This window comes from Amphiura filiformis, chromosome 18 (genome assembly GCF_039555335.1).
Source record: "Amphiura filiformis chromosome 18, Afil_fr2py, whole genome shotgun sequence".
NCBI classification, from domain to species: domain Eukaryota; kingdom Metazoa; phylum Echinodermata; class Ophiuroidea; order Amphilepidida; family Amphiuridae; genus Amphiura; species Amphiura filiformis.
In genome coordinates this window covers 66,330,085-66,474,263 of record NC_092645.1, presented here as the reverse complement: position 1 = coordinate 66,474,263, position 144,179 = coordinate 66,330,085, and the positions used below count along the sequence as shown (strand labels likewise).

General features: G+C 37.5%; 2 protein-coding genes and 1 long non-coding RNA gene across 3 annotated transcripts in view; all 3 read left to right on the top strand.

The window, feature by feature from the left end:
- The window catches only part of LOC140138944 (brefeldin A-inhibited guanine nucleotide-exchange protein 1-like), a 62,926-nt gene extending 19,242 nt beyond the window's left edge, over window positions 1–43,684 (top strand). The window contains exons 9-31 of the mRNA XM_072160724.1: window positions 1,482–1,516; window positions 2,054–2,309; window positions 3,455–3,620; window positions 5,893–6,044; window positions 7,465–7,752; window positions 9,770–9,914; window positions 10,604–10,741; window positions 12,001–12,170; window positions 12,613–12,764; window positions 14,305–14,477; window positions 18,176–18,336; window positions 19,533–19,666; window positions 20,555–20,684; window positions 21,881–22,016; window positions 23,091–23,229; window positions 23,814–23,913; window positions 26,954–27,122; window positions 30,465–30,547; window positions 32,228–32,321; window positions 32,687–32,821; window positions 34,163–34,301; window positions 35,799–35,916; window positions 42,170–43,684. Coding sequence (XP_072016825.1) covers window positions 1,482–1,516; window positions 2,054–2,309; window positions 3,455–3,620; window positions 5,893–6,044; window positions 7,465–7,752; window positions 9,770–9,914; window positions 10,604–10,741; window positions 12,001–12,170; window positions 12,613–12,764; window positions 14,305–14,477; window positions 18,176–18,336; window positions 19,533–19,666; window positions 20,555–20,684; window positions 21,881–22,016; window positions 23,091–23,229; window positions 23,814–23,913; window positions 26,954–27,122; window positions 30,465–30,547; window positions 32,228–32,321; window positions 32,687–32,821; window positions 34,163–34,301; window positions 35,799–35,916; window positions 42,170–42,307 — 3,351 coding nt within the window. The 3' untranslated portion in view covers window positions 42,308–43,684. The remainder of the gene's footprint in view (window positions 1–1,481; window positions 1,517–2,053; window positions 2,310–3,454; window positions 3,621–5,892; window positions 6,045–7,464; window positions 7,753–9,769; window positions 9,915–10,603; window positions 10,742–12,000; window positions 12,171–12,612; window positions 12,765–14,304; window positions 14,478–18,175; window positions 18,337–19,532; window positions 19,667–20,554; window positions 20,685–21,880; window positions 22,017–23,090; window positions 23,230–23,813; window positions 23,914–26,953; window positions 27,123–30,464; window positions 30,548–32,227; window positions 32,322–32,686; window positions 32,822–34,162; window positions 34,302–35,798; window positions 35,917–42,169) is intronic.
- A 14,048-nt stretch (window positions 43,685–57,732) lies between these two features.
- On the top strand, window positions 57,733–122,019 carry LOC140138943 (uncharacterized). Its single transcript, XM_072160723.1, has 5 exons — window positions 57,733–58,393; window positions 99,156–99,263; window positions 104,808–104,894; window positions 116,387–116,860; window positions 120,667–122,019. Exons 1-5 carry the CDS (start codon window positions 58,261–58,263, stop codon window positions 120,888–120,890), a joined length of 1,026 nt encoding a protein of 341 aa, XP_072016824.1. The 5' UTR covers window positions 57,733–58,260; the 3' UTR covers window positions 120,891–122,019.
- A 10,186-nt stretch (window positions 122,020–132,205) lies between these two features.
- LOC140138942 (uncharacterized) lies at window positions 132,206–135,639 on the top strand. Its single transcript, XR_011857084.1, has 2 exons — window positions 132,206–132,314; window positions 132,663–135,639. It is a non-coding gene; the product is annotated as an uncharacterized lncRNA (long non-coding RNA).
- The last annotated feature ends 8,540 nt before the right edge of the window (window positions 135,640–144,179 follow it).

Genomic DNA, 144,179 nt, shown 5'->3' with positions numbered 1-144,179 from the left:
AAAAAGTGCAATAGAGGAAAGAATCCATTTTTATTTAAGAACCGAGTTGAACTTTTTAGGTTTTAAAACATTTTATATATGATATATCCATCAGCAACCTTGTGTGAAAAAACCAAGGAATTAGCATTTACCGTTGTGTTTTTATGACACATTTTATACCGATACCCAATTTTAATGTTTGTCCAAGAGACATCTAAAATTTGAATGTCAGCGCACTCTGTGAAAGGTAGATTTGGAACAACTGCCATTTTCTTGGCATTGAAATAAATTGGAGCACCCATTGTTATTGCCCTTAGTCTTTTTAAGGAGAAAAAAAACATTATTTGTTGTTATTTTCATTTTACCTATACTTTAAAGATGTTTATTCTCAATTGAAAACATAAAAATTTGTTGGCAGTTTTTTTCAAATGTCAAAATGAAATGCGCGCAAATTGAAGTGGAGTGAATTACAAAATATCCAGTAACTTGGACATATTGGGGTTTAAAAAACTGGAGTTGGTGTCGAGTGAGGTATGAAGGACTTAAAATAATATTAGAAACTTTGTTTGAACAGAAAAAAGAAATTAAAATAACGCAAAACTCAACCTTATTTAAGTTAAAGTCAGTTTCAGAGCTGGTGCCTTTACCGTGCATTGTGTGCTCTCATTCAAAATACATGGTATCTCGTGGACAAATAACGAAATTGGGTATCGCAGCAAAAGGACCTATAAAAATTTAACGGTAGTCGCGATTCACTTCATATTTTCACAGAAGGTGACTTTTGAGTGTGGCATTTATAGAATCGTTCAATAATGGGAAAGTTTGACTTGGTTCTTGCATAAATATTGATTCTTTGCTCTATTGCACCTTTTTTGACTCACCCTGTATGTGCTGACAATTCACCGTAAAGATTAGCCTAATGGTGCATAAAATTTGAATTTGTATAGTGCATTTTTCCAGAGGATTCAAAGTGCTGTAATTTCACTGCCACTGGCGAATCATCAAGAATCGGATCACATCTACTTACTTGGCCAGCATAGATCCTGGCGCTAACCTATCCGCACTTAGATTGTAACATCCACCAATTATCTGAGCAGCTTCCCAAATTCCTTTCGGTGAAGGAAGTTTTTGATAACAAAACAACTAATCACCAATTTTGAAGCAGGAGGAAATGAAGAAACTGGAGATCCCGGAAAAAAAACCTGCGAGGGGAAGCATGAATCGGGCTAAACCAACTGCACATACAGTCCTTGGGCATGGCTGGGGATTGAAGCTGTGTATGGGGCCCTTGACATAATTGGAATTTTAGGCACAAACTAAAAGTGCCCTCCCGTAAAAATCCCACCAGCAAATAAGGGCATGGACCCTTAATTCTTGAGGAATTTTTAGAGGAGGGAGCTCTCTAAATTGTACATGTTAAGCACCATTAGTCAAATCTTTACAGTATTCCAATATTTATAGCCATCATGAAAATATTGTTGTATTTATGTTTTTACTTTTAGACTGTGATGGGTGACTTCATGGGTGAAAATGAAAAGTAAGTACCTATCGTATCAGACTCATACTTTTTATAAGCATTGCTTGTTTATTTTAATTTACTGCTTCTACAGATGGGCAGGTAAATCACCAATTTCAAATAGAATAAGCTCATTTCTTCCATTTGAGTCTTTACCTCAGATTCAACAAGTAATATAACAGAGCCCCTGATTGATTTATTACATGACATAATCACCTACGTAACCAATCAGAGTATAGATACCATAAAGGTTAGAGGTAGGTTTTATTAACAGTGCCTTCCGAGGCAAGGAAGTAATATAACAGAGCCCTTGATTGGTTCATTACATGATATAATCATCTGAGTAACCAATCAAAATAGAGTTTTTATAGACTTTTCTTTCATTGCTCTGTTTATCCAGGTTTAACAAGGAAGTCATACGTTTACCAAATAGACTTCTGAGGCAAGGAAGTAATATAACAGAGCCCCTGATTGGTTTATTTCATGACCTGTATAATCATCTGAGTAACCAATCAAAATAGAGTTTTTATAGACTTATATTTTCTTCCATTTATCCAGGTTTAACAAGGAAGTCATGTACGCATACGTTGACCAAATAGACTTCAGAGGCAAGGATTTTGTTTCTGCGCTACGGTTATTCCTAGAAGGTTTTCGATTACCGGGAGAAGCCCAGAAAATTGACAGAATGATGGAGAAATTTGCATCACATTTTTGCTCCACCAATCCTGAGCAGAGTATATTCGCAACGGCAGATGCCGCATACGTCTTGGCGTATTCAGTTATTATGTTGGCTACGGATTTACACAGCTCGCAGGTAAGGTTATGCTAGAAGTAAACAAATGTTGTATTTAATTATTGCTCCACCAATCCTGAACATGCTGGTGCTGTCCAAGTGACCCGCTACTAAAATAACTTTAGCAGGACAAAAGCTTGTGAAACTTTGCAATTTTAATGCTAAAATGGGTCAAAATGAGGCTAAAATGAGGTCAAAATGAAGACAATTAAGGCCTAAAACTGGGCCAAAGGATGATGCACATTGCAACTTGATTGGTCAACTTTGTCATGGCATTTCGAGCCAGGGGTGACTTCCCCTGAGGACTTGACCCCCCCCACCCCGTCAGTATACCTATGATACCGCCTCATGCACTAATGCAAGTACACTTATCATACTTTGGTGGCGCTTGCCGCTGAGCGACATGATGCTTCATTGTGCTGCTTGCATTTTCTGCAAGCGACAGTCACCAAGCAGCACGCTGCTGGGCGGCAGCAGCATGACTTTGAAAGCTAATGTTTTGGCCAATGGCCAAAAATTGTATCTTAGTCAGAGCAGCAATGTTCCCGAGTTTAATTCAACTGTTAGCAATTTGCCACTTTGGACAATCAGCTTGCTGCTGGTCACTGCTAGCGTTTCTGGTGCGACTGCGCAGTAAAACAAAATGAGTGGCAAAGCAGCAAGCGACAGGCAAGTATGAAAGTTGAACCACCACTAGGCCATGCTCTTATCTCATTTCCCAAAATTCTCATGCACCAAAGTATCTCTTTTTTTGTCAAACAGCTAAAGAGGAAAATCACCAAAGACATTTAGGTGTATTCCTAATACATTTGGGTGTATTCTTAATACATTTGGGTGTATTCCTAATACATTTGGGTGTAGTCCTAATATATTTGGGTGTAGTCCTAATACATTTGGGTGTATTCCTAATACAGCTGGGTGTAATTCCTAATACATTTGGGTGTATTCCTAATACATCTGGGTGTATTCCTAATACATGTGGGTGTATTCCTAATACATTTGGGTGTATTCCTAATACATTTGGGTGTATTCCTAATACATTTGGGTGTATTCCTAATACATTTGGGTGTATTCCTAATACATTTAGGTGTATTCCTAATACATTTGGGTGTAGTCCTAATATATTTGGGTGTATTCCTAATACATTTGGGTGTATTTCCATACAGGTAAAGAGGAAAATCACCAAAGAGCAATACATCAAGATGAATCGTGGCATCAATGATAGCAAAGATTTACCAGAAGAATATCTATCTAATATCTATGAAGAAATATCTGGCAATGAAATCAGGTTAAAACCGACTTCATCAACGAAAACCTCAAAACAGGCATCGGGTAAGTAAAATTACAGATACATCTATCTATACAGCTAAGGGAACAAACCAAAAGATCGATGACGTCCTATAAACGTAACTAGTTTCGTTTCTCAGCCAACCCTCTCCCCCCCTGCCAGAAACGTAATAATGAAATGTTGAAAATTTTGACATAATAATAATAACAACACATACTTCAGACCGATGTTTTTGTACAAACGTAATCGAGTATTTTTACCCCCTCCCCCCTAAACGAAACTAGTTTCGTTTATAGGACGTCATCGATCTTTTGGTTTGTTCCCTAAATCATTTTCTTTCTGTTTTTTTTGTCAATCTGTTCAATTTTATTTGATTAATTTTGTTTTTGTTTTTTTTAATATCGTAACCACTCGGGTATAAGCCCACCCCCCTAGGGGGCAGATTAAACAAAAAAAATGGGGGTGGGCTTATAACCGGGAGGGGCTTGTACTTGAATTTAGAAATAAGAAAAATCATCCCCATTTGTATATGGCCAATGTACCAGTAATTTCTATCATCTATGTCAATTTCTTAAAATTCTAAGTGTGGAATGTTAATTATCAACTGATATTTTTTTTTATTTGTTCTTAATGTGAGAGAAAAGGATTGATTTGATTTAAGAACTTGGCCAAAATTTAGTACTGGGCTTATAGCCGAGTGCACCCTTATTCCCAGAATGTTTTGAAAAATAGGGGGTGGGCTTATACCTGAAGGTGGGCTTATACCCGGGTGGCTACGGTTTTTCACAAGCCCCAGGGTCTAGTATTGTGATGCAAGAACTGTTTTTTTTTGTTTTTGTTTTGTTGTTGTTGTTAAATTGACAGAAACCACACTTACTGTCTTGACTACTTAACCCCCTGATCACTACCTGCCTATCTAACATTGCCTCTGATTGGTCAATTACATGATATCTTTACTTTAATCACCAATCAGAATGGAGCTTTGCGAATAATTCACCCCAATTTTTGTGTGTGGTGAAATTATTCTAACAATGTTGGTGATTGGTCCATTTGATAATGGAAACTTCTGTTTGGCCAATCGGCAGGTAGTTCTCATGGGGTTTCTACGGAAGTGTAATGTGATTTTGCTGGTTATTTCTGGCCCAATGAGTAAGTAGGTTGCCCAACCATTTTTTATTTGGAAATCACTTTTTGGTTAACCCTCTCCACACGGGTGCCGACTATAGACAACAAGTTCCAAATTTTCCTTACAAATTTCAGAATTGTACATTTTCATGACTATATATGTGACCCGGCAGCACAAACGAGCCGTAAATTCCCTAAATTGTATTCTGTGTTACGGTGTAAAATGTGTACGAAGGTCGTATTCATCGATAACTTAAGCTGGCCCGACATCCGTCTTATTTTGATAGTCAAAAACTAATCAATAATCCTATTGTTGAAGTGGATAATAAGCTTCAACCTTAGATGGCCGGCTATAGAACTTTTAATAGCTCTGGTCTTTGTTTGCTTTTGCTAAATCCTGTTCAAGTGGTGGGTTACCAGGCATTGTATTTTGTACAGGTATGCATAACCAACAATTAACAATGAGAGAACTTTCTTAAACCTTGTTGACTTGGGGATGATTTGAAATGACCGCCAATTATGACTGTTTGATATATATTACCAGCAATGTGGAAAAAGAGACACATGTAAAAACGTAAAAAGCTATAATTTTGTTGAAGGAGCAAAGTTTAACAAACCATAACCCCGCTTCTGGATATCGTTTGAAGTCAAATGATATACCATTTTTAAGTTTATGATGTTTATTTTTAAACACGAAATAAAACAAAATTAGCCGTGGACGGTCACATATTTGAAATCAGCATGAAAAATGTATTAATGAGTACAAACAAGCCCAGTACTAGTTCAGTGGTTCTTGAGATATCCTTTGATATTTTGAAAAAAATATTTCAAAACTTTTTATTCTCTTGGTCGGGGTTGTTCCATCTATTGTACTTACCCACTTCTCATATCTATGAAAGGGGATACGCTTGCCTAATAGTTTGTACAGTGCCTTTCAGTTCCAGTCTATTTTCACAACACAGAAAATACTGTATTATTAGCCTTTTCTTTGGTGACACAAAATCAAGATGTTTCATCAAGAGATATTTATTTTATGACATATCCCCCTCCCCATTGAATACAAAAGCAAAGTGTCCCCTTTATGTCAGAGGGCGCTATACAATTCCCGGCAATCTAGATCAAGTGACTTCATGCCAACCGACCACATTAATTCATTGCATTAACATTCATTTTCCAATTTGTTGCCCACAGATGTGAAAAGTGAGAAGCAGCGACAACTTCTATACAACATGGAGATGGAAGCCATAGCAAACACAGCCAAAGTCCTCATGGAAAGTGTCAGTCATTTCCAGTCAAGTTTCACCAGTGCTACACATCATGAGCATGCCAGACCCATGTTCAAAGTAAGTCAGCCCTCCCCCCTTGCAGTGCTACACATCATGAGCATGCCAGACCCATGTTCAAAGTAAGTGACCCCCTCCCTCCCTTGCAGAGATGGAAGCAATAGCAAACACAGCCAAAGTCCTCATGGAAAGTGTCAGTCATTTCCAGTCTAGTTTCACCAGTGCTACACATCATGAGCATGCCAGACCCATGTTCAAAGTAAGTCAGGCCCTCCCTTCAACCTTAGCACAGACCCTCTCCCCCTTCTTAAAAAAGAGAAAAAGTAATGCAATCAGTTTCAGTCTTGTTTAAGTATTTAAACAGACATCATTATGCCAGGCTCATGTTAAAGGTATAGCATAACCCATTACCCCTCCTCCACATGACGGGTGTCGACTGCAGACGACAACTTCCAAACTTTCTTTAAAAATACAAACAAGCCCAGGATTGGTTCAGTTGTTTTTAGATAGATCTTGCTTATTTTGAGAAAATATCTCAAAACTTGGGACTTTTTCTATGGAAACCTATGGGTAGCACACAGAGCACTTTAATAGCCTTGTTGTATCCCGTTTCTGGTACATCTTTATCAGGTTTTCTTTCCACAAGCTTACCCAGCAAAAGACATATAGGGCGTCAATCATTACCAGTCTAGTTTTACTAGCACTAAAACTTGCCTTAGCCCATGTCCTTTGTAAATACAGGCCCATTTTTTTTGGCCTGCTACAATAATTGCCCATGTCATTTTTTTTAATTTTGAGAACAAAGTACAAAATATGGTTCAAACATGCTTTTAAACATATTTATTCACCTTTAATCTTTCCACGAGAACAAATGATAATGAGACAAATTAAAGGGAATAATTAGAGAATAAAGGATAGGAAGTTTTGTTTTTACTATCCTCTACAGTGTGATAGACAACAGGCAGGTCCAATATTTTGAGTAGTGGATGCCGGCATCCACTACGATCATCATTATAAGTAGAGGATAGTAAAAACAAAAATTCCTATCATTTATTCTCATTCGTAATCCAGTCACATAAGGATGACTTTCAAAGGGAGTCCCTACTCCCGTCACCCTAGTCTAAACATTTCTATAAATCACAGGGTATCCAAAATGTTCTGCCACAGCCCTATGGTATTCCCTGTATATTTTCCATGATTGTATGCTTATGTAGATTTTATTATCTATATCTACCCTGTGACTTGGGCTATTCCAGTTGAAATCCATACACCCCCTATAGAAGACATGACCTTATTCTCCCACACAGGGGGTGTAGATTTCATATGAAGCCACCAATTCATGTAACCCCATTTGGATTGATGCATTGATTGACGTATTATTTGATTGCTTGCTTGCTTGCTTGCTTGCTTGATTGATTGATTGATTGATTGATTGATTGATTGATTGATTGCTTGATTGATCTGCTGTTTATTTCCATAGGTGACATGGACAGCGTTAATAGCAGCATTTAGTGTCGGTCTCCAGGACTGTGATGACCCGGAGATTGCATCTCTATGCTTGGATGGTATGCGATGTGCAATACGTATAGCATGTATATTCCGTATGGAGACAGAACGTGACGCATACGTTCAGGCGCTGTCCCAGTTCACGTTACTGACGGCGAACTCATCGATAACGGAAATGAGAACAAAGAATATAGATACAATAAAGACATTAATCACAGTGGCGCATACGGATGGCAACTACTTAGGAAGAGCTTGGTTAGAGGTAGGTTTTATTAACAGTGCTCCTGATTGGTTAATTACATGATATAATCATCCGAGTAACCAATCAGAGAATAGATACCTTAAAGGTTAGAGGTAGGTTTTATTAACAGTGCTCCTGATTGGTTAATTACATGATATAATCATCCGAGTAACCAATCAGAGAATAAATACCATAAAGGTTAGAGGTAGGTTTTATTAACAGTGCTCCTGATTGGTTAATTACATGATATAATTATCCGAGTAACCAATCAGAGAATAGATACCATAAGGTTAGAGGTAGATTTTATTAACAGTGCTCCTGCTTGGTTCATTACATGATATAATCATCCGAGTAACCAATCAGAGAATAGATACCATAAAGGTTAGAGGTAAGTTTTATTAACAGTGCTCCTGATTGGTTAATTACATGATATAATCATCCAAGTAACCAATCAGATTATAGATACCATAAAGGTTATGGATTTTTTCAAGTCTAGGCACAATCAAACAAAGTGATTTGAATACACTTTGAAACACACAAATCTCGCCAATATATCGACTGACCTGTGGCATGCTAAGTCGCATCCCGTGTTGTTGATCTGTTGGGTCTATATTAAAATGTATCGTTTTACCATCCCAACTCATTTTGTGGACTTTCATCCCTGATTACCTCGGCTCAAAACAAACCCCTCAGATTTCCAGCAATGACCTCAAAACAGATAGCACACAGTTATATATGTTTAATTGGTGCTCTGATAATCGGAGCACTCGATGTGCTCCATTAATTGGGGCAACCGATAGTGAAAGTAAACATGGTGCCTTCAATTGATTGAAGTGTAGTCAAATTAGGGTGCAAATTCTGTGTGCTCTTGTTGGTTTCAGCAATATAAAATTCTAGCTTAATAACTGTCCAACTGTTATTTGGAGGACATTATGACAAATTTAAACATTTTGCCTTTGGAACCGAGGAATATATATCGTTATGAACACAGCAGAATGCCGAATACGCAAAATTGCTGTTCTGAGTAAATGGCGTTTGAAAATATTGGCACCATTCCATTGATCCTTCTTAAAATGTAGAACATTCGTGAGCGCTCATTTGAAATGTATATTATAGAAGTGAATGTACACGAATTATTGGCAATACTTGCATGTTCTGAAATAATCGATATATCCCTCAAAAGCAGCGTTTTAACAGCTATTCGACTTCATGCTGTATCCATGTTGTCTCTACAACTGCACACAGAGAGGTCGAATACGCATTCAACTACGTGTAAACCATAGCACGCATTCTTGATTTGGGGCGTTTGTGTAGAAATTACTGGTTGTCCTAAGGCTATGTAGACTTAACTTGCTATATAAGTTATAAATAGTCATCCCTGTAATATTTAGCAAAAACACAAGGATTTTAAAGCAAAAATATTAATATTGGCCTATATTTTGCATGTATAATTTTGGGATTTTCCAATTTCACGGTAGCGCACTCACATTATTAAACCACAGCAATATCATGTGGGGAATGTTTGTACTTATTTTGGTATCACTGGATAGAAGATACCTACAGCTATACGTTAGTATCAAATATATTAGTATAGGACATGTAATATAGAAAATTTGGGGTTTCCCACTATAATACTACAGATCAACATGATTTGTACAGCTAAGTATACGATTCGTCTCTCTGCGAATTCATTTATCGCACTTAGGCGCGATTCGTCCAAATAAAAATTTCAATAACTACGTCAGTGAGTAAGATTTACCATTAATTTTTGGTGGAAATAAAAGATAACCTGAAACATAAGCATAAGCATACAAAAACTCAAATTGCTCAAAATTCTCGATTCGTCACTCTGCCGAATTCATAACGATATTATGAGGTAGGAAATTGGATCAGATGTGTAAAACAAATTGGCTACTAATAACTTTGTAATTGTTTATTATAAAAGTCTTGTGTATTTATTGGAAAAAAGCATGGAACTTGTGGACCATTTTGTTTGTTGAATCGTGTCCAATGTGTCTTTATTTTAATTTATTTTCAGATATTGAAATGCATATCTCAGTTAGAATTAGCACAACTCATTGGCACAGGGGTGAAAAGGAAATTCCTAAGTAACTCAACCACAACTAGCTCAAGTGGCAATGCTAGCCAAGGACACCATAATGACCTGCTGGATTCAGGAGATGGTAAGTGTTTGTGTGTGTGTGGGGGTGTGTGTGGGGGGAGGGGGTGTTTGTAAACACTGGCAAACAAATTAACCTTTAAAAATTCAAAACAAACAGTTTTGGTTCAGTGGTTTTGAGATACCTCTTGATATTTTCAGAAAATGTCTGAAAACTTTGAAGCCTATATGGTCAGCAAGTAAAGCATTATAAATTACATGCACACATGTATAACAGTGGATGCACAGGATACCCACGGTTCCTGGATGGTGTCACTAGGTCTTTAATTCCCATTAAAATGCATTATAAACAATGCAGTTAGAGGTGTATGATGAGTATGGGCTATTCAATTTGAAATCCATACACCCTATGGAAGGCATGGCCTTGCCTTCCACACTTTGACAGGGAGTGTGAATTTCAAGGTACCTGAATGGGTGACTCAGTTTGAAATCTACATTCCCTGTGTGGGAGATTAAGGTCATGTCTTCCATAGGGGGTGTATGGATTTCAAATAAAGTAGTCTACTGACTATTCTTACCATGGATCAATACATGATATAGGCCTCTCATATATGTGTTATGTTAAAAAAAAAATTTAAAAAACAAAAATTAAAAATTAAAAACCAGTAATACATTGTAAGAGATGTGTTATGTTAATTTAAAAAAAAATAAAAAAAATAAAAGTAATAAGAGATGTATTTCTGTTGCTTTCAGTTGCCAGAGTAGCCAACCTAGATCACAAGAAGATGGCCAGTTTACAAGAAGCAATGGGAGAGACGTCCTCACAGAGTATTGTTGTAGCAGTAGATAGAATATTTACTGGATCCACTAGGCTGGATGGTGATGCAATAGGTTTGTTTGTTTGTTTGTTTGCATCATAATGATTGGCCAAATTTGTTGTGTTTGAAGGTCAACAGATCAATTTTGACATTAAGTCATAATTATGACTTTATATCCGCCATAGTAACTCTATGTTAAACAGCTGAAATAGCCAGTGGGGTTTCTTTCACTTTACCTTGTTATTTAAGCTTAAAATGGACAGAAACTAGAAACTCCTTCCCGGCAGTTACGACTAATATTATTTCATCATTTTGGTAAAGAATAACAAATTAAAATATTGATGAAAATTGTAAATTATGGCTAAGTGCAGACATGATGTGCCACACAACAGCACTCATGACGGATGTGTACAGATTCTGATATTTACTGTCAAACTGGTGCCTTGAGAATCTTTAAAAATAAAAACCGCAGTGATTTATAGTGCGCTACGCACAGGCACAATGCCTAGACGTTGATCCACAAGCCTCAGCACACTTTACAGGTTGTCGCTGTAACAGCCCCACATCATTCCATAAACCATTTAACAACAAATCAGGGACTTTGCTGCTACAAGAGCACACACCCTAGACATTCCACAAATAACCAATGCAACCAGGATCAGCTCCCCGAGCTTAGTACGGGTTACAACGAGACAATTAGCAGCAAGTTCCTTTTCCAGGGGAATTTCAAGCTAACTCAATTTTCCACAAGAGCATACTAGGCACCACCAGGGTTCGAACCCGCAACCTCTCGCACCATAGTTGAACGCCTTAACGTTTGAGATAACTTGACTGCTTTAAAAGCTTTTACAAATTAATTAAATTATACAAAATAATTGTTGACTTGGGTAGAAATGAAGTTGGGGTTAGGGTTAGGTATTTGTAAGTTTTTTTAACTCATATATTTGGGTGTATTCTTAATACATTTGGGTGTATTCTTAATACATTTGGGTGTATTCTTAATACATTTGGGTGTATTCCTGAATACATTTGGGTGTATTCTTAATACATTTGGGTGTATTCCTGAATACATTTGGGTGTATTCCTGAATACATTTGGGTGTATTCTTAATACATTTGGGTGTATTCTTAATACATTTGGGTGTATTCCTGAATACATTTGGGTGTATTCCTGAATACATTGGGGTGTATCCTTAATACATTTGGGTGTATTCTTAATACATTTGGGTGTATTCCTGAATACATTTAGGTGTATTCTTAATACATTTGGGTGTATTCCTGAATACATTTGGGTGTATGTCAGTTCACTCATCTTACTTTCTCTTGTTTTCAGTTGACTTTGTGCAAGCTTTATGCCAAGTATCAGTAGAAGAGCTCCAGTCACATGCATCACCCAGGATGTTCAGCCTCACTAAGATAGTTGAAATCTCCTACTATAACATGGGACGTGTACGTGTGCAGTGGTCCAGGATATGGGCCATACTTGGTGACCATTTCAATAGGGTGAGTGTCAATGGGATCAATGTCAATGTTACCAAAACTTGTCAGCGCCTTGACTCGCTAAGTGATAGCCAAGTAGCCCAATTATCTCAAAAATTGACAAAGTTGCTCCTTCTGGCAGCCATCTTGAATTCAAAATTAATAATTCCAAACTGGCAGAAATATATTCCTTATATGCCACAGATGCATATCTTCTTAAGTTTAGGTATTCATAAATTGTTATGCATTTTAGCTCATTAGTCTCATCCATTTGCTGCACAAGGCAAAAAATGGTGAAAATATTTCAAAATTATCCATATTATATAAAAATCACATAGTGACTAACGTTAGCACAACAAAGCAAGTAAAAACTCATGGCTCAAAACTCATTTTTCTGACCAGATTGTAGGCTAACTAATAATGAGCTACTATGAAATATTGATTGTATTTTTTTCTGCCTACTCAGGTTGGCTGTAATCATAATGAGGATGTGGCATTCTTTGCAATAGACTCACTACGACAACTCTCTATGAAGTTTCTGGAGAAAGGTGAATTGCCAAACTTCAAATTCCAAAAAGATTTCTTGCGACCATTTGAATACATCATGAAGAGAAACAAGTAAGTTCTTACAGAGCCTGTGATTGGTTAATTAAATGTAATAGCTATCTGAGTAACCAATCAACAAAGCTGATACATTTTAATTGTAGGTGCTGAGAAAGGCTATTGACCTTTTTTAGTAGACCAGATTTGCAAAACACAGCCATAGCAATACATATTCAAATTCTTTGAATACCCAATGGGCAGTAGAAGTCTGGCAAATTAGGACGAGCAATTATATTCAAATGACAGGCAAACCTCAATCAAGGGTCGCCCTAAGTTGTGTTCTTGCGCGCCAAGTGCAATTTTTATTTGGGTGCATGAAGTAATTAGCTTTTATGAGATGTTCAGGAGTCCCATGCACACAACAAATTCGACCGCATAATAAATAGTATTTCTGTGTTTTTGACTGGGTAAAACAAATTACGATCATTTCAGACGAAATATCAAAAATAAACACTCCAAGAACTGTATCACATCAATCACTCTGAATAACCAATCTGTTGAAACAACAATGGACTCCACTCAGGATGTCAGCCTTTTATAGAATACCTCTACTAGCTTCATGGCGTGTCTGGGGGTATTTCCCTATTAATTTTTACTGCTTGGTCGATCGCACTTGGTACAGAAAATCATCATTTAACTATATTTCAAGTCATGCCAAGTAAACATTGGGAGTTTAATCAACACATAAAAGTCAAATTTGTACTCCTTACAGTAATGTTTTAATCTAGGTATAAAACAGTAAATTAATGGCTCACATGTGATTTTTGGGGTGCTGAATTCTGCACCATGAGTCACATCGTGTGATCATAATTTACAGAACTTTGCAAGCTTTTAAGGGTTTGAATTATTTTAATTATAGGATCAGGGTTACGGCTTGATGGTTAGCATGATGGTATGGGTTTAGGACTAGGAGGTGAAGACTGGAGTTAGGGTTAGGTCAGGACTATGTTTTTGAAGGGTTAATGTTCTCACTGTTCTGGCTAAATAAACATGATATGATGATAAAAAGCCCTGGTTTTGGTTTGCACCCCATATTTTGGATTTTCTGGGGTTCAGGGGTTTAGAACCCTTGGTTTTAAAACCTAGTGCTACCACTGACCACAATTTCTAGCTAAGACCCTGGTGATAATGATTTTAAAGATTGTTTCATGGAGATTTCCTCTGCTTAATCTTTAATAATTCAAAATTGTGACTCGATCAACACTGGGTTCGTTGTGGATGGTCACACATGTCTTCACAGTATTCATTATTTCTTTTGCTCTCTTCAGATCCCCAACAATCAGAGACATGGTGGTGCGATGCATAGCTCAGATGGTTAACTCTTAGATCTGGTTGGAAAAATGTCTTTTCAGTGTTCATTATTAGGGCTCAACCGATATGGCTTTTGTGTACTGATCAGATATCAGATATCAATTTTATAGTATCGATATCCGATCCGATGCGATAAAAATTTTTTTTTACAGATTTCCCGATATTGCAAATATCTCGCCAATACGATATCTGATCCCATAATCGGTTGAGCCCTATTCATTATTTATCTCTTTCCTCTCTTCAGATCCCCAACAATCAGAGACATGGTGGTGCGATGCATAGCTCAGATGGTCAACTCACAAGCAGGCAATATCAGATCTGGTTGGAAAAATGTCTTTTCAGTATTCCACATGGCAGCCTCAGACCACGATGAAGGCATTGTTGAATTAGCATTCCAAACAACTGGCAATATTATATGTAAGTTATTTCTTTGTGTGTGTGTTCACATCCACATTCAAGCTGTGGAGGTGTGCATATTATATAGATGAGTTGACTTCAATGTTTATCAACAAAGGCAAGGGACTGGTATATCGATATGCTTGAGCGAACTGCATACAACCACTACACTGTTCAATAGCCTTATTGTGATGTGGCGGGAGTTTTAAAAGCAAGGGCCCTGAATAAAATATGATGCGCGCGCATACTGCCAGGCAAGGAACAATGGGAATTGTGATGACGTATGCGCATACTGCCAGGCAATGACGTCACAAGTCAACTCATCTATACAACTGGGAGCCTTATTGCAACTGTGGACTTGCAAAAACAAGAGCCACAGTTTGTGATACAAACACCTTGTGTGTGAAAAACTCCACAGTTAGAATATGTGTGTGTGTAAAACCCCTGTTGGGGTGTGCGTGTAAAAATCCTGTTGGGGTGTGTGTGTAAAAATCCTGTTGGGGTGTGTGTGTAAAACTCCTGTTGGGGTGTGTGTGTAAAACTCCTGTTGGGGTGTGTGTGTAAACTCCTGTTGGGGTGTGTGTGTAAAACTCCTGTTGGGGTGTGTGTATGTAAAAATCCACGGGTGAAAACTCCACAGTTAGAATATGTGTGTGTAAAACTCCTGTTGGGGTGTGTGTATGTAAAAATCCACGGGTGAAAACTCCACAGTTAGAATATGTGTGTGTAAAACTCCTGTTGGGGTGTGTGTATGTAAAAATCCACGGGTGAAAACTCCACAGTTAGAATATGTGTGTGTAAAACTCCTGTTGGGGTGTGTGTGTGTAAAAATCCACGGGTGAAAACTCCACAGTTAGAATATGTGTGTGTAAAACTCCTGTTGGGGTGTGTGTATGTAAAAATCCACGGGTGAAAACTCCACAGTTAGAATATGTGTTGGGGTGTGTGTGTAAAACTCCACAGTTAAGGAATATAGAAGAGTGTGTGTTGTGTTCACCTGCAACCAAGGACACACACAATAATTTACATTCAAGCTGTAAACCTACCTGCAAACAAGTACCGTCCAATGCGTCCATGGTTCACGAGGTCTGCCGTAGGTCGCAATTGCATGCCAAATTGAATTTTAGAGGTATGTCTGCTATTGATATGGTGGATTTAATCGACCTCGGCTGTTAGGCATATTTCATACTGTGCATCATGAAAAATCTGACATTATGGTACACAATATGTTGATTAACCCTAACACCGGACACTGCTTTTTGCTATCGGAAATCGAACCTTAAACCCCTCGCATGCCAAGCACACGATCGCCTGCAGGTAGTCACAGGGGTTGCGCTGGCCCGGCCAGCGATTCCCTGAGCATATAGCACTTAGGCTGATTGCGTCATCGCATCACGTGGGATTCATGCATGCGCCATGGTTGTCATCATGGTATTTAGGCGTGTTAGGGTTAACATATGTACGTATGTTGAATGGGCAAGAAGCAATGCAATTTTACAGGGCTCCTGGTCGACATTTCAGTTTGGTATAAATATTTGACTATTTTCTTCCATTTTCCTGATGAGATTTTATTCTCTGTAACAAATTATGTGAATGCAAACTTGCTGACACTGTACAATATTTAACTGTACGATAGCTTAAGCTTAAGTGATTCACCCATTGCCCTACCATAAGAATTTCTATTGACATTCTTGACCTGGAAGTTGTCACAAAATAATGTTAATGATGCTAAATCGTTTAGTGATTGGACTGTGTTGCTAATTTAATATTAATATATGCACAATGGAGATTTAGAAATTTTATGAAGTATATTGAGTAAGCTTAAGGGGGTACTACACTCCTGGCCAATTCTGTGCCTATTTTTGCATTTTTCTCAAAAATTATAGTGCATTGGTGACAAGTAAGATATGTATATTATAGGGGCATGGACTACAACTACTGCACTGGAAATTTTATTTCAACACAGACAACAGTTGTGGAGTTAAAAAAAAAAATGAGGGAAAACCAATATTTGATGAATAAATCAATAACTACTTGCCTTGAGTTGCTGAATTTTCAGTGCAGTAGTTGCAGTCCTTGCCCCTATAATATACATATCTTACTTGTTACCAATGCACTATAATTTTTGAGAAAAATGCAAAAAGAGGCACAAAATTGGCCAGGGGTGTAGTACCCCCTTAAACTAGCTTGATTGTGTTTTGAAATTCACTTGAATCCACACGAGGGCATTGATGCAGCTTGCAGAACAGTGCGTCCAACAATAAAAAATCGCGTCCTGGATGCGCACAGATGCGCACGGACATGGCTTTGTGAATACTGTGATTCGGGAGTATGCCTGAGCAATCGCCATTTGTAAAGTGGACAAAAAACCATGATATTTGAAACTCGCTGGCAGTGTTGATAGATAGAGTTCGATTGGCTTCCTTGAGACCGTAGCATTCGCATGCGCTATCAAAGGTGGCGCATTTGTAGTGTGCTACGCACAAGTACGGGAACTTTGACTGTTGATAAATAGTTTGTATTAGTCTATTCCATTTTAACTCAATAAGTGCATGTCACTTCGTCGGCTGTATTCCATAGTGGCGTATAGTGATTTTTGGTCATTTTTTTGAAAATTGGCACATATGTCTTTAATGATGTTCTCTTTCATTTTTCTAAGTCTCATCATTCATAATTAGCTAATTAATTAGTAATTGATTAATTAAATGTATGCGATATAGTTACAAAGTGACATTTTTCAGATTCCATAGTGGCGTATCGACCATACGCCACTTTTTATCACATTTTATAATTATGAAATATCGGCAAAATGAAAAACATCGTATGTCATAGTGGCGCACGCAGTATCGGACCTATACGCCACTATGGAATACGATGTTTTTCATTTTGCCGATATTTCATAATTATAAAATGTATAAAAAAGTGGCGTATGGTCGATATACTATGGAATACTGAAAAAGGTTAGGTATTATGCGTTTTGTTCGCTTTTCCATAGTGACGTATAGTTTTATTGTCAGTTTGCCAGCAAAAGTATGTATTTATTTCTTTTGAAAAATATATAACAATAAAATCTATTTAGTTTACTACAGAAATTTCACATCATTTACAAAATATAATTAATGTCTGATTTACACAACTCGATTTTAAATTGGCATTTCTTCAAACCCGATTTTCTCGAAAAGTTGTTTATTCGCGGCGCCCCACTATACGCCACTATGGAATACGGACGACGACTTGTATTCTGAATTATGAAACCTGTTATGCAACAAGATGAAATCCACACACCCCCTATGGAAGCCTGGAAGACCCATTCAGATAACCCCATGAAATTCACGCTCCCTGTGTGGGAGATTTAGGTTGTGTCTTCCATTAGGCGACGAAAAAAGAAAACCCTGTTCTACGGGCCCGACCGACCCAGATTTTGAACAAAATGGGAAAAAAAATTTCCTGTACAAATGAATACTGACCCAAATTTCAACAATTTCGGGAACAATTTTTTTTTTTTGTATTTTCCCAAATTGCAAATATTTACAGATTTTGGTTATTTTTTTTTGTCATTTCCAAAAAAAAAAAAAAAAAAGCCAGACCGACCGACCCTACTTGAAAGGTCCGTCCGCCCGTAGAACAGGATGTCTTTTTTTCGTCGCCTTAGAGGTGTGGATTTCTGGAATAGTCCATTGGGATATGACTTACAAATATGCATTTGTTTTCTTTTACAGCATCTGTTTTTGAGAAATACTTTTCGTCCACCATAGATTCATTCCAAGATGCAGTCAAGTGCCTATCAGAGTTTGCCTGCAATGCGGCATTCCCTGATACTAGTATGGAAGCCATCAGACTCATTAGAAACTGTGCTAAATATGTCATGGAAAAACCTCAGGTAAGAGAAAAAATTCACTATAATTTCAAACAATTCAAAATTATTACAATTCATGACCATATTTGGAATCGGCATGCAAAATGCATTCAAATGAGGTCAAACAAGCCTAGTATTGATTGATTGATTGATTGATAAATATCTTTATACTGAAATATTTTTGGATTTGTAAACAAGAACTTTTGCAAATTATGATTTTATGATTGATTGTTTGATTGATTGATTGATTGATTGACAATTAGAGTTTGCCTGCAATGCAACATTCCCTGATACTAGTATATGGAAGCTATAAAACTATGAAGCTATAAGAAACTGTAAAATAGGTCATGGACAACCTTCGAAAAAGAGAATTAATGATTGACTGATTGATTGATTGATTTATTGGTTGGTTGACCGATTGACTGACTGATTTAACATTTAGTCAGAGTTTGGAACGCAGTCCGGCATGGAGATAAGAGTTGCCATGACAACAGAACAATGTGCAACAGTGATTATATATGCAAACAACAGAAGCAACATTAAACTCAGCAGGGAAGAAATAAGAGGGAAAAAGAAATGTGTACAATTAAGTTGTTGCAAGGAATAGAGTGAAATGTCTCAGCTATATATCTAGATGTTGTCCTTTTTAATTACATTTAATCCCATGAAATACTTCCTGATTGGTTGCAAGATAGCTATATTTGATGTGATCAATGAGTCGTTTGTCGCTAATCAATATTGATACAGTCAATAATAGTATTCAAGTTGCTTTGTGTTTTATTGTTCTGTGCAACACTATAAAATGATCATATCTTGGCACCGCAAGTCCAATTTTGATGGAGTTTTCATCAAAATAAAGCTCTGAAAACTTTGATTTTGCTCAACAAACACTCATTTTACTTGATCGCAACACATATGATTTATGAGCCAAAATTTGTACTAAAATATTTAGAAGCTGCATTTTAATTGGTCACTCTGATGAATACATCAAATAATTGACCAATTAGAAACACTGTAAGAATGAGTTGTACAACTGAGGAGGATTGAGAATTATTACTTAGAAACTGTATTTTAATTGGTCTCTCAGATGCATGCACCACATAATTAGCCAATCAGAAACACCATGAAAGAGGATTGAGCTTATTATTTAGAAGCTGTATTTTTATTTGTCACTCAGAGGAATACATCATGTAATCAACCAATCAATTTGTTCATTATAGATGTTCAAGGAGCATACAGGAGAGCAAGAGATGCCGGTATCAGAGGAAGACAGGGTGTGGGTGAAAGGATGGTTCCCTGTACTCTTTGAGCTGTCATGTGTTATAAACAGATGTAAACTAGATGTCAGAACAAGGTATGTGAAATAAGATGTTTACTAATGCTCCATTATGCATAGAGTGTCCTAGAGTGTAAGAGATGCCGGTATCAGAGGAAGACAGGGTCTGGGTGAAAGGATGGTTCCCTGTACTCTTTGAGCTATCATGTGTTATAAACAGATGTAAACTAGATGTCAGAACAAGGTATGTGAAATAAGATGTTTACTAATGCTCCATTATGCAGAGTAGAGAGTATGAAGAACTATGGCTACATATTGGTGTGAAAATACAATAATTTCCAGAATATGATTATAAACATCAATCGACTTACAGAGGTAATGTTGTTTTATTCGTACAAGGTTCTGAGAGTTATATGTTGTAGATCGTGAAGAACTATGGACACATTTTGAGTGAAAATTGTGAAAATCACAATTTAAACATTGGCTTATTATGTTGTTTTATTTGTGCAATGTTCTGACAGATATGTTTCAGTATATGAACAACTGTGGCCACACATTGTGAAAATACTGTAATCTCCAGAATAGTAACCTTGGCTTACATATGTTTTTTAGTCGTACAAGATTCTGACACTTATGTTTGAGATCTTGAAGAGCTATGGACACACATAGGTGTGAAAATACCATAATTTCAGGATATTAAGCTTTGGCTTACATACGTTTGTTGTTTTATTTGTATGGGTCTGACTTTTATGTTTGAGATCATGAAGAGCTACGGGCACATATTGGTGTGAAAATACCGTAATTTTCAGAATATAAGCATTGGCTTACATACATTTTGTTTCATTTGCAGGGGTCTGACAGTGATTTTGAGATAATGAAGCGCTATGGGCACACATTGGTGTTAAAATACCGTAATTTTCCGAATATAACCATTGGCTTACATACATAATGTTGTTTTATTTGCAGGGGCCTGACAGTTATGTTTGAGATCATGAAGAGCTATGGACACACATTTGCCAAGCATTGGTGGAAGGATTTGTTCAGAATAGTCTTCAGGATATTTGACAACATGAAACTACCAGAACAGGTGTCCGAGGTAAGTGTGATTGATTGATTGATTGATTGATTGATTGGAAGGATTTGTTCAGAATTGTCTTCAGGATATTTGACAACATGAAACTACCAGAACAGGTGTCAGAGGTATGTGTGATTGATTGAATGATTGATTGATTGATTGATTGATTGATTGATTAGAAGGATTTATTCAGAATAGTCTTCAGGATATTTGACAACATGAAACTACCAGAACAGGTGTCAGAGGTAAGTGTGATTGATTGAATGATTGATTGATTGATTGATTGATTGATTGGATTTGTTCAGAATAGTATTCAGGATATTTGACAACATGAAACTACCAGAACAGGTGTCAGAGGTAAGTGTGATTGATTGATTGATTGATTGATCAATCAATTGAAATTGATTGTTTGATTGATTGATTGGATTTATTCATAATTGTCTTCAGGATATTTTTCTACAATAAATTTTACAATATTGCTTAACATTTTATTACCATATTTAGAATCTGTATGCAAAATGCATTTTCTTGTCGTGCTCAGGACTTTGGGTCAAAGGTCTTCTATAATCAAATCAAGTAATTCTTGGCCAAACTGGAACATGCGCGTTGCATCCATGTAGTGTGCTAAGCGTGTACACAGTGTAAGGCGTGTGTATACTTTCTTCTGTACCGCACTATATTTGTGTGTGTTTATCGCGGAGCCACTAGCGTTCACAGTGTTCCAGTTTGGCCAAGAATTACTTAATTTGATTATAGTGGTCAGTTTGTGTAGTTTTAACAGATGCAAATTCTTTAACCCTAACATGGTTTTTGTCCTATTGGAAAGGAAATGAGGAACAAAAAAGGAGAGATGTTGAACACATATTTGACTTGGCATCACCGTAATTTGAAACGTTAGACCCCTCGGGTGCCTTGCACAAGATAACCGACTTGTAGCTACGGGGTTTTGTCTGGCCCGGCCAGTGATTCCCTGGGTATACATGACTAGGGCTGAGTGCGTAATGCCTGATACGTGCAATGCATGCATGCGCACTTTTTCTTTCTATGCGCATGGGTTTTCTTTGTAAGATTTTATTGGGTAAGATCAAACATATTGATAGATGTTCTTAAAAATATGATTCTCTGAGGTTTTTCTTGTCCAATCACACCCCTGTTAGGTAGCGTGTATGTATGAACTCCATTTCATTTGCTATTTGTGTTTTGTTTTATTATTACAGAAAACAGAATGGATGATGACTACATGCAATCATGCCCTCTTTGCTATAGTAGATGTGTTCTCACAGTACTTTGATATCCTACATGATATTCTATTAGAGGATTTATTACAACAACTCTTATGGTGTGTCCAGCAAGGTAATTACATTTCCTTTTGGGAGCCGTATGTAGGTATTGATATAATATTGGATGGCTGAGCATGATACCATAACATATCGGATGAGTCATAAAAATATCGTACGAGCCAACGGCGAGTTCGATATTTGTATGACGAATCCGATATGTTATGGTATCATGCAAAATAAGCCATCCAATATTATCATTATTAGGTTTTCTTAACTCCTAATAACCCTGAAAACATAATAATGATCTATATCGATCTTTTAGCAATTTGGCGCAAAGCTCAAATTGGTCTAGCAGGGCGTTGGTCTAGTCAGTGATCGTTGCCAGCTCGGCCAGTGCGGACAGTAAATTAGTGATAAGAGTAGGGCGGAGCTGACGAGCGATATTCCCCTGTTTGAGAAAGTGTGTTTGTCATGTTTGTCAAAATCCAGAAGCAGGCGCAATAGGAAATTGTTTATTTCCGATTGAGCTTGCGAATTAGGAAATAAACATAATGGATGCTTAAAGAGGAATGGAAGTGTTTGCATTTTTGTCAATTTTTCACTTAAAAATTGGAGGGGGCGTTTATTAGAGGGGGAGCGTTTATTACAAACAATACGGTAGTCTGAAGGAGTTACTTATACTGCAAAGTGCAATATTATCGCAGTATTATTTTTCAATTTGAACTGTGCAGACAAAATTTGCGGTTTCTTATATTTCACTATTATAAACAGTTATTACACTTTAAAGCATACAGGTTTTAGACGACTTCTGTTGGCTTTCAAATTTGTGATTCTGATGATGCAAATAGTGATAAATGAACCCGGAAAGTACTAAGAAATTTGCGATAGCGATGATGTTCAGTCTTCCGAATTTGTTAACTGCAATGTTGTAAGCTTTACTCACAAAAGGGGGCAATTCCTGATAAAAATTATGTCTGGCTAAAAAAAGTGTGGGGGAAAATTTAAAGGGTGGGGGTTAGACCGCCTGAGAAACAGTACGGAGGTTAAGGTTAAAATTGCTAAGATATCTAAAAGCTCTATTTTGATTGGTTATTCGGATGATTATTTCATGTAATTGACCAATCAGGGGTTCTGTTTCATTTTTCAGACAATGAGCAACTTGCAAGATCAGGTACAAACTGCCTGGAACAATTAGTGATCTCCAACGGAGACAAATTACCATCTCATATGTGGGATAGGATATGTACATGTATGCTGGATATATTCAGGAACACTATACCCCATGGGTGAGTAATAAATCAATTATATAACACGACTTGAATGTGATCTGGGAATATACCTCATGAAAACATTGAACAAGCAGAACGAGCTGTTCCAATCCACACTCCCCCTGTGGAAGAATTTGGAAATATTTTTCATACAGGGAGTATGTTTTTTAAATCTAATTGGTCAGGTTTAATCATTTTGAAACCCATACTCCTGTTGTAATATGGCTTTATCTGTATCTTACACAACTGGAGTGGGTATTTCAAATGGAAGTTACCCAATTGTCTAATTGTGTTCAAAACTTATGCTCCCTCTGTGGAAGACTGTAGTTAAATCATCCACAGGGTAGTGTGGATTTTAAATGGAATAGCCCAATGGAAAATCATGTCTCATCAAAACAAAACTGCAGAATTAGATGTGTGTGGCAGGGAACTCTGCAGGATTAAAAATGAGTGACACAGATGGAAGATTTTAAGTGAGGTGTGTTTTTAACTACTCGATGTCATGGGCGTATTGCTTGTTTCTTTGCAGCACAAATGATTACCCAATTAATTAAATTGAACCCATATAATAATTAAATGTTTGTTGTTATTTGTTTTCATAGTTTAATTTCTTGGAAGCCACAAGATTATGAAGCCTATGATGAGTCAAGCAGAGGAGATGCGGATACACTCAGTAGAGATTCATTCCCAACTCCTGAACATGTGAGTACATTGATGTACTATCAGTTATACTATATGAATACTATATGAAAACTATATGAATACTATATGAATACTATGAAGCCTATGATGAATCAAGCAGAGGAGATGCAGATACTCTCAGTAGATTCATTCCCAACTCCTGAACATGTGAGTACATTGATGTACTATCAGTTATACTATATGAATACTATATGAATACTATGAAGCCTATGATGAGTCAAGCAGAGGAGATGCAGATACTCTCAGTAGAGATTCATTCCCAACTCCTGAACATGTGAGTACATTGATGTACTATCAGTTATACTATATGAATACTATATGAATACTATATGAATACTATGATGAGTCAAGCAGAGGAGATGCAGATACTCTCAGTAGAGATTCATTCCCAACTCCTGAACATGTGAGTACATTGATGTACTATCAGTTATACTATATGAATACTATATGAATACTATATGAATACTATGAAGCCTATGATGAATCAAGCAGAGGAGATGCAGATACTCTCAGTAGGAATTCATTTCTAACTCCTGAACATGTGAGTACATTGATACTCTCTAAAGGGCACTTGTTATAATAACCCTAATGCTTCCGTCAATTGCAAGCCCGGCTACCAGGGACCCGGGCACTATAGACACAATACCCGGGACTGTCACCCTGAAATTACCAGAAAGTATGTCCCCGGTACCCAGGACTGTACCTGGGATGTACAATCAGTCGTCCCGGTAGCGGGGCCATGATACCGTTATGTAGCCGGGGCTGTTACCCGAGTGTTACTGCTGATTTCATAGCGGGGTATGTACCCGGGAATATTACCTCAAAATTACCCATCAGTAGCCGGGAAATACCAGAAAATAACTTGTTCTCCAATGTCAAATGCAAAAACATCACGCTTTTGGGGGTCCATCACGATTTTGTTGGTCCATCGCGAATTTTCACGATTCACACTAGGGCGGTAGGCCTACTTCTCAAAACAAACACAAACTGATCATTAATTCCTAATAATGCAAACGTCTGCGAAAAAAGATGACTCACCAAGCTTCCAAAAGTTGTAAAATATATAAATCCGAATCTTATATTAATTAAAATTCCTTGAATGTGTACACGGATGATCCTGCATTTCATTGTGAAGCGTCAGGGGCGTCATGTTGCAGTGGTTGTGCTTCGGTGCGTATTTTTTGACACATGCTATCATCGAATAATTTTATAATATTCATCAACCATATTTTTATGTTTTTAATTGAAACCTATCATCAATCCATGCACAATCGCATGCGTCAGGGTTTTGTTTAGCAGTTTCAATTGTTTATTAGAAAATTTTGTTGTGAATTAAATAAGTTTTGATTCTTCATCTGTACCTCTCGCCTTGACAGCCATAAATTGCACTGGATACCCCTTTCCATGCTGATGCACTGAGCGCTGTGGGCTTGGTGCTGCAGCGAACGGGGGTGTGTCGCCAGTAACCAATCAGAAACAAGCGAACCCGTACCGAGTTTTGACAAGTATTTAGTCTTCACAGAGTCCATTGCGAAAAGTGTACCTCCCATCCCGACACCCGATACCTATATCCAAGCACCCACCCGCCAGCATTTTATTATAAAACTTAAAAGAAATGCATTGTGGGAATGTCCAAATATTTCTCAGCTAGTGGCAGCAAGGTATAGAACTGTGATCAAGCAGTCGTTGAAGTCGAAAGTGTGTACACATATCGCGCTGCAAATAGAAGTGTCAATCTCAATCTGGAACCTTTAATTTCTCGGGAACTTTTCCTGCGATCCTGTGAATCCCGGGCGTTGAATATTTTGCTAGATCCCGCTGCCCTTTAAGTAAAATTTTGTGGTATTTTCTCACCGACATTTTATATTGAATGTCCCAGAGCGTTGATCGGAGCGTAGGCCTACACAGTCCGAGTGCCGATTAAAAATATGGAAGCCCGGCTGGCAGGGGCGGGACAGTACCCAGGATAGTATGGAAATATGACATGAAACCCGGCTGGAAGGGGCGGGGACTACCCGGGACATGACGTTGAAACCCGGCTGGCATGGGCAGGGACAGTACCGGAGGTTTCACCCACAATTTGTGCCCCGGTACCCGGGGCATAGCGGGGATTATTATAATTGCCATTGGTAATCTCCCCCGCTACGTCCCCGCTGTGCCCGGGTCCCTGGTAGCCGGGCTTGCAATTGACGGAAGCATAACTTATTGGGAGTTTTTTGTCAAAGAGGGGGGAGAAGGAAAAAGAAGATGCAGAGAAAAGATGTTTCTCTGTTTTTGAACCACAGACCTGTCGGGTGTGGAAAAGAAGACCAGAGATAGCAAGCCACATTATTTACTTTGTGTGCCTATTTGTGTGTTCAGATGATGATGCAATTGCTTCACAATATTTTGCAGTCATTTTATGCTGTAGCCTTTTGTAGCCCTAGGTAGGGTTAATCATAACCCATTTTGTGGGATAGCAACTGAAGATGCTAGTTGAAGAAGAGAGCCTGGTTGGAAAGCAGTTCTTGTCACAGAAGCTGTGTTGCCCTCAGTAAAGAAAGATAAAATAAAAATCTTGGCTGCAAATATTTGTTGTAAATTTATAGGGCGTGTGTCTTTGTAGCTGCAAGTCCTGGAGTTGTTGTTAAATGGTTTATGAACTGATTAGGGCCACAGTGATCAGTGACAAAGTATACATCCACAGTGGGCTCTTCTGGTTGACACACGTACACCTCATGTGTAAGGCATGACCTTAATCTCCCAAACAGCATGAACAGTGGATGCAGATATCAAATGGAGTCACCCATTCAGGTAGCCCCATTTGAAATTCAGTTGAAATCCATGCACTCCCAATGGAAACATGACCTAACCTTAATCCCCTACACAAGGGGTGTAGATTTAAAATTCAAATAGAACTGCTCAATTCAGGTAACCCCATTTGAAATTCACACTCCCTTTGTGGACGATTAAGGTCATGTCTTCCATAAGCGGTATATGGATTCAACAGGAATAGCCACATACCTCCTAAATCATCCGCATATTTTTGTATTTTTCTCAGGACACCCAGCCACCTCCTCAGCATAGCACACCTCCAGGCTCTGATCTAACGGGACCAGCATCCACACCGGACAAGAAAAGTAATCTGAAACGCATGGGTAGTCAGCATAGTGTTGCAAGTGCCGCTAGTACAGATAGCAAGACTAGTAGTAAAACCATTGAGTACCATAGTAAGTGGACCCTTGTAACCCTTGGTCAAGTATAAGTGCAAATTACTATAGGAATACTACATGAATACTATCGGAATATGCCCTTGATAGTAATTGGACCCTTGTAACTCTAACCCTAACACTAGTACAGATAGGAAGACTAAAGTTTGTTCGTTTTTTATTAGGCGGAAATTATTCGGCTTTTGTTAATGCGTGCGCAATAAAGTCCCAACTCACGATCGCGTAAATTCACCTTAGCGTGCGGCGGTCACGTATTGCGCAACACACACCTAGCATAAACATTGCGCCCAACCTCGTGCATGCCATTCTATATCAATACACGGTGTTATGAGTCTTATTTTGTCCGCCTCATATAAACGGAACAAACTTTAGTAGTAAAACCATTGAGTACCATAGCAAGTGGACCCTTGTAACCCTTGGTCAAGTATAAGTGCAAATTACTATAGGAATATGACATGAATACTATAGGAATATGCCCTTGATAGTAAGTGGACCCTTGTAACCCTAACCCAGATAGCAAGACTAGTATTAAGACCATTGAGTACTTGTTGTTACCATTGTTGTCACTAATGTTAAATATAAGATAAATACAATGCATATATCCAAAAAATTGAGGTCTTAATTCGTTTACATTTCGAACAGCAATATATATTTGCATGTATTATGTTCCAATAAGGTATAATTTATTCCTTGCAGACAAAAGTAGCCTCTAATTTTTAAGGTTTTAAATATTTCTATAGATACAACAATATAAGTAAAATATAAAGCAAATCTGAGGGTCAGGTGGGGGCTTCATTGATATGGCATGGTGTCAGTGACCCAATTGGCTATTCCAGTTGAAATCCATACACCCTATGGAAGAAATTACCTTAATCGTCCACATATGGAGTGTGAATTTCAAATCACTTACCTGACTGGGCACTCCTTTTAAAATTCACATTCCCTGTGTGGGAGGTTATGGTCATGTCTTCCATAGGGGGTAGATGGATTTCAACTGGAATAGCCTAATGCACTTAATACTTATTTGCTATTGTAGTGAATATGTCATACCTTAGTTACTGGTCCATGCTTGGTATGCACACGTGTTGGCAACCCATTGACTTTGTGTTGTGATGATCATGTTGATTGTGGTTCCGAACACAGATAACATGAACCAATTGGCCTGCAAGGAACAATTTTGATGTTACAATAAGAAAGTGAATAACTTTACTACAAGGATTCCAACTTCATTTGGGACATACTTTACTATGATAGCCATATCTAATGAATTTGACGAGTACCATTTGGGTGTATTCCTATACATTTGAGTGTGTTCCTGATGCATTTGAGTGTATTTGTCACAGAGGAGAAAGAAACAGAGCGCGTACCACCAGTCAAAGTCTCCGCATTATCCGATAATGAGGGCCGATTGTTCCGTGAAATGCGACAGGCGAGATTGCTACGCAATTACCGCGTATTTTCATGGTCTATCGCGTAATCGCGAAAGCACGCGACGCTTTATCGTGTATACGCGAAGGCACGCAGCGCTGGCGTGATAGTTAGACACGGCACAATCGAACAATCGCCCTCATGAATATGCTAAAACTTACACCATACAATACACGGGGACTTTGACTGGTTGTACGCTCTGTTTCTTCCTCTGTGGTATTTGTATATTCATTTGCGTATTCCTATATTCATTTGCATGTATTCCTAATACATCTGGGTGTATTCCTAATACATTTGGGTGTATTCCTGATGCATTTGGGTGTATTCCTGATGCATTTGGGTGTATTCCTAATACATTTGGTATATTCCTAATATATTTGGGTGCGTTACTGATGCATTTGGGTGTATTCCTATATTCATTTGGGTGTATTCCTATAATCATTTGAGTGTATTCCTATATTCATATCAGTGTATTCCTAATAATACGTTGGGTGTATTACTGACACATTTGGGTGTGTTCCTGTTGCATTTGGGTGTATTCCTAATACCATTGTAAGAGTACCCCAGTAACCTCTTAATATGCACATTACTTGTAGCAGAAAAATAATGTACCTTTGGAATATATTACCATGTACCTGCCTTGCTTTTAGAGAGATATGTGTTTTTGTCATTGTGTAATCTGTGATATTTAGTTTACATACAAATAAAGATGTACTCGACTAAAACATGGAAGGATCAGACTTATATATTAGCATATTTAAAAAAACGATGTGAAGTGTGTAAATCGGATAAATGTCATTTCATTCAGTATAACATTCAGGCAACAGAAATATCTTACACTTCCTACAATGCATTTCTTCCATTTCAATTTGCTGTACTGATTTGCTATCTAGCGCAACATGGTTTGATTAGGGATTCAATCATGTTTCACCCTTGTTCATCACCGATTAACAACGATGCGTCCGCGTCGTCTGCGTGGTTTAATTCGCAAGGGCAGCTTTAGCTGCCCGACAAAGTAAATCATGCAGACGCGCCGGACGCGAGTTGTTAATCGGTGATGAACAACAATGAAACATGATTGAATCCCTTTCAACAAGGAAAACCAGCTAAAGATGTCTAACTCACATGATTCTTTCATTCGTCCGTTTGTCATTGCCTCTCAACCTTAATACAAGAAGATCGGTGATTTCTCTGTTAATATCAACAATAAATCTAATAAAGCTAATAAAGCGATAATGTTTAACCACTACCTCCAACATAAGCATGATAAGAGAGTGCGTGTTTACGCTTAAGTTCCAGGTGTGACAAATTTTACGCGCTCTTGTGTAACGCGTACGCGTAACCTTGCGTTCGCGTATACGCTACTGGACTGTGGTTTCATCACGGATTAACAACGGTTGGCTCCTGTACAAAGGTATAGGAAGAGTTGCTGAATAGTGTTTAAAAGTACCTCAGTAAATAAAGCACACCAAGATCTTGCAAAATATGTTTATTGCACAGAGAAAGGCAAACTTTGTGAAATTTCGCATCCCAAAAATTGTTGCAGAGAGGGCTGTTTTTTTGTTTGTTTTTTCATTTTTGTTATGACAACCCAATAGTGTGGATCCCCATTGACTTCATATGGGCTCTACATTATGATTGGGCTATTCCAGTTGAAATTCATACCCACCTATGGAAGACACAACCTTTAATAATCAGTGGATGTGAATTTCAAATGAGGTACTTGAATAGGTGACTCCATTTGAAATCTACACCCACTGAGTGCGATTGAAGTCATGTCTTTCATTGGGGATGTATGGATTTCAAATGGAATAGCTACCGACTAATTTTCTTAACATATCATTGATTGGCTCGATACTCAGATGTAGGCCTCTTTTAACCAATCAAAATGCATGTTTCTTTTCTTCCTGACAGAAACTGCAGCTGATCAGAAGATGTTTTCTTCGCTACTTATCAAATGTGTTGTGCAGCTAGAACTCATCCAAACCATAGATAACATCCTGTTTTCCCTGCTACAAGTAGACATGAAGATGCTGAGAACCTCAGAGCTGCACAGGTAGGGGTGTGTGTGTATAACTATGTAGGGGTGTGGGGTGGGGCTAGAACTCATCCAAACCATAGATAACATCTTGTTTTTCCCTGCAACAAGTAGACATGAGGATGCTGAGAACCTCAGAGCTGCACAGGTAGGGGTGTGTGTGTATAACTATGTAGGGGTGTGGGGTGGGGCTAGAACTCATCCAAACCATAGATAACATCTTGTTTTTCCCTGCAACAAGTAGACATGAGGATGCTGAGAACCCCAGAGCTGCACAGGTAGGGGTGTGTGTGTATAACTATGTAGGGGTGTGGGGTGGGGCTAGAACTCATCCAAACCATAGATATCATCCTGTTTTAGCCTGCAACAAGTAGACATGAGGATGCTGAGAACCCCAGAGCTGCACAGGTAGGGGTGTGTGTGTATAACTATGTAGGGGTGTGGGGTGGGGCTAGAACTCATCCAAACCATAGATAACATCTTGTTTTTCCCTGCAACAAGTAGACATGAGGATGCTGAGAACCTCAGAGCTGCACAGGTAGGGGTGTGTGTGTATAACTATGTAGGGGTGTGGGGTGGGGCTAGAACTCATCCAAACCATAGATATCATCCTGTTTTTCCCTGCAACAAGTAGACATGAGGATGCTGAAAACCTCAGAGCTGCACAGGTAGGGGTGTGTGTATAACTATGTAGGTGTGTGGGGTGGGGCTAGAACTCATCCAAACCATAGATAACATCCTGTTTTTCCCTGCTACAAGTAGACATGAGGATGCTGAAAACCTCAGAGCTGCACAGGTAGGGGTGTGTGTGTATAACTATGTAGGGGTGTGGGGCGGGGCTAGAACTCATCCAAACCATAGATAACATCCTGTTTTTCCCTGCTACAAGTAGACATGAGGATGCTGAAAACCTCAGAGCTGCACAGGTAGGGGTGTGTGTGTATAACTATGTAGGGGTGTGGGGTGGGGCTAGAACTCATCCAAACCATAGATAACATCCTGTTTTCCCTGCAACAAGTAGACATGAGGATGCTGAGAACCTCAGAGCTGCACAGGTAGGGGTGTGTGCGTGTATAACTATGTAGGGGTGTGGGGTGGGGCTAGAACTCATCCAAACCATAGATAACATCCTGTTTTTCCCTGCAACAAGTAGACATGAAGATGCTGAGAACCTCAGAGCTGCACAGGTAGGGGTGTGTGTAGTAACTATGTAGGGGTGTGGGGGGGGCTAGAACTCATCCAAACCATAGATAACATCCTGTTTTTCCATGCAACAAGTAGACATGAAGATGCTGAGAACCTCAGAGCTGCACAGGTAGGGGTGTGTGTATAACTATGTAGGGGTGTGGGGTGGGGCTAGAACTCATCCAAACCATAGATAACATCCTGTTTTTCCCTGCTACAAGTAGACATGAGGATGCTGAGAACCTCAGAGCTGCACAGGTAGGGGTGGGTGTATAACTATGAAGGGGTGTGGGGTGGGGCTAGAACTCATCCAAACCATAGATAACATCCTGTTTTTCCCTGCTACAAGTAGACATGAGGATGCTGAGAACCTCAGAGCTGCACAGGTAGGGGTGGGTGTATAACTATGAAGGGATGTGGGGTGGGGCTAGAACTCATCCAAACCATAGATAACATCCTGTTTTTCCCTGCTACAAGTAGACATGAAGATGCTGAGAACCTCAGAGCTGCACAGGTAGGGTGTGTGTATAACTATGTAGTGGTGTGGGGTGGGGCTAGAACTCATCCAAACCATAGATAACATCCTGTTTTTCCCTGCTACAAGTAGACATGAAGATGCTGAGAACCTCAGAGCTGCACAGGTAGGGGTGTGTGTATAACTATGTAGGGGTGTGGGGTGGGGCTAGAACTCATCCAAACCATAGATAACATCCTGTTTTTCCCTGCTACAAGTAGACATGAAGATGCTGAGAACCTCAGAGCTGCACAGGTGGGAGGTATAGGTATGTGTGTGCATTTGAGTGTATTTAGATCATTACATCATGTAATCAACCAATCATGGGCTCTGTCATTTTGTTTTTGCAGGAGAATGATTTAGATACAATATCTCAAAATTCCGTGGCGACATCACCAGAAGAAGACCCAGGCATGTACAGATACCTCACTGTGGAGCAATTATTCCATCTACTGGACTGCTTATTAGAATCTCATAGATTTGCAAAGGAGTTCAACAGTAACAACAGACAAAGAGATCTTTTGAGAAATGCAGGTATGCTCATAGACTATCCGTGGGAGGGGATGGGGTGGTGGGGTATGATGACGTAAGGAGTTGGGATAGAGCAATTCCATCTACTGGACTGCTTATTAGAATCTTATAGATTTGCAAAGGAGTTCAACAGTAACAACAGACAAAGAGATCTTTTGAGAAATGCAGGTATGCTCATAGACTATCCGGTGGGAGGTGGTGGGGTATGATGACGTAAGGAGTTGGGATAGAGCAATTCCATCTACTGGACTGTTTATTAGAGTCTCATAGATTTGCAAAGGAGTTCAACAGTAACAACAGACAAAGAGATCTTTTGAGAAATGCAGGTATGCTCATAGACTATCCGGTGGGAGAGGGTGGGGTGGTGGGGTATGATGACATAAGGAGTTGGGATAGAGCAATTCCATCTACTGGACTGCTTATTAGAATCTTATAGATTTGCAAAGGAGTTCAACAGTAACAACAGACAAAGAGATCTTTTGAGAAATGCAGGTATGCTCATAGACTATCCGGTGGGAGGGGGTGGGGTGGTGGGGTATGATGACGTAAGGAGTTGGGATAGAGCAATTCCATCTACTGGACTGCTTATTAGAATCTTATAGATTTGCAAAGGAGTTCAACAGTAACAACAGACAAAGAGATCTTTTGAGAAATGCAGGTATGCTCATAGACTATCCGGTGGGAGAGGGTGGGGTGGTGGGGTATGATGACATAAGGAGTTGGGATAGAGCAATTCCATCTACTGGACTGTTTATTAGAGTCTCATAGATTTGCAAAGGAGTTCAACAGTAACAATAGACAGAGAGATCTTTTGAGAAATGCAGGTATGTTCATAGACTATCCGGTGGGAGGGGGAGGGGTGGTGGGGTATGATGACAGGAGTCGGGATAGAGCAATTCCATCTACTCAACTGTTTATTAGAGTCTCATAGATTTGCAAAGGAGTTCAACAGTAACAATAGACAAAGATCTTTTGAGAAATGCAGGTATGCTCATAGACTATCCGGTGGGAAGGGGAGGGGGTGGTGGGGTATGATGACGTACGGAGTTGGGATAGTGCAATTCCATCTACTGGACTGCTTATTAGAATCTCATAGGTTTGCAAAGGAGTTTAACAGTAACAATAGAAGGTTTGTATTTCTCATCAAACATATATGTAGTTATACTAATTTCACACAACTATCAAAGTGGCAATGAAGAGTTCAAACATATTGTCATGGTGTGCCAACTATGTTTCCTTGATTGTAGATGAGATTAAGATAATCCTAAGATTAAGATAACTCTAAGATTAAGATAATCCTAAGATTAAGAAAACCTTAGTAATTCCTTTTTCTCTCTGTTTCAGGTTTCAGAGGTAAAAATAAACCCAATCTGTCAACGCAAGAGACAGCCAGCATGGCATGCGCATTGAGGCTACTATTTAAGATGTATGCAGATGATACAAGGAGAGACAAGATGGAGTCTGTTGAAAACAGATTAGTCGAGTAAGTCATCTTATTGTAGATTTGGTAACCCTAAGGTAATCTCTAGATAATCCTAAGATTTAAATAACCTTAAGATTAATTTCTAAGATGTATGCAGATGATACAAGGAGAGACAAAATGGAGACTGTTGAAAACAGATTAGTCGAGTAAGTAAATCTGAAATCGGGACCTAATCTTTTAGAGGTACATGTTGCCAGCATGGTGTATGCTCTAAATAAACAATGAACATATTAATTTGTGTTGCTTGTCCACTACTGATTCATATAGGGCTATCCCACTTGAAATCCATACACCCCCTATGGAAGACATCACCTTAAGCTGTGTTCACATTGTCGGACGTATGCCCGGTGGAACTTGGTCTGCGCAAGTTGCTAAGAGTAACAGTAGGCACTGCCAGGAGTAGTGGCAGTGTGAATGATGGTCAGCATAAGTCAGGCGTACGCAGCCTTCGAATTAAGGATCTGAAGGGGCACAGCAACTTTTTTTAGGGCAACTTAGTAATTGCCTTGGATTTTCACTGAAAAGGCAAGGCAGCTTAGCAGTTTGTAATATTTCAAGAGGGCTCCATGGCAACTGTTGAAAATTTAAGAAGGGCACCAAGGCACTTTCTCAAAAGTGAAGAAAACACACACAAACATAGATCGATGATTTTATAATGAAGGGGCAGGGCTGGGGCACCGACGGCAACTTCATTAGAGGGAACGGAAAGTGACTGCTTTGGGTAAAGGACATATTTTGAGAGCATTACGGCAGTGGGGATGGGTTAATTCGAGGGCTGGGCGTACGTCCAACGATTTACTCCTGACAAAAGTCAGAAGTAGCTAGGTGTAATCTCCGACAGGCATATGTTGTAATGTGAAGGCTGCTACGCCTGGTACCCGATGTAAATTTTACCTTTTTTTGTGGTCGCAACTAATTTAGTCTAAAGAAATTACATTTCGTGTGGTTGAAAAAGGTCATGGAAACACCAAAAGTGGTAGCTGATGTTTACGCCGACCAGAAGTGAATGTTTGGTGGAACTGATCGGAGTAGTGTAGGAGTAGGCTAGGTGTGGACACGTGGTAGGAGTAGGGAAAATATTTGTGAAATTTCTATCAATGTTAGTGCAAGTTTACGCCGGATGTGCCTCAAAATGTGAACACGACTGTAATCTCTCACGCCGGGGGTGTAGATATCAAATGGAGTCACTAACCCTATTTAAAACTCACACTCCCTGTATAGGAGGTTAAGGTCATGTCTTCCATAGGGGGTGTATAAGGGTACGGACCCTTAAAAATCTTGTTGCGATTTCCAGAGGAGTTCGCTCTCTATTTGTATGTGAAATTACCCTTAGCCATAGGAGCCCATGTGCACAATTAGGTGGAACAGTACCTGATTTGGTATATCCTGCAGCCTAATTTAGCTCACTATTATTTGTGCGTTTTTATCTTTAGCTCAACTTTATTTGTGTTTATATTTTTAGCTCATTATTTACTTTATTTGTTTATATTTTCACAGAGTGTGCAGTGAGGCCTTGCAATATTTCTTGTCGTTAGAATCAGAGAGCCACCGGGCTACATGGAAGTCACTCCTTGTACTCTTACTAACTAAGATACTCAAAATGAGTGATGAAAGGGTATGTATCAGAGACACTTCCCACAATGCATTTCTTCCATTTCAATTTTCTCTACTGATTTGCTATCTAGTGCTACATTGGTCGATAGTAACAAAAAGTACCCCAATGAACAGAGCACATCTAGATCTTGCAAAATGTGTTTATTTGTGGACTATCAACCCATGTATAGCCAGTCTATTCTCAACATGAAAACAAAGAGAACCTGTGCAAAGTAATGGGAGTATCATTTGAGGTAGTGAGGTAATGCATCATGTAGCAAAGGATTCTGGGAAGATATCTGTGGCTAATCACATTGTTCTCTGAAAGGATCTTGAATCTTGAATCTTGAATTGTATACTCCAGAAGAAGCTGAAAACTTGTCCAAGGAGTTGTGCTGTGCTGACGTGCTAATCGTGCTCAAAAAATATACATTGAGGGGGTGCAAGTAAAAAACCACTGCTCCTTAGATTTTGTGATGCGTTGAGGTTGGCTGCATATCCCTCAGGATTGGTAGTGCCAAACTCTGGAATGTGTGAAGTGAAGGAGCTATCACCACAGATGTAGGAAGCCTATTCCAAATAGGTATGATCGCATGCAGTAGGAAAATCTGTAGGAGTTAACCCTGGCCTGGATGTTTTGGTAGCAGCAGATGTTGGAGACTCTTCCGGTCGGTTGGATGGAATAACACAACTCGGAAAGGGGATGTTAACAAGTCCATATTTGATCTTATAAAACATAGAACATTGTTGAAGCAGCCTACGAGTAGATAGAGAATCCCACTGAAGGTCCTGGAGCATCTCAGTAACGCTGGCTTTCGTAGTTATTAGTGACAAACCGAGCCGCCTGACGCTGCACAGATTCCAAGGAATTCACTTGACCACTGGCATATGGGCTCCAAGCTGCTGACGAATACTCCAACTTCGGGCGCACTAAGGCTTGGTATGCACGCTCCTTAACTTCCCTGGGGCAGGCAGATAAATTTCGCCTGAGGGCGCCTAGAGTGCTACTGAGCTCTGGATGTTATACTCTGCACGTGGTCTTTCCAGTCTAGGTGCTTGTTGATGGTAACTCCCAGGTACTTATGTTTAGAAGATTCAGTGATGTTTTGACCGTCCACACTGTAGATGTGCTTCAGCGGTTTGGTTTTGCGTGTAATTTGAAGGAACTCACATTTTGATGCATTAAAACACATTTGCCATTGGTCGGCCCAATTGAAGACTTTTTGAAGGTCATTTTGGAGCTTTATTTGGTCTTCGGTGTTGTTTATTTCCCTGTATAAAATGCTATCGTCCACAAACAGACGGAGGGTGGAACTCACGTCGGACACAATATCGTTAATATAAAGTAGAAAAAGGGTTGGCCCTAAGACGGAGCCCTGTGGTACGCCTGATGTAACTGGTGTCCACTTGGCGTGTGTGCCGTTGACTGCTACACATTGCTCACGCCTGATAAAAATTCCTGTATTCACTGTAGGGTCTTCCCTTTGATGCCATAGTATTCAAGTCTACACCGAGCGGCTCGCTAGGGCGTCGTGCAGTGTCAGACGCTAGGCTTCGCTAAAATCTAGTAGCAAAACGGCCGTCTGGCCACCTCGATTCAACACCTCGGCCCAGTCATGAGAAGCTTGGAGAAGTTGAGTCTCGCAAGACATCTTTTCCCGAAAACCATGCTGTTGGTCTATTATGATTTTGTTACCTGCTAGGTGTTTTGCAGTGTGAGACAAGATGATATGCTCCATGATTTTGAGCAAATACAGGTTAGACTTACGGGCGGTAATTCTCTGGTGAAGATTTAGTGCCTTTCTTATAAATACCAGTGACCAACGCTTTCTTCCAGTCTGATGGTAATGTGCTGGAGCTATATGATTGTTGTAAGATGAAGTGTAGTATGGGACCCAGGTCGGTAGCATAGTCATGCAGGAATTTGGAAGAGATGTTATCTGGTCCACTAGCCTTGTTACATTTAAGATCTTGCAGTTGCTTTATGACTCCATTGAGGTCAATTACCAAATCGGGGATGCTTTGAAAAGGTGATGAACCTTTTGACGGTACTGAGTCCATATTTTCCTTAGTAAAGACCGAGGTGAATTGGTTGTTAAGTGTCTCTGCTATTCCCTTGTCAGTAGAAAATGTCTTGTTATTAGCTACAAGCGGGGAATGCCCAAGGATTCCCTTTTAGGGACTTCACGTGGTCCAAAACTGTTTAGGGTTTGTGTCCAACGAAGGACCAACAACATTATTCATGTATGAATTTTGGCTGTCACGAAGGAGACTTGTAACATGGTTTCTCTGCTTCTTGTAAGCTTTCCAAAGTTTTGTTTTGGATGATGAATCAGCTGATTTGTACTTTCTGTACAATCTGTCTCGCTTTTCTCATTTGTTGTGTTATAAACTGGTTTATCCATGGATAGGACTGTTTGCTTTTAGACATTTTGTGAGGTATGAATCTCTCCATGTGTGAGTTCACTATATCTTTGAATATTGTCCAATTTGAATCAACAGAATTCTGCTCTGGCTGATTTGCGAAAAAGGTTTCAGTTTCTTTCTGAAGTGAACACTTCAGGGAGCGAACATCAGCTTTGTTGTATTGGTATATTTTCCTGATCGGTTTACGTTTCCATTTAGGAGAAACGTTGATGTCACAGGTAACGATGTCATGATCAGAAATGCCTGAGTGGGTCTGTATGTTACTGACAATGTTTTGGTTGTTGGTAAAAATCAAGTCCAAACAATTCTGGGAAGCCTGCCTTGTAACAACTGTAACAAGTTGGATAAGGGCAACTCCCTAATAACTCCAGAGCTGTATTATGGAGAGCTTTCCGCTTGCTATCAGGTTTTGTACAAAGAGCGTCCCAATCTATGTCGGGCAAGTTGAAATCGCCACATAGGAGAATGTTTTCATGTTTTGTACCAGACTTTGACAGGACTTTGTTGACACTATCCTGTAATTTTTCCAGGGGCTCAGTACCACCATTTGGCGTCGATAAAAACTGCCCAGACGCATAATTTGCCTGATCTGGCAAATTCAATGGTACACCAGGTAATTTCACAATCCGAGTCGTACTCAGGATTTTCAACAGAAATTATGTTTTCTTTTGTGGCTATGAAAACTCCACCTCCGTTTGAGTCTCTATTTTTACGAATGATGTTATAATTATCTGGAAATATGGAGTATGTTGGCATGTCTGGGCTAAGTTTGGATTCACATCCAAAAATCAAATCAGGAGCGAGATCATTAACCCTTGCATGAAAATCAGCTTTGCGCTTTGACCAGTGTAGGCCATCGCAATTTACTAGCATAGCTTTCAATTTCTTGGAGTTATTTTTGATGCGTTTGCAAGTACTAGTATGATTTTTCACCGGTGTGGAGGACTGGGTAGGTTTGAATAACTGGCTACTTAGGTTTGAGGAATCCATGGAATCTGTGCTGTCTAACACATCAAAAGAGTTAGATGTAGATAAAAGCGAGCTATCAAACAGTCCAGTAGAAACATTTGGAAATCCACAACTTATACACAACCAAGTGAGGTTGGAGTGATTGCAATATGTGTCATACATGAAATCAGACATACCAGTGCAGTCATTGTGGTACCAAGTGGAACATGAATCACAACATATACCCTTATGTTCATTCTTCACCTCATTTGCACAAATGCCACATGGGTATTGTATGGTCTTTTTTGACCTGATCGGGCCCGGATTCAGTTCCACCTGACCGCTCATGAACAGCACCATGATGATCAAATTTCTAGGTGATGTACTCCTACTATGTATGAGTCCTTTATTATAGTATTTATTTGGTTTTGAGAACAAAGTATAGGCCATTACGAGTCTCTGCCATGATTTTTGCACATCTTTGAAATAAGTATGGTTGGATACTTTTTCGGTGAAGAAAACTGGGGTATCATGGCGGGCATACCACACAAAGCTGTTCATAGACTCAGTGTTTATAGACTCCACATTGAGGCTAAAATTTGGCGTGAACATATCATCATCCAGGAATTTGCACCCAGAACGCCCATTATCACACTGGCCATCACATTGGCCACAAGCAATGGTGAAAACAATGGGCAGCAATAGTAACAAGCTTTGGATCGTGGGACCCATCATGATACTGTTTAGGAACTGTAAAATATGTAACCAGAACCAACGCAGTACGGTGAGGCACAGTCAGGTCTGGTGATGTAACAAAATGGATGCATAAAAATTACAAAGCAATATTAAACAGCTTCAGGAATGGGAATATTTCAGTATCAGTCAATAACAATACCACTAGTAGTTTGTTCATGTATTCTAAAAAGTAAATGTGGGGTACAATAATGTAATCTGTTACTTGCGTGGCTCCATGTAAACTTTTCAGCCGGGTTTCGACAGTCAATGTATGAATGTCCAAGATGGCCGCCAAGTAGACTTGACAAAGCTGGAATAAGCAAGTCACTTTTTAAAAAGCATAAGAAAAAGGCAACAAGAGCAAGAATTAGTTCAGCAAGTAAAAGGGAATGTTGTAGCATTGGATATAAATGGATTGGATATGGATGGTTGTAAACAATGTGGATATTCTACTTGCGTGGTTCCAGGAAAGCTCCTCATGTATGCATACTACAAGCCTGCAGAATTCCACAGTCAAGACAGTAGAGCTGACAATACAAAATGGTGATGTTGCATGCCTGCACGAATGAGTTCATAAAATGTGGTAGAAATGATGGAAAATTCTACTACTGCTCCCGGAAAACGTCCATGGGTTCTTGATTACAAAAGCAACAAGATTTCTAAGAAACCAGGCATTTATAATGTAGATAAACACCAAAACAAAATGTAAATTTTGCGAGCACGAAAAAAAGCACGTCTGCTCAGCACCGATGTAGTTCCCTTACAAAGAATTCTAAACACTATGAAAGGCTTGCTATGTTGTACTATTCCTGATATTTTTGGTGAGGAGTGTATGTTAATCAAGCAATATATTACTAGTCTAAATCTGTTGGGGTGTGATAGTACACTCCACTATAAAGTATGTTTTTAACTCCTTTTTATTTATTTATTTATTTATTTATTTATTAGATCTTATTTTGCCTGGGGAAACCCAATCAGTGTGTGGCTACAATATGTTATGATATACTTAAAAATTTGCATAATTGCAATATAGACCAATAATTAGCATTGTGGTTGGCAGCTTCGCCTTTGAAGCAAAAAATTATTTCCGATTTATTTTATAATCCGAAAGCGTTTATCGGTTGTTTTACAATCAGGGTACATTTGGGCTGAGCACCATATTGTGCCCTATTTCAAATATTAGATTAACTTATAATTAAAAGTTGCCATGCCTAATTATTGGCCCCTATTAGTTCCACGTACAGCCACAAAAAGACTGTTTGAAATGCTTAGCAAATGATGAAAATATACATTTCTGTATGATTTTGGGACAAAATAGCCGTCTCATTTGACCTTTGTGAACTTTGCAAATGATATATCACTGCCAGCAATAACATAAATACATATTTTGACTGTTCAGAAGTAATGTTTGAAACATGATTGTTCAAAATTGAGAACCATGTAAGATTGCGACTGTTTCACTAATTGTACCATTTCTTCAAATTTATGTTGAAAATTCCGTCAAAAAATGTCCTCTCCGAATACAAGCTCATAATCCATAGTTAAAATTGACTCAAGACTAAAATTATATTTTCTTGAAAAACACTAATATATATCCTACAAACTCATAATAAACACTTAGTCCACTTACACTTAGTTTCCATGTATCACATGTTTGAAAGTTGGACGTCAGGTTTCCGTCAAAATGTGTCCTCTCCGAAAAATTGGGTATACAGAAACATGTGTATCAAAAACATATTTTTGGCATAACTTGAAACTCTGAACACTTGACGCCTAAAAATTTTACAGATTTCCTATTTGACCCATCTACAACACAAAAACAAATACATTGAGGGAAAACTAGACACTTCATTTTTCACCCCCAGTGAGACAATCTGTGTACCCTGATTGTAAAACAACCCTTATTTACATGTATAAATGTATACATTGCACTGGGAAATATATTTTGTGCACTTTTTTCTGTAGCGGGACAAATAGAACCAAAAATGCGCCTCGGCTTGCTCTGGGAAAATATTGCATCCAATGCAACGTCCAGGCAGTGTTGCCGTCACATTGTCTGTTTTTCCTTACGATATTGGCTGTTGCCGCATTAAATTGATGTTGACCACCATCGTCTGATAAGTGTATAATGCTAATATTTGACCTTTGACCTTTTTATTCCACAGTTCAAAGTTCATGCAGCCAGCTACTATAATAGTATGTGTGAAATGCTTATGTTTGACCTCCGACCTGAACTCAGAGGAATATTACGAAAGTTCTTCCTTCGTGCTGGGACGACCTTCAACATCGTAGGACAGTTATAGTGATGGCATCATCATGTACATTAATTATAGCGATGACATCATGTAATTATAGCGATGACATCATCATGTAATTATAGCGATGACATCATCATGTAATTATAGCGATGATGTCATGTGACTATAGTGATGGCATTATCATGTTCCAGATGCAAGCATTTTTATCCATAAAAAGCGGAGAAGGTGCGGGTGATTTTGGAATTCCAAACAAAATTTTCTAATTTTAGGCCAATTTACTGTTTGATCAATTTCAACAATATATTTTCAGCTAGAATTTTACAAAAAAAGCTATACTATTTTCCACCTTGATGTGGCAGTGACATCAGTGCTGTATTTCAGTGGGCGCAGCTGTAAATCGCTTGTGTTCGCTTAAAGCACTGGCGTGCACACGCACTCACTTAGATGTGTGCGTGAAACAGTTGTCTCAATGAGTTGATGTCACTGCCACATCAGGATGAAAAATGGGTTAGCAATTGAGTTGGCAGTGTAATCTTCCACAGGGAGTGTAGATTTCAAATGGAATAGCCCATTCAGGAAACCCCATTTGAAATTCACACTCCCTGTGTAGAAGATCCAATGGATATGGGTGATTTTTCGGAGGAAAATTAATAGCCCCTTAAATTGCATCAATTCTTTGAGGCTAAGTTGGTATGACAGTGGGCTATTCCAATTGAAATCCATACACCCCCTATGGAAGATGTGACCATGAGGAGTGTTAATTTCAAATAGGAGATAAAGATCATGTCTTCCATAGTGGGTGTATAGATTTCAACTGGAATAGCCCATTGACAGCTGATCAATGTATGGGAAATTGATGAATGCATGGCCAGATTTAGATGCCAAAAAACATCAAAAATCACTGAGCAACAGCTGCCTACTCACAGTGAAAGTTTTTCTTGTACATTTCTACACATTCAATATCACCTTGTCATTGGGCAGGAAAAACCCTCCTATGTACTTGTGGCCTATGAACATGTTTAAAACAAAACTACCAAGAGGTTTTACGTAAGAGGTTTTGCTTTAAACATGTTCAGGGGCCAATGACTCAGCAGTTTTTCCTGCCCAACGATGCATTACTTTTAGTCAGGAATGGATAGACACTGAAGTCACCACTCCTTTTGCCTACAGGCTGCCTATAGGTATGCACACAAGCTGCCTTTAGACACCTGTAGGCATGTATATATATAAATTAAAGACTGTATATTTCAGCCATGATATACCTTGTATGTTCATAAGCAAAGATCTAGGTGTATAAAAATAAATGGGATATTCCAGTTGAATTCCATACACCCTATGGAAGACATGACCATAATCTTCCACACAGGTGAATATGTAGATTTCAAACAGTCACCAATTCAGGTAACCAGTGGGGAATATTATGGTCATAGGGGTGTATGAATTTCAACTGGAATAGTCCCAATCTAGATGTACAAAGAATTTAGGTGTATAATAATATGGATATATAACAAATTATGATGAGACCAATGTAATTGGTAGAGGTCAAAGGTTAATAATGTTTATTATTTAATGTTGATACACTGTGCCCTAATATGGTAAAAGAGTGTGACTTGTATTTAAGGGCGCACACAGAATCACTCAAAGTGGGAAATTTTAGACATTGTTTTGTATTAAGTCTTTAGCAATATGGGCACATCCATATCAAAAGGATGCACCTGTCTGTTGGCTACTACTTGTGACATGACTTAGGAATGATTTGAAGTGACCTCCACATGAGTTGAGTCTGACACATAATTCTTTTGCCATGGTTGAAGTTACCTTTATTATTTGAATCACATGGGAAAAGGTTGTATATTAAAACAATGTTACTGTCTTTTGACGCATTCTGATATTTTTCCTTCAGGCGATTCCAACCGGCATTTGTAACAGGCTCAGTACAGTTTCACAGATCAACGCTAAATTTCTGTGCTCATAATTAGCAGTGTACTTCGGTTATAAATGCGCTTTTATAAATACGCATGTGACCCATGGGTACAACATACGAAGACCAGCAAGCATGACCAAATCCTCATGCATTGACCACTATACAGAAAAGGATAGGAACTCTGTAGATAAATGTCATCAAATTTACATATTAATTGAATTGCAAATTTATTACACATGTTGCGATTCCGAATTTGTAATATGTTATCAAAAACAACATTTTAAAAGTATTTGACAACGGAAAAAAATATTCAACGACAGCAACGTTTACAATATAATCACAAAGTTGAACAAAATGAACAATTTTGCTGCACAGCAGTCTCATGTTGTTCCACCTTTGCATTAAAATGTATAGGAAGACCACTCGCTATCACTTTGAGACTTACTGTCTTTTAGCTGTTATGGCAGCGCGGAGATGGTCATGTGCGTATTTATAAAAGCGCATTTATAAATATAACTGAAGTTCACTGATTAGTGTGTTTGGAGAGAAAGTCTGTCTTAATCTTTGTAATAATCTCTTTTTTTCAATTGGTAGAAATTGGGAAAATAAAGTCGCATCAATGCCGAATATCAAAATACACAAAACAGAATTCTCCATCTATTGACTACTTCATTTGGTAATTTAAGTTAAGTGTTTTTAAGATATTGCTTTAATTGTATGTAACTTTTTGTGCTTGATATATGAGATGCATCCTTATACCACAGTGCATTTTGTGAAAACTGAGGAATTAGTGTGTTAGAGTTTTAACTGGGCTATTTTAATTGAAATTCTCACACCCACTATGGAAGACATGACCTTAATAGGGAGTGTGAATTTCAAATGGGGTTACCTGAGAGTGGTGGCTCCATTTGAAATCTACACCCCCGTGTGTGAGATTAAGGTCATGTCTTCTATAGGAGATGTATGGATCTCAACTGGTATAACCCATTATATTATTTGCACACCCACCATTATGCAGCTTAGAGCATGCAATATATCTTTAATAAATTAATAAAGTATCAAAATTATTCATTTGCATGTCCATATTTGGGATCGGCATGAAAAATGCATTAAAATGAGTACAAACAAGACTAGTATTGGTTCAATGGTTCTTGAGATAGCTCTTGATATTTTGAGAATATATCTCAGAACCTCTTGGAAGTGCTGTAAATGGTATGTGGATGTGTATATCATTCACAGAGCGTATTTTAAGACAATTCATAATTTTCTGATGACGAACCTGTTCAAAGCCTCAATCTGTAAAATGAATACCCGCTATAAAAGCAATATTTTCTTATTCAATTGTGTTAGCATCATAAACTAAAGCGATACAGACTATCCACAAACAGCCAAAGTCCCCATTAACAAGTGATGCTGGGACTTTACCTGTGTGTGAATAGTCTATATCATTTTAGTTAATGGTAAGCATGCAAATCTGTTGTGTACAGTAATCCACTCACTCAACAGAAAGCGCTCGCCATATATAATTTTTTCCATATCACTTTGCATGCTAAATAAGGGCACAAGATCACTCTAGCAAACCACATTATTTACCCAAGCATATATAATCCTCTGGGTGCAACCTTCTAAATACATTGACCACCCAGTTTGCCACCCAATTAAAAAGGGTAGCAGGGCCAAAGTGGAGCCAACCGGCTTGAGCGAAGCCTATTTTAGCTCTCATATGTAACTGAAGGTTGCATCTGTTTTGGTATTTTTACATCCTCCAGGAACTTTTGGGTGTATTCCTAATACATTTGGGTGTATTCCTTATACATTTGGGTGCATTCACAATACATCTGTGTGTATTTCTAATACATTTGGATGTATTCCTAATACATTTGGGTGTATTCCTAATACATTTGGATGTATTCCTAGGTAATACATTTGGGTGTATTCCGTATACATTTGGGTGCATTCACAATACATCTGTGTGTATTCCTAATACATTTGGGTGTATTTCTAATACATTTGGGTGTATTCCTAATACTTTGGGTGCATTTCTAATATAAACTTATATATTCTGCTTTTATGGAGTCCTGCTCACAGAACAGCACTTATTTGAACTATGTACATGTAGCAATAAAAAGGTAATTCAACACTGCCAGGGCTTTATTATTATTATTATTAATCATGCTTTAAATTGTGAAATTAGTTACAAATTACAAATTACTGTCTTTTATAGTTTAGCTCTATAATATGTACCTATTTTAAATGTTTTAGATACATGCAAAGTCGTTGGAGAATGAGAGATATGCTTGTATGTGAATCAATGTACAACTGCTTAAATGTGCTATTCCAGTTGAAATTCTTACACCCCCTGTATGGAAGACATGACCTGCTTAAGAGTGGGAATTTCAAATGGGGCTTCCTAAATGGGCGACTCCATTTGAAATCTATGCCCCTGTGTGGGAGATTAATGTCATGTCTTCCATAGGGAGTGTATGGTTTTTTACAGGAATAGTCCAATTAAAGGGTCACAATATCAGCATGGCTCTGCCAATTGATTTTTTTCCATGAACAAATTTACATGAATAAAAGTTTGGGACAATTACCGAATAGGGTGCAACTTGCTAGTACAGTCCTCGTTTACAGAGGTTATGGTTGGGATAGGGCAGTCTTGTAATAAGACTAGTAGAGTTGCACCCTATTCGGCAATCACTCCAAAAGTTGTTATTGTAAACATGTTAAGTTGTATTTTCGACCAATTTAAGAAAAATGCCAACCACCGGATGTGGGTATGTAATTTATGTCACAACAGTCATTCCATTTGAAATTCATACAACCCCTATGGAAGTCATGAAATTAATCTTCCACACAGGGAGTGTGAATTTCAAATGGGGCTACCTAAGTGGGTGTATCCATTTGAAATCCACACTCCTTGTGTTGTAGATTAATTTCCTATTCGTTCATGGGGGTGTATGGATATCAAGTGGAATAGCTTAATATAACACCATTCCCATAATGCACCTGTATAAAACAAGAATTTTATAATAATACACATGTGTGATAATGTACATATTGAGGGAAAGAGATTTATGGTGAAAATATTCAGAAATGGCAGGTTTTTCTTGTATTTTGTGTGTGTGCATTCCAAATTTATTAAATGCACATTATCTTCCAACAATGGTGTAGATTTCTTTTTGACATGGGGGGTAGATGGAGTTGAAAAAAAATTAGTGAATCCAGCACCTTTTGGCAACAGAATATGTTTAACATCTGAGTGTATTGCTAATACATTTTGGGTGTATTTCTAACACATTTGGATGTATTCCTAATACATTTGGGTGTATTCCTAATACATTTGGGTGTATTCCTAATACATTTGGGTGTATTCTTAATGCATTTGGGTGCATTCTATTTCTAATCATTTGAGCATATTCCTAATACATTTGGTGTATTCCTAAGACATTTGGGTGTAGTCTTAATACATTTGGGTGTATTCTTAATACATTTGGGTGTATTTTGTCTTCTGGGATTTAATGGATCATGGAAGAAAACAGTTCGGTAATACTGAGTGCACTAGAAAATCAAAACAATTATGCAAAAATTCTGGAACCACCAAACCTCATTTCAACACAGCAAACTATATGGAGTGTTATTTCTATGTGTACGCTACAGACCAATATGTTTTTGATCATAATTTAATGTGTGTACGGATTATGTTGGGTATTAGTTTGAGGGTACTTGTTTGAACTTTTAAAATTGCAAAAATGATTGAACATTACACGACTCCTTCATGCACTATATTCTATTTCAATATTCAGTGGCTTTGCATTATTGAAATTATGTTCAAATTAATTTTGTATTTGACACAAATTGGATGTATGTATTATGCTTACTGCACTAGATTCTATGTCATTTTTACACTTATTTTATTTGGTGTAATCAACAATATAGTTATGTTATAGACAAAAAAATTGCTTTTACTTGATACACACAATCAATCTATACATTTGGGTGTATTTTTGATACATTTTGGTGTATTTCTGAGACATCTGGGTGTATTCCTAATACATTTGGGTGTATTCGCAATACATTTGGGTGTATTCCTTATACATTTGGGTGTATTCCTAATACATTTGGGTGTATTCCTAATACATTTGGGTGTATTCCTAATACATTTGGGTGTATTCCTAATACATTTGGGTGTATTCCTAATACATTTGGGTGTATTCCTAATACATTTGGGTGTATTCCTAATACATTTAGGTGTATTCCTGATACATATTGGTATATTTGTAATACATTTGGATGTATTCGTAATACATTTGGGTGTATTTGTAATACATTTGGATGTATTCGTAATACATTTGGGTGTATTCCTGATACATTTTGCTATATTCCTAATGCATTTGGGTGTATTCCTAATGCATTTAGGTGTATTCCTAATACATTTGGGTGTTTTTCTGTACTTATTATTTTTATGCAAATTATACTTTGCTCAAATTATCATTGTCTTTGTTCTAATAAATCAATTTGACCTTGTCAGGGAAGCGGAGCGTTTAGAACGTTGCAATGAGTCCAGTATAGCCCAACTTATGCTAGAGTGAACATGATGTGATTGATTCTTAACAAAATCTGTTGGTCTGCATAGATATTGAATAAAATTGAATCCCGTCACATCATTCAAAGCTACACCCTTTTTTGAAATTCTGGTTACCAGTACTTATCCATGTCCAACTTAGTTTCGTCAGCACAGATATTGACTGTTATCATACTGACATTTGTGATATGTCATGTCAAAAGGAGACACTTTAGGGCAGGTTATCAATCTTGAGGTTTTTATATATCTTAAATAAAGAGATATTTTGCTCCACAATGCCGTTTTCCCCAATGAAATCGGACATTCCGAAGCGAAGATATTGAGTTCGTAAGTTATGGTATTATAAAATTGGAATTTGAGATATCGGCCTTTAAAAATATCATTGACAATGTTGATAGTAGGAATTACCTTGAAAACTGTATCAAAAAATACAAGATGCCAGTTATATTCCGGTCTGCAACTATCAGGCAATATTTTTAACATTAATAACATCACAAATTCGCAACAAACCCAATTTTTGAAAAAATTACCCCGGGCAGATTTTTGGCTATTTCTCTATTTACGATCCTGCCCAAAAGTGTCTCCTTTTGACATGACACGTCACATTTGTTTAACGGAATACTTCTCTTCACTAAGTTGGATAATAAGCAGTTGTGAAACATGTAGTGGAAGGTCATGATGGTCCCAGTAAGTTTATCCGCAAAGCATGTTATGACTATGGGCTGGCGCCAACTTGATACGGCGAACCCGCAAGCTTTGTTCGAGATCCATTGAATTTGTGTGGACTGCACTGGCTAATTGTAAAATGTACACAATAAATTCCCACTGTAGCGCGATAGACACCCATATGATAAAGGACGTGACGGTGGGATATTTCTCACTAGTTAAGGAAGACATGAGCTTAATTTCTCACACGGGGTGTAGATTTCAAATGGTGTGACCCATTCATGTAGTATAATACTTATCACTCCCTGTGTGGAAAATTAGCTCATATTCAATAGGGGGTGTGGATGTTAACTGGAATATCCCTTTAAAGAATCGCAAAATCCTCTGGCAGTCAAATTATGTAGAGTGCATTTAGCGTATAATTAAAGACAGAGATAAAAAGAATTTATCGCGTTTGATGTCACTGTCAATTACGATCCTTGATTGGTTTACACAGGTTAATCAGCGCGTAAAAGGAAGACCGATCTATCTGGGCCTGATCGGAGAAAAGGAATAGCAGCAAATGGCGAAAAATTACGTACTTTTACAAGACAAAAAGCAGCTTTTCTAGGCATTGTGGACATGGTACCTTCGGTTAAGAAAGTTTCCTACTATAAAGACCTAACTTTTGAGATGGTTTGCATGTCGAAAGGTGCAAAATTAACAATAAGGTGCCCGGTTATAAATCCGCGTTCAGCAAGTCATCACGACACTTGTAAACAAACCATGCTCGAGTTTGATTGACAGATGACGTCAGACGCGATAAATTCTCTTTATCTTTGTCTTTCATTATAGTTGCTGTTCTGACAATCCAAGGGCTATTCCATTTGGTATGTTCATACCCTGTGGAAGATTTAAGAAAGGTCTTCCACAGAGGGGATTATGTGTTTTGGAGTGAGTAAATATTTCAAATGGAAGAGATCGAGACCCAATTGTCTGTTCTATTCAAAATTCATACTCCCTCTGCTGAAGACATTAATTAAATTTCCCAGAGGGGAGTGTGACTTTCAAACAGAATAGCCAAATTCATAATGTTTGGGTCTTGCCTATTCTGTTTAGTGTCAAATAACGTTTGGACTTGCATCAAGAGATATGCAGACTTGAGTCAAGACTAGCCAAGTGTCAGAATGATCTTGCATTCAAGTGGTGTAGACTTGAGTCAAGACTTGAGTATTTTACGTTCCATAACTGTTTGGAGAAACCTATTATTTTTGTACAGGTTTTGAGTCAATTGACGTCTCACGGACTCCACTTGTCATTCAGGAAGAGACTAGTAATACTTAATTATGTTACCTATTTCAGACAAAGCTCAAGGTCCAATGCCCTTTAGGGACCGTTCACAAACACTTGTTGGGGGGGCCTGATGCAAAAAAGGGGCGGGCCTTAAATATTTTGACCCTCCTAAGGGGCCCTGAAAAAAATGACCACAAAGTTTATATGCTTTTCTATGGGGTTGACCCATAATTTTCATGTCAAAAAGGGGGGGCTCTGAAATATTTGAGATCTCAAAAGGGGGGCCCCGAAAAATTTTCGCGTTGAAATTTTTTTGCATCAGGCCACCATAACAAGAGTTTGTGAACGGTCCCTTAAACCTTTTCCCAAGGCTCCAATGTATTATGGAATCTATTCAGAATGATCTCATCTAATTGCAAAGTCTAGTAATCTCCAGTTAAACATGATAGCTCAAAATGTGACCTCTATAGATTTGAGTATGAGTTTGTGACCCCAATACATTTAGTTATGAATGTATGTACAGGGATATTTAGGAACTTTTCCCTTGTGGATGAGATTCTAGTGTCATTTGATAGGATTTGTGTTGTTCTAGGAACATAATATTAAGTTATAATTAATGTGATCAGATGAAATAAATGAATGGAGTTTTTTCCATAAAAATTCAAATGCTGTATCCTTGCTTATGCTTTATTTTCATTATTAAGGTCAGCCAAGTTGATGCTTCCATCATTTATCGATATATTGATGTTATTTGCTCCATTGCATATACAGTGGCGTACCCTGGCCGCTCCTACCCGGGGGCTGAAAAAAAGGTGAAGTTTTCCGCCCCTCCAACAGCCAGAAAAGGTTGGCCCAATTTTTGTTTTCGATGCTTTGAAGAAGTTAACGCCACAAGGAAAAAGAAAAAAATCAATTAATTTGTTTTGCAATTGTTAAACATGTTTTGGCAATTGTCCACCCCTTTTTCTTTAATTCTTTTTGCCGCCCCATCTTCTGTCGTCCCTTGTACCGGGGGAGGGGCTTGCACATAAGTCCAAAACCATCTCTGCCTCTGCCAGTGAATGGAGTATTCCACAAAACGTCTGCGCGTGAATGGACTATTCCACAATCTCTGTCATGGACGATTTTACAAACCTGGCAGTGACTGGACTATTCCACAAACCACCTCCATCAGTGAATTATTCTACACGTCAGGAGTGGCCCTTGATTGTGTACCCCGGTGAATTATGGGGCGAGGCCGAAGATTTGACTGGCTGGGGGACAAGCATTTATGGCAAGTCGAGGGGGGGGGGCAAGCAATTATAGGTTTTAAATTTGGGAGCCTAAACCAACAGGTGGATTTGAAATCCCACCCAGTAACCATGGTAACAATCAAATTTGTACAGTGCAATTAATTAGAAGGTTAGTTTGTGGGGTTCATTATCGAACCCCAGTGGTTTTATTAAGGGTAGACAATCTTGGAAATAAGTAGTTGGAACGCTTGGCACACTCTGCCGTAAATTCCGTGCAGACCTGATTGTGCTTGGGAACAAACATGACATCTACAACAATGATTTATCCTTCCCCTCTCCCCACCAATCAATGTTGGACACATTGGGAAACTGCTGAAGACATTGGAATTTCTCAACATTGCACGGGGGAAAGGGGGTGATAATTTTCCGTTATTTACATGCAAGCGTTCCAAGACTTATTTCCAAGATTGTAGGTATTTTTGGTCGAAGCAGCAACAACAACAACAAAAAAAAATCGATTTTCATTATCTAAATCAATATATTATTAAAAATTAACACTGATGTTTTGCAAAATTTCATTCTACAAATAATATACGAATCCAATTTTATCATTACTATTATGTTTTGGATCCAATATTTTCACACACTTGGGCTCATCAGAACATAATAATGTCCCAATCTGCCCCCCCCCCCAGTCCAAAAAGGTCCAAATTTTGAAAAAAAAGGTCCACTTTTTCAAAATCAGCACCCTCCCCTCCCCCAAAAAAAAATCTGGTTACGGGCCTACATACCAATACAATGACAATTATGGACTTTAAGAATTCAATTTAAAGATGTTGTCATGGTATCTGTATATTTACGACACGACACAAATAATAAACAATTAATTATGGTCACGCAATGCTTTTCCGAGAACACTTAAAAGGGGGTACTACATCCCTGCCCAATTTTGTGCCTATTTTTGCATTTTTCTCAACAATTATAGAGCATTGATGATAAGTAAGATATGTATATTATAGGGGCAAGGACTACGATTACTGCACTGGAAATTTTATTCCATCCCAGACAACAGTTGTGGAGTTACAGTCAGAAATGAGGGAAAACCAATATTTGATCAATAAATCAATAACTACTTGCTTTGAGTTGCTGAATTTTCAGTGCAGTAGTTGTAGTCCTTGCCCCTGTAATATACATATCTTCCTTGTCACCAATGCACTATAATTTTTGAGAAAAATGCAAAAATAGGCACAAAATTGGCCAGGGGTGTAGTACCCCCTTAAAGGAGGATTTCGTGATCCTAGCATCCTCATTTTATGACATTTTTCAGTAGATATCCATGAAAAAAGCTTATTTCCAAAATTTCAGTTGATTCCGATTTTGCGTTTGTGAGTTATGCATGATTATGTGTATTACACTGCTCCATAGACAATGCGTTGTAATTTCGTTCTGGTGCACCAATTTTTGGCGATATTTTTGCTGAACGAATTAATCTGCAAGAAATAGTTGGTACATAAACATTATGTAGCCAGAGGTATCCAGTGGTGTAAAAATCTCAACTTTTTTGGGAAAAGTGGGGGATGAGGCTGTGGATCACGAAATGCCCTTTAAGGCGATATAATACCCTGATTTTCATCAGTACCCATCTTCTTTTTTTTTGTTGCAAATTTATAAAGTATATAAATGTGTTCATCATCTCATGTCCTGAACTTATAAAATATCTCTACATACAAAGTGGTTTTAAACCATTTTAGAAAATCATTTTAGCCCTATATATTTTTTTTTTTTTTTTATCCTGGTAACTGAGATGTGTGTTTCATAACAAACCATAATTTATTCTATTGAACATGTCCAAGTAGAATACATGAATAGAATACATTAAATCCTTTGTTATACTATCTATAGAAATGTACTCACTGATTATAACACTGAATAAATTAAATAGGCCTAATCTCTTCCACATAGACACTTTAATACTACACCATGTATGTATCTTCTATAATGTGTTGTTAGGAAAAGAGATTAAAAAAGGCTATAAGGTCATCAAAGGTCAGGTTATAGGTCAATTGGTTCAGGTCAAATTCAGGCATCAATTTTGAATACATGTGATAGTCGGTGATATCATACATGTCATAATGAGGCATCAATTTTGATATTTTGTCTGTTACTGGATATATAATGGAAATGCGTGAGGTGGATATACTAAAATACCTTGGGATGTAAATGGTGAGTACAATTTAGATTGCCTAGTTGAGATGGATTGGGCAAATAAATATAAAATAGTTACCAAAATCACAAAAATGAAGCTTACGGAAAACTACCTAATATGGTGGTATAGGTGACAAAAATACAATCTTTTTCAACATTGCTGTAGTGTGGTTGTGGTAACCTGTTACCTATGGCTTAATTAAGTTTCAGTGACATAATGTCGCAAGTTCAAAATACAAAATATAGCTCAACATTGAAAATAGAAGCATTTTAACCGGTTCGTTTTTGATAGTTGTGGAGCACCAAGTTCATGAAGTCATAAAAGAAATCAGGGACCACTTATTCCCATTTTACATATCAACATTATTTCCCTAATGTGTTAGCAACACATATCCAAAATTTTAACGAAATCCGTTCATAGTAAGCTTTCCAAAATGAAGTGAATTTAAAACATCAGTGATGTACCACTTTTTGGCTTATACCATTAGAAGCATGTACGCGTCATTGATACTGATGCCACCAATTGAACGAGAAGATTTGCCCCTTCATTTTGCATACCACTTTGTCCAATTTCTTTTTCTCATTTCTTCACAAAATGCAAAAAAAAAAATGCAATGGGTGTAGTACCCCTTAACTGCGAAAAACACAAAATCCAACATGAACATAGGCCTAGATGCTAGACTATGCCATAGTCCATTTTTGATAAATAAAAATACCTTATTAATCATGATGAACGCATTCACTTGAACTCGAAATTATACTGATATTTAGGCCCTATTCCCGGGGCCCTATTACATCAAAATACAAGTATAAAATGGTTATGAAAAAGTTTATATAATTATATTTGTGACAGTAAAAGTAAAATATACGTAGGGCTTATATTACTGAATGCAACATATAATGGCATAACTATAATGGCATTTCAATACTGAACAATTCTATTTTATTACGAGTTGAGGAGAGGGAGTACGGTGACTGAAAAGATGATCAATTGTGCACAAATTAATTAAATCTGAGTTTTAAGCTTAAATGCAATATCCAGAGTATGCACAATCATGACAATGGGCAAGTGGACTACTAGATGCACGAGGCCTGTGTCTCTTACAAAAGTTACTTTCCTAAATGGGATGGGACCAAGATTAGAATACTTCGAAAGCCTTTTTCAACTTTGGCGCCCGCTTTGGCGCCGCTTACGGTTTGAATGTTTGTAGATGGAGGTTTCTGTTTACTTTCTCATGTTTATACCAATGTTACCATTACACCAATTTTATACCACAGCCATCGTCACAGGATAACTTGGTCGCTATTGGCAACAACAACGCCAGTCGGTTTTGGTGTACTATCGCCACCACGGCCACGCGACTTACAACACAGTTGCCATACCCGCCACTTGGTAGTCCAATTAGGTCAAATGTAAGTTGAGGATTTTTTTGACATCATCACACACATCATTAGGGGTGGTGCATTAATTATGTGTACAAGCCAAAAGGGGGGCATTTTGGCAGGTCGAAAAAATGGGGGTGGCAAGAAATTTTTGGCACAGATATTTTGGGCACAGTTTCTATATCACACCCTAAAAAGGTGTAGGAAAACATTAGGAACACGTTCAAATATGCAAAATTTCCTGCTCCCCAATATCTTAGTGTGTAAAGGGGGGGGCAAAGATTTGTTGGCATGTCAAAAAAAGGGGGAAAAGGATTTTTGGCACGTAGAAATGGGGGGGGGGGGCAAAGAATTTTTTGGCCGGCCAAGGGGTGGCGGCACGCGATTTTTGGCAGACCTACACCATAGGAGGGTAAAAGTAAAATGGAGGAGGGGGGCAGTTTGTATGCCAGCCGAGACGGAGGGACAATCAATTTTGGCAAGCTGAGAGGTTGGGGCTAGTGATTTTTGACGCACATTCATGGGCCGCCTTTTGAATAAAACGCTCTAAACATGCTAAAAAGGCTTGTACGGAAAGGATTAAATGTGCACATTTTCGCAATATGAATAGGCCTATATCTAGACGGTTTACAAATTAGGATCTCAAATATTTGGCATGTGCAAGGGGGTATTTTGGGCAGCCCAGAGGGGGGGGGCAATTTTGGCAGTCCGAGAGCATAAAGTTTTTTTTATCCCGTCATGTGTGATTTGCACAACAGCACGCCTTCAGTTTTGGTTGAATTTCTACTTTTTACACGACTGTAATGCCCAATGGTGTATTAAAATACAGGGTTGGCGATTTTTTTTGATTAAAAGAAAAAATCGATTTATTTGCTTTAAAGCCATAATGTCAGATGTACGATGTCGATTTCTGTCAAATTTAATTTGTTATTCATTACCTAAAATGCTGAAATACTACATGTACTGCCGGGTAGGCTTTCTGACCAAGCAAGCTTAAAAAGAACAAGGGAAAGTGGAAGAAACCCCACTGGCTATTTTGGTCGTTCAACATGGAGTATTACGGCGGACAAATAAGTCATTTAATATTATGCATTTCAAAATTGCTCTGTCGACCTACAAATACAGCAAATTTGGCTGATTCCATTTAGCCTATAACGGAATATGTGTGAAACATTACTAGGCCTACATGCCTAAATCATGAAAAATTGCTTAATTAATTTCATATTTAAGATCGTATGCATACATTATGGCTTTAAATAAGCTTTAATACAGATAAGAGTCAATCGGAACTGAAAACTCAACATGATCATGATGATGTTAAACACCAGATGCCTAATTGTTACACTCAGGGTGCCCCCCACAAAAAAAAAAAACAACCACCCCCAGAACCCTCATTGTTGTGCCCTATGTTTCTCCTATTTTGGTATGTTAAGAAACCTTTATTCGTTCTGAAAGAAATATTTAAATCGGCTCACAAAAAAATGAAGATATCATGCTCTTTTAAAGAAATGTACCCGTTTTTCACTCTGTCCACGGAGCTGGAGGTTTGGCTAAAGATTGAAAAGGAGTACACGTAGGCCCAGTAGCCTACCATGCATGAATATAAAGCATTCCTCAATGAGAACTTTATAAAATAAAAAACTTTATTTTGGGAATAGGCTTTACCGTGGGCATATGGGCTATGGATTGTGGTCTAATGGTGTCATTTAAATTGTCGGCAAAATGGATGTGGGATGGGACTTCTCTTGCTATATGGTTATTTATGCTTTTTTGTTTTATTATATTTCTTACTTTCTGACTTCTTGCTTTTTTTTTTACAACAAAAGTCATTTTCTCTTTTAGGGATAAAATGTAGCCCTGAAAAGGGCGGTTTGGGTTTTCTTTGGTTCTTCTGAAGTGAGTTTACTGCCGGGGTTTACTGTGCTGCTCTGCCCTACCCCAATAGCTTGACCCCCCCTCCAGTGGCTTGCCAAAAATTGCTTCCCCCTCCCTAACCCTAACCCTATTACCATAACCCTAGCCCTCGCCTGCCGGGTACATATACTAGCTTATACTGGGTGTTACCGGTGTTTTGAGTAAAGGATTGGGATTATCCCATTCAAAGTTCAAACAATTTGGGCGGATTTTTGTCGATTTGGGCTAAACAGGTTTGGCAACACTGCATATATGGCAATGGAAGTTCATCGCTGATGGAGAGAGCACATTGATAATGGTAATACTCTCACACTGTGTGTATAGCGTTGCTACCGTAGCAATGTATCGTGAAGTCGTGTAAATAGTGATATATAAAATCTGATTTTGTAGAGATAATATCGGAAGCAACGCGAATCATCCGGTTCAACTTGGCATATGAGATAGGATTTATACCGGAAACCTAGTTTCATTTGTGTTTGCTATAAAGGAGCTGGCTGGCTGGATACTCAACCTTGGACCAGATTTTGTATCGTTTCCGTTGCCAACTTCATGGTTTAGTGTGTGTCAAGATTGCACGTATTGGGATATCACGGAGCTGAATATCTGCATGAATATTTTAAGATATTGCGACTAAAATTGCGTGAATTATAAGGCCTGCTAGTCACTGATTCTGACCAAAGACTATCAGTTCCTAGCCTCATCAGTCACTCTGTACGATATCGACATCCCAATTATTTTGGACTACCACTACTCACTAGTGAACCTCACCAAAGACAGAAATTGTTGACGCAACCGAGACAAGACAAGACAAGACAGGATGGGATGTGCTTCGAGTACAACAGGGACGCTTGAGACAGCAAAACCAGTGGAAGATCAAGGCAATACGATCAAAGATAAAACTGATAATAATGATGTACAGGATAATAAACACATAGAGGAACAGACTCCAGGTAAGCTGTAAACTCAATAAATCAAAACTACCACCCCCTTAATACACAGATACTAGGGGGGGTACTTGATGTATCGCGAGTGGGTAAAAAGGAATCAGTCCAAATAAACACATAGAGGAACAGACTCCAGGTAAGCTGTAAACTCAATAAATCAAAACTACCACCCCCTTTACACAGATACGGGGGTACTTGATGTGTCGCGAGTGGGTAAACGGAATCAAACCAAATAAACTACATGTAGTAACAAATTGTATAAGATTAGATATTTATGACCCCGATATGACCCGTTCTCTATAACTTATAATATTCTTATTAAAGGGGCATTTCGTGATCCACAGCCTCATCCCCCCACTTTTCTCAAAAAAAGTTGAGATTTTTATGTCACTGGAAACCTCTGGCTACATAATGTTTATGTACAAAATATTTCTTGCAGATTAATTCGTTTAGCAAAGATATCGTGAAATTTGAATTTCGTTCTGGTGCACCAGAACGAAATTACAACGCATTGTCTATGGAGCAGTGCAAAACACATAATCATGCATAACTCACTTAACGCAAAAATCGGAATCAACTGAAATTTTGGGAATAGGTTTTTTCGTGGATATCTAATGAAAATGACATAAATAGAGGACGCTAGGATCACGAAATACTCCTTTAACCTCCAAAAATAGGACAAATTGAGTAGCTGGGCTAGCCTCCAGACAATGAACTTTACCACTGTGCTAACTGCTGTTACATGTACTAGGTTTAATCATAGGCCTTCAAAATCATTGAAGGCCTATGGTTTAATAATAATAGTAACAAAAAAACAAACCCCCCCCCCCCACACACACAAATTTTACAAAAAATAAATAAATAAACAACCGGGTACATGATACTGCAAAAACTGCATAGCTTATTTTATTAAGTTCCCTCTTTTCTTAAAAAAGAAAAAGAAGTACAGCATCACACAAGCACCTTTCCCACCGAAATATCATTAAAATAATTAAAATTGTTTTAATTTAAAATCAGCTTTTACAGAGCTCTTTTCAAATGAACTTGATGTTTTAGTAAATCAAATCAAATCAATAAATGTAAACTTATTTGTAAATTAAATGATTAATTTGTATAAATAGTCACCCACCATGCATCTTCAAGATTTTTGTTGTTGTAACTTGTTTCTTTATTTTTTATTATAACCTGTAAATTTGAGTGTTTTGATAGTATTAATCCAGGCTATATTATAAACAGTCTTGAAACAGAAGATATCTTACACTTCCCACAATGCATTTCTTCCATTTCAATTTTTCTGTACTGATTTGCTATCTAGTGCAACATGAGTCAATAGCATGGACAAAAAGTACCTCAACATGCTCAATGAATACAGAGCACATGTAGGCCCTAGATCTTGAAAAATATGTTTAAGCCTATTTGTCATGTTTGTGGACTATCGACCCCGGCGGGGTCACTCCCATTGTGGCCTGTACACCATCCGCGTACGCATGAGGTCCCCGGTTCGAGTCCGGGCGAAGGTTTTTGCTTTACGTTCTTCATGGGTTTTCTCTATTCTCATTCAGTGTCTTTATATTTATGTCATAGAGAAGCGCATTATTCCGATCCCCAATATAAGTACTGCCAGGGTTTTCCACTTTCCTGTTCAGTGTCTATATATATATATCCTAAACAGAAACACATATGTGTAGCCTGACATCAATATCAAAACTATGGGTCGATGTGCAACATGGGTCGATCGATACAGGTAGTGGCAAAAAGTACCTCAATGAACAGAGCATATCCAGATCTTGCAAAATATGTTTAAATTCATAACTATCTGCTCTAGACCAAAATTAAAAACAGGGAAAATATGACACAACATACAATGGGGGAGTAACACAAAATATATAAACAGAGTTAAAAACCCGACGTTTCGAAAAGACAAAACTTTTCTTTTTCAAGGAGTAAAAAAGGAGACCTGTTCTCAATATAGTGCTCTCAATATAGTGGAGACCAGGAATATATATTTTGTGTTACTCCCCCATTGGATGTTGTGTCATATTTTCCCTGTTTTTAATTTTATCCATTGCTAGTGTGACACTGTTGTATCCTTTTGGATCCATCCTTTGGTTCCCTGCTGGTCAGTTGGAACAGATTTTCCCTGTTTTTATATACTCTAGACCAGTCTGTTCTTTAAAACATGAAAACAAACAAAACCTGTACAAGTAGAGTGTCCTTTGCTATAAAAATGAAAGGTGATCTATGCATGTTGCAATTTTCTTGCAAAGGACTCTGGGAAAGGTAAAATGTCTTCTCTAGTCATGTATGCATGACTATTGTAGGAGTGCGGTACACAAGTTTTGTATTGATTTATCTGCAATCTTGTGTTTGTATTCTTTCAATCACAGATATTATTGATTGCAAACATTGTCTACACCACAATGACAGCTATTTTAGGATGGGTGGAGATTATAGGCCTTTTTTTGCAGCACCAGCATCGATTCCGGGTGGGTGGGGGGGGGGGAGCAATTTGGGGTGGTAATGGTCAGGCCCGTACGCAGGGGGGTGCGGGGGGTTTTCAGTTTTTTTGCACTTTTTTGGTCAAAAATGTCCAAATTTGGGGAAGAAAGTCCACTTTTCACAAAATCGCCCCCCCTTGGAAAAAAGTCCTCTTTTTCAAAATCAGCACCCCCCCAAAAAAAAAAACAATCCTGGGTACGGGCCTGGTAATGGTTGTTTTTGCCTATGGTAGAATGAGATTGGAAGGAGGGTGGGTATTGGAGAGCAGAGACAAAGTCTATCACTTACCAGTGGCATAGCTTGAATCATCCAATTGGGGAGGTACTGACCATGGTAGGTGGCCACCACGTCTGATTTTTTTTTTGGGGGGGGGTCTATTGCGGGGCACATGCTGTTTAGTCAATTTTCTCGTGCGATTTTCTAAATTTTCATGATCGATGGGGGGGCTCTGATGCACTCCAAGTGCTGCAAACTACATACTTGATGATTATGATTTATGGTGATGATGATTTTGATGAATGATGATACAGATTATACTGACTATGATCAGGGGGGTACTTAATGCTCTGCATACTAGCCATAGGCTTCAACATAAGAAGTCACAAGTTTTGAGATATTTTTTTCAAAATATCAAGAGCTATCTCAAGAACCACTGAACCAATACCAGGCTTGTTTGTACTCATTTTAATGCATTTTTCATGCTGATTCCAAATATGGTCATGGCAATTCACATTTCTGAAATTTTTGACTTTTTAAATTTTTTTTGAAACTTGTCGTCTGCAGTCAACACCCGCGTGAAGAGACTTAAGTTTGGTATAGGTTGGGGGTGGGCACTGAGATTACAATGACTATGGTCGAAAGTGAATCCATCAATATACCCATTTTAAATCAAGAAATTTGGACTAACGATATGTCAATATAGTCAATTTTTGGCCAAATCATAAATTGTCTTAGGTTTTGTAACTTTTCCCCAAATTTTGAGGAAATTACAAACATTTTGGCATCAGTGAGGTAAAAGTGGGCTATTTTCAACCAACCAAAAAAAAACACGGCGGATTGTGGGATTGGTGCGCATTTAGAAAAAAAAAGACCACCCTGATCTTGGTCTGGAAAAAGGGGTCATTGATACCATAAGGCCAAAAATGCTACCTATGGATGTTTGTGGCATGTCATGTCCCTGTATGGTCATTTGTACACCAACCCCCCTAGTGGCTTACCGTGGCCGCTCCTAACCGGGTGGGGGGGGTTGAAGAAAATTCAATTTTGCCGCCCTTCCTCAACAGCCCGAAAAGGTTGACCCAATTTTTTTTTCGGTTGTTTGAAAAAGTGAAGAGCGAAAAAAAAAAAAAAAAAAAAAGGATTAAAGGCGCTTAGCGCCCTAAAAGCAACACATTTTGTTGTATAGTACATTTTTTAAAAACATTTTTATACTTTTTCAAAAATTTTCCGCCCTTTTTTCTCTACTAATTCTTTTTTGCCACCCTTCTTCTTCCGCCGCCTCTTTTTTGCCGCCTTCTTCTTCCGCCGCCCTTTGTTTTTGCCGCCTGCTTTTACCCCAGGGGCTGGCACCCCAAAGCCTCCCCAAAATATGCGCATGCCCCCCATACCATAATTATAATGGTTGTGATGGGGATGATAATTGATGATTATCATGATGACGGGTGTGTTGATTACAATGGTGACATCCTTCACACAATTGGTTGGAAACGGTAAAAAAAATAGTTGTAAATTAATTTCAATGGGGACCTTTGTTATACTATGAATCTATTTCATCTTTGAGTACTAATCCAAAGATTCCATCTTCTATGAATCTACTCTATAGTCGCCATGGTAACCAATGCAGACATCCCTGTGGTTTTCTACAAAGGTCATTCTATAAAATGGTTTCTTTGACTTGAATTTTACAATGTTGTAAAAATACTGTTTGGAGTTTCCATGGTAACCGATATCAATTTAAGTCCTGATTTTGTTAACTATTTTCCTTAGAGATTCTTAGTGGTTATTTTCTTGTGCGTACATTTTTGCCCTTTGCTGATTTTTAACCATTCCACTTGTTTTAAAATTCCCAATTTTGAGGTGCAAAGTTGCAAACGAATTATGCAAACGTGTACCAAGTGTTCCAAGCAGGGTTGTTGATTTTTTTTTTTATAAAAAAAAATCAAAAAAAATCAGATTTTTTAAAATTTAAATCAGATTTTTGTAATTTAAATCGATTTTTGTGATTTTTTTTTAATTCCAAGAACTGCTATACCCCATGATAAAGTCAAAAGAGTACCAGTGTAATGCTACATGTAGTCATAATTATTATGCACAATCCTACCATGTAGTCATAATTATTATGCACAATCCTACCAGGTATTTACAAAAAAATCAAAACATATAAATATTTACACATGAAAATTTCAAAGAAAAAATTTGGTAAAATCATGAGAAAAAATTATGTTGAATTCTGCACCTTGAAGCTGAATTTTTAACAATAGATAAAGTGACATCATAGAAGTAATTTTAATTGTATCCAACAGTTGTAGAAATATTAGGAATGAAGTAAGCCAGTCAATTGAAGAAAGAAAATAACTATACATAATTTTTTTTTATCAAAAATGGTAAAAAATGAAAAAGTTGATTTAAATCAGTGATTGTTTAAAAAAGTGTTTAAAAAGACTGTTTAAATTAAGTGATTTAAAAATTTTTAAATCATGATTTAAATCAATGATTTAAATCGGCATGATTGAAATCAAACAACCTGGTTCCGAGTACTTTTTTCCAAGATTGTCTCTCGCGAAGCAAAATATTTTATCTAAATTTTGTTGTCTTATAACTCAAAATCGGAATGTCGTATGAGCTTCATATTATACACAATCTTTTGAAGCATAATAAAATTGATGATAAAAAGTTTGGTTTATTTAGGGAGTGGTCACTCAAAACATCCCTAATACTAAATGACACATATTTTGTAAGTAGCGCTCTAAACTCCATGATACTGGTTTCAGGGCTGTCAACTTTTTAGAATTGCTTGGCGTGAGACAGAGGCGTACCGGGATTTGCCGACTCTAATGTTCATTTTGTACCATGGTTATTTGAGCCACGGCGCTCGAGAATATGAAAAGCGGGGGGTAGGAGCAACAAATTATTCATGACGATGCGTGAGATTTTACTCATTTTCCAGTGAGATTTATTACCTAGGCGTGAGATTATACTACCTTGGCGTGAGACCGTGAGAAAGTGACCCAATGCGTGAGACTCACGGCCAATGTGTGAGAGTTGACAGCCCTGCTGGTTTGCCTAACTTATTTTCAAAATTGATTTTTAAAGTTAACCTTCCTTGCATTTGTCAGATGTGAATGAGTGTTAGAAAAATATAAAAAAATTAGTTCTAATTGAATACTTCGTGTACATTAGGATTTGCAAGTAAGCAAGCAATGCAATGCAGGCTAAACGTTGCCAGTGATCTCGCTATCCAATAAACCATGAAGTCCTTGCAATTAATGAGCCTGTAAAATTGTTCACTTAACGAAGAAGTCACACAAAATGTACTATCAACTTTTTGAGGAAATTATCATTTTTTTGTAGACTTAAGGGCTGGGGTATGAACGTTTGGACAGTATTTATTGTGGGACATTAGAGCACATCAGACATATCGAATTGCATTCTGAATACGAAGAATGTCCTTCTGATATCAAATAATTTTGATTTTTGAAATTCGCAATATAATACACATTTTATGGCAAATGATTAAAATTTGATATTTTTGATATTAAACAGTACTCGAAGGTAAACTTTATAAATCTGATGATTTATACTTAAAGTGTATGTAGGTGGGATGAAAAGCCGACGATGAATTGAAAATTTTGACCTTTTGTATTGAAGATATGAATTTTTTCCCAAAACACAAAAAAAAAAAAAGGTCTTTTGGGAAAAAATCCATATCTTCAATATGAAAGGTCAAAATTTTCAATTGATCGTCGGCTTTTCCTCCCAGCTACATACACTTTAAGAATATATCATTAGATTTATAAAATTTACTTCGAGGACTGTTATATATCAAAAATGTGAAAAATATCAAATTTTAATAATTTGTCATAAAATTTGTATTATATCGTGAATTTCAAAAACTGAAAATTATTTGATACCAGAAAGACATTATTCATATTCAGAATGCAATTCGATATGTCTGATGTGCTCTCATGTCCCACAAAAAATACTGTCGACTCGAAACCCTCAAAACGCTCATTCCAGATCCCTTAAAAGTAAACTACATACTTGATCATTTTAGACAAGGAGAACAAAAGTACAGAAAGATTCGAGCCAGGTATAATACCAACTTGGTGTGGGGAACAAAGACAAAGACAAGATAAAAACTAATGCAGTATGTAAACCAGAATGGTGTACACTGTTACTGCACTAGAAAAAATCCAAAACTACAGGAATGGTAGACAAAGTTAACAAAAATACAACTCCACTCATCATCATCATCATCATCATCATCATCATCATCATCATCATCATCATCATCATCATCATCATCATCATCATCATCATCATCTTCAGCCCCATATCATCCCACTGCTGGGTAAAAGCCTCTCCCAAATTTTGCCAATTTCTCCTGTCTCCTGCAATTCCTGTCCAGGCTGTTGTTCCCAGGTAGCTGACCAGCTCGTCTCTCCATCTAGCTCGAGGTCTTCCTCTTTTCCTTACTCCATATAACAGTTGCCACTCTGTTGTGAGCTGACTCCATCTTCCATCTGTTATCCTGCTCAGATGTCCAGCCCACCTCCATTTAATTCTTTTTACTGTTGTTAACACATCCTTTACTCTTGTTTGTTCCCTAATCCAGCTGTTCTTTTTCCGGTCTCTCCTTGTATACCCCAGCATCATCCTTTCCATACTTCATTGTGTAGTCTGAAGTTTCCTTTCCATATCTTTGTTTAATGTACACTTTATCCGGTCTTAAATAAAAATTAAAATATTATTTTAAAATTACTTATTCATGAGTCTCATTTAAATGCATGGTTTTAACAAAGGCGATGGTCACTGGCATATTGCCTCAATGAGGCTATCGTAATATTAGCATTAACTTTTTTGGACATGATGTCCAGCTATCTTCAGAAGATAGCATTGTGTGTTTCACTATGTCATTGTGTAAAATATTTGTAAGTAAAGTCTACTCTCGCATTATAGATTTATACTCCAAGATTGTAGATGTTTCAGAAATACACCCAGATGTATTCCAACTACCCATACAGGTTAAATAACGGGTCATGTACATGTAGACCGGATTCAGACTCAAGTCCGGAATCAAGTTCTTTTTGCTGGTATTGATCAGCGCGGACTCCAATATGAAAAGACTCGTCTCGAACTGGAAAAAATATCTTGTTTCAAAACATCAATTGGAATTTTTTTGATCTCAAATTTGATCCAATATTATTTCATAGACTTTTAATTAAATGTCAATTTCCTATAAGAGTAAGTGGAGCCTTCATGCACGTCTACATCCGGCAGATTATCCATTAGCGTAATCATATTTAGTATCATTAATTATGCATATCTGGATAATTATATCCAAGTTTTATTAATACTTTGCCTAAATTTCTGTAAACACGGTACTAACATGCATCTGGGATGTGAGAATAGATCTATTCTCATTTCCCAGCATGCATGTAGCCAGCCTTATACTGTATACAGTACCCATGAGTATGGGTCCCCGACCGTGATACTGAACTGGTATGGGTATGGGTCCCATGCCATGAGTACGAGTATGGGTAAATTTCATTCTCTGAAATTTAAAAAAAGTTGAACAGATTTTTAATAACGCAAAGGACCAATTACAGCATATTGCAAAATCATGCAATGGTATATGGACAACAATGGTAGTTTTGTCATGTGAACTGTTGTATCGCAAGGGTGGTCAAAGAGGGGCAAACCAACTTTTAAGGGGAAAACTGTTACAAAAATGGGTTAAAAAATACAAAAAGGGCTAAAAATATTACAAATCAGGGTGGCCAGCATCCCCCCGGGTGTGAATGTGGAGGTTATGAATATTGCATGATCTAGCCATTTGACACTAAAAACAAAATTGAACACCTATTTTTACTACACTTGAAAATTGATATCAGCAGCAACCAACTCATATGCATACACCAATTTTAAATTAATAATTCATGGACTATTAAATAATGTCTCCCAGCTGAGACCTAGGCCAGCCCTCTAATCATACTAATGAATCAAATGTATATATCCTAACGCGCATCCCGGAATATCATGGGCTACCACATGTAGTTTACCATGGTTAGAGGGGAATTAAGGCAAACTATCCCCCCGGGGGTGGGGGTTGGGGTGTATGGAGCACTAACTAAAAATGGGTGACGGGGATGTGTGGCCACATTTTTCAACTCCCTCTCACCCAATGACCCCTTTTTTGTTTTACTGAACTCCCTCTCACCCAATGACCCCTTTTTTGTTTTCCAGTCACCAAAAGACCCCCTTTTATTTTCAAAAAATGTAGGAAAATTTCTGATAATCTCTCACTGATTGACCCCATTTTTTTCATTATTTTTCTTCAAATTTTTCAAATATTTTGATGCATTTTTGAAAACTTTATATCAACCTTTATATCTTGACCCAAGATCTTGACCCTAAACAAATGACCCCGTTTTCTTATAAAAGACCCTCCACTTCTCACTGAAAAGACCCCCTCTTTTGGTGTCTAGGCTCTCACCAAAAGACCCCTAGTTTTGAATTGTTGTCCGCACATCCCTGTCACTTCCAAAGTTGAGTGCCCCCCGCGGTATTTTTCCTGAGGCACCAAATGCGTGTCGTAGTGACTTAACAACATATCTGTCGTTTTATTCAAAATCTCAATTTTGGCACAACTACAGACCAAAAGACTTGATTTGGGTGTAATTTTGAAACATTTTGTGTATTCCTAATACACCTGGGTGTATTTCTGAGATGCTTGGGTGTATTTCTGAAACATTTGGGTGTATTCCTAATACATCTGGGTGTATTCCTAATACATCTGGGTGTATTCGTAATACATCTGGGTGTATTCCTAATACATCTGGGTGTATTTCTGAGATGTTTGGGTGTATTCCTAATACATCTGGGTATATTTCTGAGATGTTTGGGTGTATTCCTAATACATCTGGGTGTATTTCTGAGACATTTGGGTGTATTTCTGAGACATTTGGGTGTATTTCTGAGACATTTGGGTGTATTCCTAATACATCTGGGTGTATTTCTGAGATGTTTGGGTGTATTCCTAATACAGCTGGGTGTATTTCTAAGATGCTTGGGTGTATTTCTGAAACATTTGGGTGTATTCCTAATACACCTGGGTGTATTTCTGAGATGTTTGGGTGTATTTCTTAGACATTTGGATGTATTCCTAATACACCTGGGTGTATTTCTGAGATGTTTGGGTGTATTTGTTAGACATTTGGGTGTATTCCTATACACCTGGGTGTATTTCTGAGATGTTTGGGTGTATTTCTTAGACATTTGGGTGTATTCCTAATACACCTGGGTGTATTTCTGAGATGTTTGGGTGTATTTCTTAGACATTTGGATGTATTCCTAATACACCTGGGTGTATTTCTGAGATGTTTGGGTGTATTTGTTAGACATTTGGGTGTATTCCTATACACCTGGGTGTATTTCTGAGATGTTTGGGTGTATTTCTTAGACATTTGGGTGTATTCCTAATACACCTGGGTGTATTTTTGAGATGTTTGGGTGTATTTCTGAGACATCAATACAATCTTCCCTCAAAACTTACGGTATTAATCTCATGACTGAATCATATGATATTGATGTCATGTCTGTTGCACAATGCGATGAAATTACCTTTTATTTTCAAACTGTCCACATGACAGGATGTGGGGGAGGTTCATAGTATTAATACATGTAATGCATGTGGTATCTGTTGCAACATGGGATGGAATTGCCTATTTTCAAAGTGTCCACATACAGGATGTGGCGGAGATTCATATGGCTGGTTGTATGGTTGGTTGTATCCCTTATACATTTGGGTGTATTTCTTAGACATTTGGGCGTGTTCCGTATACATTTGGATGTATTTCTTAGACATGCTCCTACATTGTATTCCTAATACTTTTGGGCATCATGCGCGACGCGCATTGCACATATTGGGGCGGGGGCACGATCCCCCCGGGGTAAAAGCAGGGGGCGTCAAAAACGAAGGGGCAGCAAAAAGAAGGGGCAGGAGAAGAAGAAGGGGTGGCAAAAAGAATTAGTAAAGAAAAAGGGCAGAAAAATTTGAAAAAAGTATATGTTGCTTTTAGGGCGCTAGTGCCTATAATCCTTTATTTTTTTTTTTTTTTTTTGCTCTTCACTTTTTCAAACCACCGAAAGAAAAATTGTGGCAACCTTTTCGGGCTATTGAGGAAGGGACGGCAAAATTGAATTTTCTTCAGCCCCCAGGGTAAGAGCGGCCACGGTACGCAACTGGGCATGTTCCTTATACATTTGGGTGTATTTCTGAGACATTTTTGTGCATTTTTATATTGTGCATTGGGTGTGTCTAGGGTATGGTTCCCCAAAAGCTTATATTTTCTCATTACCGCAGTAAAATTTAACACCCAAGGTATGTTTTGTTTAGGCCTAGATGGTGTGAACAAAAAAAGATGGTGAATTGTGTTAACTATAGGCCTACAACCGATATATACTGCACTACGGGACATTGTTTTACTTTCACTTCTCATATCAAAACTGCTGCAGCAATTATACAACTCAAAATTTGAAAACGTATTGCTCAAATGGAAGGCCTCAATGTAAGATAGAAAACAGAACATGAAAATATTGGACCACAGCAGAGCAGCGGCAGCGCAGTGATTTACCGGTATAGTGCGCAACGCACAGGCACTAGACATTGATCCACAAGCCTCAGCACACTTTACAGGTTGTTGCTGATCACTACAGCCCACATCATTCCATAAACCATTTTAACAACACAGGGACTTTGCTGCTTGAAGAGCGCACACCCTAGATCGACTTTCCATCGCAACCAGGATCAGCTCTCCGAGTTTCGTACGGGTTCCAATGAGCCAATTAGCAGTAATTAAGTTTCTTACAGGGGAATTTCAAGTTAACTCAATTTTCCACGAGAGCGTAATTACCACCACCACGCCCCTTTAAACCATTAACCAGATATATTATGAGGAGCAGTAGACCGGGTCTATGAGTAGACAGTACATACTGAAGGTATTTTATGTGTGTCTCAAGGAGATCTATTTTACTGTTGCTGTTGCCATGGTGATGGTAAACAAAATGCAATAAACACCATTGTATATCAATAATGATATGAGTTGGCAAACACATACTGACTGGTCATAGTCTACTAGTAGTCCATATCACTGTGATCCCTGCCCACAATGCATTGTGTTTAAACAACACACCATGATGTAGATAAACATAGTGCATGATGGGAAGTCCTAAATCATCCTCTGGGTCATAGTCTACTACTAGTAGTCCATATCACTATGCTGTGATCCCTTCCCATAATGCATTGTGCTAAACAACACACAATGACGTAGATAAACATAGTGCATGATAGGAAGTCCTTAAATCATCCTCTGGGTCATAGTCTACTGCTAGTAGTCCATATGACTATGCTGTGATCCCTTCCCACAATGCATTGTGCTAAACCATACAAGGATCTTGCTATGCTTTGCTTTTGGGGAGATCAACATCAACAGGGTTAAGTCTAAAAAATTGTTTATTGGCATAACATTAAAAAAAAATAGGTTAGGTAGGTCGATATCTTTTTTTTTAAGCTGTAAATTGCGTATGATAAAGGCCTTTGAACTTTTTTCTTTTTAAAAATGTATAAGTGTAATTTAATTTGTTTTAACTTTGCACAAAAAAAAAGACTGGGTTGGGCTTATTTTTAGGGTAGGTTGGGTTACGCCAATCAAACAATTTATTTTTAGGCCTTAGTCAAATACTTGCTGGTTTAAAATATAAGACGACTGAAGCAATGCATGATGGGATGTGATGAGTCTGGCATGAGTGTAATCTGTGATATCAGGTATACATGTGTAAAACTACATACATTTGATAATCATGTTGCTTATTACTGGTGATATGACCAAACCAGTTTGGGAGGGGGGGGGGGGTTGGAGGTTGTATTTTGGGGAAGGGGATACCAGAGGGATTGCCTTAATATTAAATCATGCAGGGCTGCATTTACCACAGTGGACCCGGATCCAGGTGTTACAATATGGGGGGGCAAAATGATGAAAGGAAAAATGATAATACAGTGTAATAAAAGGAAGTTTGAATAAGTTGTGATGCATCTCTTTCTTTGCCCCCCCTCCCTCCCCCCCTGGAGCTGCAATACTAAGACAAAATGTGACCTTTTCTGGCAAAGAAATCAGCCAGAAAAGTTTTGAGATGTAAGTTTCATAAATATAAAACCGGGGGCGGGGTACCACTAATTTTAATTTTAAGATTTGTTTTAATAAGGATGTTCGGCATATAGCGCCAAACTTTTGGCAAAATCGGACTTAACTACAAAGTTAAAATAGTCACCTTTTTTCCTTTAAATGTTTGGTTAAAGAGCTACATTTTTGGGGTTTTCCCTTTGGAACTGATGGAGAGCCTGCAAACACAAAATGAGGCCATTGACTGTTGCACATGATACATGTACCAACTTCTCATGTCATTGCCACCCACAATATTCAAACACAAAATGAGGCCATTGACTGGTGCACATGATACCTGTACCAACTTTTCATGGCATTGCCACCCACAATATTCAAACACTAAATGAGGCAATTGACTGGGGCACATGATACCTGTACCAACTTTTCATGTCATTGCCACCCACAATATTCATACACTAAATGAGGCAATTGACTGGGGCACATGATACCTGTACCAACTTTTCATGTCATTGCCACCCACAATATTCAAACACTAAATGAGGCAATTGACTGGGGCACATGATACCTGTACCAACTTTTCATGTCATTGCCACCCACAATATTCAAACACTAAATGAGGCAATTGACTGGGGCACATGATACCTGTACCAACTTTTCATGTCATTGCCACCCACAATATTCAAACACTAAATGAGGCAATTGACTGGGGCACATGATACCTGTACCAACTTTTCATGTCATTGCCACCCACAATATTCAAACACTAAATGAGGCAATTGACTGGTGCACATGATACCTGTACCAACTTCTCATGTCATTGCCACCCACAATATTCAAACACAAAATGAGGCCATTGACTGTTGCACATGATACCTGTACCAACTTTTCATGTCATTGCCACCCACAATATTTTCATTTGGCTTTATTCTGTGCTGAATTATGAAAGAAAAGTATGATTTACAAATAAAAAATAGCATCTCCCGGAGAAAAAACATTGGAAATTATTAACTGAAGTAAATTCAAAAGCTTAAAAAGTTACCTTTTCAGAGTCTGAATAGAGCAACGACATAGCTGAAAAGGTAACTTTTTAAGCTTATGTCAATATGACAGAGTCCAATATCAGTCTACATGCTGCTACAGTAAATTCATAATAAACCAAACTTCAATTTTCAAAAGTAGGCTACCGTAAGGTGTTGTTAACCCCATGAGAACTAGTACTACCTGTTGATTGGCCAAAAAGGAAGTTTTCATTATCAATAAGCACCATTGTTAGAATAATTTCACCATGCAAAAAAATTGGGGTGAATTATTTGCAAAGCTGCATTCTGATTGGTGATAAAATGAAGATATCATGTAATTGACCAATCAGAGGCAATGTTAGATCAGCAGTTAGTGCTCAGGGTGTTAAAATGCTAGTTTGACCAATCTCATCACTTTCAATAATCCTTTATACACACTAAAAACTACGGGGTTATATTTTCCGTGGTCATTTTGAATTGACCACGTTTGGGGTTGTTTTGACCCTTCAAGGGGGTTGTATTGTTTTAATTTGACCACATTCACGAGGTCATTTTAGCCACGACGAACGTGGTCAAAAACTTAGTGGTCATTTTGCCGATACCGTCGCGCATTGATATCAGTTTCAATCTTCCGCTTTGAAAATCTCAATTCATAAATGAGTTTAAACATGAGCTGCAATTAGTGTTTGTTGATTAATAAATAAAACTAATTTTTTGACCGAAGTTACCCAATTTGTCAACTTTATAATGACTTGCATTTCGGAACTATTTGCACGCACGGTGTGCATCGGCTCACGTGGTCACATCAGCGCCATATTTGTTCTGATTGTGCAGCTCAGCGGAATGTCGTGTGTGCTTGTCTGCATGATGGAATATGAAAAGAAAAGTTAGTTGAAAAGTGATACTGCAAGGATGCATAGACCCTTGTCTATGCACGCAGATTCATTCCAATTTCATGCTGTCGTGGCTGGTGTCTTGGCTGCAGTTGTTAAGCTTATATCATGTAAGCTTATAATACGTGAACTGTCATAGGCGATGACTGACTGTGTGTGAGTGTGATACACAGATGCATTTTGCAGTTTGCTGTTTATGTAATGCTTTCTCTGTGCAGAAACACACTTATGTCCTGGTGGGACCAGCATGACCATAGGCCTACTAAAAAATCCAAACAACCCCTAAATGTGGTTATTGAGTAACCCTATAAAACAACCCTTTCAAATGGGTCATTTCATTTGACCCCGAAATGAGGTCATTAAGTAACCCAATAAGGCAACCCTTTTGAAGGGGTCATTTCATTTGACCCCTAAATGTGGTAATATTTTGACCCCAATGGGGTTACTATTTGACCCAAATACGTAGTCATTGCAATGACCCCGACCAATGGGGTCAAAATGACCCGTTAGTGGTATGGTGTTTAGTTGATAACTATGCTGGGGTCAAAAATGACCCCGTTTGGGTCATTTTTTACCCCGTAGTTTTAAGTGTGTAGAACCCATACCATTCCTCTTATGTGTCTACTTTATTTGTCTCAATATTTGATTGCAAACATTGCTAGGTCATGGTCCCCTCTGACCCACCTTAACTCTTCTCTTGTGTGTCAGCTTTATTTGCTCAATATTTGATTGCAAACATTGCTAGGTCATGGTCCCCTCTGACCCACCTTAACTCTTCTCTTGTGTGTCAGCTTTATTTGCCTCAATATTTGATTGCAAACATTGCTAGGTCATGGTCCCCTCCATCCTGCCTTAATGACCTTAGTGTCCACTTTATTTGTCTCAAATCGGGGGGGCATTCGGATAAGTGACATACCTGTGCCTACCAGCGTACAAAACTAGGGGTCTATATCGGTGTAGAAATTTTCAGAAAAAAGGGGTCATTCGGTGTTGGCAATGTCAAAAATGGGGTGATTTTGTATGGAGTGCCCAAAATTTTACATCATTGACAATCAAAAATAGCTTTTTACCCAATTTTACAGTACAAAATAGACAAGAACTCATTTATTTTGCTCAAAATACAAAATTTCAATTTTGAGGGCTAATTGTTCAAGAAAGGGGGTCATTCAGTGTAGGCTACTGAAAAAAACGGGGTCATTGGGTGTAGGATTTGCCAAAAATACCGGGGTCTTTTTCATGGGCACAATACGTATGGGAGTGCCCCATCGGTCTCAATATTTAAGTGCAAACATTGCCAGGTCATGCTCCCCCAGCCTGCCTTAATGCTCTGCATGCTAGCCATAAGCTTCAACATAAAGTCCAAGTTTTGAGATATTTTCTCAAAATATCAAGAGCTATATAAAGAACCACTGAATCAATACTAGGCTTGTTTGTACTCATTTTAATGCATTTTTCATGCTGATTCCAAATATGGTCATGAAATATCACATTTCTGAAATTTTTGAATTTAAATTTTTTTTTTAAACATGTCCATGACACCCGCGTGAAGAGAGTTAATGACCTAATACCTAAAGCACATACACATTGTATAGCTTCACCCTATTGCCATTTATAATATGTGTTAATTACCAAGAATAAATTAAAGATTTTTGTGCTTTTTAATTAACTCTCCTATGTGTATTGATTCCCTTGCATAATTAATTTAAAGCAATTCGTTTAGTCATGTTTTTACTTCAAAACTGTTTCCTCTGCTGTATACTGAAGAACCAAATGGGTGGGTGAAGCAGTGGCAGCACCAGGAATTTTTAGAGGGGAGCATGGGGGGGGGCAAAGTGAATTTCAGGGGGGAATCGGAAAATTGCTGCAAAAAGTGGAAATTTACATAATTTTTGGGTTTTGCCTAAAAAGTGGGGAGGGGGCATGAAAAATATTTGGGGCACCGCCACTGGGGGAGGGACTTTCTTTTGGTCACTTTAGGTCAGTCCCCTTTGGGGATAAAATGAAAGTCAAGATTGTGAATATTTACACGTACAAAAAATAATGTTCTATTCCATACTATACAACACATCAACAGTTTGGGTAAATTTGAAACATTTCATGCGAAGTTGAACATGATGCAGATGATGCCTAAATTGGGCTATTCCAGTTAAAATCCACACTACCCCTGTGGAAGATTTAGCTAAAGTCTTCCACAGAGGGAGTATGCATTTTGAATAGAACAGAGAGTTGCACTTCTATTTGATATACTTATTCCAGTTGTTTAAAGATATAGGTAAAGCCATAATACAGGGGGAGTATGGGTTTCAAAATGATTAACCCTGACCAATTACATTTGAAAAACATACTCCCCCTGTGGAAGATGTTTCCAAAATCTTCCACAGGGGGATTTTGGATTTCGACTGAAATATCCCATTATAAATATGCCTTTAATTTTGTGTAAAAAAATTTGTGATATTTTCTTCAAGCTTAGGGATTTTATGTTTGTGTGTGTGCAAAATTTTGTTCAGTGTAATATGTAATCTGTAGCATTAATATTTTAATTATTTTGTTTATATTTGTGATTCCATGCCAATGTGCGACGTCAGTGAAAATAAAATTCCTGCAGAATGACAGCTTGCCTAGCAAAAACAAAATGTTGTACAAAAAACTTTTAAACGTTGGGTTATATAAATATTGAATCTGCCTGCACAATAGCGAATAGTAAAAACAAGCACAAGGAAGGATTAAATAAACAAATAAATAAAATTAATTAATGAATAAATCAATAATTGAATAAATATAAAGTTATAAATAGATGAATAAAAGTAAATGAACAGAAAAATAAATTAGTAAATGTGAAACGTTCAGAGCAAAATGCAATATAGGCCTTTTTTTGCGTTCCTTGCGTTAAGGGATCTGGAATGAGCGTTTTGAGTGTTTCGACAGTATTTTTTGTGGGACATGAGAGCACATCAGACATATCCAATTGCATTCTGAATATGAAGAATGTCTTTCTGATATCAAATAATTTTCATTTTTTGAATTCACGATATAATACAAATTTTATGAAAAATGATTAAAATTTTATATTTTTCACATTTTTGATATAATAACAGTCCTCGAAGTAAATTTTATAAATCTAATGATATATTCTTAAAGTGTATGTAGCTGGGAGGAAAAGCTGACGTTCAATTGAAAAAGTTTGACCTTTCATATTGAAGATATGGATTTTTTCCCCAAAATGACCTAATTTTTTTGGTGTTTTGGAAAATCAATATCTTCAATACGAAAGGTCAAAATTTTCAATTGATCGTCGGCTTTTCATCCCACCTACATACACTTTAAGTATAAATCATCAGATTTAAAAAATTTACTTCGTGTACTGTTTTAACAAATAAATAATTTTAATAATTAAAAATTGATATTTTTGATATTTAAAATATCAAAAATATCAATTTTAATTATTTGCCATAAAATGTATATTACATTGCGAATTTCAAAAAATGAAAATTATTTGATATCAGAAAGATATTCTTCAGTATTCAAAGCAATTTGATATGTCTGATGTGCTCTAATGTCCCACAATAAATACTGTCCAAACGTTCATACCCCTTCCCTTAAGAACCCCAACATCTGCTATACAATCTTTATTAAATTGACACCCTAAAAAAATCCAATGACATTTTTGAAACTATGATCAAAAACAGCACATATTTTGACAAATTATTTGCCATTAGGCCAAAAAAAAAGTTGTTTGTTTGTCCTCCACCGCCCGCTCCTCAGTTTAAGGCCTGACCAAAATTTTTATTTTTTTAAATTTTTTTATTTTTAAATAAATAAAAAATTCATTTCTTTTTTTTTCAGATTTGGAATATCTCTGGACCTAGCTAGAGCTAAATGCTAGGATCTTTCAAGGTTGAAAATAAAAAGCCCCCAAAAAACATTTTGTGACATCAATATAAGTTATAATTTGTGTTCCGAGGTAGGAGTTAATTCCTTGTGTAAGTCACCATTAACTAGACGACAAGTTTCAAAAATTTTCAAAAATTTAAAAAATTTCAGAAATGTAAATTTTTATGACCATATTTGGAATCAGCATGAAAAATGCATTAAAATGAGTACAAACAAGCCTAATATTGGTTCAGTAGTTCTTAAGATAGCTCTTGGTATTTTGAGAAAATAATTCAAAACTTGAACTTTTTCCGTTGAAGGGGCATGGCTAGCATGCAGAGCATTAATGATTGTAGCTTTTAGTTCTAGCTAGGTCCAGGAATACGCCAAATCCGAAAAAAAAAATTATAAAAAAAAATCCGCCCACCCGCACCGCCTCTTTCAAAGCTGTGGAGGACAAACAAACAATTTTTTTTTGGGGGGGGGCCTTAGTTACCTCAATTGAGAAAAATATATGTTGCTTTTACATTTGAACTCTTCATATCGCTAGGATCCACAACATGCTCATCTATCAGGGCACATTTCTTTAACCCCAATACAGTTGCACATTCATTGAATGACCTTTGAAAATTTGGGTACACAAACTCATACTCCATAACTTGAGGTCAAATTTTGCTCTATGATTGTTTGATTGAGGTAATTGAACTATGGCATTGGGATGAGGCCATTGTGGTCTGTAGTGTATGCAACCCCAGGACCAGTGGTACTGGGCTATTCCAGTTGAAATCCATACACCCCCTATGGAAAATATAATCGTAATATCCCACAGAGGGGGTGTAGATTTCAAATGGAGACACCCATTCAGGTAACCCTATTTGAAATTCACCCTCCCTGTGTGGATAATTAATTTCATGTCTTCTATAGGGGGTGTATGTCATTCAAGTAGAATAGCCCAATAGGAGGTCATTAGCCTGCCTGGTATTATTTATTTATGTAAGTCCGTTAATGTGTGAAATCTTTTATTTAGTTCATTTACGCTTCATTTCATCTGTTGTTTCTGCATTTTACAGACCATATACCATACATAGGCTATAGGTACATACACTTACTCAATATACATGTATGTAAACAGGGCTCGAAAAAATGTTAATTTCCCGGGAAGCGAGCTAAATTTCCCACAATTTATAGCATGTTTTATAGACACAATTTCCCTCCAAATACCAGAATTTCCCTCCAAACACCAACATTTCCTGGGAATGAGCTTCCCAAATTCCCCACTTTTTCGAGCCATGTATGTAAAGGATCGGAATCTGACAATCTTGATTTTAGGCTCCTGACAGTCGATCTTGAGTTTCCCATCACATAATTTCTGAAGACAAGTGAGGCAACTTTTTCATTATTTTTCTGCCTTTCATTATAGACCAAACACGCATGTTAAAATGTGTTGTTATTTACCGCTCACTCACTTTGGATGTTAAGCTCAAGTAAGATTCAGAAGTATACCAGAAAGAGGCTGCAAGGTTCATGCGCGTATATTTTTTTGGGGGGCTTTGGGGGCACCAGCCCCCGGGGTAAAAGCAGGAGGCGGCCAAAATGAAGAGGCGGCGGAAGAAGTGGCGGCAAAAAGAGGGGCGGCGAAAGAAGTAGGGGCGGCAAAAAGAATTAGTATGAAAAAGTATAAAATTTTTTGAAAAAATGGTACTTTAGGGCGCTAGCGCCTATAATCCTTTTTTTTTTTTTTTTTTGCACTTTTTCAAACCACCGAAAAAAAAATTGGGTCAACCTTTTCGGGCTGTTGAGGAAAGGGCGGCAAAATTTAATTTTCTTCAGCCCCCCCCCCCGGGGTAGGGGCGGCCACGGTACGCCACTGAGGTTGGTAGCAAAATGGACATATAGACTAAATTTCTTTAATTATAGACATGAGAATTTTCAGGCTTTTGCCCGAGTTCTGTTGTCCAAATGTACGCATTTTCATTTATTTTTTTTCAGCCTGCTTTGGGCCTTTGAAGGCCGAATTTACGCACCTTTCCAGGCAGTTTTCAAAAAAGCCATTTTGTATATCCATGTGTTAAGAATCTGTAATCTATTAATGCTCTGCGTGCTAGCCATGCGCTTCAATAGAAAAAGTTCAAGTTTTCAAATTATTTTCTCAAAATATCAAGAGCTATCTTAAGAATTACTGAATCAATACTAGGCTTGTTTGTACTCATTTTAATGCATTTTTCATGCTGATTCCAAATATTGTAATGAAAATTTACATTTCTGAAATTTTTGAATAAAAAAAAAAATTTGAAACTTGTCGTCTGCAGTCGACACCTGCGTGAAGAGAGTTAAGTGTGAAATTAATATGTGGTCTATGGTCTGTGTGAAAGCAATGCCTCATTTACACCTGTCATATACCTAATGACCCATGTACCAGTAGGATTGATATAAACACAGCCAAATTAAAAAGTCCCCACTAGTTCCATCCCCATTTAATCAGAGTCTGATGAGTTTATGGCAAAATAATTTATATAATAATTTTCTATACACTTTCCTTTGAAGGTTGATACCAAATTTGGTATCAAAAGTTTAATCATCGTGAGCATCAGAACCGTTGTTTGGAAATTTGTGCAATTTTTAAAATGACAAATTACGAATTGACCATGCAAAAGCCAATGCATGGTGTCTCTACATTTTTAAGGGGGCACCCAGGATCACTGAAAGTCGGAAATTTTAAACATTATTTTGTATTGTATCTTCAAAAGTAATGCCAAGTATATATAAAAGTATACATTTTCAGAAAGGAAATGACACAAGGAATCCAGCTAGCACAGCAGATTTCTGCAAAAATGAGCAGGTTTTGAGAAAAGCGCCAAAATTGATTTTCCATGCCAATTTTTTACGGTCTGCCTTAACGAAAATATCAAATGGATGGAAATTGCCTATTTGTGTTCGTAAGACAGAAGCGTTTTCTTAAATTTTTGAATTTTTTCTTTGTTTTAAAAATATGGGTCAAAAAAGATCAAATTTGACTTTTTTTCAATTTTGACCAAAATTTGAGATAATATAAGGTATATTTTCAAAACGATGAAAAAAATCAAAAATTTAAGAAAACAATTTCTAGATTTGCGTCTTTAGACCACCGATATGCAATTTTGGTCAATTTTGATATTTAAGGTAAGTTGTTATGGTGGACCGAAAAAACTTGGCATGGAAAATTTTTGCAGAAATCTGCCATACTAGTTGGATTCCTTGCATCATTTCCTTTCTGAAAATGTATACTTTTATGTACTTATCATCATTACTTTTAAAGATACAATACAAAACAATGTCTAAAATTTCCCACTTTGAGAGTGATCCTGCGTGCCACCTTTAAGATATGCAAAACACTCAAAATTGATAACCTGCCCAAAAGTGTCTCATTTTGATATACCACGTCACATTTGCAATTCTGAAATTTAAAAATTTGATTGAAACTTGTTGTCAGCAGTCGACATCAGCGTGGAAAGGGTTAATAACAAAGCACAAAGCAAATCCCATGCCTGGACACAAAAGAAGAATATATGGTTATTATTTGACATGAATTTAGCATCAAAGACTAATAATATAATAACATATGAGAGATATACAATAGAAGAACTCATTAAAGAGATTTATTGGTTTATTTCATATTAACTCTCTTCACGCAGGTGTCGACTGCAGACAACGTGTTTCAAAAAAAAATTTAAATTCAAAAATTTCAGAAATGTCAATTTTAATGACCATATTTGGAATCAGCATGAAAAATGCATTAAAATGAGTACAAACAAGCCTAGTATTGGTTCAGTAGTTCTTAAGATAGCTCATAATATTTTGAGAAAATATTTCAAAACTTTTTCCGTTGAAGCGCATGGCTAGCATGGAGAGCATAATAAGCATAGGGAATTAATGCTATCTACTGCTGATAGCAGTGCACTATTCCAGTGGAAGATGTAACATGTATCTTCCATACTGCCAGGAGGGTGCATTTCAACTGGGTTTACCTGATTGGGGGACTCTATAGAAATCTATTGAAACTCTATTGAAATCTATATCCCCTGTGTAGTACTAGATTAAGGTCATGTCATCCATAGGGGGTGAATGGATTTCAACTGGATTAGCCCATTTCGTGTGTCTGACCATGCTGGATTCCGGTTGTTTTAATTAAAATATATATTTTGATCTTGGCTGATCCTAATTTTGGTTCATTAGAATTTTAGATACCATATTAAAGGAGGATTCTAGCATCCTCTTTTTATGACATTTTTCAGTAGAAATCCACGAAAAAAGCTTATTCTCAAAATTTCAGTTGATTCCGATTTTGCATTTGCGAGTTATGCATGAATTGGTGTATTACACTGCACCATAATTGTAATTTCGTTCTGGTATACCAGAACGAAATTCAAATTTGGCGATGTTTTTGCTATTAAAACGAATTAATCTGCAAGAAATTTTTGGTACATAAGCATTATGTAGCCAGTGGTATAAAAATCTCAACTTTTTCTAGAAAAGTGGGGGGGCATGAGGCTGTCGATCACGAATTGCCCTTTTAAGCAAAAAAAAAAAAACCAATCTGAAATTAAACTGCTATAGATCTGCTATCTACTGCTGATAGCAATTTGGCAAAGCATTTGTAATGCTATTGGATTGGTTGGTATATAGAGGAGATAGAATGTATGTCCTGCTGGGCAGCCCACGAATTAAGGATCTGAAGGGGCACAGCAACTTTTTTAGGGCAAGTTGATAATTGCCTTGGATTTTCACTGAAAAGGCAAGGCAGCACGGCAGTTTGTAATATTTCAAGAGGGCATCATGGCAACTGTTGAAAATTTGAGAAGGGCACCAAGGCAATTTCTCAAAAGTAAACACACACAAACATCTGATAGATGATTTTATAATGAAGGGGCAGGGCTGGGGCACCGACGGTAACTTCATTAAAGGGCATCGCAAGTGACTGCCTTGGGTAAAGGACATATTTTGAGGGCATTACGGCAGTGGGGATGGGCACCCACGGCAAAATGCCATGGGTGCCGTGGGTTAAATCGAGGGCTGCTGCTGGGTCTCCCTAAATATAGCTACAAGTAATTGAACAAATTGGTGTTGTTCTACAATGTTTTAATTGACATAAATTATACACTGACGTTTCGTACAAAAGTACTTTATCAAAGTGAGAAAATAGAGAATATCTGCGAGCGCGGAAAACAAAAATGAGAAACGCGATGTTAAAAGGTGCGTACTAGAAATGGCGCAACACGCAAGTTAATGCAGAGCGAGCGTAAGCGGTCGCAGACAAACTCTAGATATTAAATGAAATGCAAAGAAAGAGGAAGAGAGAGTGATGAAAATTGCTTTAAATTGCGCCATTTCTAGTACGCGCCATTTCTAGTATGCGCCATTTCTAGTACGCGACATTTCTAGTACGCACCTTTTAACATCGCTTTTCTCATTTTTGTTTTCCATGCTCGCAGACATTCTCTATTTTCTCACTTTGATAAAGTACTTTTGTACGAAACGTCAGTGTATAATTTATGTCAATTAAAACATCGTAGAACAACACCAATTTGTTCAATTACTTGTCACTTTTACCATGTGATGTTACGTAGGAATCATAACTTTTTTCTCCCTAAATAGCTGCCAGGTGTCATACATTTAGGTGTATTCCTTATACATTTGGGTGTATTCCTAATACATTTGGGTGTATTCCTAATACATTTGGGTGTATTCCTAATACATTTGGGTGTATTCCTAATACATTTGGGTGTATTGCTAATACATTTGGGTGTATTCCTAATACATGTGGATGTATTCCTAATACATTTGGGTGTATTCCTAATACATTTGGGTGTATTCTAATACATTTGGGTGTATTCCTAATACATTTGGGTGTATTCCTAATACATTTGGGTGTATTCCTAATACATTTGGGTGTATTCCTAATACATTTGGGTGTATTCCTAATACATTTAGGTGTATTCCTAATACATGTGGGTGTATTCCTAATACATTTGGGTGTATTCCTAATACATTTGGGTGTATTCCTTAATACATTTGGGTATATTCCTAATACATTTGGGTGTATTCCTAATACATTTGGGTGTATTCCTAATACATTTGGGTGTATTCCTAATACATTTGGGTGTATTCCTAATACATTTGGGTGTATTCCTAATACATTTGGGTGTATTCCTAATACATTTGGGTGTATTCCTAATACATTTGGGTGTATTCCTAATACATTTGGGTGTATTCTAATACATTTGGGTGTATTCCTAATACATTTGGGTGTATTCCTAATACATTTGGGTGTATTCCTAATACATTTGGGTGTATTCCTAATACATTTGGGTGTATTCCTAATACATTTGGGTGTATTCCTAATACATTTGGGTGTATTCCTAATACATTTGGGTGTATTCCTAATACATTTAGGTGTATTCCTAATACATGTGGGTGTATTCCTAATACATTTGGGTGTATTCCTAATACAGTTGGGTGTATTTCTAATACATTTGGGTGTATGCCTAATACATTTTGGTGTATTCTAATACATATAGAATCCAGAAATTGTATAAGGCAGCTTTTGTAGAATAGCCTTCTTAAACTTTATGCTTGATATAACATTCGGTAATATTTCCAGTGATTAGGACAAGGCTGTCACATCAAATAGGGCATGCAGCTAATTGCAGATAACATAATTTCCAGTGATTAAAGGCCCATTCAGTGATTTGCTCATCAATCCGGTCGATTGTAAATATCATCAAAATTCAGATTTTGGGACCTTTGTCATTGTCATAGATGTGCTAACATAGCCTGCTAGTGTATCAGCCGAAAGCTTTGTATTTAAGACGATATAATCATTTACATGAATCTAATTTATATAGCCTACTGACAGTATCTAAATACCTACATGTATTTGAATGGGGCTTCAACGGTGTGCTGTTTTCTTTGTTTTTTTTTACCAAATTTTTCATTTAAAAATACCAATGATGACAATTTGAATGACTTATCCTTCACTTTTAAGCAATTTATAAACAATTTTAAAATACTTCCGTTGGGACCACTCACTGAATGGAACTTTAAGGACAATTTGGCAAATATGGCAAAGCTCTACGTAGCTGAGACGAATATTCATCTCAGATGTGTACGGGAAGCTGAGACAATTTTAGCTTTGTTTTAGCCCAATAGAAGCAATTGTGAGTCAAGTTGTATGTGAGTTATGCATGGGTGTCGTAATTCATGTGAGCTTATTGAATCAACTCTATAATTTGAAGACTGAATTAAAAAGACTAGTTTGCGTCTGACGTCAGAGCAAAGGTGCGATGTGATTGGTTGCTGACCTGCGCAGTATGGCATTTCTGGTCCAGTTGACAGGACGTCTTTAATTTGGTCTTCAATTATAAACAGCTAGTTAACTAATAGCACTATTAACGTGGGTCTACTTGTCAGCATAGTGGTAAAAGCCTAACATTTCCCGCCTATTACGAGCTGAACAAACTGTAAGACAATTTGTGCCCATCCACCACAAACTGGTCGTAAAGTCGGCATTTTCCATTTTGAGATACAATCAAAAACAGTATTGGATTTCTATGTAAAATATATTAGGAATTTGACCTTTGATGCACCATAACTTCACTTTCAGATGTCCGATGAAGCTGGTTGATGTGTCATTTTAAAGCTGAAAATGCATTCTTTCCCAATCTGTAATAAACAGAAAATGATCTAGTGCCGACTTTACTACCACTTCGTGGTGGATGGTCACATTTACCTTTGGTTTAGCCCAATTAGCTACTTGCAGTTCCGCCATTATGCACTATGTGGGGAGAGCCTCGAACTGGCAGCATACATGAATGGGAATTGAACTAGTCATAACGCTTCTGTGTAAGGTTACATAATTCTTCCTTTCATGTATGCTGCCAGTTCGAGGCTCTCCCGCACATAGTGCATAATGGCGGAACCGCAAGTAGCTTAATAGAACTAGAAGTAAGTGTTGTGAGTCAGCTACCTATATGTGTATGCATGGGTGTCTTAATTCATGTGAGCTTATTGAATCAACTAAATGTTTTGTTCATATGGAAACAATATGGATTAATTTATATCAATGAATTGATTTTGTGATGTCAAAATTATAACCAGTGTTGCTATGTATACACAGTGCCTTAGCGACGCACTTTTATTAGGAATACGCCCAAATATGGCCATCCATGATAAACCCTGTGTAAAGTCACAATTTTTAGTTTCTTAAATTATTAAACTGTTGAATATAAGGCCTTAGAAAAAATTGTTTGATTAGTGTGAGTTCTAAAGCCTTTTAATATCATACGCAATTTAAAATTGTTTGATTAGTGTAACCCGACCGACCCTAGAAATAGGCCCGACCCTAGACTTTTTTTCATATTTTTTGCAAAAAATATAAACAAATTAAAATTAAAATAAAATAAAAAAAGGGAAAGAAGTACTAAAGCCTTTTAATATCATACGCGATTTAAAATTGTTTGATTAGTGTAACCCGACCGACCCTAAAAATAGGCCCGACCCTAGACTTTTTTTTTCGTATTTTTTGCAAAAAAATATAAACAAATTAAAATAAAAATAAAATAAAAACAGGGAAAAAAAGTTCTAAAGCCTTTATCATACACGACTTACAGCCAAAAATGTGTGTAAAAAATATGCCGATCGACCTACCCTAATTTTTTTTATATGTTACGCCAATCAAACAATTTTTTAGGCCTAAGTGTGTTAAAAAACCCTGAATTTTTCTTAATACGGTACATTGGGGTGTGTTCTTAATACATTTGGCTGCATTCCAACTATAGGCCTACATTTAGGTGTATTCTAATTATTCATAATACATTTGGGTGTATTCCTAACCCAGTTGGGTGTATTGAAAATACATTTGGGTGTATTCCTAATACATTTGGATGTATTCCTAATACATTTAGGTGTATTGCTAACCCAATTGGATGTATTGAAAATACATTTAGGTGTATTCCTAATACAGTTGGGTGTATTTCTAATACATTTGGGTGTATTCCTAATACATTTGGGTGCATTCCTAATACATTTGGGTGCATTCCTAATACATTTGGGTGGATTCCTAATACATTTGGGTGTATTCCTAATACATTTGGGTGTATTCCTAATACATTTAGGTGTATTTCTAATACATTTGGGTGTATTCCTAATACATTTAGGTGTATTGCTAACCCAATTGGATGTATTGAAAATACATTTATATGTATTCCTAATACATTTGGATGTATTCCTAATACATTTGGGTGCATTCCTAATACATTTGGATGTATTCCTAATACATTTGGATGTATTCCTAATACATTGGGTGTATTCCTAATACATTTGGGTATATTCCTAATACATTTGGGTGTATTCCTAATACATTTGGGTGTACTTACTTTTGTGTACTGGGACCTGGTTGATAAAAATAAATAAATGAAGAATGAATAATGAATGAATGAATGAACAATCCAATTTCACGCAGCCATAACTGGGTCCCCACTGTATTAATCCCACCAGAAATGATGCGTCCTTGGCGGGAATTTTAAACTGCATTCCATCACCCATGTTACACGTAGACAAAAGAATGATGAAATTTTACAACACAATTAAACAATTACAATTTAACATTGATTTTTAAGCGGGTTTTAATCCACACAACACCAGTTTGGTGCGCCAGGGACCCAGTAATATCCGACCAAATCCATGACTTGCCTCGTTATTTCGTCTATACAATATACAAGAAATTTTGAATAAATTTCAGTTGTGGATATGTTATGATGAAATCATACAGTAATATGACAGGTCAAGGTTATCAGATAGATGAATTACTCCAATGCAATTTGAAATAATTGTACAATTTCATAAGGATTTAACTGTTTCAGGTCATTATTACTTGGAATTATGTTGATACCATAGAATGTTACTGTACAATCAGTGGCAGTGCTAGGGATTTTTTCCGGGGGGGGGGGGCAAAATCAATCAATTTTGTACAAACATTCTGCAAAAAGTGGATTTTTGGGTTTTTTACTGGGAGGAGGGCAAGAGTTCTGATTTGGGGCATACGGATGGGCAGGTCTCGGACATAGAGGTCTTGACTACAACACTGACCCCCAGCCTCTTTTTAGATTTTTGAGCACCCTGGTTTTGACAACTATTCACAATTTTAGTCGCCAAGACATATTTCCATTGGAAAACTTTTTTTGAGCATTCAAGGGATTATGCCCCAAACACTTTTATAACCCTGTGTACACCACAGGTTTATTGAAACACAAATTTAATTAAACGCCTGTGCAAATGTTTGCTAGCCATAGGTTTTTATGTGCAGGCCAAGCTACAGGGTGCCCCCCCCCCCAAAAAAAAAAAAAAAGAGAGCCCTCATTGCGCCCTCTTTTCTCCTACTTCTGAAAAGTTGATCAAATATATTTTGGTATGTAAAGAAACCTTTAATCGTTAGCTTTAGTAAACCAAAACAATTATTTCAATCGGCTCACAACTTTTGAAGATTATGCCCTTTTTTTTGGGGGGGTACCCTGTAGGCCTATGAAACAGTGATTAAAAAAATCCATGCAAATTATTCCTTACAGTTCAAATGAATACATGCACCACTAAAATGTACAGTTTTGCAATAAAGTTCAATTATCAGGATTGACTGTATAATGTAGCTAATTGGGCTATTCCTGATGAGCTCTGATGAAATCCTTACTCCCCTATGGAAGACATGACCAGGAGCTACCAGGGAGCACAGTGACCAGGGAGTGTATGAAACAAACCTCAAAATAAGCATGTCTGGCCCAGGAGCCACACATTTGGGATAGAAAGGTTGCTCCTGGTTCTGTGATTATCTGGTGAACCAGTAATCATTTTTAAACAGTGAGTCATTTTCAGTCTCTCAAAATGCTTATTTATATTATTTCTACAGCTTCCCATGCTCACCTGACATGCCTGAGACATTTAGATGCATGTTATTTAACTTACTATATTATTTTGCTTGGTATACGGTACTAAGGGGTGATGGCTTGGCACGTTGGTTTCAACACCAATATACCAATAGTTTCTGGTCTGCAAGAAGGGAGTAGCCACTACTGTAATGTGATTCCCTGATGCAAACAGTTGCTACACTGGAGAGGGACGGTTCCCGGGACCAAAACACGCAACCCACCACCACCGCCCGTCCCAAGTCGGGGGCAGTGCAGCAGAATGTTAGAATGATGGATTAGGATTTATAATATGTCTACCTGGGCTTGATACAGCAAACAACAACTTGCTTCATGTGTACACGTCCTTAAAAAATGTCGATTGCAGATCAAGCCAGGAAAAAAAATAAACAAAATAAATAAAAAAGTTAATTACATTAAAAAAAAGGAAGAAAAAAAGTTCCAAGGCATCAAACGCAATTTACAGCTTTAAAAGTAAAACCCGACCTACCTACCCTATTTTTTTAATTTTTATGTTACGCCATTCAAACAATTGTCTTTTTTAGGCCTAATGTAGAGCCTGGTTCACAAGATTTTGGTGTGGACCAGGAGCCAAAATGTTATAACCATTGGGGAATGGCTCCTGGGTGCCTGCTTATTGGAGGCTTGAGTGAGTGTGAATTTGAAATGTTAACTGAATTGGTGACACAGTTGGATCTACATCCAATGTGTAGTAGGGGATTGGGCTATTCCAGAAAATAGATGCACACCCCCTATAGAGGAGTTCGGATATCCGGACTTTTTGTCCACTCGTGACTGTTGGAAATCCAGACTTTTCAAGTGCCCAAAGGCAAAAAAATCCGCAGAAAAATAGTTTAAAATCAGAAATCCTCAATTTGAGAGCTCATTTTCAACATTTCCGTGATTTTCCCTTCATTTGATTGGATTTCCAAGCTTTTTCCAGTAACATTGGCAACTGGAAATCCAGTCGTTTTCAGAAAGCAGACTTGGAAATCCGGACATTTCTTTGATTCAAAATTTACTCCTCTATAGGGGGTGTGCACCTATTTTCTGGAATAGCCCATTATTAAAGGTCATGTCTTCCATATTGGGGGTGTATGGAATTCAACTGGAATTGCCAATTTTCTGTCATAAGTTGTGGTTCATTTTGCCGTCAACTTAACTCTCTTCACGCGGGTGTCGACTGCAGACGACAAGTTTCAAAAATTTTTTAGAAAATCAAAAATTTCAGAAATGTAAATTTTCATGACCATATTTGGAATCAGCATGAAAAATGCATTAAAATGAGTACAAACAAGCCTAGTATTGATTCAGTAGTTCTTAAAGGGGCATTTCGTGATCCACAGCCTCATCCCTCCACTTTTCTCAAAAAAAGTTGAGATATTTATATCACTGGAAACCTCTGGCTACATAATGTTTATGTACAAAATATTTCTTGCAGATTAATTCGTTTTGCAAAGATATCGTGAAATTTGAATTTCGTTCTGGTGCACCAGAACGAAATTACAACGCATTGTCTATGGAGCATTGTAATACACATAATCATGCATAACTCGCAAACGCAAAATCGGAATCAACTGAAATTTTTGGAATAGGCTTTTTTCGTGGATATGTACTGAAAAATGTCATAAAAAGAGGATGCTAGGATCACGAAACACTCCTTTAATACAAGGCAATTTTTTTGTATCTTTATTTCATTATAAATTTCATCTAATTATGAGTATTACTATGTATTGGGGAATTGTGTATAATATTAAAGCAATAATTTGCGATTTGCATTAAAAATAGATTTTAATTTTTTTGGTTTCACTATCAGATACTTCCTCTTTTTAAGTTTTAGTTTCGGGTTGAAAAAATGAGGTACGGGACCATTCACAAACACTTGTTAGGGGGGCCTGATGCAAAAAGGGGGTCCCTGAAAATTTTTGACCCTCCTAAGGGGGGGGGGCCTGATAAAAAAATTACCACAAATTTCCAGGGAAAATGGAGTTTATATGCTTTTCTATGGTTTTGACCGGTAACAATTATGACCACAGAGGAACAAACTATTCATAAGCATCAAATAGATCAGTTTAGGAAATAGAAAATAGTAGTTTTTATATTTTTTCCTCAAATTCAGCCATTTTTGCTGTAACACATGCCGTATATGAAATACATCAAATATAGAAAAACCCTATTAAATGTCCATATTTAAGTGCAGCCTTTACAGCTCAGTAATGCTTTGTGTACTAGCAATAGGCTTCAACATAAAAAAAGAGTCTAAATTTTGAAATATTTTCTCAAAATATCAAGAGCTATCTTAAGAACCACTGAACCAATACAAGGCTTGTTTGTATTCATTTTAATGCATTTTGCATGCTAATTCCAAATATGGTCATGGAAATGTTCAATTCTGAAATTTTTTAAATTTTTAAAGAAAATTTTGCATGCAGTCGACACCATGTGGGGAGAGTTAAGGAATTAACACCAATTCCATTAAAAGGCTAAGAACTGGTAAGTGGACATTTTAGCAGGACATAAATATTTGCTCCAGGGGCGTAGCCAGCTTTCTTGGTCAGGGGGGGCAAAATAAAATTTTGGGGGCACAGACGAAAAAAATTGCAGTTGCATCATACAATACATAGAGACTGTATGTCTTTGAGCTTCCCGAAAAGGGCCTTATTGGGATGATGTGCACGCGTAGCGCAAAAAAATGGTATTTTACACTATTTTCGCCCATTATCCGCTAAAAAGGGCTTTATTGTTACAATGTCTTGCGTGGCTGAAAAAATGTTGTATTTTACACTATTTTGGCCCTGAATTTTGCTAGAAAAGGGCTCCTTGCCCTTTTCTTTTCCTTTGCCCTCCTGATTTTCTCTTTCATTTTTTTTTATTTTTTCACTCTGCCCCCCCGCTGGCTACGCTACTGATTTGCTCTTTTTGCCGTCTTCTCAGCTTGTATAGAATACAACCTGTGAAACCTGTGATTGTTTTGTGGACAAGTCTACATAAACAAGAACTGTCTTTAAAAATGACAATGCCATACCTCTGTGGAAGATCTAATAAAACGGTCTATAAAAAGCTTCTTCCACAGAGGGAGTAGGTTTTTTGAAATGGAATGCTAGCGATTGGCCAAAAAGAAGTTTTCATTATCAATTGGACTAATCAGCAACATTGTTAGAATAATTTCACCACACAAAAAAAATTGGGCTGAATTATTTTCAAAGCTCCATTCTGATTGGTGATTAAAGTGAAGATATCATGTAATTGACCAATCAGAGGCAATGTTAGATCTGCAAGTAGTGTTCAGTTGTCATGAATTATCATGTCCCAAATAAAATAGGCATTTTTGATTTAGCTGTATAAAGCTGTAGCCAAAGGGAGGGGTTAACCCCAAATGCCAATCAAAAATATAAGATCAGCCCTTACTTGAAGGCAAAATAAAAAAAGGGCCACTTTTTATCACCACTCCCAAATAAATCATATGGCTACCAACATGGCTGTGTGTATTTTACCATTTGTATTTGCAACGCATCCATTTATTAATTCTGTTCGCATTATCAAATCCAAACCCCGTATACATATGCTAACAGTGCATCTGAATGTGCACCATACATTAGATATGGATTTCTGGTTTGGGTTATGAACACTCTGTCCCTAGGCCCGGTACATCCAATGCCATTGTACCACATCACTTCCCACAATGCATTGTGTTTCTGGTTTGGGTTATGAACACTCTGTCCCTAGGCCCGGTACATCCAATGCCATTGTACCACATCACTTCCCACAATGCATTGTGTTTCTGGTTTGGGTTATGAACACTCTGTCCCTAGGCCCTGTACATATCCAATGCCATTGTACCACATCACTTCCCACAATGCATTGTGTTTCTGGTTTGGGTTATGAACACTCTGTCCCTAGGCCCTGTACATATCCAATGCCATTGTATCACATCACTTCCCACAATGCATTGTGTTTCTGGTTTGGGTTATGAACACTCTGTCCCTAGGCCCTGTACATATCCAATGCCATTGTACCACATCACTTCCCACAATGCATTGTGTTTCTGGTTTGGGTTATGAACACTCTGTCCCTAGGCCCTGTACATATCCAATGCCATTGTACCACATCACTTCCCACAATGCATTGTGTTTCTGGTTTGGGTTATGAACACTCTGTCTCTAGGCCCTGTACATATCCAATGCCATTGTACCACATCACTTCCCACAATGCATTGTGTTTCTGGTTTGGGTTATGAACACTCTGTCCCTAGGCCCTGTACATATCCAATGCCATTGTACCACATCACTTCCCACAATGCATTGTGTTTCTGGTTTGGGTTATGAACACTCTGTCCCTAGGCCCTGTACATATCCAATGCCATTGTACCACATCACTTCCCACAATGCATTGTGTTTCTGGTTTGGGTTATGAACACTCTGTCTCTAGGCCCTGTACATATCCAATGCCATTGTACCACATCACTTCCCACAATGCATTGTGTTTCTGGTTTGGGTTATGAACACTCTGTCTCTAGGCCCTGTACATCCAATGCCATTGTACCACATCACTTCCCACAATGCATTGTGTTTCTGGTTTGGGTTATGAACACTCTGTCCCTAGGCCCTGTACATATCCAATGCCATTGTACCACATCACTTCCCACAATGCATTGTGTTTCTGGTTTGGGTTATGAACACTCTGTCCCTAGGCCCTGTACATATCCAATGCCATTGTATCACATCACTTCCCACAATGCATTGTGTTTCTGGTTTGGGTTATGAACACTCTGTCCCTAGGCCCTGTACATATCCAATGCCATTGTATCACATCACTTCCCACAATGCATTGTGTTTCTGGTTTGGGTTATGAACACTCTGTCCCTAGGCCCTGTACATCCAATGCCATTGTACCACATCACTTCCCACAATGCATTGTGTTTCTGGTTTGGGTTATGAACACTCTGTCCCTAGGCCCTGTACATATCCAATGCCATTGTATCACATCACTTCCCACAATGCATTGTGTTTCTGGTTTGGGTTATGAACACTCTGTCCCTAGGCCCTGTACATATCCGATGCCATTGTACCACATCACTTCCCACAATGCATTGTGTTTCTGGTTTGGGTTATGAACACTCTGTCCCTAGGCCCTGTACATATCCAATGCCATTGTATCACATCACTTCCCACAATGCATTGTGTTTCTGGTTTGGGTTATGAACACTCTGTCCCTAGGCCCTGTACATATCCAATGCCATTGTACAACATCACTTCCCACAATGCATTGTGTTTCTGGTTTGGGTTATGAACACTCTGTCCCTAGGCCCTGTACATATCCGATGCCATTGTACCACATCACTTCCCACAATGCATTGTGTTTCTGGTTTGGGTTATGAACACTCTGTCCCTAGGCCCTGTACATATCCGATGCCATTGTACAACATCACTTCCCACAATGCATTGTGTTTCTGGTTTGGGTTATGAACACTCTGTCCCTAGGCCCTGTACATATCCGATGCCATTGTACCACATCACTTCCCACAATGCATTGTGTTTCTGGTTTGGGTTATGAACACTCTGTCCCTAGGCCCTGTACATATCCGATGCCATTGCACCACATCACTTCGAAAAGTTTTAATGTTGTTTTGTTAATTCAGAAATTTCGGAATTGTACATTTTCATGACCATATTTGAAATCAGCACAAAATGCATTAAAATGAATACAAACAAGACTAGTATTGGTTCAGTGGTTCTTGAGATAGCTCTTGATATTTTGTGAAAATATGAAAAAAGATATAGATTTTTCACAAAAACTTGCAAAACTTTAGGTCTCTTTGGGAAAAAAATCTATATCTTCAATATGAAGGGTCAAAATTTTTAAGTGATCGTCGGCTTTTCATCCCAGCTACATACACTTAAAGTACATATCATTAGATTTATACAATTTACTTCAAAGACTGTTAAATTTCAAAAATATCAATTTTTGGAAATTTATTCGGTTGATACTGCCCTCGTTGAATTAGAATAAATTAAACTTCTTCACGATTACGTCATCGGGAGTGAGATTGCGGAGGGTTGTTCCGGGGTTAGATCACTTCACGTCGGTAGCTGGAGCCTACAACACACAAAAATTTTTATAAAATTTTTATTTATATTGTTATGGTCAAGCTGGTTAGTACTCTTTATGGGAGGGTATTTTGGCATGTGAAATTTTGGCGGAAGGGAGAATCGAACACCAGATTGGCATGGGGTGGCTAGGCTGGGCCAATCTACGTTCTCACATTTTCTTGTTCTTATCAATAATTCAAATAATAATAATAATAAAAAGGGCAAGTTTTTCGAGTTTTCGTAGCTCCCTAGTTGCTGCGTTCGTATTCTGTGTAGGCTGTCCTATTGTAATAGATTCAATTATCCTGATCTATGTAGTAATTCAAGACAAAGGATTCATTATGTTTAACATAATGGTAATCATGGAGCATTACAGTAGTGCTCTGATCAATAACAGTACCGACAATTAATGCTAATTTCTTGTGTTTTGGTATGTTTATTTGTTTGTGTGAGGGGGCCCCGGTGGGGGATCTCAGTGTCGGGAGGTATGAGTGAAGAATTAATCATTTGCCATAAAATGTGTATTATATCGCAAATTTCAAAAAATCAAAATTATTTGATATCAGAAGGACATTCCTCGTTTTAAAAATGCAATTCAATATGTCTGATGTGCGCTCAGGTCCCACAAAAAATATGAGAACATGTCGCTATCCAAGCCTTAAAAAGTTATTATTCACACAATTATTTCGAACTGATAGTTTTGTTTTAAAAAATGGAGAAAAATTCAATTGATAAATTTATCAAGTACAAATGCACAATACAGAAACATGGGCTATTCAAATGAGGGACGTATTAGTTCTACACAATGCAGTAGTTCTATTGGGCTATTCCAGTTTAAATCCATACACCCCCTATGGAAGACATGACCTAAATCTCTCACACAGGGAGTGTGAATTTCAAATGGAGTCACCTATTAAGGCTATTCAGGTAGCCCCCATTTGAAATTCACACTCTGTGTGTGGGAGGTTTAATAATGTCATGTCTTCCATACTAGGGGGTGTATGGATTTCAACTGAATAGCCCAAGCATCTCTGCAACATACTATGGTCTAGTATAAAAATGTAAATTCATTTGTCAAATGATTCATTTTGTGCTTGGTGGTTTCAACCAGAGAAGCTTTCTAACCCTTCCCATAATGCATTTCTTCCATTTCATTTATCTGTACTGTTATGGTGTGTCACATGGGTATAGATAGTGACAAAATATGAAATATACCTCAGTGAATAGAGTGCATCAAGATCTTGCAAAATATGTTTATTTCTTAACTAGCGACCCATGTGCAGCTAGTCTATTCTCAAAATGAAAACCTGTGCAAATTAATGGGAGTGTCATTTGATGGAATGAGGGTATGTATCATGTTGCAAAGGATTCTGGGAAGGGTAAGATATCTTTGGGTTTCAACTGCGAGATGCAGTGCCCTATTTGTAGACTAATGTTATTGATTTCATGTGGTGGTATGCATGGATAGCATCATCACATTGCCATGGGTCTTATATCTCTCTCCTTTGATCCTTAATCTTTCTCCTTCTCTCTTTTTCTGTCTCTCCCTTTTTCCTTTCTTCTAGTTCCTCCTCTATCTCTCATCATATCACATTGTACTGCCCCTTCTCCCCTCTCTATTCCTTCCAGTGGCGGCTCCAGGATTTTTTTTTTTTTTTGGGGGCATTGAGGGGCAAAGTGAATTTTCGGGTGGGGGGGGTGGGTGGCAAAATCAACAAATTTTGCGCAAAATTGCCATAAAAAGTGGAAACTTTCGTAATTTTGGGTTTTTACCTCTCCATATTTTATTACTTTGTACTGCCCCTCCTCCATGCCTCCCTCCTTCACTCTCCCCCTCTCTCCTTCTCTATTCCTTCTCTTTCCTCCTCTACCTCTCCATATTTTATTACTTTATACTGCCCCTCTTCCATGCCTCCCTCCCTCCCTCCTTCCCTCTCCCCTCTCTCCTTCTCTATTCCTTCTCTTTCCTCCTCTACCTCTCCATATTTTATTACTTTGTACTGCCCCTCCTCCATGCCTCCCTCTCTCTTTTTCTCTCTCCACCTGCCCCCTCCCCATGCATCATAGCTAAGCATAAGGGTTTATCTTCATATAATTCAAGCTATAGATTACAGTCATGTCTTCCAGAGGGTATATAGATTTCAACAGGAAAAACCAATTGTAAGGGAGGACAACAAGGGAAAGGTCAAATGGGGTCATGGTGGGACCCTGGGGGTGAGACAAACCGACAAAAGACTTTACCAATTAAGGCAGAAATGCCCCACATGCCTATGTTGTGTATTGTTTAATTAACTCTCTCCACATTGAGTTTAAAAATATTCAAAAATTTCAGAATTGTACATTTTCATAACTATATTGGGAATCAGCATACAAAATGAGTACACACAAGCCCTGTATTGGTTCAGTGGTTCTTGAGATAGCTCTTGATATTTATGACTGAAGTGCCCCACACCCGGGGGGTACTCAAGTTTGGTTTTGGTAGGGACGTGCCGCTGAGATTGGAAGTGGACCCATAAATATACCAATTTTTCAAGAAATTTGGACCCATTGATATACCAAAAGTCAAAATTTTCGGCCGAACTTAACCAAAATTGTCTTAGTTTTTACGAATTTTCCCAAAATTTTGGGAAAATTTTGAAAATTTTGGCTAGATTAAGGAAAAATTGAGATGTTTTCCGAAAAAAATTGAGAACATTTTGAAAAAAGGACCCATTCATATACCAAAATAGGCTTTGAAAAAGGGGTCATTGATATACCACAAGGCCGAAAATGCTACCCATGTTTGCGGCACGTCCCATTATGGTCATTTGTACTGAGTACCCCCCGGCCCCACAGGCTCAAGTTGTAGCTATACTAGGTATATATTATTAAGACATGGTCACTGCCCTGCTATGTGCTCTGTTCATCAAGACCGCAAATCAGTACAGAAAATTGAACATTGGAAGAAATGCATTGTGGGAAGTGTAAGATATCTCCTCTGTACTGTAAAAGTGGACAATTTTGCAGTACATTAATTTTCAACTTTTCGTGCACAACACAGCTACCGCGAAAATAAAAACATGCAAATATGTTATTTTAATGTATAGGTCTATATAAGAAAACTCAAAATAGCAATGTAGTTCAAAATCAGCAAAACGCAAAAAATTATACGCGCGGAAATTACCACTTACAGTATTCTGAAAATGCATGTTTCTCAGCAGCAGGTAATGTAAAATATGAGGAAAATGACATTTTTTTTTTTATTTATGTGTGTAAAATTATGGAAAATACAAACAACAAAGGCTTTCTTGTTGCCCTGAAAATCCATGTTTATGGTACTAACAGTCAATGAAAATGATAAATTCATTTGATATTTTGAAGGCATAAGGCGAACAAAAAAAGACCTGTGTTTCACAAGCAAGACCCATATTTAAAATTTGGTTAAAATCAGTTGTTTTTCAAAACATTTTATGGTTGCTCTGATATTTATTGAAAATAAGTCTTACATTAATACTTTGTATCTCAAACATATGTCAAATGCAGGGTAAGGGACCCAATGATATTGTAGCATTGTAACATGAATCCTTTAGAGGTTAATAACTGCGCATCGGTTATTTGGAGGCATTGTGAAAAATCTAAACATTTTGCCTTTGGAACCGAGGAATATCCCGAGGCGCGAGCCCGAGGATATTCCGAGGTCCAAAGCAAAATGTTTAGATTTTCACAATGCCCGAACATATTACCGATGCAAAGTTATTAACCTCATTCATAACTTCGTCACTTTAATCTGTTCACCTTACAAAATAACACAAAATTTTGCTCAAAAGTTTATAAAAATTGATGATTTTTACATCTTCCCTTGCCAAAAATCGATCAGGCTAAAACAGAGCGACCAATAACAAAAGTGCGTATCACAATCTGTGCAAATATGGTAGCGCGCAATCCAAATATCGGCAGCCAGCGCAGCACAGTTTGTTGGACGCTACAATACCGCGCACGCAGAAGTCAATTGTAAAGCGACATTGGAACAATTACGCATTTTGCGGTCAATTGTGAGATATTAATGACCTCGATTTGCGTTCGCGTTTTACGCAAATAATAAAATATGATGAGGTTATGAATCTATATCAATGCATGTTAACCCCTCCATGTATCAACTGCACACGGCAAGTTTCAGATTTTCTTGAAAATTTAAAAAAATATCAGAATTGAATATTTTTGTGATCATTTGGAATCAGCATGGAAAATGAAATAAAACAAGTACAAACAGTGGTTTTTGGGATAGCTCTTGATGTAGCTTGATATTTTGAGAAATACAAGTATGTGTACATGGAAACCAACCCAATTATTGTAGCATTGTAATTTAAGTAAGTTTACACATGCCTTAAGCATGTTCAGCACTATTGTGTCAATATCAACCATGTTTACAGTAATCTATACAGTGTTGCCAGTCCTCATCAGCACCAAGCTGCAGCAAATCGGTCCCAAATGCACCCAAAAACACACAAAACCTGTGGAATGGGTATTCGAAATGGGTGTATTTCAGCACTTTTCTCTAGATATTGGGTGTGTTTGGGTGTTCTCTTCAATAAATTAGGTGTATTTCAACACATCTCTCTAGAGATTGGGTGTATTTGGGTATTTTCTTCTACCAATTAAGTGTATGTCAGGACTTTTCTTTCGAGGTTGTGTGTATTTGGGTGTTCTCTTATACAAATTAGGTGCATTTAAACACTTTTCTCTAGAGATTGTGTGTATTTGGGTGTTTTCTTGTACAAATTAGGTGTATTTCAGCACTTCTCTCTAGAGAATGGGTGTTTTCTTCTACAAATTAGGTGTATTTCAGCTCATATCCCTGATTTCAGCACTTCTCTCTAGAGATTGGGCGTATTTGGGTGTTCTCTTATACAAATTAGGTGCATTTAAACACTTCTCTCTAGAGATTGTGTGTTTTCTTCTACAAATTAGGTGTATTTCAGCACTTCTCTCTAGAGATTGTGTGTATTTGGGTGTTTTCTTCTACAAATTAGGTGTATTTCAGCACTTTTCTCTTTTTATTCTCTGCAGATGAAACATCACCTAAAGAAAAGGAAGTAGAAAATGGAGAAGAGAAGAAAGACGCAGAGAAACCAACAGAAAATGATGTAGCAGAGACTAAACCACTAGAAACAACAGGTACAGTATAGATATGGCCTCCCAAGTCGTAGCAGAGTCTCAACCACAAGAAACCATTTTCATTCCCCCAATGTGAATTTCGACCTTGTTTTATGTTTTTTGATAATCTATGGTTATTTCCAGCAGCCAATCACAAGTGTGCGCAGCTGCCATATTCCAAGAGAGAGTGAAAAAGTTGAACAAAATTCATCTCTCATCGTCGATGAAAATTCAACCACCCGATGAGAATTTTCACCGCCAAGCTAAAAAAAACCCTAGCTCAGATTTCATCGCACGCAGCCGCGATGTGAAGTCTGAAGCGGACTTTAGGCATGGAAGGTGCAATGTACATGGAATGGGTTGAAAAAGAGGTGTGGTTTCCAATTGTTTTAATTCAAGAATGGAAGGGTCAATTTTTGAAATTCAAATCATTCGGTAGCTGCTTTATCACACAGTGATATTCACTATTCCGTTCTGTTTTGTTGTGGCATAAACCCCACCACCGTGTCAACTGCAGATGACAAGATCAAAATATCCCAAAAATATCAGAATTGTACATTTTCATGACCATATTTGGAATCAGCATAAAAATGCAATAAAATGGATACAAACAAGCCTAGTATTGGTTCAGTGGTTCTTGAGATAGCTCTTGATATTTTCAGAAAATATCTCAAAAGTGGACTTTTTATGTTGACACCTATGGCCACAGCATGCAGTGTATTAAAAAAATACTAAAAATTAGAATTTTCTGACTGTAGTTCTCTCCTTGCATTACTGCACAGACTTGACCCAGAGAAAATAGCTTGCTCTACCCACAATGCATTGCTTCCAATGCATTTCAATTTTCCTTCATTTGCTATCCAGTGCAACATCGATAGTTACCAAGTGTATATACCTCAATGAGCACATCCAGATATTGTAAAATATGTTTATTATTTTCTTGACTTTCGACTCATACATGCATGTTTAGCCCAAGTCTTGCCGTTTGAGGCGAGCGATCGCTCTCTCTCGCCACCGCTCGCCCAAACTCGATTTCTAGTGAGCAAATTTCTACTCGCCATATATACACTACGCCTAAAAATCGCTCGCCAATTCAACATTTAACATGTTTGATTGATTCTGTGCCCCCTCCAAGTGGCGAAAGTCACAAATCTTTAGCGCACTTTGTGCAGATTTCTACATAAATACCGCTAACCGTTTTCGAAGCTCTACTTCATTAAACCCAAATAAGTGGTGTTCAACCACTCGCCTGGCATCATGCTAGTGAGTGATTAACCACTTGTATTTAAAATCTAGACGACAAGGCCTGTTAGCCAGTTTATTCTCAACATAAAAACAAAGTGAACCTGACAAAGTAGTAGGAATGCATTTGCTGTACTGAGGTGATATATCATGTTGCAAAGGATTCTGGGAAGGGTAAGATATCTCCTCTTGACCTGGCCTGTTAATACTTGCATGTGAGAATGCATAATATATACAGTCAATCAATTGGAGGCAATTTTTGTGGAAAACCGAAATAAGCATGATACGTCGATAACATGACTTGGGGATATTGGATTTTGTATTGATTTCCATCATATCTCATGGTCTATTTCTCACATACATTGTTTTTAAGGCAATGTTGAAATTAAAATTCAAGTATTTTAACACACCGCTGTGAGGGGTACTCAACCATGACCTCATGAGAACTACCTGCCGATTGGCCAAAAAGAAGTTTTTGTATCAATTGGCCCAATCAGCAACATTGTTAGAATAATTTCATCACACAAAAAAAAATTATTTGCAAAGCTCCATTCTGATTGGTGATTAAAGTGAAAATATCATGTAATTGACTAATCAGAGGTAATGTTAGATCGGCAGGTAGTGCTCAGGGGTTAAAGGCAATGGATCTCATGGTCTATTTCTCACATATATTGTTAAAGGCAATGTTGGAATTAAAATTCAAGTTTTAAAGCATAAAGGTGCGAGGGGTACTCAACCATAACAGTACACATATGTCACAGGCCTTCATTTTTGAAAATTGCTGGAGCTTTACAAGGTGCTCAACAAGGAGCTCAATCTTTAAATATCTGTATTAAAACTTCTAGGGATTCAAATCATACTCCTGGAATGTTGTTAAGGAGAGCTGTAGGAGCTCTGGTGCAATTGAGATCCTCCAATGGTCTGGTGTCACATGACCAGAAAAGATATCTTGCACTTCCAATAATGCATTTCTCCCATTTCTATTTTCTATACTGATTTGCTATCTAGTGCAACATTGCTTCATATTGACGAAATGTACAAAGCACATCCAGGTCTTGCACAATATATTTCTTTCTCGACTATCGGCCCCTGGTGTTCTCATGACATTGGTCGATAGAAATGTACAGAAACATTTCCAGGTCTTGCACAATATATTTCTTTCTCGACTATCGGCCCTGGTGTTCTCATGACATTGGTCGATAGAAATGTACAGAACATTTCCAGGTCTTGCACAATATATTTCTTTCTCGACTATCGGCCCTGGTGTTCTCATGACATTGGTCGATAGAAATGTACAGAGCATTTCCAGGTCTTGCACAATATATTTCTTTCTCGACTATCGGCCCCTGGTGTTCTCATGACATTGGTCGATAGAAATGTACAAACATTTCCAGGTCTTGCACAATATATTTCTTTCTCGACTATCGGCCCTGGTGTTCTCATGACATTGGTCGATAGAAATGTACAGAACATTTCCAGGTCTTGCACAATATATTTCTTTCTCGACTATCGGCCCTGGTGTTCTCATGACATTGGTCGATAGAAATGTACAGAGCATTTCCAGGTCTTGCACAATATATTTCTTTCTCGACTATCGGCCCCTGGTGTTCTCATGACATTGGTCGATAGAAATGTACAGAGCATTTCCAGGTCTTGCACAATATATTTCTTTCTCGACTATCGGCCCCTGGTGTTCTCATGACATTGGTCGATAGAAATGTACAAACATTTCCAGGTCTTGCACAATATATTTCTTTCTCGACTATCGGCCCCTGGTGTTCTCATGACATTGGTCGATAGAAATGTACAGAGCATTTCCAGGTCTTGCACAATATATTTCTTTCTCGACTATCGGCCCCTGGTGTTCTCATGACATTGGTCGATAGAAATGTACAGAACATTTCCAGGTCTTGCACAATATATTTCTTTCTCGACTATCGGCCCTGGTGTTCTCATGACATTGGTCGATAGAAATGTACAGAGCATTTCCAGGTCTTGCACAATATATTTCTTTCTCGACTATCGGCCCCTGGTGTTCTCATGACATTGGTCGATAGAAATGTACAGAGCATTTCCAGGTCTTGCACAATATATTTCTTTCTCGACTATCGGCCCCTGGTGTTCTCATGACATTGGTCGATAGAAATGTACAGAGCATTTCCAGGTCTTGCACAATATATTTCTTTCTCGACTATCGGCCCCTGGTGTTCTCATGACATTGGTCGATAGAAATGTACAGAGCATTTCCAGGTCTTGCACAATATATTTCTTTCTCGACTATCGGCCCCTGGTGTTCTCATGACATTGGTCGATAGAAATGTACAGAGCATTTCCAGGTCTTGCACAATATATTTCTTTCTCGACTATCGGCCCCTGGTGTTCTCATGACATTGGTCGATAGAAATGTACAGAGCATTTCCAGGTCTTGCACAATATATTTCTTTCTCGACTATCGGCCCTGGTGTTCTCATGACATTGGTCGATAGAAATGTACAGAACATTTCCAGGTCTTGCACAATGTATTTCTTTCTCGACTATCGGCCCCTGGTGTTCTCATGACATTGGTCGATAGAAATGTACAGAGCATTTCCAGGTCTTGCACAATATATTTCTTTCTCGACTATCGGCCCCGGTGTTCTCATGACATTGGTCGATAGAAATGTACAGAGCATTTCCAGGTCTTGCACAATATATTTCTTTCTCGACTATCGGCCCCTGGTGTTCTCATGACATTGGTCGATAGAAATGTACAGAACATTTCCAGGTCTTGCACAATGTATTTCTTTCTCGACTATCGGCCCTGGTGTTCTCATGACATTGGTCGATAGAAATGTACAGAACATTTCCAGGTCTTGCACAATATATTTCTTTCTCGACTATCGGCCCTGGTGTTCTCATGACATTGGTCGATAGAAATGTACAGAGCATTTCCAGGTCTTGCACAATGTATTTCTTTCTCGACTATCGGCCCTGGTGTTCTCATGACATTGGTCGATAGAAATGTACAGAGCATTTCCAGGTCTTGCACAATATATTTCTTTCTCGACTATCGGCCCCTGGTGTTCTCATGACATTGGTCGATAGAAATGTACAGAGCATTTCCAGGTCTTGCACAATATATTTCTTTCTCGACTATCGGCCCTGGTGTTCTCATGACATTGGTCGATAGAAATGTACAGAGCATTTCCAGGTCTTGCACAATATATTTCTTTCTCGACTATCGGCCCCTGGTGTTCTCATGACATTGGTCGATAGAAGTGTACAGAGCATTTCCAGGTCTTGCACAATATATTTCTTTCTCGACTATCGGCCCCTGGTGTTCTCATGACATTGGTCGATAGAAATGTACAGAGCCTGTCCAGGTCTTGCACAATGTATTTCTTTCTCGACTATCGGCCCTGGTGTTCTCATGACATTGGTCGATAGAAATGTACAGAGCATTTCCAGGTCTTGCACAATATATTTCTTTCTCGACTATCGGCCCCTGGTGTTCTCATGACATTGGTCGATAGAAATGTACAGAGCATTTCCAGGTCTTGCACAATATATTTCTTTCTTGACTATCAACCCCTGTTTAGCCAGACTATTTTCAAAATTAAAACAAAGGGAACCTGTACATAATGCATGTGTCATTTGATGAGATAAGTTTATGTGCAAAGGATTCTGGGAAGTCATTTGATGAGATAAGTTTATGTGCAAAGGATTCTGGGAAGGGAGAGATATCTCCTCAGAAATGAACACCTCTAAATAGGGGACTGCTTTCTGTGTTTTATTTTTCACCAAAAAACACCCTTTATCACTTATAGTTATATTTGAATTAACCAATCAGAAAAACTGCAAGAAAGTCAGTGTTGTTATCACAGCATTAATTTTGGTTTTCTTTGAATATCATAAAATCCAAGAGAAATAGCAAACGAAGACCTGAGCGCAAGAAGACCGTAAGTCCACTTGGCCCCTCAACATGTATACATATAAGTTACGTTTAGTTTCTTAGGGTTTAATAATGCTTAATACATGTTCCAGGGTGAAAACATCATGAAAGGTTGTGAAAGATTTGTTTTGGCTCTGAACATGTATAAAACATTACCAAACTATACAAAACTATACGCAACTTTAAAGTATACATGTTGAGGGCCAAGTGGACTTATGGTCTTCTTCCAATTCTTAAAGAGCCCCTGATTGGTTAATTTTAGATCTTTCAGCATATCCCTTTCAGTCCTATTGACTATTCTTACCATATCTCTGATTGGCTCAATACATGATACAGCCCTCTTTGTAACCAATCAAAATAGTTGTTAGTGGAACTGTTTTTTTTTCCATCAGAAAATCCAACATTGGAGCAAGCAGAGAGAAAATCCAATGACAACATGAAAGATGAAGAAACAACAGAGGAGGCACAATCACCACCAGGTAACCATAGTAACACTAACAGTAACCATGGTAACACATCTCAGTAACACATTTACCTTACATTCCTACGTAATTTGACAACAGGTATTCTTAATACATTTTTGGTTGTAAACCTAATATATATGTTTGGGTATATTTTTAATACATTTGGGTGTATTCCTTATACATTTGGGTGTATTCCTATTACATTTGGGTGTATTCCTAATACATTTGGGTGTATTCCTAATACATTTTGTGTATTCCTAATCAATTTGGGTGTATAGATAGATGTGGGTGTATTCCTATTACATTTGGGTGTATTCCTAATACATTTGGGTGTTCTCCTAATACATTTGGGTGTTCTCCTAATACATTTGGGTGTATAGATAGATGCTTGTAAATGCAGACCTTAAGACAGCTTTGAGAATCCAGGTCCAGGAGCACCTTTATGGGTGACCCCATTTGATATCTACACCCTGTGTATGGAAGATAATATGGTTTTGTCTTCCATAGGGGGTATGAATTTCAGTTAAAATAGCCCAATACACTTGTACACTCATAAAATGATCTTTGGATGCATTGTGTAAAATATAAAAAAAATAATAAAAATAGAAATAAAACAATTATCCAAACTAAGATAGCCCAAGCTTTTCTTGTCCAAATTTAACACACACATTTAGGTGTATTCCTGTAACATATTTGAGTGTATTCTTAATACATGTGTATTCCTAATACAAAAAGTATATTTGTAACACATTTGGGTGTATTCCTAATTCATTTGGGTGCATTCCTATATACATTTGGGTGTATTCCTAATACGTTTGGGTGTATTCCTAATACATAGTGTGTATTCCTAATACATAAAGTGCATTTGTAATACATTTGGGTGTATTCCTAATACATTTGGGTGTATTCCTAATACATTTGGATGTATTCCTAATACATTTGGGTGTATTCCTAATACATTTGGATGTATTCCTAATACATTTAGGTGTATTCCTAATACATTTGGGTGTATTCCTAATACATTTGGGTGTATTCCTAATACATACATACATACATTTGAGGCATTTATATAGCGCTACATACATAAAGAGCGCAGCGCATATGACAAAAATGACAAAATAACATGGCAAAAGATGAAACCAGATTAATTAAATACAAAGAACAGTGGCGTAACTAGACATTTTCATTTGGGGGGCAAGCGGGGGCAAACATAATAAATGAGGGGACAGGAATCCAGCACCTTTTGGCGACAAAAGAAGTGTATGGTACCAATGCGCGCGAAGCGCACGAAAATATTTGGCATATTGAAGCTAAACTGGTGACATGGTAAAAAAGTGGAATAAATGCGAGCGAAGTGCGCAAAAATTTGTGTTTTTTAAGCTTAAAATGACCAGATATGAGGTTAATTAATAACTCTCAGAAGTAGGCCTACTTTAACTTTTTCATTGGGGGGGCAAACAGGGGCAAGGGTTCAAATTTTTTATATATAACAGTCCTCGAAGTAAATTATATAAATCTAATGATATATTCTTAAAGTGTATGTAGCTGGGAGGAAAAGCCGACGGTCAATTGAAAATTTTGACATTTCATATTGAAGATATGGATTTTTTTCCCAAAAAGACCCAATTGTTTTTGGTGTTTTGGAAAAAAAATTCCGTATCTTCAATACGAAAGGTCAAAATGTTCAATTGATCGTCGGCTTTTCATCCCACCTACATACTCTATTATAAGTATAAATCATCAGATTTATAAAGTTTACTTTAGTACTGTTAAATATCAAAAATATCAATTTTTAATGATTTGCCATAAAATGTGTATTAAATTGCGAATTTCAAAAATCAAAATTATTTGATATCAGAAAGACATTCTGCGTATTCAGAATGCAATTCGATATGTCTGATGTGCTCTAATGTCCCAAAATAAATACTGTCCAAACGTTCATACCCCAACCCTTAAGGCATTTGAAAATAATCATCATGATCTTAAAACTGATCCTCTCTCTGATCCGAAGCCAATGTAATTCTTGTAAACAAGGCGTAGCATGGTCCTGTTTTGTTCTGCGGCAAATGAGTTTGGATGCCCAGTTCTGGATTCTTTGCAACCTTTGAATGTCAGATGTATTACTACCCAGAATGAGCCCACTTCCATAGTCAATGCGAGAGAGTATAAGACTTCTAACAACAAGGTGGCATGTGTCAACATCCAAGAAGCGTCTAACACTGGATATATTACGAAGCTGGTAATTCAAACTTGAACAAAGTGAGCTGATGTGTGATGTCATTGTCATTTGACGATCAAAAATAACACCTAAGTTGGCAGTCGGCAGAATCTCCATGTCACCAATCCGAAGAGAAACAGGCGGCATATTTTGCTTTTGGTAATCAGATACCGCAACAAAGAATTCAGTTTTCTCGTCATTCAGGCGCAGCAAGTTCCTGGTCATCCATATTTTGATCTTACACTACAAGCTGTGAGGCGAGCAAGCGCATCAGTGATGGATGATAGATTTCGGGGATCAAAGTTGATGTATAATTGTATGTCATCTGCGTAGATGTGATATGAAAGACCGAATCTGTTGATGATATGGCGAATTGGAGAGGTGTACATTGAAAAACCCAGCGGTCCAACTAGAGATCCCTGTGGTAATCCAAAGCTCAGAGGTTGAGGTTCAGACAGTGTACCTTCTACACTAACACGAGATACCCAACAGTTTTAGCTTGCATTTATATTATTTATTAACATAGGCCTATTTGTTTGTGATATTTCAAGCGTTTTAAAATGTCAAAATAATCCCATTCAATTACAGGGTTGACGATGGAAATTTACTGAATTTAGAAAATGCACGGCGCATACCACTTGGTTTTCTCAAAATATCAAGAGCTATCCCAAGAGGCTCTGAACCAATACTAGGCTAGGGGAGTGAGTTGGCGCAGCGGTAGTTCCCTTGCCTTGCACCACTGAGGTCCCGGGTTCAAGCCCTTGGTTTATCCCGATTCCATGCTCGCTCTCGCAGGTTTTCTCCGGGATCTCCTGTATCGCAATAATCGGTGATTAGTTGTTTGGTTATCAAAACTTCCTTCACCCAATGGAATTTGGGGAGCTGCACAGATAATTGGTGGATGTTACAATCTAAATGCGGATAGGTGTGCGCCGCTCGGCAGCAACTGGCCTAGTTGATGCGATCTGATTGTGATGATTCACCATTGCATCGAAATTACAGCGCTTTGAGTCCTCTAAGATCGGGAGAAAGGCGCTTTATAAATCCAAAATTTATTTATTTTTTAGGCTTGTTTGTACTCATTTTAATGCATTTGTCATGCTGGTTCCAAATATGTTCATGAAAATGTACAATTCTGAATTTTTTTAATTAAAAATAAAATTGAAACTTGTTTGCAGTCGACACCAGCATGAGCATGGTGATGAGAGGTAAGGTTTTGTTGCCATAGCCCAATATATAGCATTAAATGACTACAATATTATTTAGTTGCTGCTATCTACTGCTGATAGCACGTACAGTTAATAGTCACAAGGGGCTACTGAATATGCATAATTAAGTGATAATTTGTAGACTAGAGCAGGTTTAAGATATCTCAAAGGACATTGTGTTAACCCTCTCCATGCTGGTGTCGACTGCAGACGACAAGTTCACAATTTTCTTGGTTTAGTAAGGACTGGACTCAAGTCTACACTATACACCTTGATTTAGTAAGGTAGACTTGAGTCAAGACTCACTCATTGATCTCATTTCCAGTGGGCTCATTAAGAGATGGAGTATAATGGGTGTTATACCCAATATATTTAAAGGTCATAGTATGTGTGTACAAGTAAATAGGGGTTAATGAACTGTGGCCTGGTGGATTGGCATAATTGAGGCCTCAAGTTAATCCACAAGGATGTTGACTGCAGACGACAAATTCCAAATTTTCTTTAAAAATTTACAAATCTCTTAAATAATTAACAAAAAATCAGAATTGTACATTATACCATATTTGGAATCAGCATAAAAATTCATTAAAATGAGTACAAACAAGCCTAGTATTGGTTCAGTGGTTTTTGAGATAGCTCTTTCACTTTAAAGAAAGTATCTCAAAATTTTGACTTTTTATGTTCAAGTCATTGCCCAGTATACAAAACTTTCATTTGCTATTTATAATGTTAAAATAAACCAATTAAGGAAACAGTGATTTAACAAGGGAACTCTCTGCATGCGGGTGTCGACTGCACACAACAACTTTCTTTTTTAATTCAAAAATTACAAAATTGTAAATTTTCATGACCATATTTGGAATCAGCATGAAAAATACATTAAAATGGGTACAAACAAGCCTGGAATTGGTTCAGTGGTTCTTGAAATATATCTTGATATTTTGAGAAAATATCTTAAAACTTAGGACTTTTTATGCTGAATACAGGCTACATTTGGTGATGTGATTAGAAACAAATTTGCAAATGAGCATATTAATTTTGCAGCAGATTTTTGGCTTTTGTTAAAAATTAAAATAATAAAAAGAAACGAAATTCAACTTTTACTATTTTACACGACCAAAAATGCAGCATAAATCTAATGCATGCAGGGGACATGAGAAAAACAAAAAACTTAAAATTATCTTTGGCCTGAACAACATAATATTTCCCCTTATATTTCTTGACTCTCTTTCGCGGGTGACGACTGCAGATGACAGGCTCGTTTTCTTTTTCAAATTCAAAACTTTCAGGCTTGTAAAATATTCTTGACCATATTTGGAATTAGCATGAAAAATGCATTTTAAAATGAGTATAGAATTAAATTAGTTCAGTGGTTCTTAGGATAGCTCTTGATATTTTGAGAAAATGTCTCAAACTATCTGGGACTTTTTTTTATTGAAGTCTATGGCTAGCACATATAGCATTAAGGGTATACGATGTATTGTTGGTCGAAGCAGCCAAAAAAAAGTAGTTCGCAGCATCTTGCGAATGGTACTGAGCTTTAGCAAAAATTACATTGCTCAATTTGTAGCGAGCGTGTAGAAGAATTCAAATATCACAGATATACTTTTGTAGGTCCTGTGGTTCTTGAGTTATGTTAGAAAGAGGGCTGAAACAACAACACTTTTGTAAAGCGTGCATAAGTCATTAACAACAATAAATTAAACACGCTTTCAAGGTATATGATTTGTAGAATCAACTTTTGCAAAACACTGAAGTGTTATTTTATAATAATAATTGATTCAGATAATGAAAATCAATTTTTTGGCTGTTTCACCAACAATACCTCGTATACCCTTAAGTGTCCATATGGCAGGAATAATATGCAGGGGAAATGAGAAAAATTTATTATTTTTGGCCTGAACAACATAATTATTATTTCCCTCATATTTCTTAACTCTCCCCATGGGTGTCAACTGCAGATGACAAGTTCAATTTTATTTTTTTGAAAATTCAAAAATTTCAGAATTGTAAATGTTCATGACCATATTTGGAATCAGCATTAAAAATACATTAGAATGAGTACAAACAAGCCTGGTATTGGTTGAGTGGTTCTTATGATAGCTCTTGATAATTTGGGAAAATATCTCAAAACTTGAACTTTTTATGTTGAAGCCTATGGCTAGCACACATAGCATATTAATGCTCTGCGTGCTAGCCATGCGCATCAACGGAAAAGTTCAAGTTTTGAAATATTTTCAAAATATCAAGAGCTATCTTAAGAACTACTGAACCAATTCCAGGCTTGTTTGTACTCATTTTAATGCATTTTCATGCTGATTCCAAATATGGTCATGAAAATTTACATTTCTGAAATTTTTGAATTTTAAATTTTTTTAACTTGTCGTCTGCGTGAAGAGAGTTAAGCTCTCTTTCCATATAGCAGGAAGAAAATACAAAATAAGTAATTCAGGAAAAAGCTATCTTTGGATTTTTGAAAGTCAGGGTCATTGCTAGTATGCCTGTCCCTTGCAAGTAAAAATGTAGTATATGTAAATAACTAACAAAGCAGTTACTGCCTTTGTGGTTTGGTTACCATGGTTACAGGTGTATCTAGTCAGTCCCTGCAAGTAAAAATGTAGTATATGTAAATAACTAACAAAGCAGTTACTGCCTTTGTGGTTTGGTTACCATGGTTACAGGTGTATCTAGTCACAAAGTAAACATGCATTATTAACCAATGAATAACATGTCAATTAGGGCCTTTTTACGTGGAAAAGTGATATTTTTGAAAATTCTGAACTGGTCATTATCGAAGTAATACAAAGCATTTGTACTTATCTCTCAAACCTGAGAGAATAATTATTTAAGCCTTAATATAGGCTACGATTCGGCCAAATTTTAATTTGGTAATTCTTTGCCAAAATATTTAGTAACAACTGTCAGGAAAGTTTTCTTGGCATTTAAAGCCAAATTAATGAAGTAAAATGAGAGAAAAATCACTCACTATCTTAGCCGCTCACCTGGAAAGCTTAACTGTGGTGTTCTAGGGGGAATTTAAAGTCATATTTTGACTTAAATTCAAACTTGCTTTGCTGTCCTAAAACATAATGGATTTGACTGAATTAATTTAGGTGTAAGTTGGGACACATATAATGTAAGTCTAAACATTACAAATATGCCAAAACAAATCAGGTTTTTAAAAATAAAAGACTGAACTTGTTTTGAAAGATCATGCATTATGGCTTTAAATGGAAAGAAAACTTGATTAAACTGCCATAATATTAAGAGAGTGAAAAAACAAAAAAACTGCCAGTGTCCCTTATATATTTCTAATACATTTGGGTGTATTCCTAATACATTTGGGTGCATTCCTAATACATTTTGGTGTATTCCTAATACATTTGGGTGTATTTCTAATACATTTGGGTGTATTCCTAGTACATTAGGGTGTATTTCTAATACATTTGGGTGTATTCCTAATACATTTGGGTGTATTCCTAATACATTTGGGTGCATTCCTAATACATTTGGGTGTATTCCTAATACATTTGGGTGTATTTCTAATACATTTGGGTGTATTCCTAGTACATTAGGGTGTATTTCTAATACATTTAGGTGTACTCCTAATACATTTAAGTCTTCATATTTAATGATTTAAACCGATGATCTCAACACAAAAATTAAGACGTACCTCAAATTTTCTGTCACAACTTTGACATTCATCAGGAGACTGGCAACCAAAGTTCGGGATCAGTGACCTTTTGGACACTTGACCTCAACACTTGGTCGTACACCCTGTATTGGCCCCCGTCGCTGTTGACTGATGGTTGGTTGACTCTGATGTGGATTGACCTCTTCTTGCAGTCAGTGGCGGCACCATTGGGGCATGGGGGGGCAAATTTCCCCAGTCAGAACTCTTGCCCCTGTTGGCCCCAGAAAAAAACAAATTTTGTTGATTTTGCCCCCCTTGAAATTCACTTTTCCCCTAATGCCCCCGAAAAAAAAATTCCTGGCGCCGCCACTAATCCCGGTCAAAGATACTTTAAGGGTAGACGAGGTATTGTTGGTCGAAGCAACCGAAAAATCGATTTTCATTATCTTAGTCAATATATTTTTGAAAAATAACACTTTCATCTTTTGCAAAAGTTTATTCTACAAATCATATATTTTGAAAACTTGCTTAATTTATTGCTGCTAATGAGTTATGTATGTTTTACAAAAGTGTTGTTGTTTCAGCCCTTTTTACAACATAACTCAAGAATCACATGGCCTACAAAAGTATATCTGTGATATTTAGATTCTTCTACAAGCTCGCTATGAATTGAGCAATGCAATTTTTGCCAAAGCTCACTACCATTCGCAAGATGCTGTGAACTACCAAATCGCAACAGTTTAAAGTTGTTGCTAACCTTAAAAGGGGTGTGATGGAGTCAATCTACATTAGAGTCAACCAACCATCACTCAACCGTGATGGGAGCCGATACAGGTTACCCAGAGTGTACGACCAAGTTTTGGGGTCAAGTGTCCAAATTGTCACCGATCCCGAACTTGGGTTGCCGGTCTTCTGACGAAGGTCGAAGTTGTGATCGAAAATTTGAGGTACGTCTTAATTTTGTGTCGAGATCATAGGTTTAAGTCATTAATTATAATTTCTCATCTTGGTTTAGTAAAGTAGACTTAAGTCATGACTGGACTCAAGTCTACACTACACATCTTGATTTAGTAAGGGAGACTTGAGTCAAGACTCATTCATTGATCTCATTTCCAGTGGGCTCATTAAGAGGATGAAGTATAAACTATAATGGGTTTTGTACCCAATATATTTAAAGGTCATAGTACGTGTGTACAAGTAAATAGGGGTTAATGAACTGTGACCTTGTCGATTGGCAAAATTGAGGTCTTAATCCATGCGGATATTGACTGCAGACGACAAGTTTCAAATTTTGTTTTAAAAATTAAAAAAAAATCAGAATTGTGTATTTTCATGACCATTGGAAAAAAATGAAAAATGCATTAAAATGAGTACAAACACGCCCAGTATTGGTTCTTGAGATAGCTCTTGGTATTTTGAGAAAATGTCTCAAAACTTGGACTTTTCATGTTGATGCCTAGGCCTATATGGCTAGCACACAGAGCAATAATGACTCCAAAATAAAACTATTTTGTACATTTGTTTCCATTCTGGCAACGATCTATTCTGTCGGCCACTCGCGCTAGTTTGCTTCATGAAGGGGAAGCTTACTGTTGCACTCAATGGTAGAAATCCTAAAAATCGATCAAAGTCAAGATAATTGGTTAAGATTCTGGAAACAGATCCAAAAGAAATGAATGAAGTACTCACTCGATATATTTCACTCTATTACGATCTATTCTGTCGGTCACTTGCACTAGTTTGCTTCATGAAGGGGAAGCTTACTGTCGCACTCAATGGTAGAAACCCTAAACATGCCATAAAATAAATACCTGTTTGTGAAACAAACTTATCAGGGGAATCAACTTCTAGTTAAATGTATAATATTATGTTTTTTGGCCAATTTAACTGCATGAGAACTACCTGCTGATTGGTCAAAAAGATGTTTTCATTATCAAATGGACCAATCAGCAAAAATTAATAATTTCACCACACAAAAAAATTAGGGTGAATTATTTGCAAAGCTCCATTCTGATTGGTGATTAAAGTAAAGATATCATGTAATTAACCAATCAGAGACAAAGTTAGATCGACAGGTAGTTTATGAATGCGTGTGGTTGACCAGAGACAAACATGTTTTTGGGTTTTCTTTTGCCTTATGACATAATGTTATTCTTTTTAAAACTCACAATTTCAAGTTTAATTTGTGTTGCCAAATTTTGATTTAGACAAAGTTATTATTTTTAAAACTCATATTTTCAAGTTTGATTTGTGTTGCAAATTTTTGATTTATACCATATTTTGCTTCTGTGATTTTCACCTTATTATGCACACTTTCTGTTGTGACAATTACATCTAGAGTTGCTTCTCTTTCTCTTGTTCTGTGTCTATATAGCTCTGCCTCTCTGAGACACTGTCTGGCCTTGTCTCTTTGAGCTGGGCCTTTCTCTGAGACTCTGTCTAGCTTTGTCTCTCTGAAACCCTGACTTTGTCTCATTTTGTCTGTATGTGTTGTCTATCTCTTCCTGTCAATACGGTCTACATTCGCTAGACTCTGTTGAGTTGCCTCCCTTTCTCTTGTTTCTGTGTCTTGCTCTGCCTCTCTGAAACTCTGACGTGGTCTCATTTTGTCTGAATGTGTTGTCTATCTCTTCCTGTCAATACGGTCTACATCTGCTAGTCCTAAGATCCGCTAGTCCAAAAAGTTTGTAAGTACCCAACCTTATCCCTAATCATTACCCTTAACTTAACCTTAACCCTAACACTAGCCCTAACCCTTACCCTAACCTCAACCCTAACACTAGCCCTAACCCTAACCCTAAACTTAAGCCGAACACTAGCCGTAACCCTTACCCTAACTCTAAACTTAACCCAAACACTAGCCCCCTAGCCCTAACCCTAACCTTAAACTTGACTCAAACATTAGCCCTAACCCTTACCCTAACCCTAAACTTAACCAAACACTAGCCCCCTACCCTAACCCTAACCCTAAACTTAACCCAAACACTAGCCTTAACCCTAACCCTAAATTTAAATCAAACACTAGCCCTAACATAACCCTTACCCTATCCTAACCCCTACTCTCAGTTTTGGACTACATGTAGTTAGCCCTTTTCATAGGGAACTTTTGTTTCTGGATAGCAAACCTTATTTCTGGACTTCTGAACTTCAGGACTAGCAAACCTTAGGACAAGCAAACTTTAGGACTAGCAAACCTTAAGGGATCTGGAATGAGCGTTTTGAGCGTTTACAGTATTTTTGTGGGACATGAGAGCACATCAGACATATCAAATTGCATTCTGAATACTGAAGAATGTCTTTCTGATATCAAATAATTTTAATTTTTGAAATTCACAATATAATACAAATTTTATGACAAAATATTAAAATTTTATTTTTTTCACATTTTTGATATATAAAAGTCCTCGAAGTAAATTTTATAAATCTAATCATATATTCTTAAAGTGTATGTAGCTGGAAGGAAAAGCCGACGGTCAATTGAAAATTTTGACATTTCATATTGAAGATATGGATTTTTTTCCCAAAACGACAAAAATTTTCTTGGTGTTTTGGAGAAAAAAATTCACATCTTCAGTACGAAATGTCACATTTTTCAATTGATCGTCAGCTTTTCATCCCACCTACATACACTTTAAGTAAATATTATCAGATTTATAAAGTTTACTTCGAGTACGGTTAAATATCAATTTTTAATCATTTGCCATAAAATGTGTATTACATTGCGAATTTCAAAAAATCAAAATTATTTGATATCATCAGGACATTCTTTGTATTCAGAATGCAATTCAATATGTCCGATGTGCTCTAATGTCCCACAATAAATACTGTCCAAAGGTTCATACCCTACCCCTTAAGACTGGCACCTATACACCCTTTATACCTTGAAAAGTTACATTGTTCTTTAAAATTTCACCTCCAGCAACTCTAGATTTATTTGCATGACATCATTTCCTATGTTAAGTGATGTTAGATTTCTCAAAACAAGGCTAAAGGCTAGGCTTCACTAAGCCCTGGGCTTCATAAAGTTTTGCCTAAGAACATACATGATCAATTTTGTTAATTGCTCGTATTCTACTATTGATTGATTGATTGATTGATTGATGGAATAATTGATTGATTGATTGATTGATTAACAATACCAACTTTGCCTTGAAATTTAAGAAATCTACACTACAGAGCAAATGAGCTATTCCAGTTGAAATCCATACTCCCCCTATGGAAAACATGACCTGAATCTTCCAAGCAGTGAGTGTGAGTTGGGATTATTTGAATGGGTGAATCCGTTTGAAATTTGCACCCCTTGTGTAGGAGATTAATATCATGTCTTCCATTAAGGTATATGGATTTCAACCGGAATAGTCAAATGTGGCTTATAAGCTTTTGTGTTTCATTTGCACCTGCTTTTGCATTTATTTTCTCCTGAACTTTGACCTCCAACCCCTCACAGCACAAGAACCGTTGACCCAAGGTGAAGCACCATCAGCAGAAAATGACAGCACAGACAAACAGAAAACCGAAGAAACAGACAAAGAGAAAACTGAGGAGACAGAACCAACCTCTGCCAGCCAAGTTGAGGTTACTAGTGACTCACCAGATAAAGCACAAGAACATAATGATGACAAAGATGATACAAACACTGAAAAAGAACTAGAAACACCTGCAAATCAAGCAGATAGTCAAGCAGAAAATCAAGCAGATAGTCAAGTAGAATATCAAGTAGAAGCTAAACCAGAAAATGAAGCATCAGATCAAACAGCAAATCAAGCACCTGATGAAGCAGAAACTCAAGCAGAAACTCAAGCAGAAACTCAAGCAGAAACGCAAGCAGAAAGTCAAGCGGAAACTCAAGCAGAAAGTCATGCAGAAAACCAACCAGAGTCCAACATTTCGGAGGCACAAGAGCCACCAGCTACAGCTGAAGGTGACCTTTGACCTCTCATCTTTTAGTTTGTATAATTTATTTTACAATCTTTTCATAGCATGATATTCTTAATGCAACAGCTCTCAAATGCATGCCAAAACTGTAAAGCATGAAAACGCCCTTGTAGTTACACACAATGACTGCATAGCCAGGTAGTTTTCTTATTTTCTCATTCACTTTGCGCATTTCAACTAATTGTTTATGCAATCATATTACAGGTAAGGCAACAATATTGAGTTGGGTGTATTCCTTAGTCATTTGGGTATATTCCTACCACATTTGGGTGTATTTCTAAGTCATTTGGGAGTATTCCTCCAGCAATTGGGTGTATTCCTTAGTCATTTGGGTGTATTCCATAGTCATTTGGGTGTATTCCTCAGTCATTTGGGTGTATTCCTTAGTCATTTGGGTGTATTCCTTAGTCATTTGGGTGTATTCCTCAAACATTTTGTGTATTTCTCCGGCATTTAAGTGTATTCCTCAAACATTTGGGTGTATTTCTCCAGCAATTGGGTGTGTTTCTCAGTCATTTGGGTGTATGCCTCATACAAAAGAATTAGGGTTATGGTTAGGTTTAGCATATATTGGGACTTTTATATGAGGAGGCTGCAATTTCAAAGTTGCTACCTGATTGCATGGCTATTTACTTATTATTACCCCACCCCCTTGAAAAAAATGACTGCTCACTAGTAGGATTGGGCTTTTCCAGTTGAAATCCATACACCCCCTATGACCACATAGAGATGGAGACTCAGATGGTGTCAGGTTACTCCATTTAAAATTCACACTTCCGTTGTGGAAGATTGAGGTCATGTCTAGCTTCCTTATGGGTGTATGGATTTTAGCTGAAATATTGAGTTGGGTGTATTCCTTAGTCATTTGGGTGTATTCCTCAGTCATTTGGGTGTATTTCTCAATTATTTGGGTGTATTTTGCGCCTTGGATTAGATTGAATTTTCTAGATAAATGGCGCATTTATTATTATTATTATTTATTATTCCTCAAATATTTGGGTGTATTCCTCAAGCACTGAGTTGTATTCCGCAAACATTTGGCATTTGGGTGTATGGCTCGGTCATTTGGGTGTATTCCTCAGTCATTTGGGTGTAATCCTCCAGCAATTGGGTGTATTCCTTAGTCATTTGGGTGTATTCCTCAATCATTTGGGTGTATTCCTCAATCATTTGGGTGTATTCCTTAGTCATTTGGGTGTATTCCTCAAACATTTGGATGTATTCCTCAAACATTTGGGTGTATTCCTCAAACATTTGGGTGTATTCCTTAGTCATTTGGGTGTATTCCTCAAACATTTGGGTGTATTCCTCAAACATTTGGCATTTAGGTATATGGCTCAGTCATGTGGGTGTATTCCTCAGTTATTTGGGTATGTTCCTCAAAAAATTAGGTGTACCTTAGACATTTGGGTGTATGGCTCAGTTGTTTGGGTGTATTCTTCAAACATTGGGGTGTATTCCACAAACATTTGGGTGTATTCCTCCAGCAATTGGGCGTATTCTTCAAACAATTGGGTGTATTCCTCCAGCAATTGGGTGTGTTTGTCAGTCATTTGGGTGTATTCCTCAAACATTGGGGTGTATTCCACAAACATTTGGGTGTATTCCTCCAGCAATTGGGTGTATTCTTCAAACAATTGGGTGTATTCCTCAAACATTTGGACATATATTCCTCTGGTATTTGGTTGTTTTTTCAGTCATTTGGGTGTATGCCTGAAACAAAAGAATTAGGGTTATGGTTAGGTTAGCTTAATCATTTTGCATATTGGGACTATCATATGAGGCTGCAATTTCAAAGTTGCTACCTGATTACATGGCTATTTACTTATTATCCCCCCCCCCCGAAAAAAATCCGACTGCTCACTAGTAGGTTTGGGCTTTTCCAGTTGAAATCCATACAACCCTATGGAAGATATGGAGACTTCAAAGATGGAGACTTCAAATGGAGTCAGGTTACCCCATTTAACATTCACACTTCCATTGTGGAAGATTGAGGTCATATCTAGCTTCCTTAGGGGTGTATGAATTTCAACTGGAATAGCTGTTACAATGGCATTCAAAAGTATTATGTCAATGCAAATGATGTCTTCAGTATATTAATACTAACAACTTAATGTAAAAAAGTGGATGCAGTTAAGACTTGCTTTTATTCAGACACCCTGTGGGTGTATTCCTCTGGTATTTGGGTGTATTCCTCTGGTATTTGGGTGTATTCCTCTGGTATTTGGGTGTATTCCTCTGGTATTTGGGTGTATTCCTCTGGTATTTGGGTGTATTCCTCTGGTATTTGGGTCTATTCATCAGTCATTTGGGCGTATTCCTCTGGTATTTGGGTGTATTCCTCAGTTATTTGGGTGTATTCAGTTATTTGGGTGTATTCCTCTGGTATTTTGGTGTATTTCTCAAACATTTGGATGTATTCCTCAGTCATTTGGGTGTATTCCACTGGTATTTGGGTGTATTCCTCAGTCATTTGGGGGTATTCCTCAGTCATTTGGGTGTATTCTTCAAACCTTTGGGTGTATTTCTCATTTGGGTGCCTGCAGTTTGGGTGCATGCCAAGATTTATTCAACTGATCACACTGGAATACTCTAATAATATCATTATAGAAATCCATGGCTTGGGCTTTGAATAGGCTTCTGTAGTGTGTAGAATTGAATTGGTGGAGGGAATAAGTTATGTTGGTTTTTTGGTACAATTCTGGTTAACCCTGTGTACCCTAGTGTTTGAGGGTAACATTATGGTTATACTTGTGCGCAGGGTAAACCAGAATTATCCCATTTTTTCTAGTTTGAGTTTATGGGCTCAGGAGACTTGTGAAGAAACATATGGGTCATTTCGGTGTATTCCTCAAACAGTTGGGTGTATTCCTTGGTCATTTGGATATATTTCTCAGTCATTTGGGTGTATTCCTCAGTCATTAAGGTGTATTCCTCACGTCATTTGGGTGTATTCCTCAAAAAGTTGGGTATATTCCTCAAATATTTAGGTGTATTTCTCACCCTGAATTTCTCAGTGATTTGGGTGTATTCTTGAAACATTTAGGTGTATTTCTCAGTCCAGGGTGTATTATTTAAACATGTGGGTGTATTTCTCAGTCATTTGGGTGTATTCCTCAATCATTTGGGTGTATTCCTCAAACAGTTGGGTGTATTCCTCATACATTTGGGTATATTTCTCAGTCATTTGGGTGTATTCCTCAGTCATTAAGGTGTATTCCTCAGTCATTTGGGTGTATTCCTCAAAAAGTTGGGTGTATTCCTCAAACATTTAGGTGTATTTCTCACCCTGAATTTCTCAGTGATTTGGGTGTATTCTTGAAACATTTAGGTGTATTTCTCAGTCCAGGGTGTATTATTTAAACATGTGGGTGTATTTCTCAGTCATTTGGGTGTATTCCTCAATCATTTGGGTGTATTCCTCAAACAGTTGGGTGTATTCCTCATACATTTGGGTATATTTCTCAGTCATTTGGGTGTATTCCTCAGTCATTAAGGTGTATTCCTCAGTCATTTGGGTGTATTCCTCAAAAAGTTGGGTGTATTCCTCAAACATTTAGGGGTATTTCTCACCCTGAATTTCTCAGTGATTTGGGTGTATTCTTGAAACATTTAGGTGTATTTCTCAGTCATTTGGGTGTATTCTTTAAACATGTGGGTGTATTTTTCAGTCATTTGGGTGTATTCCTATATTTAGTCATTTGGATGTATATATTACTCAAAAAGGAATAATGATCAAGGAAAGCTTTTAATATTTTTCCTAACAATACCCTGTCTGCATCTCTTACACAGCTGCAGAAGAACAACCTCCAGCTTCAGAAGAACAACCAGCAGCTGCTACCGAAGAAGAAAAGCCTGCTGAAGAGACTCCAGCCGAACCAGCAGCAGAAGAGACACCAGCAGAAACAGTGGAAGAAACGCCTGCAGAACAAAAGCCTGCAGAAGAAACACCAGCCGAAGAAACACCTGCAGAAGAAACACCCACAGAGCAACAAGAAGATAAACCAGCAGAATAAGAGCATTCTATTTAAAATCCACATTCCCTCTCTGGAAAATATGAAAATTTCCTCCATGGGCAGGATATGAATTTTAAATGGAATGAGCATAGGTAGTTCCATTTGAAATCCTTACTCCCATGTACATTGTGCAAGTAAGATTTTGAAATTTTCTTCTATGGAAAGGGTATCATTTTTAATGGGATGAGCATAATAGGTAGTTCCATTTGAAATCCTCATGTGTGTTGCTGTGGATTTTTTGTTAAATATATCTTGCACAGGGGAATATAAATTTCAAATGGAATGAACATTAGGCAGTTCCATTTGAAGTCTTCACTCCCACTGTGGAAGATTTTGAAAATATCTTCCATGTGTATGGTATGAATTTCAAATGGAATGGTAGTATAATTTGAAATCCTTACTTCTTCCACGGGGGAGTATGAATTTCAAATAGACGAGCACACTAGGCAGTTCAATTTAAAAATCCTCACTCCCACTGAGGAAGATTTCAGAATATCTTCCACATAGGGAGTATGAATTTCAAATGGAATGAACAAATTAGGCAGTTTCACTTCTACTATGGCACATGTATTGTATGAATTTCAAATGGAATGAACAAATTAGGCAGTTTCACTTCTACTGTGGCACAGGTATTGTATGAATTTCAAATGGAATGAGCACATTTGAAATCATTACTCCCATGTACGTTGTGGAAGATTTTGGAAATATCTTCCACAGGGGGAGTATGAATCGCAAATGCAATAAATACATTAGGCAGTTCCATTTGAATTTCAAACACCCTCTGAGAAAGATTCAATCCAATTTTTCCACAAAGGGAGGGTGAGTTGCAAATAGAGTTGGCTAATGTGCTAAATCTATGTGAAATTCATACTCCCCCTGTGGAAGATATTCCCAAAAGCTTCCTTAGTGGGAATTTCAAATGGAACTGCCTAGATATTTCCATAATCTTCCACAGAGGGAGTGTGGACGTTAAATGAATTAACCCATTGGCCATTGTCAGGCAACTTGTGGTCTTTCACACAACTCTTTAAATGACTCTTTAAAGAGTAGAATTCTATTTGAGTCAGTAATTATACTCCCAAAATCAAAGACAGGAAGAGAAACAATCCGATATGAATCATTTTTGACATATAAAGTACTAATTCTTTAAATGACTCACTAAAGAGTCAAAATTACTCAACTGTAATTAGCATAAAAGGTATTGCTACTCATGTGAGTCATTAATTGAGTATTGCTACTCATGTGAGTCATTTATTGAGTATTGCTACTCATGTGAGTCATTAAGTATTACTACTCATGTGAGTCATTTATTGAGTATTGCTACTAATGTGAGTCATTAAGTATTGCTACTCATAGTGATTCATTTATTGAGTATTGCTACTCATTTGAGTCATTTATTACTCACCTGTTATTAGCATAAAGAGTATTGCTACTCTAAATGTGAGACATATATTTTTAATAGAACATTTAAAATGTTTTTAATCTTTAAAATGTGTAATTTGATCAAGCAAATTGGGGAAACTTTGTCCCCTTTTGTTCTACGGGCAATTGGACCAAGTAGAGCCAGTCTGACTGGATTTTTTTTCTGGAATAGGATGAAAGATTTTCTAAAAATTTCTGTCAAAATCAATCAAAACAGCTGTTTTTGATTTCATACAGCTATATTTTATTTTAAATCCCAAAACGTGAATTTGGGTCACCTAATAGCAGCCAATAGAGTTTTCTTATAATTTGCCACTTCTAGCAGTTGATGGCGTTTTGGCTCGGCTAACTCCAATCACTTCGGAATTAGGGAAGCCAAGCTACGCAATTTAGATAAAAATCTGAAAGCATCAAAACCTGTTAAACATTTCCGTAATCAATTCAAAACAAAACTGATCTCTAAATATAATTAATCTTTTTCATGAGCACCCCCTCCCCTTACCTTGTCTTTTGGCTATGTTATGTGATGTTGATTTATTATGTTAATTTCATTTGATTTCAGGGAAAGGCTAACTTTCAGACCTTTTTGGTCTCCCAGCCTTTTCCTCCATATGTACCGTGTTTATATATTTTTTTATGTAATGTCTTTGATTTTTATGGAAATAAAATATGAATATATGAATATGAATATTTTCAGGCTACACAATCATCCTCGCTTTCCGCTTCTGTAATTCTGGCCTGATTGGAATTAGCCAAACCAAAACGTCATCAACGGTTAGAAGGGGCCAATTATATGAAAACTGTATACAAAGTTCATTTCTCAATTTGATAAACTTTCAACATTTACATTTTCAAAGTGGGTCACATATTGCACATTCAGAGCAAATTTCTTTTGAAAATCAAACATTTTTTAAAGAACAAAGACTAGACTATTCCATTTTAAGTCCAAACTCCCCGTATGGAATAAATGCCTTTAATCTCTCACACAGGAGGTGTAGATTTCAAATGGAATCACCCATTCAGGTAACACCATTTGAATTCACACTCTCTGTGTAGAAGATTAAGTTCATGTCTTCCATAGGGGTGTATGGATTTCAGTTGGAATAGCCCAGATTTAGGCCATAAGAGTAGAATTTACTCTTTTGGAAGTTGTCTTTGTGACTCCTAAAATTAATGGTATAGTTAACTTCCTTTTAAATTGACATGTTTAAGGCATAATTATGAAGAGTTATTTTACTCCTGTGACGTTATCACCTTTATACTGTTTGTGTATGTAAGTATTTGATACGACTCCTTGAATTTAAGCTATAGGAAGAGTAAAGTTACTCTTATATGAGTAATACCTTTTTATCCTGACTCCTTTAATTGATAGCAATTAAGTTAAGAGTAAGTAATTTCCCTGTATAATCATATTTTTAATGTGATTCCTTTAATTGAATTGGCACTGGATGAGTAAAGTACCGTTACTAATTTGGTATAATCACCTTTTTACTCCTGTATGCATTTGGGTGTATTCCTAATACATTTGGGTGTATTCCTAATACATTTGGGTGTATTCACAATACATTTGGGTGTATTCCTAGTACATTTGGGTATATTCCTAATACATTTGGGTGTATTACTAGTACATTTGGGTGTATTCACAATACATTTGGGTGTATTCCTAATACATTTGGGTACATTCCTAATACATTTGGGTGTATTCCTAATACATTTGGGTATATTCCTAATACATTTGGGTGTATTCCTAATACATTTGGGTATATTCCTAATACATTTGGGTGTATTCCTAATACATTTGGGTATATTCCTAATACATTTGGGTGTATTCCTAATACATTTGGGTATATTCCTAATACATTTGGGTGTATTCCTACTACATTTGGGTATAATCCTAATACATTTGGGTGTATTTCTAATAAGAAGAAAAGACTTCAGTTAGCAGTGTGTTTATAAAATGAGCAATAATTATAGTAGATTCCAAAGTAGCTTGGAGGTTTGTAAAAGTTTAAGGAACACATTGGACCTTGCCCAAAACACGGAACCTGAGAATTTATGTCCTCTTAAGGTAATACACAATTTTAAAGTGTTGCGATTTGGTAGTTCACAACATCTTGCGAATGGTAGTGAGTTTCGGCAAAAATTGCATTGCCCATTTCCTTATGAGCGTGTAGAAGAATTCAAATATCACAGAAATGCTTTTATAGGTCCTGTGGTTCTTGAGTTATGTTGTAAAGAGGGCTAAAACAACAACACTTTTGTAAAATGTACATAACTCATTAACAACAATAAATTAAGCAAGTTTTCAAAGTATATGATTTGTAGAATGAACATTTGCAAAACATCAAAGTGTTATTTTTCACTAATATATTGATTTAGACAATAAAAATCGATTTTTTGGCTGCTTCGACCAACAATACCCTGTCTACCCTTAATTCCATACATTCCCTATAGAAGACATGCCCTTAAGCTTCCACACCTAGAGTGTACATTTCAAATAGGGTACCTGACTTGGTAGCTCCATTTGACACTCTCTATGTGGGATATTAAGGCCATGTTTTCCAAAGGGTTTAAAAATTGCAACTGGAATAGCCCATTGATCAATATATGATGGACTCAGAGAGTGGACAATGTTGATAATTGATAATAACAGGTTACTCAAAATGATTGTAAAATGAATTGTAAGTTTGTATATTATTGTTATTTTCATGTAACCATGGTAACATTCCCATAGATGTGTGTGCTGAAGGACACTATTATAAAGACTTATTTTTTCATGCATTTTACCAGTAATGCTCTATGAATGAGAATAACTATAGCCTGGCACATTAGGTGTATTTCCCAGTCATTGGGTGTATTCCTCAAACATTTGGGGGTATTTCCCAGTAATTGGGTGTATTCCTCAAACATTTGGATGTATTTCACAGTCATTGGGTGTTTTCCTTAAACATTTGGTGTATTTCTTAGTCATTGGGTGTATTTCTTAAACATTTGGGTGTATTGCTCAGTCATTTGGGTGTATTCCTCAGTCATAGTCTGGCATGGCACATTACATTGGTGTTACCTTTGATTTACCACAAGAAAAATCCCATGAGATAAATATGAGATCAATCATAAATAAGTCTTTACGAAAGAGGTAGGATTCACACAAATCCTTCAAGCCATATCATACTACGTAATTGCTGGAGCGTAGCGCTGTTTGTGACATAACTTAATTTTATCGCTTAGCAGAAATGCGATTGCTGATATCTGATCGATAACCCACTATAATATTTACAGTAATTTCTTGGCCAAACTGAAACACTATAAACTCTAGTGGCTGAGCGATAAACACACGCAAATATAGCGCGGTACAGAAGAAAGCATACATGCGCCTTACATTGCGTACACGCTTAGTACGCTACATGGACGCAACGTGCATGTTCCAGTTTGGCCAAGAAATTACTGTCAATATTATAGTATGCTGAAGTGATTTGATGACTACTTTGTCGCTATGTTGCAACTACTAGGGATTTTTGAATCACATGCTGTGACTGCTAGTATGATATGTCACAGCATGCAATTCTCGCTATTCGCAATAAGGGCGCCGCCAGCGGTTTATGCGATAATCGTGATGTATCATGGGAAAATCGTGATGTATCATGGGAAAAGGTCGACATCCAAGTCCGCAATACTGAATATTACCATGCTATTACATAGGAACATGTGACAATATTTTTAGTTTGTCAATATAACGGTATTACACGCAAATCGATAGAGAAAAATTAATTGTGCACATTTCAAATGACATTATTAAGTATTATTGAGTATCGATTCGCGTGTAACACCTTTATTTTGACAAACTAAAAAAATATTGTCACGTGTTGCGCGGACTTGGATGTCGACCTTTTCCCATGATACATCACGATTACATCGCAAACCGCTGGCGGCGCCCTTATTGCGAATAGCGAGAATTCGAATATACTGCGCCAAAAAAATATCCGTACACTTGGAAAAATAATCACAATTTCAAAGCTGAACCATATTGGGGTAAATTTCTAATTTTAATGCACAATCTAATCCGGCACATTATGAGACCCCATTGAATCCAATGTGACTTCAGGAAGCAAAGTTACAAGCATCTGAATAGATGAGTGTCCAGTTTTAAAAGTGACACACTGGCCTATTTAAAACTCCACTGACTAGACATCTGGTTTGAGAGTGGTGAATGGCTAATTTATGTGTGCCTTTAATTTAAAACAAAAGGAACAAAAGCAACTGAAACAAAAGAACTCACAATTTAAATGAGAGTTACGAAAAGTACAAAGAAGTAAAAACTGAAATACAAACTGCTGTAAATAAAGCTTCATTGAAGAAACTGTGTTAATTGTCTCTTTGTTGCACTTGTTGGAATCTTTTTGCTCCTTGTATAGGCCAGTTTGTCACTTCTGAAACTGGACCTTCGTCTAATCAATCGCTTGTAACTTTACTTCTTGAGGTCACATTGGATTCAATATGTATAGGATAATGGCCGCGGATTAGAACGTGAGTGGGTAAGAATGGCTGAGCGCTCCGCGCTCAGCCATTCTTACCCACTCACGCTCTAATCTGACCGCCATTAACTTCGACTTAATACACACCTATGACGTCGGCTATTGTTTTACCGCTCCATTATTTTTCACGAATGGAGTGTTATTGAAATAGGTTGCTCTTTACAAATTGATCAATTACTCATTGATGCGGACAATACACTAATATAATGATCGTACTAAATTTTAGGTGCGAGTGCAAAAATAGTCCGACTCAGCTTTATGTAAAATGTCTATAGAAATACCCATCATATCACGATCCAGGTGTTTAGTTCAAATCATCCGTAACCACCTTCTTGAATTATAAAGATTTAAAATGTTTGTTACACAAATTGAATAAACGTAGATTCGTAAAATCATTAAAGTGATTAGACCATCAATAGTTCTTTATGCCCACTTCTAATGTATTAACTGTTGAAGTAGTTGCGTATTACATCTTCTCTGGTTTAGGTCTCTATTTTGCATAATAAGGAAAATTGGCAAAAAGGTCATATAGCATGCATAGGCTCATATGAAATGGTCATTACAGTTGTCAACCTCAAGAAAACTACACCTATCGCTATACCTGAGCAATGATACTCTTCTCTGTGAATCGAGTTTACGATTTTGGAACAACCATGCAATTATGGACACTATTGTTTATCTTGGATAATTTTGTGATGGAATCATTCCGAGGATATATATCGTTGATTCGCAGCAGAAGGACCAAAATCAGGTACGAAAAGGTACGAAAATTTTAAATGTACTACAACACATTTTACCTAGGCCTATTATTGTCCTTGAACTTTGTCGGCAAAAAAACAAAACAAACTTCGCCGCCTTGACGCTTGAATAAAAGCCACCTCAACTTCCAGTCCCCTTCCGAAATCAAATGGAGCGTCCCTAACATTGTAATATTTATTTACCGTAAAATGGGGGTAACTTCGGTAAGCGGGGTAACTTTGGTCGTTCAAATATATTTTTTTAAATTGGTCATATTTCCGTACAGCAATATTGTTTTTAGTCATATTTGGTCTCAATTTGTTAAGAAATATATTTGGAAGAAGTCGCTCATGTCCAATTTCTTTGAAAGTTACGAAAATATTGGCATTTTTGACCAAAAATGAGCATATTTTGACATATATTTCAGACAAAATAAAAATCGATATATTTGTGAGCAAGGATGCGTGCTTGCTTAATTTTGCATGGGGACAAATGTCACAAAAAACAAAACCTTGCCCATATACAGCGAAGATCATTTTTTTTCATTTTCTTTTCTTCATGGAATGTAATACTCTGACCAAAGTTGCCCCAAATGCGGGGTAACTTTGGTCAGGCTATTTTCAACCCCTAGGGCACCCTTTCAAAATTATTCAAAAATCTTTTTCAACTTCAAGGTGTAGAAGGGGAACCCTAACGTCATAAAAAAGAGATAATTAGAAATATATTTGGTTTTGTTTGGAAGCAGTGGTTTAAAAACTCTGAAAAGTGCCCAAAGTTACCCGTTTTACGGTATCGGATAGGCCTACTGATCGATGTAAGTAAATATTCAAGCATGCCAAAATACCATCAGATGAAACATCAGATATACTAATGACAAATAAAAATTATACAGAAAATAGACCTACTGTGGCTTTTATCATTATTAAACATGCCCGAAGAGAACGATTTGAAAATAAACAGATTCATAGGCCTAAATACATTGATACAGAATGTGTATTATGTATATGTAGCAATGTTGCCCAAAATATGACAAATTATATGTAGGGCCTAAGCCACTGAAAACGTATAAAAATATAAAGAAGGAAAAAAATGTTATAAAAAAAAGTGAACGTAGAAAGAAAGGTCCAAATAAATAAAAGTAAAGGCCTACGAAGTAAAGCCTTATGGTCTCAGGCCTAAGTGAGGGTAAAACACATCTTGCATGATAAGTACAACGTACTTAGCCAACAATTTAACATGCCCGTTTTGATCTTGACTTGCTTTTCACAGATTGCATTGTAAGGGCTCGGATAGCGACGTTTTACGTATTTTGTTTGTGGCACCTAAGAGCAAATCAGACACATCCTTCTGATATCAAATAATTTAGATTTTTATTAAATTCGCGATACAATACACATTTTAAGGCAAATTATTAAAAATAGATATTTTTGAAATTTAACAGTCCTCAAAGTAAATTGTATAAATCTAACGATATGCAGTAAATAGTAGGAAGTTGGGTTGAACAGCCGTCAATCATATGAAAATTGTGACCTTCATTATTAAAGATATAAATTTTTTCCTCAAAACACTAAAAAATGTAGGTCTTTTTGGAAACATATGAAAGGTCAAATTTTCAATTGAGTCGGCTTTTCATCCCAGCTACATAGGCCTATAGTTTAATTACATATCATTAGATTTATAAAGTTTACTTCGAGGACTGTTAAATTTGGAAAAATATAAAAAATATGAAATTTTAATAATTTGTATTATATCGCAAATTTCACAAAATCAAAATTATTATTATTATTAGATATAGGGACAATCCTCGTATTCAGCATGCAATTCGATATGTATGATGTGCTCTCAGGTCCCATGACAATACTGTGCAAATGTTGCTATCCGCTTCCTCAATTTATTGTATTAATGAAAATCATTTTCTTCTTGTTTTTCGTATCATTGTTTTGCATGAATGAAGTGATGATAACAATACCGCACTTTTCGCAATTGATATTAACACTACATTCGTAAATGCCAGTACTTTTTCCTGAAAAGTATTTGCTTTTCAGAGAAAAGAGAAAGGCATTTACTGAATGGCGTGTTATTAGATCATCGCTCCATTCGTGGAAAATAATGGAGCGGTAAAACAATAGCGCGACGTCATAGGTGTGTATTAAGGTGTCATAATGTACAGGATTAAATAGTGCTATCTATTGCAAAAACAAATTTACCCCATTATGGTTCAGTTTTGAAATTGTTTTTCCTAGTGTAAGGATACCTTTTTGGCGTAGTATACATTTGGGTGTATTGCTAATACATGTGGGTGTTTTTCTAATACATTTGGGTGTATTTTTAATACATTTGGGTGTATTCCTAATACATTTGGGTGTATTCCTAATACATTTGGGTGTATTCACAATACATTTGGGTGTATTCCTAATACATTTGGGTGTGTTCCTATAGGATCAGCATTGGAAATAGCTATTCCAAATGAAATCCATACACCCGTTATGGAAGACTTGACCTTACTCTTCCACACATGGAGTGTGAATTTTAAATGGGGTTACTTGAATCCGTGGCTCTATTTGAAATCTACATCCCTTGTGTGGGAGATTAAGGTTATGTCATGTTTCCATTGGAGGTGTATGGATTTCAACTGGAATAGCCCAATAAGCTGTTCAGTAAATGTTCAAGGGCCATTTGGGCCCCGTAGATTAAAATTCCACAGTCCTTCATCAATCTGAATGAGCATAAACTCAAATTAAAAAAACCAAAACCTTTCATATAGGCTATAAACAGTGCACTTCTTAATACATCAGACTCAGACATGAACAAAATAATGGTAATTGTACAATAAAGCCGGAAGCTATAATTTGTGAAAATGATGAATGTTGAGGTCCAAAATAAGAAGCTGACTTTGGTATCAAATTTTCTCAGGCCCTGTAGGTCCAATGAGTGGTGCCAATAGGCAGACCCTTATTTCTAATACTGTTTAGGCGCCAGAACCAAATTTGTGCAATCTTTGGATAGATAGTTGAAGCTGTTTCGAAGATTGTTATTAATGAACTATTAACTAATTAATCAGAATTAATGGTAAATTTGTATTGGGCAATATCATTACATCTAAGGTTTCATATATACTGCGCCAATAAAGTATCCTTACACTTGGAAAAATAATCACAATTCCCAAACTGAACAATATTGGGGTAAATTTGTTTTTTAATAGATGCACTATCTAATCCTGCACATCATGACACCACATTGAATCCGATGTGACTTCAAGAAGCAAAGTTACAAGCATTTGATTAGACGAGGGTCCAGTCTTAAAAGTGACAAACTAGCGTATTCAAAACTCCACAGACTAGACATCTGGTTTGAGTGTGGCGAATGGCTAATTTATGCATTTGGCTTTAATTTAAAACAAAAGGAACAAACGAAAACTGAAACAAAAGAACTGACAAATAAAATGAAAGTTATGAAAAGTACTGAGAAGTAAAAACTGAAATAAAAACTGCTTTAAATAACGCTTCATTGAAGAAACTGTGTTGTCTCTTTGTTGCGCTTGTTGGAATTTTTTTGCGCCTTGTATAGGCCAGTTTGTTACTTTTAAAACTGGACCTTCGTCTAAGCAAATGCTTGTAACTTTGCTTCTTGAAGTCACATTGGATTCAATGTGGTGTCATAATGTGCAGGATTAGATAGTGCATCTATTAAAAAAACAAATTTACCCCAATATTGTTCAGTTTTGAAATTGTGATTATTATTCCAAGTGTAAGGATATTTTATTGGCGCAGTATATATCAACTCAAGCATTGATGGTTGGTCGAAAGATAACTAACTTGGTTATATCAATCTTCTAATACTTTTACCCCTTAATTGTAAGAGGTACAGTACATGCAATATATAGTGCATTTCTGTGTATTTCTAATACATTTCGTGTATTTCCAATACATCTGGGTGTATTTCTAATACATTTGGGTGTATTTCTAATACATTTGGGTGTAGTCTTAATACATTTGGGTGTATTTCTAATACATTTGGGTGTATTTCTAATACGTTTGGGTGTACTTCTAATACGTTTGGGTGTACTTCTAATACAGTAGGATGTATTCCAAATACATTTGGGTGTATTCCTATACATGAAACAGGAACAATGTCAACTTTTTTTTCATTTATAAAAAATATGCATGTGTGTTGGAAGTTAATGTATATGTTGTTATAATAACAATGATTGAATTTTATACTATATTAAATTGAAGGGTGACTTGTTGACATTATAGAGTTATGGAGATTTAATAAATGTGTATCATTTAATTTGATATTTTTAAACCAATTTTAAATGAGACCAGAACAATACTGTGTATATAAAACTTAACATAAGGCCACAACAAAAAACACACCCTGTTTTACGGGCCGACACCGACCCAGATTTTACATTTTGGGAGAATTTCTTGAAAAGTCCATCCGCCCGTAAAACAGGGTGGTTTTTTTTTCATCGCCAATTATAGAAATTCCAATTGTTACATTGATAAAGAAAAGATATTTCACAAAATACAAGAAATATGTCCAGGATTTGATTTTAGCTTGTATTGGTTGAAATGGATCAAATCAAGTTGAAATCTACACAATTTACCCTCAAATGAGACTATTTTGTTTGGAATTCCAAAATCTATCTCACCTTTTCCACTTTTAATGGATGAAATTGGTTCGATCTGGAGTAATTCAAACTGTTGAACTTAGTTGGAGTTTGAAAATCGTCTTCAGTGTGTGTGTGGAATAGCCTATTTCACTGGTTCCTGATAACTTGACTTAAGTCGTGTTCACATTGTCGGACGTACGCCCGGCAGAACTTGGTCGGCGCAAGTTGCTAGGAGTAGCGGTAGGTGCTGCCAGGAGTAGGTGCAGTGTGAAAGATGGTCAGCGTAAGTTCCGCCAGGCGTACGTCCGACGATTTACTCCTGACAAAAGTCAGGAGTAGTGAGCTGGGTGTAACTTCCGCCAGGCGTAAGTTGCAATGTAAACGCAGATTACGCCTGGCACCCGGAGTAAGTTTGACCTTTTGTTGGTCAGAACTAAGAAATTACATATCGCGTGGTTGATAAAGGTCACAGAAACACCGGAAGTGGTAGCCAATGTTTACGCCGACCAGAAGTGAATACTTGGTGGAACTAGTCGGTGTAATGCTAAGAGTAGGCTAGGTGTGGACACGCGGTAGGAGTAAGGAAAATATTTGTGGAATTTTGATCTATTTTAGCGTAAGTTTACGCCGGGTGTAACTCAAAATGTGAACACGACTTTAAACATGGCTTTAATCAGGGTTAATATGAATCAAACCATGGTTAACATGGCTCTAACCAAGGTTAACATGCATGGTTAACATGTTCCTGTCTGGGCAATGGGAAGCGGTTAAAACCACTTCCCAATGCCCAAACACAAGCAGGAAGTAGCTATAGACTCAACATGATTGTAACATTTGAGTTTATAGCATTTTGCCAATGGGGTATTCCAGGTGAAATCCATACACCCCTATGGATGACAGTCCCTTAACGCCATATTGTAACATTTGCTGAGTGGGATGCCATCAATTATCAAAATTCTAATTTTTACACAATTATAATGATACGTTATCAAACTAACATACCCAGCAAAATTCAAGACAAATCCGAGATTTTGAATTAAACGCAGGACAGTACGTACATGGCCTGCGGGACAATCAACACACATCAAAGGACCGCGTCGTAGTATGACCGATGAAGTGACATGCATTGACGACATCGGCGCTGGTAGTAAATTCCAATTTTCTTTGCTTTACGTAAGTTGTTCAGCTTGGAATTAAAAGGGGACATATCTGACAGTAAAAGCTAACATTAGAAATACTAATCTATTTTTTATGGACATGTTACAACATGGCTTTAATCTCCCAAACAGGGAGTGTAAATTTCAAATGGGGTTACCTGAATCCTGAATGGGTGACTCTGTTTGAAACCCAGGGGGGCCACTGGTCATTGACCAGGGGGTATCATGCGTGGCCAAAGATTCAAGTAAAAAGGGTCTTTTTTCATGATCAGGCACTGTACTTACGTATCGTGAATAGGGTATCTAAAACAAGGAAATTTGAGAAAAAGGGTATACCTTGTACAATAAATCAGTGTTTAGGGTCCTTTGAGACAAATGTAGTATGTAATAAAGGTTAAAAATTATGAACTTTTGTGTTTTCCCAGTTATCATGAAGGGTTTTAGAGTCAAAATATGACTGATTTACTTGCTTCTAATGGGGGCAAAAATAATGTTAATATTTATATTTTAGGGTATGAAATTGCACATGTCATACTTGTTTAGGGGTGCATTTTCAGACCTCGTGAATACTTGCTTAGGGTGACATTTGAAACTTTATGGCCACGCATGATACCCCCTTGTCAATGACCAGTGGCCCCCCGGGGTTTGAAATCTACACCCCTTGTGTTGTGTGAGAGATTAAGGTCATGTCTGCCATTGGGGATGTATGGATTTCAACTCGAATAGAACAACATCATTAGTAGCCTTTGCCAGACTTTGTATTATCTTGTGTCATGTGTCCTGATGATCATTCCACAGAGAGTAAATTCCCTCTCACTATTTACCAGTGGTTCCCAACCCTGGTTTAAGTCATGTTAACCTTGGTTAGAGTCATGTTAACCATGGTTTAAATCATATTAACCTTGGAAAATGGGAAAATCAGAACCTACCCAGCAAAAACCAAACGTTTTAGAGAAAATGTTTAAATTTTGGGTTATATAAAGGGTATAAAACATTTTAATAACATTCAAAAACATTTTAAAAACTTATTTTGCAAAAATGTTTTCCCAAAATATTTTACAATAACGTTTTAAAAACGTCTTCATGACCTTTAATAACCCGAAATTTAAATGTTATGAAAACGTTTTGAATATTAAACGTTTATGAGAACATTTTTGTGTTTGCTGGGTAGCAGTTTAACAGGAAAAGTAAGATACATGTAATATTGGTACAGAGTGGGTAGTGATTGATCTTACTTGAAAGCGATAACACTGTATTCGCCACACTTAACATGACTTCAAGCAGGCCCCAACCAGGGTTAACAGGACTTAAACCACCAGGGTTAAAATGGCCTATCACCCGGTTAACATGGCTTATAAAAGGCTGTTAACTCCTGCTGTATAGACCACTTGACATCACTGTTTATCAACAAAGGCGAGGGACTCGTCTATCGATATGCTCGAATGAGCCGCTACACTGTTCAATGGCTTTCCTGTACTATATGAAATGTGGCGGGCGATTTAAAATGCACGTGCCCTTCGCAGACTACGATGCGTACGCATACTGCAGGGCAACGAACAATGGAAATTGCCATAATGCGCGCGCATACTGCCGGGCAATGACGTCACATGCCAAGTGGTCTATATCATTGTGAGTACCGTATACTTGGATGATTGCAATGTCCTTAAAATTTTATTTAGTTAAAAACCAATCATGCGGAAATCACATTGGTATGGACCCTTTGCATAGGTCGGCCATCTCAATAGAGGGTTAAAATGACCAGAACCAGGGTTAACATTACTTAAACCAGGGCTAACATTACTTGCAGTGATAAAGTGATTTAAACAGCATTTATGGCTGAAACCAGGGTTAACATTACTTAACCAGGGTTATCATGGCTCAAACCAGGGTTAACATGACTTAAACCAGGTTTATTGTTATTTATACCAGGGTTTACATGGCTCAAATCAGGGTTAATATGACTTAAACCAGAGTTATCATTACATAAACTACATTTGTTTAATGTACCCCAGGGGTAATAATAGAATTGTGTATAAATTTACAGTATAACAAAATATGTTTTGTATACATGTACAAAAATCTATATGAATATATGATCATGAACAAGGAAATAATTGTTAAAGTTTTGTGTTAAAATTAGCAACTATTTGATATTTTATTGATATAAAGTTATGTGCTAACGTTAATTTAAGGCGTTGTTCAACTTTCTGTTGTTTTGATGGCCTCTTGACTGGTACTATGAGAAGTTGCATAAAAGAAAAGAATTAAAATTGGGTTCAGTTAAATTCCCTGCTGTTAATTTGTCAGATGACTCACCCCACCCCACCACCCTGCCCCACCCCCACCACCCTGCCCCACCCCCACCACCCTGCCTCACCCACACCATGTATTATGTAATCCTATAGAGGTGTACAGACTGGGTGTTAAGCCATTTTAACCCTGGTGGTTTAAGTCACGTTAACCCTGGTTGGATACTGGTTTAACACTTGGCCCAACTATGAATAACTCAATTTAACATGACTTACACCAGGGTTAACATGGCTTTAGCCAGGGTTAATATTAATTAAACCATGGTTAACATGGCCTTAACCAAGTCATTTTGCAATACCGGAACCAAATTGACCCAAAAGGTGCATCTTCATTTGGCTGGGTTTTATACCACAATTGTCCTCATTTTAGCGCTAAAATTTCAAATTTCCGCACTCCTTTGTCCCCGGAAAAGTCATCTTAGTCAGCGGGACCTTTTGGAAATTTGGTCCCTCCCCATACCTCCCTCCCCCGACCTCGGTGGCCCCAGTACGCCCCTGCATGTCCCCACTCCCTCCCCTTCTGGCTATGTTGCAGAAAATACTGTTGTGATTTGGGACAAGACTTGGATATTTATAAAGCAACTCTAGCTGTAAACCAATGTTATTATTGAACCATTGGTAACAGTCTAGGAATTATAGTAGGCCAGTAAAAATCAGCCCCAAAATCTCCAAAGGTCAAAATAATTGCAACATGAATTCTATTTTCGGAAAATGTTGCTCTTAAGTCTCTATTTTAACAAACTCAAAGTCTACCAAAATCAACCTCTGCGAAAGATGTGTAAAGTTGACTTTTTCAAAATGGCAGCCAAAATGTCGTAAAAAAATAGACAATTGTGATTTCAATATTATATGAGTGTCCATGTGAGAATTGGGTGACATTTTGACCTATAAATGCTCTTATGCCCTAACCGTTTCATAAATATTTATTTGTCTGCATAGTTTTTGTTCAAAATTTCAAAATGGCCGCCAAATACGTTCATTATGGGTTGTGAATACAGACAGAGCAATCAACTTTTCAGCATAGAAGCTGAATCAGTATTAATATAGTACATGTTAGTTATGAAAATATTGCTCTTAAGTCTCTATTTCAACATATTCAAAGTCTACCAAAATCAACCTCTGCGAAAGATGTGTAAAATTGACTTTTTCAAAATGGCAGCCAAAATGTCGTAAAAAATAGACAGTTGTGATATCAATATTATATGAGTGTCCATGTGGGAATTGGGTGACATTTTGACCTACAAATGCTATTATGCCCTTACTGTTTCATAAATATTTATTTGTCTCATGTAGTTTTGTTCAAAATTTCAATATGGCCGCCAAATACGTTCATTATGAGTAGTGTGAATACAGACAGGGCAATCAACTTTTCACCATAGAAGCTGAATCAGTATTAAAATAGTACATGTAAGTTATGATCCACATGTGTATCGGATACTTTAGAGTAAATATTTGAATGGTAATTGGATGGCCGGTCCTAATTAACATTCAATAGAGCGTCGTCAAACATTTCTCCCACAAAGAGCTACAGGGTCGATTCTAAAGACCTATAAATCAGGGATGATTCGAAAAGGTGAATTAATTGTCAGCATTACTGCAATATGACTGTAACTTATTTTTACTGTTCCACTCGAATAATTCTGGGGGCGACGATATACTTCGCCAGGGTCCGGGTCTCTCGTATAGGCTTGAGGATCGCTGATGTTTGATTATGCGCTCTGATTATCAGGCAGGCGGCATCGGGTCAGTCCTCATCTCTCTTGTCTAATTGAGTGGCACCTCACTCAGTAGTATGCATGTATCGGCCCATCTTTCAGAGGTTAGATCGAACCATCAGAACCATTCGCTTCCGCCTTACTTCACCCGGGATTAAGGGCGGTAGGCCGGGACACCATGCAGGAGAGTTGGGAGGGCATATTCAGTATAATGCCTTCCCTCCCATTGTCATGATCCTTCTGGTTCTGCTGAAGGTAGCCAATTCGTGGAACTGATTACTCCTTTTAGCCGCTTTCTCTGGCCCAAGCAGTGGATTGTTCTCCCGCCTCCTGGATCTTCTCGTGGAGAACCAGTCAGTCGCCTATGCCGCGTAGATCTTCTCACAGTTCCGCCACGCCACCGGCACCAGGTACAGATGCAGGTGATTAACAAGCTCCACCTGACTGTTTCTGGCGTACTTCCGCCAGTCCGTCCAGACAGCGGGCCATTAATTTTCGGTTGCTGCGCTTGCTGAAAGGCAAGGCAACAGTCAACTAGACAGAATTACGATTCGCGACTTCGCCGATTCTACAAGTCACAGATTTCCTTACCACGGGGACCGTATGCCTCGTACCGCTTAAGCATACAATACATGCGGACCTCATTAAGAGCATGGTGACAGAAAGACCTCCAATTCGCTCCCTGGTTTCGGAATGGGACTTCATGTTGGTGTTGCAGTATCTACCCAAGGCCTTCGAACCCACGGAGGACCTCCCGTTGCAAGACTTGGCACTCAACACTGTGTTCTTGATGGCAGTGGCCTGCGGTCGACATTGTTCAGTTATGTACATGTTCTGTCTATAGACGAGCACCACCTACGCTTCACCACTGGGGTAGTCTCTATCCTTCACCGGGCTGGGTTCCTGGACAAGAACCAGACCATGCCCTGACCTTTACTCGTTACCCGATGTGCCTCCCTGATCTGGTTCTCATTGCGGGGTATATGCGATGAAACCGTCGCGCCCAGTCAGAGCTCTAAGAGGGTACATTGCACGTATCAAAGAGATCGTGGGAGGTAAGTAAAGTTGCTCAGCGTTTACCCCACTCAGAAGTGAGAGGGAGATACGCAAGCGCATAATACTTACCTCTCACGAACTGAGACTGACCCGCGTTTTAGGCGTTCCACACCTCAAGATTCATACGTAGAGGGTCACAAGAAACGCGCGTTGGTGGGGCGATATGTTGTTAGGGTATGGTGATACCGGGCATCCCCGTTCTTCTGGGGGTATCAAAACCTTTTTATGTGGTACAGAGGGTTTCTTGTGGTCCCAAACTATCAGTTTGTGTTTACAAGTGCTAATTATTTAATTCAATATTTAGGGATGGAATAATGACCGTTCCAGCTATTTTGGCGGCCATTTTGAAAACTTACAAGTGAGAAAAAGTGATTAATCTTATTTCAGACCCTCGAATAATGGCTTGAAACATACGAATCGTGTTACTATTACTAATAAGTGACAAAGTGAGTCTGTTTTCTATATTTTGTACACCATTTTAATCATTTTGGAGGCCATTTTGAAAAAAAAATCGATTTATCCATATTTCGCAGAGGTTGATTTTGGTAGACTTTTAGTATATGTGTACATACATATCAAAACGATGCACTTGTCGGCTGCAACATGTGCCTCATTTCACACAATAGATAGGAATAAATACCAGACTCATCTCAAGTGGAGGTCACTTCAAATCATCCCCAAGTGACATGGTTATGGATTGTTCTCTATATTAATAAAGCCATGTGACTTGGGGGTGATATCAAGTGAACCCCACTTGAAATGAGTCTGGTATTTATTCCCAGTTATTATGTGAAATGAGACACATGTAGCAGCTGACAAGTGCATCCTTTTGATATGGATGTACACATATTGATAAGGGCACCTAATAGAAATGTTTGCCGCAAAAAAATTCCATATTGCAATTTTTTTGACCTTTTCAGCTGATTTTACTGGCCTATAGATACAGACCGCTACACCCGCACACCACACTCTGTTATGTAATCCAGTCACCACCCGCTCCCTTCTAGTTATGTCATGTTGTCATGGTTGTGATTTGGATAAAGCTGTAAACCAATGTTATTATTGAACCATTGGTAACAGTCTAGGAATTATAGATACAGACTGCTACACCCGCACACCGCACTCTGTTATGTAATCCAGTCAACACCCGCTCCCTTCTAGTTATGTCATGTTGTCATGGTTGTGATTTGGATAAAGCAACTCTAGTGTAAACCAATGTTATTATTGCACCATTGGTAAACCAATCTAGGAATTATAGATGTTGTCAAGACAGACTTAGTGACGGCGCCACGGAGGAGGGAGGTCATGGAGGGCAAATGCCTCCCCAGTCAGAACTCTTGTCCCCCTGTTGGCCCCAGTAAAAACCAAAAATTACGAAAAATACCACTTTTTGCAGCAATTTTGCGCAAAATTTGTTGATTTTGTCCCCTGATATTCACCTTGCCCCCCATGCCCCCCCTGAACAAAATTCCTGGCGCCGCCACTGGACAGACTGCTACACCACACTCAGTTATGTAATCCAGTCACCACCTGCTCCTTTCTAGTTATGTCATGGAAAATACTGTTGTGATTTGGATAAAGCGACTCTTGTGTAAACCAATGTTATTTATTAGACCATGGTTAATCTGTGATCTAGGAATAGGATGTTGTCAAGTCAGTCCATAATCTGTGACAGATTTATAACACTCTGTGATACACTGACACATGAAGAAGTGATATGGCTGCCTTGTGAATTTTGCTCATCTTTGATCTAGGAATAGAATGTTGTCAAGTCGGTCCATAATCTGTGACAGATTTATAACACACTGTGATACACTGACACATGAAGAAGTGGTATGGCTGCCTTGTGAATTTTGCTCATCTTTGATCTAGGAATAGAATGTTGTCAAGTCGGTCCATAATCTGTGACGGATTTATAACACACTGTGATACACTGACACATGAAGAAGTGGTATGGCTGCCTTAAGAATTTTGCTCATCTTTGATCTAGGAATAGGATGTTGTCAAGTCGGTCCATAATCTGTGACAGATTTATAACACTCTGTGATACACTGACACATGAAGAAGTGATATGGCTGCCTTGTGAATTTTGCTCATCTTTGATCTAGGAATAGAATGTTGTCAAGTCGGTCCATAATCTGTGACGGATTTATAACACACTGTGATACACTGACACATGAAGAAGTGGTATGGCTGCCTTGTGAATTTTGCTCATCTTTGATCTAGGAATAGGATGTTGTCAAGTCGGTCCATAATCTGTGACAGATTTATAACACGCTGGGATACACTGACACATGAAGAAGTGATATGGCTGCCTTGTGAATTTTGCTCATCTTTGATCTAGGAATAGGATGTTGTCAAGTCGGTCCATAATCTGTGACATATTTATAACACGCTGGGATACACTGACACATGAAGAAGTGATATGGCTGCCTTGTGAATTTTGCTCATCTTTGATCTAGGAATAGGATGTTGTCAAGTCGGTCCATAATCTGTGACAGATTTATAACACACTATGATACACTGACACATGAAGAAGTGATATGGCTGCCTTGTGAATTTTGCTCATCTTTGATCTAGGAATAGGATGTTGTCAAGTCGGTCCATAATCTGTGACATATTTATAACACGCTGGGATACACTGACACATGAAGAAGTGATATGGCTGCCTTGTGAATTTTGCTCATCTTTGATCTAGGAATAGGATGTTGTCAAGTCGGTCCATAATCTGTGACAGATTTATAACACACTATGATACACTGACACATGAAGAAGTGATACGGCTGCCTTAAGAATTTTGCTCATCTTTGATCTAGGAATAGATTTGTTGTCAAGTCGGTCCATAATCTGTGACAGATTTATAACACACTGTGAAACACTGACACATGAAGAAGTGATATGGCTGCCTTGTGAATTTTGCTCATCTTTGATCTAGGAATAGGATGTTGTCAAGTCGGTCCATAATCTGTGACATATTTATAACACGCTGGGATACACTGACACATGAAGAAGTGATATGGCTGCCTTGTGAATTTTGCTCATCTTTGATCTAGGAATAGGATGTTGTCAAGTCGGTCCATAATCTGTAACAGATTTATAACACTCTGTGATACACTGACACATGAAGAAGTGATATGGCTGCCTTGTGAATTTTGCTCATCTTTGATCTAGGAATAGAATGTTGTCAAGTCGGTCCATAATCTGTAACAGATTTATAACACTCTGTGATACACTGACACATGAAGAAGTGATATGGCTGCCTTGTGAATTTTGCTCATCTTTGATCTAGGAATAGGATGTTGTCAAGTCGGTCCATAATCTGTGACAGATTTATAACACGCTGTGATACACTGACACATGAAGAAGTGATATGTCTGCCTTGTGAATTTTGCTCATCTTTGATCTAGGAATAGGATGTTGTCATGTCAGTCCATAATCTGTGACAGATTTATAACACACTGTGATACACTGACACATGAAGAAGTGATATGGCTGCCTTAAGAATTTTGCTCATCTGTGATCTAGGAATAGAATGCTGTCAAGTTGGTCCATAATCTGTGATATATTTATAACATGCGGTGATACACTGACACATGAAGATGTGATATGTCTGCCTTGTGAATTTTGCTCATCTGCGATCTACGAATATAATTGAAGACAGAGATAAATAGATTAGTTTGCGCCTGACATCATCTGTCAATCAAATTCGAGCATGGTTTGTTTACAAGTATCATGATGATGAGTGTATTCCAAATACATTTGGGCGTATTCCTGATACATTTGGGTGTAATACATTTGGGTGTATTCCTAATACATTTGAGTGTATTCTAGATTCAGATTCAGATTAAATTTATTTCCAATTCGTGGCCCGTAGGCCAAATTACATGAAATATTACATTTGCAATGTTTACATTAAAAGACATAAAAAAACATATAAAATATACATGAAAACACCATAAAATTACTCAAAGAAATTAATTGCACTTGTTGAGGCAAAATCTCACAGTCACACAGCTCACACACTCCTACATCTTCCCCACACACACCTTACATACACACACCCCTTACACACACACCCCACACACACCACAGATGCACTAAAGAATTTAATTTAATAAAACAGTAATTGATAAATAACATAACAAAATATTGCACATAAATATTCAATACAAAAAAAATTCAATACATCAAGATACAAATGCTGTCATAAAATCACAGTTAAACACACCAGCTGAATATGAACATGATGAGATGCACTAATTAAGTAGATGAGTGAGATAGGGTATTGAGCTGTTCCCATATCTTTTTGTTTTGGTTCTGGGGACATGATACTTATTGCACTGTCTAAGGGTCATATTGTGGGTCCTCATATTGTGCGGAAACCATTCTGAGTACCTATCAGATTCAACACATTTTTGAGCAAACTGTGTACAGAGATGTAGTCTTCTATCATTCAAAGTTTGGAGTTCCAACTGGTCAAGGGAATCTGTGTAGGATGAGTAATTAGCACCAAGGATAATGCGGCAAGCCCTCTTTTGGATGCGCTCTAATTGATGTGCCTGGTCGTTGGTAATACCAGGGCTACGACACTCAGCTCATTTGCATGGCAAAATTACCCGTCTCCTCCGCAGCCAATTTGGTTTCGCTCCATCGAAATCAAGCTGGTCACAGAGGAGACTACCCTCCTTTGTGTTTGTTCATTTGTGTATGGAGAGCCATTATTGGAGTCTATAATGACTTAGGCTACGCTCTCAGCTAGAGTCCGACGCTGTACTGTACTAGAAATACCTTTTCTGTTAAATCGCTATAGAGCCAACCGGGAACACGTATTCGTTTTGAAAATATAGCATTAAAATTAGTATCACCCTTGTGGCCCCCGTGCAGTGGAAAACCTTAATTCTTTCATTAAAAAGAAATGAAAATAAAAAACAACACGGGTCTACCTGTGCACCTATAAAATGGGCACAGCAATTTGTCTCAAATATGAGTGAATTTTAAGAAACATACGGGATATGATGAACATTGACCTGACGCCATGATAGCAGGATCTATTAGTCGTTTTATATACAATGTATATACCGTATTGTCATAATACCAATATTTGTCATAATATATAATGAGTAATATTTAGCAACGTAAATGTGCAGTTCATATGCACAAACGAATACTGATCTTTATGATATTCAGGTTCTTGTACATCGCATATAACATGTCACATAGGAGGTCATACGTGTTGACCTTCATCTATTGTATTTGTTCATCTGTGTATGGAGAGGATTAACGCCATTAAAACTCCATCAGTATTAGGGCGTAGTTCAGTGAACTCACCGGATTGCTATTCCAAGTACTTTGATAATACAGATAATATATATTAATGGGTCGAGGCGATTGCATTGAAAAACCTAATAAATTATTCATAACAGTTACGTAATCAATCGATAGTGCGGACACTTTTCATTTGCAAACCACCAAAATTCGTGATCTTTTAGCGTTGGAAAAGAAACCACGTGAATAGAGTGCCCTCTCAAGAATAGGTTCTCTGTGGTAATACTACCATGCCAGACAGGGGCTGCATATTCGCATGTTGGGCGATCATAACCAATATAAACAGAGACTAGGTCACCAGTTGGAACACCAAAGCGTTTGAGACGTGAGAGCATGTACAACCTTCGACTGCTTTTTGATACCATATTGCACTACAAATATTACTGTATCCAAATGCTTGTTAAATTACTCGCGCATGCT

Coding starts and splice junctions, on each gene's coding strand:
- LOC140138943 (XM_072160723.1), top strand. CDS start 58,261: ATGGGATGTGCTTCGAGTACAACAGGGACGCTTGAGACAGCAAAACCA. Junction 104,895..116,386: donor GGAGGCACAATCACCACCAG/GTAACCATAGTA, acceptor AACCCCTCACAG/CACAAGAACCGTTGACCCAA. Junction 116,861..120,666: donor GCCACCAGCTACAGCTGAAG/GTGACCTTTGAC, acceptor TCTCTTACACAG/CTGCAGAAGAACAACCTCCA.